Source organism: Staurois parvus, unplaced genomic scaffold, assembly GCF_062004578.1.
Source record: "Staurois parvus isolate SC_StPar_1 unplaced genomic scaffold, SC_StPar_1.0 ptg000849l, whole genome shotgun sequence".
NCBI classification, from domain to species: domain Eukaryota; kingdom Metazoa; phylum Chordata; class Amphibia; order Anura; family Ranidae; genus Staurois; species Staurois parvus.
In genome coordinates, this window is record NW_028318645.1 from 235,916 (window position 1) to 380,094 (window position 144,179).

The 144,179-nt window shown below is 47.0% G+C and overlaps 2 protein-coding genes and 1 pseudogene across 2 annotated transcripts in view; 1 reads left to right on the forward strand and 2 right to left on the reverse strand.

Annotated features, from left to right (window-relative positions):
• Positions 1-2,737: 2,737 nt before the first annotated feature.
• On the reverse strand, positions 2,738-76,462 carry LOC149443551 (uncharacterized; annotated as a pseudogene).
• On the forward strand, positions 25,083-42,514 carry LOC149443552 (uncharacterized). The gene is made up of 5 exons (XM_089655564.1): positions 25,083-25,089; positions 26,948-27,045; positions 27,125-27,331; positions 27,449-27,587; positions 40,652-42,514. Exons 1-5 carry the CDS (start codon positions 25,083-25,085, stop codon positions 42,400-42,402), a joined length of 2,202 nt encoding a protein of 733 aa, XP_089511690.1. The 3' UTR covers positions 42,403-42,514.
• A 67,363-nt stretch (positions 76,463-143,825) lies between the features above and the next one.
• The window catches only part of LOC149443553 (uncharacterized), a 3,354-nt gene continuing 3,000 nt past the window's right edge, over positions 143,826-144,179 (reverse strand). The window contains exon 1 of the mRNA XM_089655568.1: positions 143,826-144,179. This exon is cut by the window's right edge and continues 3,000 nt beyond it. The gene's annotated coding sequence lies outside the window, so the exon portion shown is untranslated.

Here is a 144,179-nt window from a genome sequence, read left to right on the forward strand (position 1 = left end):
ATGAAGGACTCATAAACGCAGATTTTTTTGGTGGGGAGTATAGACATCTGCAGATTTTTGGTTAAGGTGATTTACAAGGGGACGAATTTTGTGGAGCCGGTCAAATTCAGGGTCACCCCGAGGATGACAGATTGTATTGTCATTGAAATGCATAAAACACATTATACTCTAATATCTATGCCTGGCCATGACAGCAGAGAACACGGCATATGATGAATCGGGTCTGCGGACCAATACAACTGCAGTTCATTTTTCTTAGTAATGCCCATGTGGAGGGTTAGGCCCAAAAAAACCTTAAATTCAGAAACTATAATAGGTTTCCATGTGAACAGTCTGGCAAGGTTTGAATTCGGGTTGGTGGTGATAAACTGTTGTGCATATAAAATGCTTTGATCCGCAATCAATTCATACAGATCTTCCGTGAAAAACAGCTAAAAAAAAATCAAGGGGAGGAGTTAAATTTGCTGTGTCCACCTGAATTCTGGGTAAGGCAGTGAATGGGGGAAGTGTAGGTGCTGCAGAATTTGTGGGCTGCCAATCGGCAAGCATACCCGGAAGGATACTAGGGGCTCTATGGGCCTGTGTGTGAAGTTTTGGTGGCTTCAGGACAATACTTGTACTCACCACTGCACCAGCTTGTACTGCACTTATGGGACTCACCATGTCACCAAGCGATACTGCAGTGTTGGTATGTGAAAGACCAGGATGTACTAGGCCGCTGGTGATCGCCATTCATGCGGCATTCTGCTGCATATGAGAGTCATCATGCGATTGTAACACCTCAGCAGCCTGGGAATGGGGTCGGGTACTCCTGACCTTAGCAGGGACCTCTTCTCCATCATCTGAGTGATCTGTCAGGGTGCCACTGTTGTCTACAGGTTCATATTCTGTGGCTGATTGTGTCAGTGAGTCTTCCCCTTCACTCTCATCTGATATGCTCAGAATCCTGTAGGCCTCTTCACTAGAATACCTTTCGTTGGACACTAAATTTATAGGTACCTAGTGCAATTCATAGGAAAAAGAGTGCCTGGCTGTCAGGGACTGCTTGAACCGCTCAAAAAATTTACTTGCAAGTGCTAGCAGAGATCAGGCCTGATTCTGTGAACACTGCGATTTTGTGCGCAATGTATCCTGTGACAGTGACCTACTGACACTGCACTTGCTGGGGGAGGGGGAGTTAAGCGTAGGGGCTAAACGCAGGTGCTGGCAGGTTGCCGGGGCTGATCCCGCTAATGCTGCATTTTTGGGGACACTATACTAATGTGATCGCTGGCATATTTATGATCTGATCAAAGATATTGATCCGCTTAGACACTATACTAGCAATGGAGGTTTATTGTGTATGAGCGTGTTCCTGGCAATCAAGGGGTTAAATGTGATGACTGATGTAGTGACGGGCAATCTGACGCTATCTGGGAGGGATGCTAACTGACACTAATGCTATCTGAAGTCGCTGGTGACACTAATACAGTGAATAGCAAAAAATCTGTACACTGTACTAATGACACTGGTGACAGGGCAGCGAAGGGGTTAACTGGGGGGTGATCAGGGGGTTAAATGTGTCCTAAATGTGATTTTACTGTGTGTGTAGTGCTTTTACTCACATGGATCTGCTTTCTTCTCTCTCTGGGACGGAATGTGCTCAGAGAGAGAAGATGTCATCATTTCCTGTACCTGTATAATGTAAAACACATCTACAGGAAGATCTCTGATAGGGCAGGGATCGATCATCAGATCCGAACATCACTGGCCTGAACATGATGATTGATCGGTCAGGAACTGAATAACAGCAACGGCAGGTTGGCGTGTGCACATGTGCCCCCCTGGCAACTGCGGGAGCGCGAATCACATACATATACACATGATTTTGTTCAGGGAGTCCGCACTGTAGAAGTATTTCTATTATAGGGAGGACTTAAAGCGGTTAAGGAAAGCTCGGCGCTGTATTTCTATTTATTGACATTTTTGCACATTTATATGAGTATGTTCAGGTGTGGGCAGCATTGTTTTAGTTGAATTCACTGTTAAGTTGGTTTATTGATTATTGATCACCTTTTTTAGCTGCTTGTGGGAATACTTTGTATTATTTGTGCTCCTCTTCACTAGTGTACCTTTCCAGTTCCTGTGTTTATAAATATGGACACAGAATGATCTCTGATTCTGTACAGGTGATCAGCAGGTGCAGGTGATCAGCAGGTCCAGGTGATCAGCAGGTCCAGGCCAGAAATCATTGGCCTGGACCTGATAATCGGCTTGTGCTGTACCGAGTGTCAGCATAGTCAGGGCGGTGGGCTCACACGTGTACATGTACTGTATGTGATCTGGAACAGAGGGGCTGCCCTGCCGCAGTATAAGTGTGGTGGTCGGTCCTGAACTGGGTAAAGTCAGATTGTTTGCCGATGATCTTTTGCTTACTTTGGTCCAACCCAACACCTCCCTGCCAGTCCTATTCTCTGTACTCCATACATTTCCCTTTCCTCTGTAAAACAGAATGATAGTTTCCTTGGCCCACCTCCTACCTGAATTATTTGGGCATTCATCTCCCTCGCTCGTACAACACACTCTATGAGGCCAACTACATCCCCACTTTCAAATACTTGAGAGTCCTACTTCTGTCCTGGACTCATCTTCACCTCTCCTGGATAGGGAGGATCAGCGATGGAAAATTGGCAATTTTACCAAAACTCCTTTACTTGTCCTGTACTCTTCCCCATCCCCACCCCCATCAATCCCCATCTCCTCCTATACTCTGAAATCTTTTTTAAAATCAGGTCTTGTGATTCAACTGAGCAGACAAAGGGCCACGAATCCCAAGACATGCTATGTATATACATAAGGAACAAGGAGGTTTGGGTGTCCCAAATGTTACTAAATATTTCTTGGTGCCCAGATTACCCCACTAACCCCCCTTTACACCACAATACATGGCTCCTTATGGGCTGACTTAGAAGCATTGCTCTGTTCTCAAACTTCTCACCATTCACTCCCATGGCTTCCTCCTAAATCCAGACCTCCGTCTATCAGCCTCTTGATGGGTCACACACTCTGCACCTGGAACTCTGATAAATATTCCAGCAACTTCATATCCCCTCACTTGCCTCTCTGTCCTCTTTTGGGTGATCCTAAAACGGTTACAAACGTTACTAATCTGCGCTCTCCCCGGAGCCCTCGGTACATCTTAATGCATTTGCAGCCCCCAGGCCTCACAAGTTCCCAATATAAATTGTCACACATTCCATACCCTGGACTTTGTCTGCCCTTGTACTACATAGCTGGGGGGAGATCTAGAGGAGATTGTCCAATCAGATTGTATAGGAAGGTATTATAATGAGGGAGGTGTGGTCCCGAGCGGTGAACACGCCCTGTCACACCCCCTTCTGTGATGCAACAAGTGAAGGCTTCTGGGAAGTGGCCTACAGGAAGTGAATGCTAAGATATCATGGACAGGAAATGATGCAATCTGAAAATCCGTTCCAACGATCCAATAAACTGACAGACAAGTGATGGTCCTGTGGATGAGGGGAGAGGAAAGCCCATCGGGACGGCCGGGCCAGAGACGGCATCAGAGAACGCTTCTGTGTATTATGGGAGGGAAATTCTGCCCAAAAAGGGGAACTTCTCCTTCAAGTATGGACCAAACTGGTCACGTCTGGGTGAATGACGGCTCATTCAGTCAACAATTTATAGACTCAGCCAATCACAGGGCAGGACTCCATTGTTATTCTTCTCCTGCCATCAATGGGCAACCCGGTCCCACACTTCATCCATGTCTTTGGGGACCTCTGATCTCCTTATGAACTGTTTCTTCCATGATGAAGATCAGCCATGGAGTATATCTGAGGTGTATATCAGGGTGTGCTTCTTCCCCACATGAGAGCTGGGATGTCCAGCTACATTCATCTAGAAGACATTTCCCACACTCAGGACACTAATACACCTCCAGGATTGTGTGTGACCCCTGATGTACAGGAAGACAGGACTTCAGTGAGGAACATTTCCCTCACTCAGGAGAAGAAAGTGGCTTCTCCGTGTGAGATTTCGTATGCCTAGAAAGATTGAAGCTCCTTGAAAAACATTTCTCAAACTCATGATAGGAATACGGCTTCTCCCCCGTGTGATATCTCTGATGGCTGTAAAGACTGGATTTATGTGAAAAACATTTCCCACACTCAGAACAGGAATATGGCTTTTCCCCCGTGTGAGATCTCTGATGTGTGTAAAGATGGGACTTCTGTAAAAAACATTTCCCGCACTCATGACAGGAATATATTTTTTCTCCTGTGTGCAGCTTTTGATGTATGACAAGATGTGATTTTGATACAAAACATTTCCCGCACTCAGCACAGGAATATGGCTTCTCACCTGTGTGAGATCTTTCATGCCTATTAAGTCTGGATTTATAACGGAATCCTTTCCCGCACTCAGTACAGGAGAAGCTCTTTCCTGTTGGAAGGCCGGCCCGGTCCCGCACAGTCTGAGGTTCCTCAGGATACGAGGAATCCGATGGTCCATCTACACTGGGTGGTGCCGGATGGACATTGGAGGGAGCCGGGTTTTCTCCTGGACTATACTGTGTGATGTCCTCATCTTCTACTTTCCAGTCTGGAGACAAAGTGAGACAATCCTCGGAGGTTTTCCTCATCTCCCGGCCATGGACTAAAATACAAAGACAAAGAGGATTACTAGACAGGAGCTGATTGGTTCCCCCAAACCAGGACTCCGCCCACATCAGGCAGCTTGGTCTCTGAGGAGCTTACAATTCCACCCTCAAGGGAACTAGGAAATGGCTCCTCTGATCTCCTACCAGGTCATTTCTTTATTCATGGACCTTAGTCAGAGAGTGAGGAAACAACCAGAACTGTCTTTTATAGGAGGGACAGTGATGAGGGGATTATAGGACGAGGGTCCCCACCCCCTCTATCACTCATCGCCATCTTCCCAACACAAGAAGTACTGCACTTCCTTATTTAGTCCATGATTTAGTCATGAAGAACAGCGGGGCTGAGCCCCACCAGAGGTCAGAGAGTGAGGATGGGGGGAGAACAACCAAGATGAAGACTAGACTGATCCTGAAGACCACCATCATTGGGGTATTGACTCCTCCCTCATTATCACTTTCTGTTTAAGGGTCCAAAGTTGGAGGATGTTATCACATTATTATCACCATGTAAAAGTCTGTGCTCCAATCACATCATCCGATATAAAATGTCCAGCTGGTAGAACAAAAGATAATCCATATTATGTGTATATATAGCAGTGGGGGGAGGGGGAGGGGGAGAGCAGAAGTCAGGAGTATGTAATGTACAACACAGAGTATATAGTGCAGGGGTCAGGAGTATGTAATGTACAACACAGAGTATATAGTGCAGGGGTCAGGAGTATGTAATGTACAACACAGAGTATATAGTGCAGGGGTCAGGAGTATGTAATGTACAATATAAATTATACAGTGTAAGGGTCAGGACTCATAATATTGGTATTCAGTAATCAGTGGAATATTAAATGTTTACTGTAGACAAGTTGCAGAGATCCCACACCGCTGCCTCCCATCTCCTGAGACTGCACTCAGTGACTTGGGGCTGAGACACTACAGACATATCCCTCCACCCGGCACAGCCAGCAGACCACAGAACAAGGAACCCTGGGAGAATTGTTCTGTCAGAGATCTTAATAGATCTGGACATGAGGAAGGACACCCAATACACACACCCCAGGTGTCTAGGTCTAGTAACACTTATGGTGAAATGAACATTTTGCTGCCAGCTGAACCCCAGAACCTCCATAAATCCAGTCTAGAGACATAAATTGTGTCTGCAGCACAGAGAAGGAAGATTATCCGAGAGAAATCCAGGAATACAGGACGGGGAACACAGCTCAGGAAAGTGACCAGGGGATTACAGGCTGATATCACCCAGTCCCCGCCCTACTCTGGACCAATCAGTGAGCAGTATGGGTGGAGGAATGGATTTAGTGTTCATGACCCACCTGTGCTGATCTCTGTAGGAGTGTCCTCCTCTATAAATGTCCCCGTTATTCCATCCTCCTCCATAGACTGCTGATCATCCCTCACATACGCCTCTTCTTCTTCTGCTTTCACCTCAAATTCTATATCGATTGGATCTCCACTCTAAATCAAGGAAATGAGAGAAAATATCACATAAAAAAATTCACACATCACCCCTACAAGTCCATGTTCTAGATGATCCATCCCACCAACCTTGTGATACTGAGGGATGGTGTGACCTTCCTGTGTGGAATCCCGGGAATACAGAGGACGGGGACATCTCTCTGGGGGGTTCCTGGTATTAGGTGGCTCCATCATATCCTTGTGTCCTTCTGAAAACTCCTCCATCACTCCATACTCCTCATCCTCCTCTTTATACTCTTCTTTAACAACAATAATATAATCATCGAGGATTCCACTCTGAAAGATATAATAAAACATTCATTGTAACAAACATGCTGTGTATAAATCACAACTACCAATAATTGTCATCATCTACCTGATGATGGTGAGGGATGGTGTGACCTTCCTGTGTGGAATCCCGGGAATACAGAGGACGGGGACATCTCTCTGGTGGGTTCCCATGACTGGATCCATCTGTAGGAAACACACACACTGACTGAATCCATTGTTTCTATGTGTTTATCAGATGATGGGGGATCTAGGTGGATCCTCCGTACTGCTCTCTCCTTTACAATAAAGTCTCCTCTTACCCGGTGATGTGAGGGGCGGCTGATTGTCCATCATGACGTCCTTGTAGAGATCCTTGTGTCCTTCTAAATACTCCCACTCCTCCATGGAGAAATAGACAGTGACACCCTGACACCTTATAGGAACCTGACACACACAATGATACAGTCACCATCCAGACACATCCCTTGTCTGTTACTGGAGAATGTCCCAGAATTCCCGGCACCGCTCACCTCTCCTGTCAGCAGCTCAGTGATCTCTCTGGTGACTTCTAGAATCTTCTTCTTCTTTCTCTCTTCTATCAGGGAGGGAGGTGGAGGCAATGTGATGTCATATGATCTCCAGACTTCACAGGAGGAAAACTCTACATCTGAACACAAATAGTCACATCAAATGATATTCCCAGAATCCTCCTCACCTCTCCATTCAGGTCTCCATTTTATTAAAGCCCCACTTCAGGCTGAGGTATAATTTCCCCCCACAGGACCCCCACACTACGCAGGGTATAAGGAATTCTGACGTCATTACACACAACGCAGGACCAACAGTTCTGTTTTGCTTATGAGGAGGCCAAGGGTACCCACATCCTAAGACCATAGAATAAAAAGAAAGGAGCCAAATGGAGGGACATTGGGAGGAGGGGCTGTGAGGTCAGTGTGATGTCATAGGATTCTCTGACTCCGGATGGAGGGACATTGGGAGGAGGGGCTGTGAGGTCAGTGTGATGTCATAGGATTCTCTGACTCCGGATGGAGGGACATTGGGGGGAGGGGCTGTGAGGTCAGTGTGATGTCATAGGATTATCTGACTCCAGATGGAGGGACATTGGGGGGAGGAGCTGTGAGGTCAGTGTGATGTCATAGGATTCTCTGACTCCGGATGGAGGGACATTTGACTCTGGATGGAGGGACATTGGGAGGAGGAGCTGTGAGGTCAGTGTGATGTCATAGGATTTTCTGACTCTGGATGGAGGGACATTGGGGGAGGAGCTGTGAGGTCAGTGTGATGTCATAGGATTCTCCATCCCTCGCCATTTATAAAAGTGGTATAATCCTTTGATATAGACTGATGAGGTGAGAAAGTGATTGGTGGGAAAGGTGACACCTCTCCACAATGAGGAGAATGTTCCGGCCCCGGAAGTGGGGAATGTTCTGCCCCTGAAGGGGTTAATCTGGGTTCCCACACTATATATGTGTGTATCATCATCTGCTGGAGATAAAAGACGTCACAGTGACTATGGAGGAAGAGGACGGACGTGACTATGGAGGAAGAGGACGGACATGACTATGAGGAAGAGAATGGACGTGACTATGGAGGAAGAGGATGGACATGACGGGGGGTTACTTGGTGTAAATAGGAAATAACATCTTATTACCTCCTCTGCTGCCACTTCCACCAACGTCTCCTCTCTGCTTCCTCCCAACTCACCTCTCACCCAAAACTTCCTGTTTGTATCTGACATCACTTCCTGTCTGTGCCTGACATCACTTCCTGTCTTCCATAGAGATTTCCAGTCTGGGTAGAAGTGAGATCCCCACCTTGTGGAGCTCAGAGGAACTGCAGCCCCGAGAAGCGTCTGGTAGTGTGACCCCGGCCTTGTGCTGGGTGTGTATGGACTGTAGATCCTTGTGTAGGGGAGGAAATGACTCCTATCTGTGACTGCTGTAACCTGCTGACTGGCATCTCCTGTGAAATCTGACACTTGCACTGGATACACACAAGGCAGTCAGGGATTTCAGCCCCTCCCTTCTCCTCTCAGACTGTAATACAGAGAGAGCCAATCAGAAGAGGTATTAAAGGAGCCAATGACAGGGACTTTCTCAAGCAGGAGGTGCAGCTGCAAAGCATTGTGGAATATGCAGTCCTGAACAGAAATGGCCTGATAGGCTGATATGAGGAATGGAACTACAGAGACCAGCATGCTTAGTGAGGAGAGTGAAGGACTCCATCTTGTTTTTCCTGAGGGGAGGCAGTCTGCATGTGGCAGGAGACAGTCTGGACCTGGCAGAGAAGTGCTCAGGGTCAGTTCACTCCATGTTTAGGTATCTGCATCAGTCAGGGAACATCCAACCTGAGAGATGTGGCCTACAGTACAGTGCCTACACCGACAGTGTGAAGGGCTCATCGTGAGGTGACCACAGGAGCCGGTCATTTCCAGGACCATGGTTTGGGCCTTAGTCCCAGGATCTGGTGAGAGGGATTTTGCCCCCTGGCAGATGACAGGAACACGGCACACAGAGACATGACACTTCTCCCATACTCACCAGGCACTGGGTTGTGTAGATGGTCCTGCTATACAGACACAGTGTTTGCTTTGCTATACAAATCCTGCCACGGGATTACAATGATACTTTACCATAGGAGTGTAAGTGCACCAATGAAAGTGTCTCGCTGAAGACCCCAACATTCATCCTGTTACCAAGAGACTGAAGTTACTGGTGCCATACGGGCACGCGCATGCGTATTCAGGCCTCTATATTGCATGGTGTGGGAGGGAATAGCTCTACCTTGGAAAGTAGCTATGAAGCATCAGTTGGGCGCAGTGTTTGCCTATTGGGCTTGTGGTGTCGGGGGTTAGAAGGGAGAAGTCTGACACCACAGAGAGTCATCCTTCTGCTCTCCTCCTGCTTGGACATCATAGAGCTGAGTTTATGTAAAGGGGTTTAGACCCACTTTGAGGGCGCCATGTAAGTGTTTCCTCTGCTCTTGGGGTTATTCACGGTTGGAATCCCCTGAAAGCAGCCTGAGTGTAAAAGTGAGTTATATTGCTTCCGGTCTCAGGATTTGCTGTTCTCTGGATTCACCGAACGTATACCTGTTGTTCATGTTTATTACTTCCCATAGAGGTCTTACAGTAAAGCTGATCTCTGTGTTTATTATACCGTGTGTGCTTTTCATTGGTCCTTGTACTTCACTATTGTCAGGGGTGTCAGTTGGGGCTGAGACAGTTCTTGGGGTTGGGAGGCAGAGTGGTGGAGTGAACAAACTTACCCCCTTTGGGGGGATCGCTACACTGATAGAGGGGTCACCTCCACTCCCACCAAGGGGGACAGAAATATATGACTGCCTAGTTCAGCCTTTCTCAGCCAGGGGTCCTCCAAAGGGTTCTTGGGGTAAAGCTGCATCTTTGGAGACTGACAAGCACTAGGCTTGCCCCCCCTGATAGTACAAGAAATGGCCGCTGCCCCAGTCTATAACTGGCCTTCACAGCAAGGAGCACTTGAACGGGCAACGCATGTCACACAACAAAAGAGAAAAGTTCCCGGCTCAACTTGCCAGCCATCCTGAAAACAAACCGAATTACCCCGTCTAACAGTATGCGTTAAAAACGGGGGTTTAGTTAGCACGCATTTGCAATCACATTGTAAGCTACAGAGCCACGTCACGGCCCCCCCGATATTCTGTAGTCCTAACTCTACAAATTAATTGAACCCCCATAGTAGAGGCACATGTATTGCTAGACCAAGGGCAGGTGGACCTGTGGGAACCCACCCCTCTTTAACCAAAGTTCAGACACTTTCCCCCCCCCAGGCCAATTTTCAGCTTTCAGCGCTGTCACACTTTGAATGACCATTGCGCAGTCATGCAACACTGTACCCATATGATTTTTTTTAGCATTTTTTGAGACAGATAAAACTTTATTTTGGTGGTATTTTTATTTTTTTGCTTTATAAATGCAAAAGTCCAAAAATTTTGAAAAAAAGTGTTTTTCTTACAAAATTTTGCAAATAAATATTTCATCATACATCTTGGCCAAAATGTATTCCGTTATCTTTTTGGTAAAACAAAAAATAACCCAAATTAGTTTATAACCAAAAATTATAATTTTTTAAAAATATTTTAACATTTTTATTTTATTTTTTTATATTATTATTATTATTTATTTTTTTTTAACATACTGTCACCATGGTGACACTGTACTACCTTTGGGGGGTGATGAAGATTTTTTTAAATTATTTTTTACACCGATTGCTTTTACACCCATAAAGAGGAATAATTTCTCCTTCTCTCTGGCTGCATTCTTGCAGCCATTGAGAAATACTGTGTGAGCTGTGATTGGTCACAGCTTGTCACATGGTACAAGGCTGTTATGAATAGCCCTGTACCATGTCACCTCTGTGATCATTTACAGATTTCACCCGTAGTAAGCAATGATGTCAGAAGTGACATGTGATCACTGATTGGCCAATCAGTGTTCACATGATCGTGACCTCGCACAGAGGTCCTGTAAGATGAATGGTGTTCCACTGTGTCTGGAGGACACAGCAGGCACCGGATTGCGGTGCTGCATGCTCCCAGGGAGCGCACACAAGCAGGGGGTGGGGAGGCCATTTATAAATGGCCACCCACCCCTGCACTGCCACCGTCTGGCCGTTTATATACAACGGCCGGACAGGAGGTGGTTAAAGGTACAGGAGCGCACCGGACACCCAGCGTATAGCACAATGGCAGCCAAGGTGTCCAGTGTGTCTCCTCCCCAACAATTCAACAGAATAAAGAATGGCCACTGCCCCAGTACCCTGATAGTCAGGAATCGTGTTTGTGTAGTTAGTGCCGGGACACGGCTAGGATTTTGGTTTTGAGGTTTTTGCTGTTACTTTGTGGAACATTGTACAGCACCTGTAATCAGCACCAATAAACACTGCACTGTGTGACACTACATCACTGGACTGGTATCTGTCCCTGAAAGTGTGCCCATCCCAGGGAGCTTTGTACCCGCTACCCATCCCCAGCCCACGATTCAGAAACATTGAATTGCAATTTCCACTGATCTGACCAGTCTTCCAGCAACACCAAATCCTGTTCCATGTTACAGGTACCTCCAAGTTCTATATGTAGTCTGGGGGTCCCTGTGGAAGTCCATGTGTGGACATTTCTACCTATGATAAATGACAGGCTAAACCCACCTGGAGACTTTCTCCACACCTGGAGTGTGCTGAGTTCTTGGAGAACGTCTACACAGTGTTTCCAGATTGGCTTTATCACCCCAACGAGCTCGCTCCAGTTCATGGATGTCATCATTATGTTTGGAGGATCTCACCAGTCAGGAGCCTTTCCTGTCATCCTACATGTTCCCTTCTGAGGATTGTTCTATCCTTCCAAACAAATGTATGAAATCATGGATGAGTCCTCCTTCTATGTGATCTAGAAGATCTTCAATCACAATGTCTTTATGGATGAAGTGGATGGCCCAGTTTATATATTATTTATTGCTTTACAGCTTTATTCCCTCCAGGATTCATTCTTTATTTATAGAACCATTCAAGGAAGTGTTCTTACTTTGAGAGATCTCCACCACCATTCCTCTGTGACCATTACATCCTTGTCATTTATGTCTAACATCTTCATTATCAGTGGATTGATAGATATTATTATACTTTAGGATGTATTTTTGCATTTTCTTCAACAAAAGGATCAGTTTTGGTGGTATCTGTTTTATTAACTATACATTTGGTTTTTGTGTTCTGTGTTTTTAAGACTTTTCTATATGTAATAAAATATCTTTATTAAACATAAGAGCTATTTATTATTATTATTTATTATTTTTGAACTTCCCTGGTAGCCCTGTAAGGTAGATATTTTTATGTTTCTGCAGTTCTTCTGAAATCCACAAGGTGGTGATCTCACTTATACCCAAATAGAAGGTCTCTATGGAATACAGAAAGGAAATGTCAGGTACAAACAGGAAGTGATGTCGGGTAAAGACAGGAAGTCATCTGGAATAAAGACAGGAAGTTCCATATGGTAGAAACCAGCAAGGAGACGTTGGTGAAAGTGGCAACAGAGGAGGTAATAAGCTGTTATTTCCTATTTACACCCAGTAACCCCCCGTCATGTCTGTCCTCTTCCTCCATAGTCATGTCCATCCTCTTCCTCCATAGTCATGTCCGTCCTCTTCCTCCATAGTCATGTCCGTCCTCTTTCTCCATAGTCACTGTGACATCTTTTATCTCCAGCAGATGATGATACACACATATATAGTGTGGGAACCCAGATGAACCCCTTCAGGGGCAGAACATTCCCCCACTTCCGGGGCCGGAACATTCTCCTCATTGTGGAGATAAATTCTAGTAATATGGTCCTCTAAGGGTTCTGATGGATGAAGGGGAGCTGAGGGGTCTCTTTTTGGGTACAGATAATGGAGAACTTTGGGGCCCCTTGGAGGATAGTGGATCCCAAGTTCTCTGAGGGGGTAGAGTAGCTGAAGGACTTTGGGTCCTTGATAGGAGATCTCTGAGAGAAGAGGAGGTACTATGGCTCAGGGAGTCGCTGAGTTAGGGAGGGGGCTGTTGGTCTATGATGGTCCTCCTACCTGAACTTACTTTCAGACCTCCTTACAGAACTCCAGCCATGAAAAGAAGGCAACCTTCACCTTCTTACCATCTCACCGGTCAAATAATATTGTCCAGGTGGAATGAAGGACAGTCTTCACCCCTTGGTGGGCACTTGTTTCTAAAGGAGGTCTGTATGCTCAGCATAGACTAACAGGTAGTCAGGGGTCAGTGCTATACATCTTCTGGAGACAGTCCCATACCTTCCCATGACACAGGCTCTGGCAGTGCCCGGTGCTGGAATTCAGAGCCCCAGGAACCCACCACCACTCTGTACAATGTCCTGGATATTACAGTATATTTTTCAACCAAAGGTCTTCCCCCTGTTGTCCCCCTCCTACCCACACTGAGCTGCTATTGGAGGGAGGAGAACAGAGTCCTCCCCCAAAGCCCTCTCTGCTCCACCAGCAGCATTCTCCTGCTATCCAATCCCTTCTCTTACTGCAGAGAGTGACAGTGACATCACTCCTGTCAGTCAGCAGGCTGCCGGAGATTGGAGCCTTGCAGCTGGATATCGGGCAATTATCCTGATTATCCAGCAACTCCAATCAAAAGTCATCAAGTTCATGATGACCCGACATTGACTTCACAGCACGGCCTCAGAGCAAACAAGTCATAGGAAGGATCGTATTTATCATTCCCCCCTTACATCAGTGTCCAGCGGAGTCCCCCCCTTATGTCAGTGTCCAGCGGAGTCCCCCCCTTACGTCAGTGTCCAGCGGAGTTCCCCCCCTTATGTCAGTGTCGAGTGGAGTCCCCCCCCCCCTTATGTCAGTGTCGAGTGGAGTCCCCCCCCTTACGTCAGTGTCGAGTGGAGTCCCCCCCCCCCTTACGTCAGTGTCCAGTGGAGTCCCCCCCCCCTTACGTCAGTGTCGAGTGGAGTCCCCCCCCCTTACGTCAGTGTCGAGTGGAGTCCCCCCCTCCTTACGTCAGTGTCGAGTGGAGTCCCCCCCCCTTACGTCAGTGTCGAGTGGAGTCCCCCCCCCTTACGTCAGTGTCGAGTGGAGTCCCCCCCCCTTACGTCAGTGTCGAGCGGAGTCCCCCCCCCCTTACGTCAGTGTCGAGCGGAGTCCCCCCCCCTTACGTCAGTGTCGAGCGGAGTCCCCCCCCCTTACGTCAGTGTCGAGCGGAGTCCCCCCCCCCTTACGTCAGTGTCGAGCGGAGTCCCCCCCCCTTACGTCAGTGTCGAGCGGAGTCCCCCCCCCTTACGTCAGTGTCGAGCGGAGTCCCCCCCCCTTACGTCAGTGTCGAGCGGAGTCCCCCCCCCTTACGTCAGTGTCGAGCGGAGTCCCCCCCCCCTTACGTCAGTGTCGAGCGGAGTCCCCCCCCCCTTACGTCAGTGTCGAGCGGAGTCCCCCCCCCTTACGTCAGTGTCGAGCGGAGTCCCCCCTCCCTTACGTCAGTGTCGAGCGGAGTCCCCCCCCCCTTACGTCAGTGTCGAGCGGAGTCCCCCCCCCCTTACGTCGGTGTCGAGCGGAGTCCCCCCCCCCTTACGTCGGTGTCGAGCGGAGTCCCCCCCCCCCCTTACGTCGGTGTCGAGCGGAGTCCCCCCCCCTTACATCGGTGTCGAGCGGAGTCCCCCCCCTTACGTCAGAGATCAGTGGAGTCCCCCGTCCCATACGTCAGAGCTCAGCGGCGTCCCCCCTTACGTCAGAGCTCAGCGGAGTCCCCCCCTTACATCAGAGTTCAGCGGAGTCCCCCCTTACATCAGAGCTCAGCTGCTAACTGGACATGGAATAGTGAAGTGTGAAGCTCCTGGAAGAACAGGGAGGGGGGAGGTAGATAAGGAGAGAAGGGAAGGAGGTGGGGAAAGCTCCATGGTAGAGAAGAGATCGCTCACCCGCAGGCTGCTCTCTGCAGGCTCAGACATCACCAATTGTACAACCGGATCTTCAAATTTCCCGCCAATGGGGCAGTCACAGAGCAGAGGAGCGGGAAGAGGCGGAGCAAAACAGAATCTCTCTCCTCCCCCGTCTATGCGGGGAGGGAGGGGGGAAGTGTGCTGTCTGAGCAAGTGTCACAGACACTGAGCGTGCCCAGCTGCAGCCTGCCCCCCCCCCCCCCCCCCCCGGAGTCTACCAATCACTTTCTTCAGTAAGCCCTGCTGCTTGCCTGCAACAGGGATAAATGTAAGAAAACAACCAGCATGGCACCCGGAACTACATGTCCCGAGAGTCAGGAGATAGGATTTTTTTGATTGAAAAATAAACTTTATTACAGAAGTATAAAAAAACACGATATTCGTAATCGAGGTACATCTCACCCTGTACTGTGACGCAGCGCACCACATTGCAATATAGTTCCAGGCATACAATAAATACATTCAATAAATACATTCTGTTGTATATATTAAAAACTCCCAGTGCTATAATTAATATAAAGGGGTTTAATGCGTTTCCAGACAAATGCGAACTCACATTCCACAAGATAATACAGAGCGTTTTTATATAGATGTGTGCCCTCACACAAAGACAGTACTCGCCGTTCCGCTGCTATTGGCGTCGTGATGTCAGAGCCCCTCCCCTACACGTTGCGCCACAGGGATTACATCCCCCTGAGGAAGCCACGTGACCCTGTGGCGCAACGCGTAGAGGAGGGGCTCTGACATCACGACGCCAATAGCAGCGGAACGGCGAGTACTGTCTTTGTGTGAGGGCACACATCTATATAAAAACGCTCTGTATTATCTTGTGGAATGTGAGTTCGCATTTGTCTGGAAACGCATTAAACCCCTTTATAAAGGATAAAACACCATGTGGGTATCTTTTTCTTTTATGGCCTAAACCGGAGGAATACAGGGGAGGAAGAGGTGATAGGAAATAGACCCCGGACAACAGGAGGGGAGATATCTATATCCATCCATCCAGCCCTTACAACCCAGAAGGAATTGGGAGGCCATCTAGTGGAAGGAAAGTAGAACCACAGACTACCTCAATAATAATATACTTTCCATATATTTGCACAAACAAATTGGGACCATCATATGTCATTTAAAGCTAAAGGATAAGAAATATACAGCTTACATCACTATCCTTTGTTGCAATAAGTGAAGTATTGTTTGCACAGTTTTCTATTATTATTTATTTGTTATTTTTATTGTTATTTATTTTTTCATATATTAATTTGATTATTACACTCCATTATATATATATTTATCATACATTATTGTTTTGGGGTAATATTTGCAAATTTGCACATATCTACTTTTGCACATATATATCACAGTGCAAGGAGGGTTTCTTTGCACATTTTTTATGTCATACAAATTAATTTTCTGCACAGTAAAAAAATTTTTTTTTTTTAATCACAATTCAATTAATTATAGCACTGGGAGTTTTTAATATATACAACAGAATGTATTTATTGAATGTATTTATTGTATGCCTGGAACTATATTGCAATGTGGTGCGCTGCGTCACAGTACAGGGTGAGATGTACCTCGATTACGAATATCGTGTTTTTTTATACTTCTGTAATAAAGTTTATTTTTCAATCAAAAAAATCCTATCTCCTGACTCTCGAGACATGTAGTTCCGGGTGCCATGCTGGTTGTTTTCTTACATTTATCCCTGTTGCAGGCAAGCAGCAGGGCTTACTGAAGAAAGTGATTGGTAGACTCCGGGGGGGGGGGGGGGCAGGCTGCAGCTGGGCACGCTCAGTGTCTGTGACACTTGCTCAGACAGCACACTTCCCCCCTCCCTCCCCGCATAGACGGGGGAGGAGAGAGATTCTGTTTTTCTCCGCCTCTTCCCGCTCCTCTGCTCTGTGACTGCCCCATTGGCGGGAAATTTGAAGATCCGGTTGTACAATTGGGATGTCTGAGCCTGCAGAGAGCAGCCTGGGGGTGAGCGATCTCTGCTCTACCATGGAGCTTTCCCCACCTCCTCCCCTTCTCTCCTTATCTACCTCCCCCCTCCCTGTTCTTCCAGGAGCTTCACACTTCCCTATTCCATGTCCAGTTAGCAGCTGAGCTCTGATGTAAGGGGGGACTCTGCTGAACTCTGATGTAAGGGGGGACTCCGCTGAACTCTGATGTAAGGGGGGGGACTCCGCTGAGCTCTGACGTAAGGGGGGACGCCGCTGAGCTCTGACGTATGGGAGGGGGGACTCCACTGATCTCTGACATAAGGGGGGGGGGACTCCGCTCGACACTGACGTAAGGGGGGGGGGACTCCGCTCGACACCGACGTAAGGGGGGGGGACTCCGCTCGACACCGACGTAAGGGGGGGGGGACTCCGCTCGACACCGACGTAAGGGGGGGGGACTCCGCTCGACACCGACGTAAGGGGGGAGGACTCCGCTCGACACCGACGTAAGGGGGGGGGACTCCGCTCGACACCGACGTAAGGGGGGGGGGGACTCCGCTCGACACCGACGTAAGGGGGGGGGGACTCCGCTCGACACCGACGTAAGGGGGGGGGACTCCGCTCGACACCGACGTAAGGGGGGGGGGGACTCCGCTCGACACCGACGTAAGGGGGGGGGACTCCGCTCGACACCGACGTAAGGGGGGGGGACTCCGCTCGACACCGACGTAAGGGGGGGGGACTCCGCTCGACACCGACGTAAGGGGGGGGGACTCCGCTCGACACCGACGTAAGGGGGGGGGACTCCGCTCGACACCGACGTAAGGGGGGGGGACTCCGCTCGACACCGACGTAAGGGGGGGGGACTCCGCTCGACACCGACGTAAGGGGGGGGGACTCCGCTCGACACCGACGTAAGGGGGGGGGACTCCGCTCGACACCGACGTAAGGGGGGGGGACTCCGCTCGACACCGACGTAAGGGGGGGGGACTCCGCTCGACACCGACGTAAGGGGGGGGGACTCCGCTCGACACCGACGTAAGGGGGGGGGACTCCGCTCGACACCGACGTAAGGGGGGGGGACTCCGCTCGACACCGACGTAAGGGGGGGGGGACTCCGCTCGACACCGACGTAAGGGGGGGGGGACTCCGCTCGACACTGACGTAAGGGGGGGGGACTCCGCTCGACACTGACGTAAGGGGGGGGGGACTCCGCTCGACACTGACGTAAGGGGGGGGGACTCCGCTCGACACTGACGTAAGGGGGGGGGACTCCGCTCGACACTGACGTAAGGGGGGGGGACTCCGCTCGACACTGACGTAAGGGGGGGGGACTCCGCTCGACACTGACGTAAGGGGGGGGGACTCCGCTCGACACTGACGTAAGGGGGGGGGACTCCGCTCGACACTGACGTAAGGGGGGGGGACTCCGCTCGACACTGACGTAAGGGGGGGGGACTCCGCTCGACACTGACGTAAGGGGGGGGGACTCCGCTCGACACTGACGTAAGGGGGGGGGACTCCGCTCGACACTGACGTAAGGGGGGGGGACTCCGCTCGACACTGACGTAAGGGGGGGGGACTCCGCTCGACACTGACGTAAGGGGGGGGGACTCCGCTCGACACTGACGTAAGGGGGGGGGACTCCGCTCGACACTGACGTAAGGGGGGGGGACTCCGCTCGACACTGACGTAAGGGGGGGGGACTCCGCTCGACACTGACGTAAGGGGGGGGGACTCCGCTCGACACTGACGTAAGGGGGGGGGACTCCGCTCGACACTGACGTAAGGGGGGGGGACTCCGCTCGACACTGACGTAAGGGGGGGGGACTCCGCTCGACACTGACGTAAGGGGGGGGGACTCCGCTCGACACTGACGTAAGGGGGGGGGACTCCGCTCGACACTGACGTAAGGGGGGGGGACTCCGCTCGACACTGACGTAAGGGGGGGGGACTCCGCTCGACACTGACGTAAGGGGGGGGGACTCCGCTCGACACTGACGTAAGGGGGGGGGACTCCGCTCGACACTGACGTAAGGGGGGGGGACTCCGCTCGACACTGACGTAAGGGGGGGGGACTCCGCTCGACACTGACGTAAGGGGGGGGGACTCCGCTCGACACTGACGTAAGGGGGGGGGACTCCGCTCGACACTGACGTAAGGGGGGGGGACTCCGCTCGACACTGACGTAAGGGGGGGGGACTCCGCTCGACACTGACGTAAGGGGGGGGGACTCCGCTCGACACTGACGTAAGGGGGGGGGACTCCGCTCGACACTGACGTAAGGGGGGGGGACTCCGCTCGACACTGACGTAAGGGGGGGGGACTCCGCTCGACACTGACGTAAGGGGGGGGGACTCCGCTCGACACTGACGTAAGGGGGGGGGACTCCGCTCGACACTGACGTAAGGGGGGGGACTCCGCTCGACACTGACGTAAGGGGGGGGGACTCCGCTCGACACTGACGTAAGGGGGGGGGACTCCGCTCGACACTGACGTAAGGGGGGGGGACTCCGCTCGACACTGACGTAAGGGGGGGGGGACTCCGCTCGACACTGACGTAAGGGGGGGTGACTCCGCTCGACACTGACGTAAGGGGGGGTGACTCCGCTCGACACTGACGTAAGGGGGGGGGGACTCCGCTCGACACTGACGTAAGGGGGGGGGACTCCGCTCGACACTGACGTAAGGGGGGGGGACTCCGCTCGACACTGACGTAAGGGGGGGGGACTCCGCTCGACACTGACGTAAGGGGGGGGGACTCCGCTCGACACTGACGTAAGGGGGGGGGGACTCCGCTCGACACTGACGTAAGGGGGGGGGACTCCGCTCGACACTGACGTAAGGGGGGGGGACTCCGCTCGACACTGACGTAAGGGGGGGGGACTCCGCTCGACACTGACGTAAGGGGGGGGGACTCCGCTCGACACTGATGTAAGGGGGGAATGATAAATACGATCCTTCCAAATGACTTGTTTGCTCTGAGGCCGTGCTGTGAAGTCAATGTCGGGTTATCATGAACTTGATGACTTTTGATTGGAGTTGCTGGATAATCAGGATAATTGCCCGATATCCAGCTGCAAGGCTCCAATCCCCGGCAGCCTGCTGACTGACAGGAGTGATGTCACTGTCACTCTCTGCAGGAAGAGAAGGGATTGGATAGCAGGAGAATGCTGCTGGTGGAGCAGAGAGGGCTTTGGGGGAGGACTCTGTTCTCCTCCCTCCAATGGCAGCTCAGTGTGGGTAGGAGGGGGACAACAGGGGAAGACCTTTGGTTGCCAAATATACTGTAATATCCAGGACATTGTACAGAGTGGTGGTGGGTTCCTGGGGCTCTGAATTCCAGCACCGGGCACTGCCAGAGCCTGTGTCATGGGAGGTATTGGACTGTCTCCAGAAGATGTATAGCACTGACCCCTGACTACCTGTTAGTCTATGCTGAGCATACAGACCTCCTTTAGAAACAAGTGCCCACCAAGGGGTGAAGAACTGTCCATTCCACCTGGATAATATTATTTGACCGGTGAGATGGTAAGAAGGTGAAGGTCGCCTTCTTTCATGGCTGGAGGTCTGTAAGGAGGTCTGAAAGTAAGTTCAGGTAGGAGGACCATCATAGACCAACAGCCCCTCCCTAACTCAGCGACTCCCTGAGCCATAGTACCTCCTCTTCTCTCAGAGATCTCCTATCAAGGACCCAAAGTCCTTCAGCTACTCTACCCCCTCAGAGAACTTGGGATCCACTATCCTCCAAGGGGCCCCAAAGTTCTCCATTATCTGTACCCAAAAAGAGACCCCTCAGCTCCCCTTCATCCATCAGAACCCTTAGAGGACCATATTACTAGAATTTATCTCCACAATGAGGAGAATGTTCCGGCCCCGGAAGTGGGGGAATGTTCTGCCCCTGAAGGGGTTAATCTGGGTTCCCACACTATATATGTGTGTATCATCATCTGCTGGAGATAAAAGATGTCACAGTAACTATGGAGAAAGAGGACGGACATGACTATGGAGGAAGAGGATGGACATGACTATGGAGGAAGAGGACAGACATGACGGGGGGTTACTGGGTGTAAATAGGAAATAACAGCTTATTACCTCCTCTGTTGCCACTTTCACCAACGTCTCCTTGCTGGTTTCTACCATATGGAACTTCCTGTCTTTATTCCAGATGACTTCCTGTCTTTCCCGGACATCACTTCCTGTTTGTACCTGACATTTCCTTTCTGTATTCCATAGAGACCTTCTATTTGGGTATAAGTGAGATCACCACCTTGTGGATTTCAGAAGAACTGCAGAAACATAAAAATATCTACCTTACAGGGCTACCAGGGAAGTTCAAAAATAATAAATAATAATAATAAATAGCTTTTATGTTTAATAAAGATATTTTATTACATATAGAAAAGTCTTAAAAACACAGAACACAAAAACCAAATGTATAGTTAATAAAACAGATACCACCAAAACTGATCCTTTTGTTGAAGAAAATGCAAAAATACATCCTAAAGTATAAAAATATCTATCAATCCACTGATAATGAAGATGTTAGACATAAATGACAAGGATGTAATGGTCACAGAGGAATGGTGGTGGAGATCTCTCACAGTAAGAACACTTCCTTGAATGGTTCTATAAATAAAGAATGAATCCTGGAGGGAATAAAGCTGTAAAGCAATAAATAATATATAAACTGGGCCATCCACTTCATCCATAAAGACATTGTGATTGAAGATCTTCTAGATCACATAGAAGGAGGACTCATCCATGATTTCATACATTTGTTTGGAAGGATAGAACAATCCTCAGAAGGGAACATGTAGGATGACAGGAAAGGCTCCTGACTGGTGAGATCCTCCAAACATAATGATGACATCCATGAACTGGAGCGAGCTCGTTGGGGTGATAAAGCCAATCTGGAAACACTGTGTAGACGTTCTCCAAGAACTCAGCACACTCCAGGTGTGGAGAAAGTCTCCAGGTGGGTTTAGCCTGTCATTTATCATAGGTAGAAATGTCCACACATGGACTTCCACAGGGGCCCCCGAGACTACATATAGAACTTGGAGGTACCTGTAACATGAACAGGAGTTGGTGTTGCTGGAAGACTGGTCATAGCAGTGGAAATTGCAGTTCAATGTTTCTGAATCGTGGGCTGGGGATGGGTAGCGGGTACAAAGCTCCCTGGGATGGGCACACTTTCAGGGACAGATACCAGTCCAGTGATGTAGTGTCACACAGTGCAGTGTTTATTGGTGCTGATTACAGGTGCTGTACAATGTTCCACAAAGTAACGGCAAAAACCTCAAAACCAAAATCCTAGCCGTGTCCCGGCACTAACTACACAAACACGATTCCTGACTATCAGGGTACTGGGGCAGTGGCCATTCTTTATTCTGTTGAATTGTTGGGGAGGAGACACACTGGATATCTTAGCTGCCATTGTGCTATACGCTGGGTGTCCGGTGCGCTCCGGTACCTTTAACCACCTCCTGTCCGGCCGTTGTATATAAACGGCCAGACGGTGGCAGTGCAGGGGTGGGTGGCCATTTATAAATGGCCTCCCTGCCCCCTGCTTGTGTGCGCTCTCTGGGAGCATGCAGCACCGCAATCCGGTGCCTGCTGTGTCCTCCAGACACAGTGGAACACCATTCATCTTACAGGACCTCTGTGCGAGGTCACGATCATGTGAACACTGATTGGCCAATCAGTGATCACATGTCACTTCTGACATCATTGCTTACTACGTGTGAAATCTGTAAATGATCACAGAGGTGACATGGTACAGGGCTATTCACAACAGCCTTGTACTATGTGACAAGTTGTGACCAATCACAGCTCACACAGTATTTCTCAATGGCTGCAAGAATGCAGCCAGAGAGAAGGAGAAATTATTCCTCTTTATGGGTGTAAAAGCAATCGGTGTAAAAAATAATTTAAAAAAATCTTCATCACCCCCCAAAGGTAGTACAGTGTCACCATGGTGACAGTATGTTAAAAAAAAAAAAATAATAATAATATAAAAAAATAAAATAAAAATGTTAAAATATTTTTAAAAAATTATAATTTTTGGTTATAAACTAATTTGGGTTATTTTTTGTTTTACCAAAAAGATAACAGAATACATTTTGGCCAAGATGTATGATGAAATATTTATTTGCAAAATTTTGTAAGAAAAACACTTTTTTTCAAAATTTTTGGACTTTTGCATTTATAAAGCAAAAAAATAAAAATACCACCAAAATAAAGTTTTATCTGTCTCAAAAAATGCTAAAAAAATCATATGGGTACAGTGTTGCATGACTGCGCAATGGTCATTCAAAGTGTGACAGCGCTGAAAGCTGAAAATTGGCCTGGGGGGGGGAAAGTGTCTGAACTTTGGTTAAAGAGGGGTGGGTTCCCACAGGTCCACCTGCCCTTGGTCTAGCCATTAAATACATGTGCCTCTACTATGGGGGTTCAATTAATTTGTAGAGTTAGGACTACAGAATATCGGGGTGCCGTGACGTGGCTCTGTAGCTTACAATGTGATTGCAAATGTGTTCTAACTAAACCCGTTTTTAACGCATACTGTTAGACGGGGTAATTTGGTTTGTTTGCAGGATGGCTGGCAAGTTGAGCCGGGAACTTTTCTCTTTTGTTGTGTGACATGCGTTGCCCGTTCAAGTGCTCCTTGCTGTGAAGGCCAGTTATAGACTGGGGCAGCGGCCATTTCTTGTCCTATCAGGGTGAGCAAGCCTAGTGATTGTCAGTCTCCAAAGATGCAGCTTTACCCCAAGAACCCTTTGAAGGACCCCTGGCTGAGAAAGGCTGGACTAGGCAGTCATATATTTCTGTCCCCCTTGGTGGGAATGGAGGTGACCCCTCTATCAGTGTAGCGATCCCCCCAAAGGGGGTTTGTTCACTCCACCACTCTGCCTCCCAACCCCAAGAACTGTCTCAGCCCCAACTGACACCCCTGACAATAGTGAAGTACAAGGACCAATGAAAAGCACACACGGTATAATAAACACAGAGATCAGCTTTACTGTAAGACCTCTATGGGAAGTAATAAACATGAACAACAGGTATACGTTCGGTGAATCAAGAGAACAGCAAATCCTGAGACCGGAAGCAATATAACTCACTTTTACACTCAGGCTGCTTTCAGGGGATTCCAACCGTGAATAACCCCAAGAGCAGAGGAAACACTTACATGGCGCCCTCAAAGTGGGTCTAAACCCCTTTACATAAACTCAGCTCTATGATGTCCAAGCAGGAGGAGAGCAGAAGGATGACTCTGTGGTGTCAGACTTCTCCCTTCTAACCCCCGACACCACAAGCCCAATAGGCAAACACTGCGCCCAACTGATGCTTCATAGCTACTTTCCAAGGTAGAGCTATTCCTATCATTGTAATCCCGTGGCAGGATTTGTATAGCAAAGCAAACACTGTGTCTGTATAGCAGGACCATCTACACAACCCAGTGCCTGGTGAGTATGGGAGAAGTGTCATGTCTCTGTGTGCCGTGTTCCTGTCATCTGCCAGGGGGCAAAATCCCTCTCACCAGATCCTGGGACTAAGGCCCAAACCATGGTCCTGGAAATGACCGGCTCCTGTGGTCACCTCACGATGAGCCCTTCACACTGTCGGTGTAGGCACTGTACTGTAGGCCACATCTCTCAGGTTGGATGTTCCCTGACTGATGCAGATACCTAAACATGGAGTGAACTGACCCTGAGCACTTCTCTGCCAGGTCCAGACTGTCTCCTGCCACATGCAGACTGCCTCCCCTCAGGAAAAACAAGATGGAGTCCTTCACTCTGCTCTCACTAAGCATGCTGGTCTCTGTAGTTCCATCCCTCATATCAGCCTATCAGGCCATTTCTGTTCAGGACTGCATATTCCACAATGCTTTGCAGCTGCACCTCCTGCTGAGAAAGTCCCTGTCATTGGCTCCTTTAATACCTCTTCTGATTGGCTCTCTCTGTATTACAGTCTGGGAGAAGGGAGGGGCTGAAATCCCTGACTGCCTTGTGTGTATCCAGTGCAAGTGTCAGATTTCACAGGAGATGCCAGTCAGCAGGTTACAGCAGTCACAGATAGGAGTCATTTCCTCCCCTACACAAGGATCTACAGTCCATACACACCCAGCACAAGGCCGGGTCACACTACCAGACGCTTCTCGGGGCTGCAGTTCCTCTGAGCTCCACAAGGTGGGGATCTCACTTCTACCCACACAGGAAGTGTCTATGGAAGACAGACAGGAAGTGATGTCAGGTACAGGCAGGAAGTGGTGTAAGGCAGAGACAGGAAGTTTCGGGTGAGAGCTGAGTTGGGAGGAAGCAGAGAGGAGACGTTGCTGGAAGTGGCAGCAGAGGAGGTAATAAGATGTTATTTCCTATTTACACCCAGTAACCCCCCGTCATGTCTGTCCTCTTCCTCCATAGTCACATCCGTCCTCTTCCTCCATAGTCACGTCCATCCTCTTCCTCCATAGTCACGTCTGTCCTCTTCCTCTATAGTCATGTCTGTCCTCTTCCTCCATAGTCATGTCCGTCCTCTTCCTCCATAGTCATGTCCGTCCTCTTCCTCCATAGTCACGTCCGTCCTCTTCCTCTATAGTCACTGTGACGTCTTTTATCTCCAGCAGATGATGATACACACATATATAGTGTGGGAACCCAGATTAACCCCTTCAGGGGCAGAACATTCCCCCACTTCTCATCAGTCTATCAGTCTATATCAAAGGATTATACCACTTTTATAAGTGGCAGGGGATGGATAATCCTATGACATCACACTGACCTCACAGCTCCTCCTCCCAATGTCCCTCCATCCAGAGTCAGAGAATCCTATGACATCACACTGACCTCACAGCTCCTCCTCCCAATGTCCCTCCATCCAGAGTCAGAGAATCCTATGACATCACACTGACCTCACAGCTCCTCCTCCCAATGTCCCTCCATCCAGAGTCAGAGAATCCTATGACATCACACTGACCTCACAGCTCCTCCTCCCAATGTCCCTCCATCCAGAGTCAGAGAATCCTATGACATCACACTGACCTCACAGCTCCTCCTCCCAATGTCCCTCCATCCAGAGTCAGAGAATCCTATGACATCACACTGACCTCACAGCTCCTCCTCCCAATGTCCCTCCATCCAGAGTCAGAGAATCCTATGACATCACACTGACCTCACAGCTCCTCCTCCCAATGTCCCTCCATCCAGAGTCAGAGAATCCTATGACATCACACTGACCTCACAGCTCCTCCTCCCAATGTCCCTCCATCCAGAGTCAGAGTATCCTATGACATCACACTGACCTCACAGCTCCTCCTCCCAATGTCCCTCCATCCAGAGTCAGAGAATCCTATGACATCACACTGACCTCACAGCTCCCCCTCCCAATGTCCCTCCATTTGGCTCCTTTCTTTTTATTCTATGGTCTTAGGATGTGGGAGAACCCTTGGCATCCTCATAAGCAAAACAGAACTGTAGATCCTGCGTTGTGTGTAATGACGTCATAATTCCTTATACCCTGCGTAGTGTGGGGGTCCTGTGGGGGGGAATTATACCTCAGCCTGAAGTGGGGCTTTAATAAAATGGAGACCTGAATGGAGAGGTGAGGAGGATTCTGGGAATATCATTTGATGTGACTCTTTGTGTTCAGATGTAGAGTTTTCCTCCTGTGAAGTCTGGAGATCATATGACATCACATTGCCTCCACCTCCCTCCCTGATAGAAGAGAGAAAGAAGAAGAAGATTCTAGAAGTCACCAGAGAGATCACTGAGCTGCTGACAGGAGAGGTGAGCGGTGCCGGGAATTCTGGGACATTCTCCAGTAACAGACAAGGGATGTGTCTGGATGGTGACTGTATCATTGTGTGTGTCAGGTTCCTATAAGGTGTCAGGGTGTCACTGTCTATTTCTCCATGGAGGAGTGGGAGTATTTAGAAGGACACAAGGATCTCTACAAGGACGTCATGATGGACAATCAGCCGCCCCTCACATCACCGGGTAAGAGGAGACTTTATTGTAAAGGAGAGAGCAGTACGGAGGATCCACCTAGATCCCCCATCATCTGATAAACACATAGAAACAATGGATTCAGTCAGTGTGTGTGTTTCCTACAGATGGATCCAGTCATGGGAACCCACCAGAGAGATGTCCCCGTCCTCTGTATTCCCGGGATTCCACACAGGAAGGTCACACCATCCCTCACCATCATCAGGTAGATGATGACAATTATTGGTAGTTGTGATTTATACACAGCATGTTTGTTACAATGAATGTTTTATTATATCTTTCAGAGTGGAATCCTCGGGGATGATAATATTGATGTTAAAGAAGAGTATAAAGAGGAGGATGAGGAGTATGGAGTGATGGAGGAGATTTCAGAAGGACACAAGGATATGATGGAGCCACCTAATACCAGGAACCCACCAGAGAGATGTCCCCATCCTCTGTATTCCCGGGATTCCACACAGGAAGGTCACACCATCCCTCATCATTACAAGGTTGGTGGGATGGAGCATTCAGAACATGGACTCATAGAAGTGATTTTTTTTATGTGATGCCACAATATTGGAGTTCATGTTTTACAGATGAACTCTTCTAAAATTATTTTGTTTTAGGTTGAAGATCTGATTGACATAAAAGTTGAGGTGAAAGCAGAAGAAGAGGCGTATGTGAGGGATGATCAGCAGTCTATGGAGGAGGATGGAATAACGGGGACATTTATAGAGGAGGACACTCCTACAGAGATCAGCACAGGTGGGTCATGAACACTAAATCCATTCCTCCACCCATACTGCTCACTGATTGGTCCAGAGTAGGGCGGGGACTGGGTGATATCAGCCTGTAATCCCCTGGTCACTTTCCTGAGCTGTGTTCCCCGTCCTGTATTCCTGGATTTCTCTCAGATAATCTTCCTTCTCTGTGCTGCAGACACAATTTATGTATCTAGACTGGATTTATGGAGGTTCTGGGCTTCAGCTGGCAGCAAAATGTTCATTTTCACCATAGACGTTCCTAGACCTAGGCACCTGGGGTGTGTGCTTTTGATCTTATTCCTCATGGAGGTGACATAGCAATTCTCCCAGTATTTGTCACCTGTGCCGGGTGGAGGGATATGTCTGTAGTGTCTCAGACCCAAGTCACTGAGTGCAGTCTCAGGAGATGGGAGGCAGCGGTGTGGGACCTACATAGTTACATAGTTAGTCTGGCTGAAAAAAGACATCCATCTAGTTGTACCATTAAAAATAAAAGTTATAATCCGACACCCACAGCTGATCCACCAAAAGGAAAAAACCCAGCAAAGCACGATCCGATCTGCTCCTGCGGGGGAAACAATTCCTTCCTGACCCCCCAAGAGGCAATCGGATATTCCCTGGATCAACTTTCCCTATAAATGTTATATCCAGTTATATTCTGTGTATCCAAGAAAGAATCCAGGACTTTCCTACAGCAACCCCCCCTTATGTATTATACATGGAGATCATATCCCCCCCCCCCTTATGTATTATACATGGAGATCATATCCCCCCTTATGTATTATACATGGTGATCATACCCCCCTTATGTATTATACATGGAGATCATATCCCCCCTTATGTATTATACATGGAGATCATATCCCCCCCTTATGTATTATACATGGAGATCATATCCCCCCTTATGTATTATACATGGAGATCATATCCCCCCCTTATGTATTATACATGGAGATCATATCCCCCACTTATGTATTATACATGGAGATCATATCCCCCCCTTATGTATTATACATGGAGATCATATCCCCCCTTATGTATTATACATGGAGATCATATCCCCCACTTATGTATTATACATGGAGATCATATCCCCCCTTTATGTATCATACATTGAGATCATATCCCCCCCTATGTATTATACATGGATATCATATCCCCCCCTTATGTATTATACATGGAGATCATATCCCCCCCTTATGTATTATACATGGAGATCATATCCCCCCTTATGTATTATACATGGAGATCATATCCCCCTTATGTATTGTACATGGTGATCATATCCCCCTTATGTATTATACATGGAGATCATACCCCCCCTTATGTATTATACATGGAGATCATATCCCCCCTTATGTATTATACATGGAGATCATATCCCCCTTAAGTATTATACATGGAGATCATATCCCCCTTATGTATCATACATGGAGATCATATCCCCCCTTATGTATTATACATGGAGATCATATCCCCCTTATGTATTATACATGGAGATCATATCCCCCTTATGTATTATACATGGTGATCATATCCCCCCTTATGTATTATACATGGTGATCATATCCCCCCTTATGTATTATACATGGTGATCATATCCCCCCTTATGTATAATACATGGAGATCATATCCCCCTTATGTATTATACATGGTGATCATATCCCCCCTTATGTATTATACATGGTGATCATATCCCCCCTTATGTATAATACATGGAGATCATATCCCCCTTATGTATAATACATGGAGATCATATCCCCCCTTTATGTATCATACATTGAGATCATATCCCCCCCTATGTATTATACATGGATATCATATCCCCCCTTATGTATTATACATGGAGATCATATCCCCCCTTATGTATTATACATGGAGATCATATCCCCCCTTATGTATTATACATGGAGATCATATCCCCCCTTATGTATTATACATGGAGATCATATCCCCCTTATGTATTATACATGGAGATCATATCCCCCCTTATGTATTATACATGGAGATCATATCCCCCTTATGTATTATACATGGAGATCATATCCCCCTTATGTATCATACATGGAGATCATATCCCCCCTTATGTATTATACATGGAGATCATATCCCCCTTATGTATTATACATGGAGATCATATCCCCCTTATGTATTATACATGGTGATCATATCCCCCCTTATGTATTATACATGGTGATCATATCCCCCCTTATGTATAATACATGGAGATCATATCCCCCTTATGTATAATACATGGAGATCATATCCCCCCTTTATGTATCATACATTGAGATCATATCCCCCCCTATGTATTATACATGGATATCATATCCCCCCCTTATGTATTATACATGGAGATCATATCCCCCCCTTATGTATTATACATGGAGATCATATCCCCCCTTATGTATTATACATGGAGATCATATCCCCCTTATGTATTGTACATGGTGATCATATCCCCCTTATGTATTATACATGGAGATCATACCCCCCCTTATGTATTATACATGGAGATCATATCCCCCCTTATGTATTATACATGGAGATCATATCCCCCTTATGTATTATACATGGAGATCATATCCCCCCCTTATGTATTATACATGGAGATCATATCCCCCTTATGTATTATTCATGGAGATCATATCCCCCCTTATGTATTATACATGGAGATCATATCCCCCCTTATGTATTATACATGGAGATCATATCCCCCCCTTATGTATTATTCATGGAAATCATATCCCCCCTTATGTATTATACATGGAGATCATATCCCCCCCTTATGTATTATACATGGAGATCATATCCCCCCTTATGTAGAATACATGGAGATCATATCCCCCCTTCTGTATTATACATGGAGATCATATCCCCCCCTTATGCATAATACATGGAGATCATATCCCCCTTATGTATTATACATGGAGATCATATCCCCCTTATGTATTATACATGGAGATCATATCCCCCTTATGTATTATACATGGAGATCATATCCCCCTTATGTATTATACATGGAGATCGTATCCCCCCCATGTATTATACATGGAGATCATATCCCCCCCATGTATTATACATGGAGATCATATCCCCCCCTATGTATTATACATGGAGATCATATCCCCCCCCATGTATTATACATGGTGATCATATCCCCCCCCCTTATGTATTATACATGGAGATCATATCCCCCCTTATGTATTATTCATGGAGATCATATCCCCCTTATGTATTATACATGGATATCATATCCCCCTTATGTATTATACATGGAGATCATATCCCCCCTTATGTATTATACATGGAGATCTTATCCCCCTTATGTATTATACATGGAGATCATATCCCCCCTTATGTATTATACATGGAGATCATATCCCCCCTTATGTATTATACATGGAGATCATATCCCCCCTTATGTATTATACATGGAGATCATATCCCCCCTTATGTATTATACATGGAGATCATATCCCCCTTATGTATTATACATGGAGATCATATCCCCCCTTATGTATTATACATGGAGATCATATCCCCCTTATGTATTATACATGGAGATCATATCCCCCCCTTATGTATTATACATGGATATGATATCCCCCCTTATGTATTATTCATGGGGATCATATCCCCCCTTATGTATTTTACATGGAGATCATATCCCCCTTATGTATTATACATGGAGATCATATCCCCCCTTATGTATTATACATGGAGATCATATCCCCCCTTATGTATTTTACATGGAGATCATATCCCCCTTATGTATTATCCCCCTTATGTATTCTACATGCAGATCATATCCCCCTTATGTATTATACATGGAGATCATATCCCCCTTATGTATTATACATGGAGATCATATCCCCCTTATGTATTATACATGGAGATCATATCCCCCCTTTTGTATTATACATGGAGATCATATCCCCCCCCCCCCTTATACATGGAGATCATATCCCCCTTATGTATTATACATGGAGATCATATCCCCCCCTTATGTATTATACATGGAGATCATATCCCCCCTTATGTATTATACATGGAGATCATATCCCCCCTTATGTATTATACATGGAGATCATATCCCCCCTTATGTATTATACATGGTGATCATATCCCCCTTATGTATTATACATGGATATCATATCCCCCCCTTATGTATTATACATGGAGATCATATCCCCCCTTATGTATTATACATGGAGATCATATCCCCCCCTTATGTATTATACATGGAGATCATATCCCCCCTTATGTATTATACATGGAGATCATATCCCCCCTTATGTATTATACATGGAGATCATATCCCCCCCTTATGTATTATACATGGAGATCATATCCCCCTTATGTATTATACATGGAGATCATATCCCCCCTTATGTATTATACATGGAGATCATATCCCCCTTATGTATTATACATGGAGATCATATCCCCCCTTATGTATTATACATGGAGATCATGTCCCCCCTTATGTATTATACATGGAGGTCATATCCCCCCTTATGTATTATACATGGAGATCATATCCCCCTTATGTATTATACATGGAGATCATATCCCCCTTATGTATTATACATGGAGATCATATCCCCCCTTATGTATTATACATGGAGATCATATCCCCCCCTTATGTATTATACATGGAGATCATATCCCCCCCCTTATGTATTATACATGGAGATCATATCCCCCCTTATGTATTATACATGGATATCATATCCCCCCTTATGTATTATACATGGAGATCATATCCCCCTTATGTATTATACATGGAGATCATATCCCCCCCCCCTTATGTATTATACATGGAGATCATATCCCCCTTATGTATTATACATGGAGATCATATCCCCCCTTATGTATTATACATGGAGATCATATCCCCCTTATGTATTATACATGGAGATCATATCCCCCTTATGTATCATACATGGAGATCATATCCCCCCTTATGTATTATACATGGAGATCATATCCCCCTTATGTATTATACATGGAGATCATATCCCCCTTATGTATTATACATGGAGATCATATCCCCCCTTATGTATTATACATGGTGATCATATCCCCCCTTATGTATTATACATGGTGATCATATCCCCCCTTATGTATAATACATGGAGATCATATCCCCCTTATGTATAATACATGGAGATCATATCCCCCCTTTATGTATCATACATTGAGATCATATCCCCCCCTATGTATTATACATGGATATCATATCCCCCCCCTTATGTATTATACATGGAGATCATATCCCCCCCTTATGTATTATACATGGAGATCATATCCCCCCTTATGTATTATACATGGAGATCATATCCCCCTTATGTATTGTACATGGTGATCATATCCCCCTTATGTATTATACATGGAGATCATACCCCCCCCTTATGTATTATACATGGAGATCATATCCCCCCTTATGTATTATACATGGAGATCATATCCCCCTTATGTATTATACATGGAGATCATATCCCCCCCTTATGTATTATACATGGAGATCATATCCCCCTTATGTATTATTCATGGAGATCATATCCCCCCTTATGTATTATACATGGAGATCATATCCCCCTTATGTATTATTCATGGAAATCATATCCCCCCTTATGTATTATACATGGAGATCATATCCCCCCCTTATGTATTATACATGGAGATCATATCCCCCCTTATGTAGAATACATGGAGATCATATCCCCCCTTCTGTATTATACATGGAGATCATATCCCCCCCTTATGCATAATACATGGAGATCATATCCCCCTTATGTATTATACATGGAGATCATATCCCCCCTTATGTATTATGCATGGAGATCATATCCCCCTTATGTATTATACATGGAGATCATATCCCCCTTATGTATTATACATGGAGATCATATCCCCCTTATGTATTATACATGGAGATCATATCCCCCCCATGTATTATACATGGAGATCATATCCCCCCCATGTATTATACATGGAGATCATATCCCCCCCTATGTATTATACATGGAGATCATATCCCCCCCCCCATGTATTATACATGGTGATCATATCCCCCCCCTTATGTATTATACATGGAGATCATATCCCCCCTTATGTATTATACATGGAGATCATATCCCCCTTATGTATTATTCATGGAGATCATATCCCCCTTATGTATTATACATGGATATCATATCCCCCTTATGTATTATACATGGAGATCATATCCCCCCTTATGTATTATACATGGAGATCTTATCCCCCTTATGTATTATACATGGAGATCTTATCCCCCTTATGTATTATACATGGAGATCATATCCCCCTTATGTATTATACATGGAGATCATATCCCCCTTATGTATTATACATGGAGATCATATCCCCCCTTATGTATTATACATGGAGATCATATCCCCCTTATGTATTATACATGGAGATCATATCCCCCCCTTATGTATTATACATGGATATGATATCCCCCCTTATGTATTATTCATGGAGATCATATCCCCCCTTATGTATTTTACATGGAGATCATATCCCCCCTTATGTATTTTACATGGAGATCATATCCCCCTTATGTATTATCCCCCTTATGTATTCTACATGCAGATCATATCCCCCTTATGTATTATACATGGAGATCATATCCCCCTTATGTATTATACATGGAGATCATATCCCCCTTATGTATTATACATGGAGATCATATCCCCCCTTTTGTATTATACATGGAGATCATATCCCCCCCCCTTATACATGGAGATCATATCCCCCTTATGTATTATACATGGAGATCATATCCCCCCCTTATGTATTATACATGGAGATCATATCCCCCCTTATGTATTATACATGGAGATCATATCCCCCCCTTATGTATTATACATGGAGATCATATCCCCCCTTATGTATTATACATGGAGATCATATCCCCCCTTATGTATTATACATGGAGATCATATCCCCCCCTTATGTATTATACATGGAGATCATATCCCCCTTATGTATTATACATGGAGATCATATCCCCCCTTATGTATTATACATGGAGATCATATCCCCCTTATGTATTATACATGGAGATCATATCCCCCCCTTATGTATTATACATGGAGATCATATCCCCCTTATGTATTATACATGGAGATCATATCCCCCCTTATGTATTATACATGGTGATCATATCCCCCCCTTATGTATTATACATGGAGATCATATCCCCCCTTATGTATTATACATGGAGATCATATCCCCCCTTATGTATTATACATGGAGATCATATCCCCCCTTATGTATTATACATGGAGATCATATCCCCCCCTTATGTATTATACATGGAGATCATATCCCCCCTTATGTATTATACATGGAGATCATATCCCCCCTTATGTATTATACATGGAGATCATATCCCCCCCTTATGTATTATACATGGAGATCATATCCCCCTTATGTATTATACATGGAGATCATATCCCCCTTATGTATTATACATGGAGATCATATCCCCCTTATGTATTATACATGGAGATCATATCCCCCCTTATGTATTATACATGGAGATCATATCCCCCCTTATGTATTATACATGGAGATCATATCCCCCTTATGTATTATACATGGAGATCATATCCCCCTTATGTATTATACATGGAGATCATATCCCCCTTATGTATTATACATGGAGATCATATCCCCCTTATGTATTATACATGGAGATCATATTCCCCCTTATGTATTATACATGGAGATCATATCCCCCTTATGTATTATACATGGAGATCATATCCCCCCTTATGTATTATACATGGAGATCATACCCCCCCTTATGTATTATACATGGAGATCATATCCACCTTAATCTCCTCTTCTCAGTAGAGAATACATTCAGTTCCTCTAATCTCTCCTCATAGCTGATCTCCTCCATGCCTCGTATCAGTTTGGTTTCCCTTCTCTGTACTTTCTCCAGTTCCCCAATGTTCTTTTTGTGAATTGGAGCCCAAAACTGAACTGCATATTCCAGATGAAGTCTTACTAATGATTTGTACCGGGGGGGGGGGGGGGGTGATATCTCTCTCTGGTGTCTATACCTCTCCTAATACAAGAGAGGATTTTGCTCGCTTTAGAACCCGTAGCTTTGCATTGCATGTAATCTACCAGAACCCCCCAATTCTCCACCATTGACCCTCCCAGATCCTTCACCATTGATTCCCCCAGATCCTTCTCCACCATTGATCCCCCCCAGATCCTTCTCCACCATTGACCCCCCCAGATCCTTCACCATTGACCCCCCCACATCCTTCTCCACCCTTGACCCCCCAGATTCTTCTCCATCATTGACCCCCCCAGATTATTCTCCACTATTGACCCCCCCTCTAGATTCTTCTCTACCACTGACCCCCCAGATCCTCCTTCATAATTGCCCCCCAGATTCTTCTCCACCATTGACCTTCATCAGATTCTTCTCCACCACTGTCCCTGTCAAACACCGCCTGGCGGTACCTCTAGCAGTCCACAGGACAGGATTCCCCAGAGCGTGGAGTCGAAGTCCCAGTCTGCTTGTTCACCAGGGCCCCTGATGGTGGGGATGGACTTGGAGCAGACAGTGACCAGGTCACGGCCCCTGAGTACACCTGCCCGTGGTAGAGGGATCTGCCAGAGGTATATGCAGGTAGAGAGCCTGATGTGAAGAGGTTGGAAGGCTGGAGCCGTGATGACTGGATCTGTGCAGGATGGATGGATGGCAGAGAAGTGAGCGTGGTCAGATGGGCCGGATCGGTAACAGTGGGGTCAGCGTAGTACAAGGCAGCAGGCACAGTAGTCGGGTCACTCGCCGGGTTCAGTAACAGGAGGTCAGATCAAATAGGGATATCCAGGAGAGAAGTCAAATGAGCCAGAGGTCAGAGCAGGAGAAGTCGTCAGAGGTCAGAGCAGGAGAAGTCGGCAGAGGTCAGAGCAGGAGAAGTCGGCAGAGGTCAGAGCAGGAGAAGTCGGCAGAGGTCAGGATCAGGAGAAGTCAGCAGAGGTCAGGATCAGGAGAAGTAAGCAGAGGTCAGGACCAGGAGAAGTCAGCAGAGGTCAGAGCAGGAGAAGTCAGCAGAGGTCAGATCAGGAGAAGTCAGCAGAGGTCAGATCAGGAGAAGTCAGCAGAGGTCAGATCAGGAGAAGTCAGCAGAGGTCAGGATCAGGAGAAGACAGCAGAGGTCAGGATCAGGAGAAGTCAGCAGAGGTCAGGATCAGGAGAAGACAGCAGAGGTCAGGATCAGGAGAAGTCAGCAGAGGTCAGGATCAGGAGAAGTCAGCAGAGGTCAGGATCAGGAGAAGTCAGCAGAGGTCAGGATCAGGAGAAGTCAGCAGAGGTCAGAGCAGGAGAAGTCAGCAGAGGTCAGGATAAGGAGAAGTCAGCAGAGATCAGGAGAAGTCAGCAGAGGTCAGAGCAGGAGAAGTCAGCAGAGGTCAGGATCAGGAGAAGTCAGCAGAGGTCATGATCAGGAGAAGTCAGCAGAGGTCAGGATCAGGCAGGGTCGGTAACAAGTCAATCAGCAGATACACAGGATACAAGACCATACGGCAATGAGAGTCTGTGCAGGGCAGGTTTAAATAGTGCGCCCTGTCATTGGTGCCAGGCGAGCGTCTGCGATCAGGAGTGCGCATGTGCGGCCGCCCAGGTCCTAGTGCCTGCCGGATAGAATGAATCGGCATTCTGCGCTTGCGCAAACCCGCTTGCCGCCGCGATCCCTGACAGTCTCTCATATCCTTTTCCACCATTGACCCCCCCCAGATCCTTCTGCACCGTTGACCCCCCACAGATCCTTCTCCACCATTGACCCCCCACAGATCCTTCTCCACCATTGACCCCCCACAGATCCTTCTCCACCATTGACTCCTTCAGATCCTTCTCCCCCATTGACCCCCCTCAGATCCTTCTCCGCCGTTGATCCCCCACAGATCCTTCTCCAAGATTGACTCCTCCTGATCCTTCTCCACCATTGACCCCTTCAGATCCTTCTCCACCATTGACCCCCCAGATCCTTCTCCACCATTGACCCCCCCCCAGTTGTACCCCCCCAAGTATGTATGATGTATGCATATTCTTAGCCCCCAAGTACAGAACCTTACATTTATCACCATTAGCCCTCATTGGCCCCATAGTCCCCCAATTACACAGAGCATTGAGGTCGGCTTGTAAGTTGGAGACATCCTGTAAGGACGTTATTCCCCGGCACAGCTTGGTGTCATCTGCAAAGACTGGAATGGGGTTTATAATCTCACACCCCATATTGTTTATATATATATTAATAAGTAAGGGGCCCAACACTGAACCCTGGGGTACCCCACTAATAACACTGAACCTTGGGGTACCCCACTAATAACACTGAACCCTGGGGTACCCCACTAATAACACTGAACCTTGGGGTACCCCACTAATAACACTGAACCTTGGGGTACCCCACTAATAACACTGAACCCTGGGGTACCCCACTAATAACACTGAACCTTGGGGTACCCCACTAATAACACTGAACCTTGGGGTACCCCACTAATAACACGGAACCTTGGGGTACCCCACTAACACTGAACCTTGGGGTACCCCACTAATAACACTGAACCTTGAGGTACCCCACTAATAAAACTGAACTTTGGGGTACACCAATAATATCACTGAACCTTGGGGTACCCCACTAATCACACAACCCTGGGGTACCCCACTAATATCACTGAGCCTTGGGGTACCCCACTAATAACACTGAACCTTGGGGTACACCACTGACACCCCTAGACCATTCAGAGTATGAATCATTAACCACTCCTCTCTGAGAACGATCTTTTATCCAGTTTTCTATCCATTTACATTCAGATTTTTCCAGCCTATAGACTTTACCTTACACATTAGTCGTGTGTGGGGAACTGTGTCCGAGTATACCACGTCCACCGCCACCCCTCTGTCCAAGTATACCACGTCCACCACCACCCCTCTGTCCAAGTATACCACGTCCACCGCCACCCCTCTGTCCAAGTATACCACGTCCACCGCCACCCCTCTGTCCAAGTATACCACGTCCACCGCCACCCCTCTGTCCGAGTGTACCACGTCCACCGCCACCCCTCTGTCCAAGTATACCACGTCCACCGCCACCCCTCTGTCCAAGTATACCACGTCCACCGCCACCCCTCTGTCCAAGTATACCACGTCCACCGCCACCCCTCTGTCCGAGTGTACCACGTCCACCGCCACCCCTCTGTCCAAGTATACCACGTCCACCGCCACCCCTCTGTCCAAGTATACCACGTCCACCGCCACCCCTCTGTCCAAGTATACCACATCCACCGCCACCCCTCTGTCCAAGTATACCACGTCCACCGCCACCCCTCTGTCCAAGTATACCACGTCCACTGCCACCCCTCTGTCCAAGTATACTACATCCACCACCACCCGTCTGTCCTAGTATACCACGTCCACCACCACCCCTCTGTCCTAGTATACCACGTCCACCACCACCCCTCTGTCCTAGTATACCACCCCCACCACCACCCCTCTGTCCAAGTGTACTAAGTCCACAGCCACCTTTCTGTCCAAGTGTACCACGTCCACCACCATCCCTCTGTCCAAGTGTACCACCCCCACCTCTTTGTCCAAGTGTACCACGTCCACAGCCACCCCTCTGTCCAAGTGTACCACGTCCACCGCCACCCCTCTGTCCAAGGATTTTCCCACCTCCAATCTAACCTGTTTCTTGATGGTTTAATCCCATCTCACCTCTACATGTTGTCTACAGTAAACATTTAAGCTTCCACTGATTACAGAATACTAATACTGAGAGTCCTGACCCTTATACTATATAACTTGTACATTACATACTCCTGACCCCTGCACTATATATTCTATGTTGTACATTACATACTCCTGACCCCTGCACTATATATTCTATGTTGTACATTACATACTCCTGACCCCTGCACTATATATTCTATGTTGTACATTACATACTCCTGACCCCTGCACTATATATTCTATGTTGTACATTACATACTCCTGACTCCTGCACTATATACTCTGTCATACATTCCATACTCCTGACCCCTGCACTATATACTCTATGTTGTACATTCCATACTCCTGACCCCTGCACTATATACTCTGTTGTACATTACATACTCCTGACCCCTGCACTATATACTCTATGTTGTATATTACATACTCCTGACCCCTGCACTATATACTCTATGGTGTACATTACATACTCCTGACCCCTGCACTATATACTCTATGTTGTACATTACATACTCCTGACCCCTGCACTATATACTCTATGTTGTACATTACATACTCCTGACCCCTGCACTATATACTCTATGTTGTACATTACATACTCCTGACCCCTGCACTATATACTCTATGTTGTACATTCCATAGTCCTGACTTCTGCTCTCCCCCTCCCCCCACTGCTATATATACACATAATATGGATTCTCTTTTGTTACACCCATTTCCTCCCAGCTGGACATTTTATATCGGATGATGTGATTGGAGCACAGACTTTTACATGGTGATAATAATGTGATAACATCCTCCAACTTTGGACCCTTAAACAGAAAGTGATAATGAGGGAGGAGTCAATACCCCAATGATGGTGGTCTTCAGGATCAGTCCAGTCTTCATCTTGGTTGTTCTCCCCCCATCCTCACTCTCTGACCTCTGGTGGGGCTCAGCCCCGCTGTTCTTCATGACTAAATCATGGACTAAATAAGGAAGTGCAGTACTTCTTGTGTTGGGAAGATGGCGATGAGTGATAGAGGGGGTGGGGACCCTCGTCCTATAATCCCCTCATCACTGTCCCTCCTATAAAAGACAGTTCTGGTTGTTTCCTCACTCTCTGACTAAGGTCCATGAATAAAGAAATGACCTGGTAGGAGATCAGAGGAGCCATTTCCTAGTTCCCTTGAGGGTGGAATTGTAAGCTTCTCAGAGACCAAGCTGCCTGATGTGGGTGGAGTCCTGGTTTGGGGGAACCAATCAGCTCCTGTCTAGTTATCCTCTTTGTATTTTAGTCCATGGCCGGGAGATGAGGAAAACCTCCGAGGATTGTCTCACTTTGTCTCCAGACTGGAAAGTAGAAGATGAGGACATCACACAGTATAGTCCTGGAGAAAACCCGGCTCCCTCCAATGTCCATCCGGCACCACCCAGTGTAGATGGACCATCGGATTCCTCGTATCCTGAGGAACCTCAGACTGTGCGGGACCGGTCCGGCCTTCCAACAGGGAAGAGGTTCTCCTGTACTGAGTGCGGGAAGGGTTTCCGTTATAAATCCGATATTAATAGGCATCAGAGGTCTCACACGGGGGAGAAGCCGTATTCCTGTCCTGAGTGTGGGAAATGTTTTTCAACTAAGTATTATCTTTACACACATCAGCAAACTCACACGGGAGAGAAGCCGTATTCCTGTCCTGAGTGTGGGAAATGTTTTTCAACTAAGTACTATCTTTACACACATCAGAGATCCCACACGGGGGAGAAGCCGTATTCCTGTCCAGAGTGCGGGAAATGTTTTTCAACTAAGTCCCATCTTTCCATACATCAGAGATCTCACACGGGGGAGAAGCCGTATTCCTGTCCTGAGTGTGGGAAATGTTTTTCAACTACGTACCATCTTTACACACATCAGAGATCTCACACGGGAGAGAAGCCGTATTCCTGTCCTGAGTGTGGGAAATGTTTTTCAACTAATTACTATCTTTACACACATCAGAGATCTCACACGGGGGAGAAGCCTTATTCCTGTCCTGAGTGCGGGAAATGTTTTTCAACTAAGTCCCATCTTTCCATACATCAGAGATTTCACACGGGGGAGAAGCCGTATTCTTGTCCTGAATGTGGGAAATGTTTTTCAACGAAGGACTATCTTTACACACATCAGAGATCTCACACGGGGGAGAAGCCATATTCCTGTGTTGAGTGCGGGAAATGTTTTTCACAGAAGTCCAATCTTTACACACATCAGAGATCTCACACGGGGGAGAAGAAATTTTCCTGTCTTGAGTGCCAGAAATGTTTTTCAACTAAGTCCCATCTTTCCATACATCAGAGATTTCACACGGGGGAGAAGCCGTATTCCTGTCCTGAGTGCGGAAAATGTTTTTCAGAGAAGTCCAGTCTTTACACACATCAGAGATCTCACACGGGGGAGAAGCCGTATTCCTGTCCTGAGTGCGGAAAATGTTTTTCAGATAAGTCCAGTCTTTACACACATCAGAGATCTCACACGGGGGAGAAGCCTTATTCCTGTACTGAGTGCGGGAAATGTTTTTCAACTAAGTCCCATCTTTCCATACATCAGAGATTTCACACGGGGGAGAAGCCGTATTCTTGTCCTGAATGTGGGAAATGTTTTTCAACGAAGGACTATCTTTACACACATCAGAGATCTCACACGGGGGAGAAGCCATATTCCTGTGTTGAGTGCGGGAAATTTTTTTCACAGAAGTCCAATCTTTACACACATCAGAGATCTCACACGGGGGAGAAGAAATTTTCCTGTCCTGAGTGCCGGAAATGTTTTTCAACTAAGTCCCATCTTTCCATACATCAGAGATTTCACACGGGGGAGAAGCCGTATTCCTGTCCTGAGTGCGGGAAATGTTTTTCAGAGAAGTCCCATCTTTACACACATCAGAGATCTCACACGGGGGAGAAGCCGTATTCCTGTCCTGAGTGCGGGAAATGTTTTTCAGATAAGTCCAGTCTTTACACACATCAGAGATCTCACACGGGGGAGAAGCCGTATTCCTGTCCTGAGTGAGGGAAATGTTTTTCACAGAAGTCCCATCTTTCCAGACATCAGCGATCTTACACAGGGGAGAAGCCACTTTCCTGTCCTCAGTGCGGGAAATGTTTTTCACAGAAGTCCCATCTTTACATACATCAGAGATCGCACACAGGGGAGAAGCCGTATTCCTGTCCTGAGTGTGAAAAATGTTTTTCACAGAAGTCCAATCTTTCCAAACATCAGAGATCTCACACGTGGGAGAAGCCCGTTTCCTGTGTTGAGTGAGGGAAATGTTCCTCACTGAAGTCCTATCTTCCTGTACATCAGGGGTCCCACACAACCCTGGAGGTGTATTAGTTCCTTGAGTGCGGGAAATGTCTTCTAGATGAATGTTGCTGGACATCCCAGCTCTCAGGTGGGGAAGAAGCACACCCTGATATACACCTCAGATATACTCCATGGCTGATCTTCATCATGGAAGAAACAGATGATAAGGAGATGAGAAGCCCCCAAAGACATGGATGAAGTGCAGTAAATGTCGGGGTGCAGAGTGGTCAGTAGATCCTGGAAATGAAGGACACAACTTCAGCCCTTCTTGGGTGTCGGAGTTGCGTTTCCTGATAATGATATAGCGGGTTACAGAGCTAGAAGCCGGGAGAGCCCAGATCTCGTTATCGGGGAACTTTACACAGACAACAAGAACTTCTGAAGTTGATGTCCTTCATTTCAAGGCTCTACAGAACAGTGGTGACCCCAAAGCGTCTCTCTGTCTTCAGTCCATCCTTCTCCCATCCCCCAACAGGAGGGAAGGAGAACTCCGCCCCAAACTAGGGGGGAACTTTCCTCTCATTATTTCCCTTGGCTTCTGTGTGGGTTTGGGTGGTTGGAGAAGTGCGGCACGAGAGGGATCACAGCTTGTTGTTCTATGACTACATATGGGGTCTGGGTAGAGGGGATCCACCGGAAAATATTTCTACTCTTTGATTTTGTGCAAATCGTTTCTGTTTTCACTTTGAAGGGCGATATTATGTGTGGTTTGTAAAAGGGATTGGCCCAATAGATACCGCCCCACTTAGAGAATAGATGAACTAATATGACCAGCATTCATTCAGCCATGTCACATGTTGGGATCTTTTCATACAGGGATTTCCTATGATCATTGGCTCCATCTAGTGGCCATAATGTGGTATTAAACTGTTTTTCCTGATTGAGGTATTTTGGAAGTAATACATCATTATGGCCACTAGAGGGAGCTGATGATTATAGGAAGTCACTGAGTTTATTAAAATATGGCCAGAATTTGTCACAGCTGGACACATGCTTGTCACACTCCCCCAATATATTTTTTGCATAGACCCCTTAGTTTACTATGTTAGGGGTAATTTCGTACAAATACCTGAGATCATACATTTTCAAACATTGAAGATATAAATTACATAAAACCACAGAATTAAACCAACCATTGATTTAAAACCAAACATACCTCATTTGGCCTTTAGATGACGCTAAGTATCTTAGCAATTAGCACCATCTAGTGTCCAAATTGTCAGGGAACACCTGAACAATTGATTTAGCTGACTAAATCAATTGTTCAGGTGTTCCCTGACACTTTGGACACTAGATGGTGCTAATTGCTAGGATACTTAGCGTCATCTAAAGGCCAAATTAGGTATTTTTGGTTTTAATCACAGTGTCTCCAATACAAAAAATGATTTATAAAAATAACTTAATCTGAAAAATTCTTTAAGAACTCAAACAAGATCTGTGTAGGTATAGACTGCAGAGTATGAAAATCAATATTTATTTACATACGTCACTTACAAACACCATAAACAATAGTCAGATTGTGATTTACACTGACACTAAGATGTTTCTGTAAAAGCTCTAAAATAGAGTGAATTAAATTCAATAATTAGTCTCCCTGTAAACATCATAACCAATAAAAACGGACAATAATCTGTCTCCTGCAGAAGGAATAAACTATGCAGAATAGTTCACCAGTATGGCCTAAGAACAGGAACATTTTTATAAATGACAACTTGAAGTGATGTTATCATGGGGAGAGTTATTAGGTTACACAAAGGAATGTGGCAATTGGCTTACTAGTCTAAGCAAGCAAAATCAACAGAAAATATATAATTACCCTCCAAGTATCAGGTAATCTTTTTGGAGAACTGATGATCTGACTCAAAGATGGCTGCCAATTAACGGTTGGGATTGAGCTTCCACAAAATGGCGTCTCTTCTTCAGTTGATAAGTGTCTTTAGATGATCTGAGTGTGAGATGATGTCTACCTTCCAGATGGCTGTGTAGATGGTCCTCCCGTTGGGAATGTTCCTGCCGGTTTTATCTAGTTATGACTTATACACTCATCAAATCTGAAAAAACCTGGCCAGGAGGTGGAACCTTCTCTGTGATTGGGGAATCTGATTCTCTAACCCATGTTTACTCAAGCATTACCTCCCATGGCCACTGGGTGTCATCCTTGGATAAGAATTGTCTGGTCTGAGTTTTTTTGGGGTCAGAAGTAACTAATCTGTGATCAGGAAAAATGAATATTTCACTATAACAAATTGTCCCTTGTGAAATCTATAGAATGCCTTGGAGAGTAGATATTATTCCTCATTTACAATCATTACGTTTTGGTGTAACAGTGATTAAATGGAGAATTGTAACTATCAGGAGGTTGGATTACATAAAGCGATTAGAATAATAGTTGTACACACAGAGGAGAGATAATAAAAAGAATAATTTGTATACTGATCTACTGATTGATTACGGCTTTGGTAGCATGCATACAATATTCCTAACAATACCGATAAACTCCAACACACTAAATATATATCATGGGATTACAAATCAGCAAACATACCATAATATACGTCCTACATTCTTATGAGACAATCTGGTATTTTATCCCCATCACGTCTTTTCATATAGCATGAATTATATGGAAACAGGGAGGTTCCTTTTTGTACCTTTTCACCAATACGAAATGAGTCTCAGCAGTGTTACTGGAGTCACCTTGTTACATAGTTACAGAGTTCATCTGGATGGAAAAAAGACACCAATCCATCCAGTCCAACCAACAGAAAAAACAAAAATGTATGCAGTAAGTAGTACAAGCGCCTAAGTATATAGGTAACAAGCTGCTATGCACAAAAAAGGTACCAATATCACCCTAGGAAATAGCAATGTATATATGAAGTGCAGCGCTTGATGTTAAAACCAATGTGTGTAAAGAAATGAAAATAAATCCTTATTAAATTGTAAATATATATAAATAAAAGTTCAAAAGCCGAAGAAGATAGTCCAGCAAATCAATATAAAGATATAAGTGCTCAGGTGACTTAGAGATCCGGTACCCGTGTGGTAATGATAAGGCAATGCGCACTCACTGGATGCACATAATAAATGCGGTTTTGTGTATAAATAATCCTGATGTCATCTGATAGTGGGTGGTCCTCCCTCTGTTGGGTATGAGGCTGCTGGTCCTCTTCCACTAGGGGTCCCCCTATGAGCTCCTGGTAGGTGGTATCCCTCTGGTTAGGCTGGGTAGCAGTAATCCATCCCAGGAGTGTGTCTGTGGACTAAAGTACTCCCCCTTCTCGCCAGAGATTCTGGGCAGCAGCACGCAAATGTCATCACAGCTGGCTTTCCACTCTAATGCAAGGTGGATCCGTTTACCCTGAGTTTATTCTTGATCCAGTGCTGTGCTCTGCTGCATCTCTTCTTTCTTTTCCCTGGTCCCACTAGAGCAGTGGTCTCCAAACTTATTGGTTGATGGGTGGAGGGAAGTGAAACATAAAAAACAAAACACACAAATAGAACATTACATGAGGAAATGCACATCTTACTGTAAAGGTCTCAGTAATCTATAAACAGAAGAATCCAGAAAAGAACTCTCACAGATCTGCAGCTTTGTAGAGTTAGCATTCATAATACACGGCTCAAAAAATGAAAGAAAGACTTATTAATCAGAGTCTAGCATCAAGTCAATGAGAATCCTGAGATATTGATCTGGTCAGTGAAGTCTCAGAGGGGGCTGTTAATCAGTTTCAGCTGCTTTGGTGTTAATGAAATTATCAACAGGTGCACTAGATGGGCAACAATGAGACAACCCTCAAAACAGGAATTTACAGGTGGAAGCCACTGACATTTTTTTCCCTACTCATCTTTTCTGACTGTTCTTCACTAGTATTTCTTTTGGCTAGGGTCAGTGTCACTACTGGTAGCATGAGGTCATACCTGGACCATACAGAGGTTGCACAGGTAGTCCAACTCCTCCACGATGGCACTTCAACACTTGCCATTGCAAGAAGGTTTGCTGTGTCTCCCAGCAAGGGCATGGAGGAGATTCCAGGAGACAAGAGCATGGAGGAGATTCCAGGAGACAAGAGCATGGAGGAGATTCCAGGAGACAAGAGCATGGAGGAGATTCTAGGAGACAAGAACATGGAGGAGATTCCAGGAGACAAGAGCATGGAGGTGATTCCAGGAGACAGGCAGTTACTCTAGGAGAGCTGGAAAGGGCCGTAGAAGTTCCTTAACCCACCAGCAGAACCGTATCTGCTCCTTTGTGCAAGGAGGAACTTCATGAGGGTGGCCTGAGGGCCCAACATCCTCTAGTGGGCCCTGTGCTCACTACCCAGCACCATAGAGCTGGATTGACATTTGCAATTGAACACCAGAATTGTCAGGTCCACCACTGGTGCCCTGTGTTTTTCACAGATGAGAGCAAGTTCCCCCTGAGCACATGTGACAGACATGAAAGGGTCTGGAGAAGCCGTGGAGAACATTCTGCTGCCTTTAACATCATTCAGAATGACAGTTTTGGTGGTGGGTCACTGATGGTCTGGGGAGGCATATTCATGGAGGGACGCACAGACCTCTACAGGCTAGACAATGGCCCCCTGACTGCCATTAGGTATTGGGATGAAATCTTTGGACCCATTTTCAGACCCTACACTGGTGCAGTGGGTCCTGGGTTCCTCCTGGTGCATTGGGTCCTGGGTTCCTCCTGGTGCATTGGGTCCTTGGTTCCTCCTGGTGCACAACAATACCCGGCCTCATGTGGCAAAAGTGTGCATCAGTTTCTGAAGGATGAAGGAATTAATACCACTGAATGGCCCCCATGCTGGCCTGACCTAAATCCAATAGAACACCTCTGGGATGTCATGTTTAGATTCATCCAAGCCGCCCAGTTGCACTTTAGACTGTCCAGGAGCACAGTGATGCCCTGGTCCAGATCTGGGATGAAATCCCCCAGGACACCATCCGTGGTCTCATTAGGAGCATGCCCCAACATTGTCAGGCATGCATGCAAGCATGTGGGGGCCATACAAACTACTGAGGACCATTCTGAGTTGCTGCAATTAAAATGGACTCGCCTGCTGCATCATTTTTTCTTGATTTTTGAGGTGCCTTTGAATTCAGTTCTCTGTAGGTCGATCCTTTTCATTTCCATCAAACAATGGGGCATCCTTACATTCCTAACACATTACCCAGCCCATGTCAGTAGTGAGATCCAGCAGGAGATTTTTCCTCATTGAGATCTGATGGGTTTTCAAAGTGTTCCTTTCATTTTTTGGAGCAGTGCGTAACATAAATGTAAGGGTTGGGTAGCTGAGATGTGAGGTGATCAGTAGAAATATGTAATTGTGAATCTAGTTTCATTCCATGTTATTACAGATAAGTGTTCAGTATTCGGTCAGAGACATATGTTCACCAATTAGCATCTGAAAGGACAGAGCAGCTTCTAGGCTAGAGGTGTCACCTGGATGCCAATACAATGTTGTCACCTATGTAGCCAGAGTTTGCCACCTTCTTGAACCTAGAAAAAGAATCCTAGTCATTTCGGCTACAAGAGTCAGCAGGAGACCTTGAAAAGGCTCTGAAAGTGTCTGTCAGCTTTGATTTATATCCACAAATCAAAGGAATGTATTTCATCTCTCATAAAAGCTAAAATATTTGTTGCAGAGAGATGAAAATACTTCCTTCTGATTGGACACACTGTAGGCTATATCTGCATGTAAAACTGTATTTGTAGCCCCTGTGGAATTCCAGAGAAACACAGGAAACAGTTATATGGTGCCTGATTGCAACAGCTGAACAGCGATTGGTTCTGTTGTGTTCGGACTAACACACTGGTGTCGGAAATTCTATCTCTGACCAAGTGATCCAAACCATTCCTTGCCCATTCAGCTCTGGGCACTTCAGAACCCAGAACATCCTTTGGGCTACTACAGGAACACCCCCCAGGGTTGATTGGCCAAGGGCTAATGTGCAGCCCACATCCATATTTCAATAAATTGAGGACCCTGAGATATGGAGGGGGTGATTTGTACGGAGTCGGTTCCATGTGACTGGTGAATCGCGCACTTTCTCTGACTTGCTCCAGTCGCAGGATAAATCTTGGTAAAAGTTTTATTTCTGTTTTTATTCCCTTTTATTTTATTGTGAATAGCCAATTGTGTGTCTTTTTGTATTTTCTGCAACTTTTTTTTCTTTGTACATATTTAATACACTGCCCACTTTTGGGATATTAAATCATAAAATGAATAAGTGACTTCTGTGTACTAAGCTCGGGCTCATATCTCCGGAGATATTGTTGTATTGTAGAGTCTATGTGCTCAGTCTAAGTTCATTGCCAATCTGTATGCAATTGTACTGTGTGTTGGCAGATTGCCTACAGATTGTAACATAGCAGATCTGTCAGACGGAGATCTGTGTGTGTGTGGTGGCCCAGTAGAACAGTCTGTGGACAAACTGTTGGGTGGTGCCAAGCTACTGTGTGTTGTGTGTCTGATGTGGGGGTCTGTGGACAGTGGAAGAGTGATTAACACCGGGGTTCTAGCTTGTAGGATAGCTGGAGGAATCCTAGAAGGGTGTGCCAATTGCTAGACTGCTCCTCAATCCTTAGCGTGCACCAGATTGTATATAAGATTCATATCTGCCTGTGTGTGGTCAGCCAGCTGGAGTGGAGTCTCCCTATAGTGGTGGCCAGAGGTAGTGCGGGCTGTGAAAAGGGTATCCTGACCAGTCTTATATGCTGAAAGTCCCCCTCATTCCCTCTTTACTGCAAGTCATGGGTGGACCACGCCTTGGTTAGCTAGTCGTCGGGCATGCATTTTATCCGTGACACAGTGTATAGTCCATGATGTGGGACTTCTCTTGTCTTCATTGCATTGGAGGACAGAAACTCTTCCATTGTGACATTTATTCCCGAGCCCTCCCAGAATCCCTCAGCTTGGAATAATGGCCCCTGTGTCTGCAGAAACGTAGAGAATACTTCCATATACCGCGTCTCTTCATCCTGTTCATCCTTCTCATTGGCAGAACAATGACATCTCAGCTAGACTAGAGGATGTGGGGACCACCACAGGATTATTTGGTGTTTGTAATCACCCCCCCCCCCTTGTTCCTGCACTGAGGGGTCCCGGCTTCCATTCCTTCTCTATACACAGAACAAAATACTTCAGTTGGGGAGAAGTTTGTCCCTTGCGGGACTTGAGACCTGAAAATGACCCTTGTCTATTATTTGGTATAATAACTCCCATGGTTCAACCCGGGGAAACGATGAGAATATGATCTTCCTCATAGAAATTCTAACAAAAGGCAACATTTTCCATTTTAAGTCAAAATTCATTTTAAATTGTTCCCCATCACACAGAAGGAATGTACATGCTTTGTCACTGAGCGGATTGCTATACAAATGTTTTTTATGAATAGACCCCTAAATGTCAGGAGATATAATATATTCTATTATATTATATTGTATTATGTTATGTTAAATTATATAAAGATGGGAAGTATGGAGCAGATAAATGAACAGACCTCCTAGTAATGTCATTACCAGGCTGCAGCTAGGGGGAGCTCTAATGTTTGAAGTGTTCCCACAGGAGAGTGATTCCTTCTAGCTCACATATACTTTTTGTATTTCTAGTAAAATTGGACTTTTGAGGTAGAAGATTATACATTGTAGCGCCCTCCTAGTTCAGCCAGGGGGATCTACACCCTAATGGTTGGTCAGAAGCTGCTTAGCAGCTCAGGTGTGATAGCCAGAGGGGTCACAATGTGGTCAGGGGGGCTGAGATGAATATATAGGTAGTGCAGCGCTAGACAATAATATCACATGGACAAATATAATGGAATAATACAAATAAACTGATGTGAGCACATATAGAAAACTCTTACAAGGATGTGATAGAAACACATAAGTGTATAGAAGTAAATAGAACCCCAATATTCCAGATGGCCTATAAAGTGCAATAGTCCTTGTGTCCCTCAATACATGCTACATGGGGGCATAAACCCCTTCATAGTGTGTGGCATGCACAACACAATAATAAAGTGTCCTTAATGGAAACAATCAATTCATGATAATAATTATGATCTTCATGCAGGTGTGCAACCAATCAGTGACAATCCTCAGTGGCTGGGGTGCCCCCTCACCTTCCTGCCCCGGCCCCACAGGGCCAATGAGCCTTGCAGTATTGCTGTTCCTTCGCTCTTCACAGGACCTCCTTCTATCTTGCTCCCTGGTCTCCTCCTCGCACGCACGTCTGCAAGACTTCTCCAGGTCCTCCCCCATCCTCTGGAACTCACTACCCCAATCCATCAGACTGTCACCTTCCCTCCCCACCTTCAGGCGCTCCCGGAAAACCCACCTCTTCAGGGAAGCCTACCCCACCCTCACCTAACTGCTGCTCTCCTTCATTCCTCCTACCACTCCATCCCCCACAGCCACTTCCTCCTGTACCACTACCCCCTCCCTCCTAGATTGTAAGCTCAAAAGAGTAGGGCCCTCTTACCCCTCGTGTGCTGTTTGTAGTTGCTGTAATGTTTCATGTATTGTCCCCCCCTCTATTGTACAGCGCTCAGCAAACCCTTTGGCGCTATATAAACTCAATGTAATGTAATAATGTAATGTTCCACAGGAAAGCTTCCTTGTTAGTAGTAATGTTGGGACTCTCTCCTCCTCTGTACCGGGGTCTCCCCTGAACTCTCCTGCTTCTGAGGGCCAATAACCTTCCAAACTCGTCCCCAATGAAGTAAGAAAATCCGATATAGTGTGAAACCTTTTATTGTTAAAATATAAAGACTTGGATCTACTCACATCTGTAGATGTTTTCACAGCATTAGTTCCACTACAGCATGGGTGTACTGCATGTGTGGATATATCCGGGTGCACCAAGATGGCGTCGACGCCGGGTATGACGTCATTGCGCTGCCGCTCGAGCTCCTCCTACTGGCGTATCTCTGACTGATAGATGTCCTCTGTCATCTCACACAGACCTGTCAGAGCAGCACTCATGCTTTCCATAGCTAATTCTGGCATCTCCAGCTGTTCTCTAATAGCTCTGGTCTCGGTATTTAGCAACCCCATGTCCTTAGAGTTCCTCTCCAGTATATCATCAATAATGTTTGTGTCATTATTTATCATGAGTGTTATTCCCCATCCCGTGTAGGTAGGGAACCATGACCACACCTTATCACCCATCCCGTGTAGGTAGGGAACCATGACCACACCTTATTCCCCATCCCGTGTAGGTAGGGAACCATGACCACACCTTATTCCCCATCCCGTGTAGGTAGGGAACCATGACCACACCTTATCACCCATCCAGTGCAGGTAGGGAACCATGACCACACCTTATTCCCCATCCCGTGTAGGTAGGGAACCATGACCACACCTTATTCCCCATCCCGTGTAGGTAGGGAACCATGACCACACCTTATTCCCCATCCCGTGTAAGTAGGGAACCATGACCACACCTTATTCCCCATCCCGTGTAGGTAGGGAACCATGACCACACCTTATTCCCCATCCCGTGTAGGTAGGGAACCATGACCACACCTTATCACCCATCCCGTGTAGGTAGGGAACCATGACCACACCTTATCACCCATCCAGTGCAGGTAGGGAACCATGACCACACCTTATTCCCCATCCCGTGTAGGTAGGGAACCATGACCACACCTTATTCCCCATCCCGTGTAGGTAGGGAACCATGACCACACCTTATTCCCCATCCCGTGTAGGTAGGGAACCATGACCACACCTTATCACCCATCCCGTGTAGGTAGTGAACCATGACCACACCTTATCACCCAGCCAGTGCCATTAGTACAGTGTCAGTATATAGAATGTTTCACTGATCTCTGTATTCCTGCCACTAGTGACATCACATAGTGTCAGGGTCAGTAAGCCCCTCCCAGCCAGGGTCAGCTGGCGTTAGATTGGCCGCACACTGTCGCACTCACGCTATAGGTCGCTGATCACCGCCATTACTAGTATAGTGTTTGTACGGATCAATATATTGATCATGAACAGAACTATACTAGTGCCGGCTTTGTATAGTGTCCCCAATACTCAGTGTTAGCCGGATCGGCCCGGTCACTGCCAGCACTAGTGTTCAGCCCCTCCACTGTTCTTCACAGAAGATTTGTACCAATTGTGGGCCAAGGCAATTTATACACCACAATACATGGCGACACCCAAATTCAGCTCTTGTCACACAATTCACATGGAACTCTATCACCGTTTATGAAATTAAAACTTATTGGGCCGAACCCCCAACATGGACATTACAGAAAAGAATGAATTGCAGTCATATTGGTCCGCAGACCCGATTCATCGTATGTCCGTGTTCTCTGCTGGTACATATATGTCCAACATGGACCAGCAATGTACTGGAACGTCGCTGGACTTGGAGTGGTTATACCGGGAGGATGCTTGCAGCTACAGGCATCATTCTAGTGCTGGTTTATTAGCTGGTGGGCGGCTTTCATGTAAAAGTAATCCTAGTGGCCAATTAGCTGCAGAATTGTGTTTACAAACAGCGAGATGGGACATCATTATAAATGATTTCCTATAGCAGCAAATCTGATGAGATGAATGAAGTGGGTGTAAAGTGGAAGCAGTGGAAGTGCAGGGAGCAGCATCTTGAGCACAAAGCACTTTATGTTGTGGATGGATTTGCACACGGTTCAGTTTCCTTCATTTATTGATAAACCCCATAAGACCAATGAAGTGGGTGTAAAGTGGAAGCAGTGGATGTGCAGAGAATAGGATTTGGAGCCCCGAGCTCTTTATCTCTGAATGTCTCCACATATTTGTAGTGTATTTGTGATGATTTCTGTGCACACACAATAGGACAGCGCTGTGACACATAATGCTCTTCTAGATGACAGGGAATCCTTCCCTTTGTTACAGCAGCAGTCCGCTAGAAGGATTTTGTAGGTTTGGAGTTGTTACACATAGCGCGGGTTTTATCCATTTATAGTGATGACATCATTGCCCAAATCTGGGGGTCACCAGCCATTTCCACCCTTTACTCCCAGCTGGGGGGCTTTGTATCCATATACCAGATGTTCTACAGGACTAAATCTGCAATCAATGTTACTGCAAAATCAAAGGGGCCAAAAGCCCTCCCCCGAGCAGTCATATATTTCTGTCCCCCTTGGTGGGAGTGGAGGTGACCCCTCTATAAGGATCTACAGTCCATACACACCCAGCACAAGGCCGGGGTCACACTACCAGACGCTTCTCGGGGCTGCAGTTCTTCTGAGCTCCACAAGGTGGGGATCTCACTTCTACCCAGACAGGAAGTCTCTATGGAAGACAGACAGGAAGTGATGTCAGGTACAGACAGGAAGTGATGTCAGGTACAGGCAGGACGTTCTATGAATGAGGAAGCAGAGAGGAAACATTCCTGGATCTGGCAGCAGAGGAGGTAATACATAGATGAACCCCTTCAGGGGGAGGAGTTGATGATAATATATTTGCCCCCAAAGCTGGCCTACATGGTTCAGTTTTATCGTTCAGCCAGCGGGATGACCATAAAAACTGAAGTGATTCCCCCATCCACACATTGGAGGTGGATGGGGGAATCCTCCCCGCTGCACTCTTGTATTCTGACAATGGGGGGACTCCTAAGCTCTCAGAATACACAGATCAGCACTGAAGCTATTGGCTGCAGCCGCTGGGGGAGTGGCTTTTATCCGGCAGTGGCCACACATGGATGGAAATGTGAGCGATCCCTGCTGAACCAGCTGAATTTCCATGGATCTATGGTGACCTTCAGTGACTTCCTCCCCCTCATCTCCTTCATGATGGAAGTCATGCTGAGATCATCTCCCATTGGCTGAGCAATATTCTCATTTGTCTCTCAGCTCCTTCTTGCTATTCCTCGTCCTGCCTGTTGTTTCCTTGGATTGATTTTCTGTGTAGTGACCCCGGCTTGGTCTCTTGGATGCGCTCGTCTGTTGCTTGCCCTGACCTTTCTCCTGATTCCTGGATCTCCTCCTCATCTCCTCCATATCCTCTTACACAGCTTTTCTCAACACCTGCAGTGACCCTGGGGGGAGGAAACTTGGCACCAGCACGCCGCCAAATCCATCCCCACCATTAGGGGCTCTGGAGACAATTGTCTGCTATTTACACTCCGTTCCTCCGCACGTCACCTGATCACATGACAGCTTACTAACACAGATTCCGGACAGATTTCTGGATGGTAAAGGTCAAAGGTCACTCTTCAGTTTAGGAGAGGTAGGACACACCCAGGAACAAGGATTTGGTTTGCATGGGAGCCTAATATAGAAGACCCCTCAAATCTCCCCATCCAAATGTCCCTCCATCCAGAGTCTATATGTCCTATGACATCACACCGACCTCACAGCTCCTCCTCCCAATGTCCCTCCATCCAGAGTCAGAGAATCCTATGACATCACAATGACCTCACGGCTACTCCTAATGTCCCTCCATCCAGAGTCAGAGAATCCTATGACATCACACTGACCTCACAGCTCCTCCTCCCAAAGTCCCTCCATCCGGAGTCAGAATCCTATGACATCACACTGACCTCACAGCTCCTCCTCCCAATGTCCCTCCATCCAGAGTCAGAGAATCCTATGACATCACACTGACATCACAGCTCCTCCCCAATGTCTCTCCATCCAGAGTCAGAGAATCCTATGACATCACACTGACCTCACAGCTCCTCCTCCCAATGTCCCTCCATCCAGAGTAAGAGAATCCTATGACATCACACTGACCTCACAGCTCCTCCTCCCAATGTCCCTCCATCCAGAGTCAGAGAATCCTATGACATCACATTGACCTAACAGCTCCTCCTCCCAATGTCCCTCCATCTGACTTTTTTCTGATGCTCTTAGGATGTCACTGTGACATATTTTATCTCCAGCAGATGATGATACTCCTCAATATTTAGAAGGACACAAGGATCTCTACAAGGACGTCATGATGGACAATCAGCCGCCCCTCACATCACCGGGTAAGAGGAGACTTTATTGTAAAGGAGAGAGCAGTACGGAGGATCCACCTAGATCCCCCATCATCTGATAAACACATAGAAACAATGGATTCAGTCAGTGTGTGTGTTTCCTACAGATGGATCCAGTCATGGGAACCCACCAGAGAGATGTCCCCGTCCTCTGTATTCCCGGGATTCCACACAGGAAGGTCACACCATCCCTCACCATCATCAGGTAGATGAGGAACAATCACTGATAGTATCATTAGGATCTGTACATTATCTGCATTGTTACCATTGATGTCATTTTTATTATATATTCAGAGTGGAAACCTGAGAGATCCTAAAGTTGAGGTTAAAGAAGAGATAAAAGAGGAGGAGGAGGAGGAGGAGGATGGGGGGATGGAGGAGTCGGAGCTTCTAAAGGAACAGAAAGATCTGTATCTGGACACCATGGTGGAGTCATCCAGCTACAGGAACCCACCAGAGAGATGTCCCCGTCCTCTGAATTCCCAGGATTCCACACAGGAAGGTCACACCATCCCTCACTATTACAAGGTTGGTGGGACGGAGCATCTAGAACAGGGGTGGGCAAACTTTTTGACTTGAGGGCCGCAATGGGTTCATATATTGGACCCGGGGGCCGGACCAAGAGTAGATTAATGATGTGTATGTGTCATCCATAGTAAGTATAGTAATATTCCCCCATAGTAAGCATAGTAATTAATCCCCCATATAGTAAATCATCCCCCATACAGTAATTCATCCCCCATATAGTAATTCATCCCCCATAGTATTTAATCCCCCATAGTAATTCATCCCCCATATAGTAAATCATCCCCCATATAGTAATTCATCCCCCCATAGTAATTCATCCCCCCATAGTATTTAATCCCCCATATAGTAATTCATCCCCCATATAGTAATTCATCCCCCCTATAGTAATTCATCCCCCATAGTATTTAATCCCCCATAGTAATTCATCCCCCATATAGTAATTCATCCCCCATAGTAATTCATCCCCCATATAGTAATTCATCCCCCATAGTAATTCATCCCCCATAGTAATTCATCCCCCTAGTAATTCATCCCCCATAGTAATTCATCCCTTATAGTAATTCATCCCCCATATAGTAATTCATCCCCCCATATAGTAATTTATCCCCCCATAGTAATTCATCCCCCCTATAGTAATTCATCCCCCATAGTATTTAATCCCCCATAGTAATTCATCCCCCATATAGTAATTCATCCCCCATATAGTAATTCATCCCCCCTATAGTAATTCATCCCCCCTATAGTAATTCATCCCCCCTATAGTAATTCATCCCCCATATAGTAATTCATCCCCCATAGTAATTCATCCCCCATATAGTAATTCATCCCCCATAAAGTAATTCATCCCCCATATAGTAATTCATCCCCCCTATAGTAATTCATCCCCCATAGTAATTCATCCCCCATAGTAATTCATCCCCCATAGTAATTCATCCCCCATAGTAATTCATCCCCCATAGTAATTCATCCCCCATATAGTAATTCATCCCCCCATATAGTAATTTATCCCCCCATAGTAATTCATCCCCCCATAGTAATTCATCCCCCATAGTATTTAATCCCCCATAGTAATTCATCCCCCATATAGTAATTCATCCCCCATATAGTAATTCATCCCCCATATAGTAATTCATCCCCCTATAGTAATTCATCCCCCATAGTATTTAATCCCCCATAGTAATTCATCCCCCATATAGTAATTCATCCCCCATATAGTAATTCATCCCCCATATAGTAATTCATCCCCCCTATAGTAATTCATCCCCCATATAGTAATTCATCCCCCATATAGTAATTCATCCCCCATATAGTAATTCATCCCCCCTATAGTAATTCATCCCCCATAGTAATTCATCCCCCATATAGTAATTCATCCCCCATATAGTAATTCATCCCCCACATAGTAATTCATCCCCCACATAGTAATTCATCCCCCACATAGTAATTCATCCCCCATATAGTAATTCATCCCCCATAGTAATTCATCCCCCATATAGTAATTCATCCCCCATATAGTAATTCATCCCCCATAGTAATTCATCCCCCATACTAATTCATCCCCCCATAGTAATTCATCCCCCATAGTATTTAATCCCCCATAGTAATTCATCCCCCATATAGTAATTCATCCCCCATATAGTAATTCATCCCCCCTATAGTAATTCATCCCCCATAGTAATTCATCCCCCATATAGTAATTCATCCCCCATTGTAATTCATCCCCCATATAGTAATTCATCCCCCATATAGTAATTCATCCCCCACATAGTAATTCATCCCCCACATAGTAATTCATCCCCCACATAGTAATTCATCCCCCCTATAGTAATTCATCCCCCACATAGTAATTCATCCCCCATAGTAATTCATCCCCCATATAGTAATTCATCCCCCATATAGTAATTCATCCCCCACATAGTAATTCATCCCCCATAGTAATTCATCCCCCATATAGTAATTCATCCCCCATATAGTAATTCATCCCCCCTATAGTAATTCATCCCCCATATAGTAATTCATCCCCCATATAGTAATTCATCCCACATAGTAATTCATCCCCCATATAGTAATTCATCCCCCATATAGTAATTCATCCCACATAGTAATTCATCCCCCATATAGTAATTCATCCCACATAGTAATTCATCCCCCATATAGTAATTCATCCCACATAGTAATTCATCCCCTCTATAGTAATTCATTCCCCATATTGTGTCAATTCACTTACCTTTGCTCCGCGCGTTCCTCTCGCCGTGTTCCCGCGTCGTTCCGGTGTAGCATGAAAATCTGTCTCCTATGAGGATCTGTCCCCCTCGACGTATCTGCGCATGTGCCAGTTTCAGGCATTAGCAGCCGATCGGCGATCTCCGGCACATGCGCAGATACGTCGAGGGGGACAGATCCTCATAGGAGACATATTTTCATGCTACACCGGTCTTCAGGGCGGACTGTGAGAGGAGCCTAGCTCCGCGGGCCGGATTAAAAGGTCCGCCGGGCCGTAGTTTGCTCATTGCTGATCTAGAACATGGACTTGTAGAGACAATGTGTGGATATTTTATGTGACCTTACATTTTACAGATGATATTTTCTTTCATTTCCTTGATTTAGAGTGGAGATCCAATCGATATAGAATTTGAGGTGAAAGCAGAAGAAGAAGAGGCGTATGTGAGGGATGATCAGCAGTCTATGGAGGAGGATGGAATAACGGGGACATTTATAGAGGAGGACACTCCTACAGAGATCAGCACAGGTGGGTCATGAACACTAAATCCATTCCTCCACCCATACTGCTCACTGATTGGTCCAGAGTAGGGCGGGGACTGGGTGATATCAGCCTGTAATCCCCTGGTCACTTTCCTGAGCTGTGTTCCCCGTCCTGTATTCCTGGATTTCTCTCGGATAATCTTCCTTCTCTGTGCTGCAGACACAATTTATGTATCTAGACTGGATTTATGGAGGTTCTGGGGTTCAGCTGGCAGAAAAATGTTGTTTTTTCCTCTAAGCATTGCATAATGTAGGCACCCAGGACATGTGATTGGGGTCTCCTGCCTTGTGCCTGACTCCTCCAGGGGACCTTCTCTGTTATCTGCTGGCTGTGCCGGGTGGAGGGATATGTCTGTAGTGTCTCAGACCCAAGTCACTGAGTGCAGTCTCAGGAGATGGGAGGCAAGCAACCGTTTAATTACTGAATAACAATATTATCAGCCCTGACCATTAGATTATATAATTTATATTGTACATTACATACTCCTGACCCCTGCACTACATACTCTATGTTGTACATTACATACTCCTGACCCCTGCACTATATACTCTGTTTTGTACATTACATACTCCTGACCCCTGCACTATATACTCTATGTTGTACATTACATACTCCTGACCCCTGCACTACATACTCTATGTTGTACATTACATACTCCTGACCCCTGCACTATATGCTCTATGTTGTACATTACATACTCCTGACCCCTGCACTATATACTCTATGTTGTACATTACATACTCCTGACCACTGCACTATATACTCTATGTTGTACATTACATCCTCCTGACCCCTGCACTACATACTCTATGTTGTACATTACATCCTCCTGACCCCTGCACTATATACTCTATGTTGTACATTACATACTCCTGACCCCTGCACTATATACTCTATGTTGTACATTACATACTCCTGACCCCTGCACTATATACTCTATGTTGTACATTACATACTCCTGACCCCTGCACTATATGCTCTATGTTGTACATTACATACTCCTGACCCCTGCACTATATGCTCTATGTTGTACATTACATACTCCTGACCCCCGCACTATATACTCTATGTTGTACATTACATACTCCTGACCCCTGCACTATATACTTTATGTTGTACATTACATAGTCCTGACCCCTGCACTATATACTCTATGTTGTACATTACATACTCCTGACCCCTGCACTATATACTCTGTTTTGTACATTACATACTCCTGACCCCTGCACTATATACTCTATGTTGTACATTACATACTCCTGACCCCTGCACTACATACTCTATGTTGTACATTACATACTCCTGACCCCTGCACTATATGCTCTATGTTGTACATTACATACTCCTGACCCCTGCACTATATGCTCTATGTTGTACATTACATACTCCTGACCCCTGCACTATATACTCTATGTTGTACATTACATACTCCTGACCACTGCACTATATACTCTATGTTGTACATTACATCCTCCTGACCCCTGCACTACATACTCTATGTTGTACATTACATCCTCCTGACCCCTGCACTATATACTCTATGTTGTACATTACATACTCCTGACCCCTGCACTATATACTCTATGTTGTACATTACATACTCCTGACCCCTGCACTATATACTCTATGTTGTACATTACATACTCCTGACCCCTGCACTATATACTCTATGTTGTACATTACATACTCCTGACCCCTGCACTATATGCTCTATGTTGTACATTACATACTCCTGACCCCCGCACTATATACTCTATGTTGTACATTACATACTCCTGACCCCTGCACTATATACTTTATGTTGTACATTACATAGTCCTGACCCCTGCACTATATACTCTATGTTGTACATTACATACTCCTGACCCCTGCACTATATACTCTATGTTGTACATTACATACTCCTGACCTCTGCACTATATACTCTATAGTGGATATAAAAAGTCTACACACCACTGTTAAAATGTCAGGTTTCTGTGATGTAAAAAAATGAGACAAAGATAACTAATTTCAGAACTTTTCCACCTTTAATGTGACCTATAAACTGTACAACTCAATTTAAAAACAAACTGAAAACTTTGAGTGAGGAAGTCAACAAAAAATACTAAAATAATGTGGTTGCATAAGTGTGCACACCCTCTTATAACTGGGGATGTAGCTGTGTTCATAATTAAGCATTCACACTCACAATCATGTGATATAGGAGTCAGTACACACCCGCCATCATTTAAAGTGTCTCTGAATAACCCCAAATAAAGTTCAGCTGTTCTAGTCGGTCTTTTCTTACATTTTCTTAGTCGCATCCTACAGAAAAAGCCATGGTCTGCAGAGAGCTTGCAAAGCATCATAGGGATCTCATTGTTAAAAGGTATCAGTCAGGAGAAGGGTACAAAAGAATTCCCAAGACATTAGATGTACAATGGAACACAGTGAAGACAGTCATCATCAAGTGGAGAGAATATGGCGCAGCAGTGACATCACCAACAGTGACCTCACCAACAGTGACATCACCAAGAACTGGCCGTCCCTCCAAAATGGATGAGAAGACGAGAAGAACACTGGTGTGGGAGGCGGCCAAGAGGCCTACAGCAACATGAAAGGAGCTGCAGGAATATGTGGCAAGTCCTGGCTGTGTGGTCCATGTGACAACAATCTCCGTGTTCTTCATATGTCTGGTCTATGGGGTAGAGTGGAAGATGGAAGACTTTTCTTTGGAAGAAAACCACCCAAGCCCGGCTACATTCTGTAAAAACACATCTGAAGTCTCCCAGAAACATGTGGAAAATGTGTTTTGGTCTGATGACACCAAGGTTGAACTTTCTGGCCATAATTCCAAAAGATATGTTTGGCACAAAAACAACACTGCACATCACCAGAAGAACACCATACCCACTGTGAAGCATGGTGGTGGCAGCATCATGCTTTGGGGCTATTTTTCTTCAGCTGGAACTGGGGCCTTAGTCAAGGTAGAGGGAATTATGAACAGTTCCAAATACCAGTCAATATCGGCACAAAACCTTCTGGCTTCTGCTACAAAGCTGAACAAAGAGGAGCTTCACCTTTCAGCATGACAACCACCCAAAGCATCCATCCAAATCCACAAAGGAACGGCTTCACCAGAAAAAGATGGAAGATTTGGAATGCCAGAGCCCAGACCTGAATCTGATGGACAAGCTGTGGGGTGATCTGAAGAGGGCTGTGCGCAGGAGATGACACGCAATCTGACAGATTTGGAGTGTTTCTGCAAGGAAGAGCGGGCAAATATTGCCAAGTCAGAATGTGCCGTGCTGATAGACTCCTCCCCAAAAAGACTGAGTGCTGGAATCACATCAAAAGGGGCTTCAACAAAGGATTAGTGTAAGGGTGTGTACACTTATGCAACCAGATTATTTTAGTTTTTTATTTTTACTTCCCCCAACTAAGCGATTTCAGTTTGTTGTTTAACCGAGTTGTACAGTTTATAGGTCACATAAAAGGTGGAAAAAGTTCTTAAATTATTTATCTTTGTCTCATTTTTTTTTACATCACAGAAACCTGACATTTTAACAGGGGTGTGTAGACTTTTTAAATCCACTGTATGTTGTACATTCCATACTCCTGACCCCTGCACTATATACTCTATGTTGTATATCTATATTGTACATTTGTCCATTACATACTCCTGACCCCTGCACTATATACTCTGTTGTACATTACATATTCCTGACCCCTGCACTATATACTCTATGTTGTACATTACATACTCCTGACCCCTGCACTATATACTCTATGTTGTACATTACATACTCCTGACCATTACACTATATACTCTATGTTGTACATTACATACTCCTGACCCCCGCACTATATACTCTATGTTGTACATTCCATAGTCCTGACCCCTGCACTATATACTCTGTTGTACATTACATACTCCTGACCCCTGCACTATATACTCTATGTTGTACATTACATACTCCTGACCCGTGCACTATATACTCTATGTTGTACATTACATACTCCTGACCCCTGCACTATATACTCTGTTGTACATTACATACTCCTGACCCCTGCACTATATACTTTATGTTGTATATTACATCCTCCTGACCCCTGCACTATATACTCTATGTTGTACATTACATACTCCTGACCCCTGCACTATATACTCTATGTTGTACATTACATACTCCTGACCATTACACTATATACTCTATGTTGTACATTACATACTCCTGACCCTTGCACTATATACTCTATGTTGTACATTATATACTCCTGACCCCTGCACTATATACTCTATGTTGTACATTACATACTCCTGACCCCTGCACTATATACTCTGTTGTACATTACATACTCCTGACCCCTGCACTATATACTTTATGTTGTATATTACATACTCCTGACCCCTGCACTATATACTTTATGTTGTATATTACATCCTCCTGACCCCTGCACTATATACTCTATGTTGTACATTACATACTCCTGACACCTGCACTATATACTCCATGTTGTACATTACATACTCCTGACCCCTGCACTATATACTCTATGTTGTACATTACATACTCCTGACATCTGCTCTCCCCCCACTGCTATATATACACATAATATGGATTCTCTTTTGTTACACCCATCTCCTACCATTTGGACATTTTATATCGGATGATGTGATTGGAGCACAGACTTTTACATGGTGATAATAATGTGATAACATCCTCCAACTTTGGACCCTTAAACAGAAAGTGATAATGAGGGAGGAGTCAATACCCCAATGATGGTGGTCTTCAGGATCAGTCCAGTCTTCATCTTGGTTGTTCTCCCCCATCCTCACTCTCTGACCTCTGGTGGGGCTCAGCCCCGCTGTTCTTCATGACTAAATCATGGACTAAATAAGGAAGTGCAGTACTTCTTGTGTTGGGAAGATGGCGATGAGTGATAGAGGGGGTGGGGACCCTCGTCCTATAATCCCCTCATCACTGTCCCTCCTATAAAAGACAGTTCTGGTTGTTTCCTCACTCTCTGACTAAGGTCCATGAATAAAGAAATGACCTGGTAGGAGATCAGAGGAGCCATTTCCTAGTTCCCTTGAGGGTGGAATTGTAAGCTCCTCAGAGACCAAGTTGCCTGATGTGGGCGGAGTCCTGGTTTGGGGGAACCAATCAGCTCCTGTCTAGTAATCCTCTTTGTATTTTAGTCCATGGCCGGGAGATGGGGAAAACCTCTGAGGATTGTCTCACTTTGTCTCCAGAATGGAAAGTAGAAGATGAGGACATCACACAGTATAGTCCAGGAGAAAACCCGGCTCCCTCCAATGTCCATCCGGCACCACCCAGTGTAGATGGACCATCGGATTCCTTGTATCCTGAGGAACCTCAGACTGTGCGGGACTGGGCCGGACTTCCAACAGGGAAGAAGTTCTCCTGTACTAAGTGTGGGAAGGGTTTCCATTATAGATCCCGTCTTAATGAGCATAATAGATCTCACACGGGGGAGAAGCCGTATTCCTGTCCAGAGTGTGGGAAATGTTTTTCAGTGAAGTTTCATCTTTACAGACATGAAAGATCTCACACAGGGGAGAAGCCATATTCCTGTCCTGAGTGTGGGAAATGTTTCCCCTATAAATCAAATCTTAATGTGCATAAAAGTACTCACACAGGGGAGAAGCCGTATTCCTGTCCTGAGTGTGGGAAATGTTTTGCACAAAAATTAGACCTTGTCAAACATGAAAGGTCTCACACAGGTGAGAAGCCGCATTCCTGTCCTGAGTGCGGGAAATGTTTTTCACAGAAGTCCAATCTTTACAAACATCAGAGATCTCACACAGGGGAGAAGCCATATTCCTGTTCTGAGTGTGGAAAGTGTTTTTCAGTGAAGTCCAGTCTTTACACACATCAAAGATCTCACGCGGGAGAAGCCGTATTCCTGTTTTGAGTGCAGGATATTATTTCAATGAAGTCCAGTCTTTACCAGCATCTGAGATCTCATAGAGGTGAGAAGCCGTATTCCTGTCCTTAGTGTGGGAAAAGTTTTTCACAGAAGTCCAGTCCTTACACACATCAGAGATCTCACACGGTGGAAAAGCCGTATTCCTATCCTGAGTGTGGGAAATGTTTTTCACTGAAGTCCGATTATTATATACATCAGAGAACTCACACGGGGGAGAAGCCATATTCCTGTCCTGAGTGCCGGAAACGTTTTTCAGATACGTCCAGTCTTCATAGACACAAGAGATCTCACATGAGGGAGAAGCCGTATTCCTGTCCTCAGTGCGGGAAATGTTTTTCACAGAAGACTAATCTTCGCAGACATCAGAAATTTCACACAGCGGAGAAGCTGTATTCCTGTCCAGAGTGCAAGAAATGTTTTTTATACAAGGTCAGGCTTCACACACATCAGAGATCTCACACTGGGGAGAAGCCGTATTCCTGTCCTGAATGCGGGAAATGTTTTTCACAGAAGTCCAATCTTTACAAACATCAGAGATCTCACACGGGGGAGAAGCCGTATTCCTGTCCTAAGTGAGGGAAATGTTCCTCACTGAAGTCCTGTCTTCCTGTACATCAGGGGTCCCACACAACCCTGGAGGTGTATTAGTGCCTTGAGTGCGGGAAATGTCTTCTAGATGAATGTTGCTGGACATCCCAGCTCTCATGTGGGGAAGAAGCACACCCTGATATACACCTCAGATATACTCCATGGCTGATCTTCATCATGGAAGGAACAGTTGATAAGGAGATGAGAGGCCCCCAAAGACATGGATGAAGTGCAGTAAATGTCGGGGTGCAGAGTGGTCAGTAGATCCTGGAAATGAAGGACACAACTTCAGCCCTTCTTGGGTGTCGGAGTTGCGTTTCCTGATAATGATATAGCGGGTTACAGAGCTAGAAGCCGGGAGAGCCCAGATCTCGTTATCGGGGAACTTTACACAGACAACAAGAACTTCTGAAGTTGATGTCCTTCATTTCAAGGCTCTACAGAACAGTGGTGACCCCGAAGCATCTCTCTGTCTTCAGTCCATCCTTCTCCCATCCCCCAACAGGAGGGAAGGAGAACTCCGCCCCAAACTAGGGGGGAACTTTCCTCTCATTATTTCCCTTTGCTCCTGTGTGGGTTTGGGTGGTTGGAGGAGTGCGGCACGAGAGGGAACACAGCTTGTTGTTCTATGTCTACATATGGGGTCTGGGTAGAGGGGATCCACCGGAAAATATTTCTACTCTTTGATTTTGTGCAAATCGTTTCTGTTTTCACTTTGAAGGGCGATATTATGTGGTTTGTAAAAAGGATTGGCCCAATAGATACCACCCCACTTAGAGAATAGATGAACTAATATGACCAGCATTCATTCAGCCATGTCACATGTTGGGATCTTTTCTACAATACTTTGTTATAATAATGGAACACGTTATGTATTGTATTGTACACCAATAATAATGACTCCGCCCCCACATTCCAGACAAGGGATCTTCCTGACCAATCTGATTCCTTCCTTTGTTATTTCCTGATTCTATGATTACAATCTTGTTAGAAGTAAAACTATAATAAAGAATTTATTGAGTGAAAAGAATTGTGTGTGTCGGGGCCATGATGGGGATCTTTGGGGCCCAAACATTTCTCACAGAAGACACTTTACAAGCCTTTACAGGTCATCCAGTTTCTGGTTCACCATGAATAATGGCCCAGAGTGCAGGGGTCAGGAGACTACTTCATACAGCCCTGCAAACAACATGCAGTGGTCAGGTGTTACATCCCAGAGTACAGAGTGTAGTGGTCAGGAGTATGTGATTTCCATCACAGAGTACAGAGTGCAGTGGTCAGGAGTATGTGATTTCCATCCCAGAGTACAGAGTGTAGTGGTCAGGAGTATGTGATTTCCATCCCAGAGTACAGAGTGCAGTGGTCAGGAGTATGTGATTTCCATCCCAGAGTACAGAGTGCAGTGGTCAGGAGTATGTGATTTACATCCCATATTACAGAGTGTAGTGGTTAGGAGTATGTGATTTCCATCCCAGAGTACAGAGTGTTGTGGTCAGGATTATGTGATTTACATCCCAGAGTATAGAGTGTAATGGTCAGGAGTATGTGATTTCCATCCCAGAGTACAGAGTGTAGTGGTCAGGAGTATGTGATTTCCATCCCAGAGTATAGAGTGTAGTGGTCAGGAGTATGTGATTTACATCCCAGAGTACAGAATGTAGTGGTCAGGAGTATGTGATTTCCATCCCAGAGTATAGAGTGTAGTGGTCAGGAGTATGTGATTTCCATCCCAGAGTGCAGGGGTCAGGAGTATGTGATTTCCATCCCAGAGTACAGAGTGTAGTGGTCAGAAGTATGTGATTTCCATCCCAGAATACAGAATGTAGTGGTCAGGAGTATATGATATACAGAGTGAAGTAGTCAGATGTAGTATGTGATGTACAGCGCACAGTGGGTAAGATCATGTCTTATACAGCCTCAGCAAAAAGAGTGCATTGGTCAGGAACATGTCGCATACAGCCCATCATACAGAGTGCAGTGGGCAGGAGCATATAATATACAGCTCTGTGTACAGAGTGCAGTGGTCATGAGTATATCTTAGGTCTTTGTACAGAGTACACTGGTCAGGAACAGGTCATATACAGCTCTGTGTAGAGTGCAGTGGTAAGGAGTATATCATATACAGCTCTGTGTACAGAGTGTAGTGGTCAGGTTTATATCTTAGGCCTGTGTACAGAGTGCAGTATTCAGGAGTATATCATATACAGTCCTATGTACAGAGTGCAGTGGTCAGGATTATATCTTAGGCCTGTGTACAGAGCGCAGTGGTCAGGAGTATGTCATATACTGCCCAGCATGCATAGTACATTGGTCAGGATTTTGTGATATACAGTCCTCTGTGCATCAACCCCCCCCGATACTCCCTTGAGCCCCATCCTGATCCAGCGATGTGCACAAGATCCTTGGCAGTCTGGGGATTCTCCCTCCTCATTGGCTGAGACAGAAGCAGGGGCCATTGTTTGTTTTAAAAGAAACACAATGTTGTCTTTACAATAGCTTTAAGTCTCATTTACTAATGGACACGACACCCTCTGACACCCACAGACCGTAGACAAAGCAAAAGTGACAAATAAATGTGACAGCAAATAACCAACCCAACAACCTGACTATAATACACTGTGTACAAATGGAGGGAAGCTGACATACACCGGGCAGACCCAGGACTGGGACTGGGAATCAGGGGAGCAGAGATGGGGGAACAGGATGCAGGAAACCAGAATCAGGGAAAAGTATACAAGATACAGGATCCAGCAGGGAAGAGGCTCACAGGCAGACCACTGAGGCACTGATGAAAACTACGGGGGGATTATATACCTTCCCAGCAGCCAGCATCAGGTGGCAATGTCTCCTCTCTACTTCCTCCCAACTCACCTCTCACCCAGAGCTTCCTGTCTGTACCTGACATCCCTTCCCATCTGTACCTGACATCACTTCCCGTCTGTACCTGACATCACTTCCCGTCTGTACCTGACATCACTTCCTGTCTGGATAGAAGGGAGATCACCACCTGGTGGAACTCAGAGGAACTGCAGCTCTAAGAAATGTCTCATAGTTTGAACCTTGTTGTTGTTTCCAAGTGTTCTCCAATGTTCATGTCCATGTCTGGCAGGTTCCAGGACTCTTCAGAGTGGCAGTGAGGTGATGACTCCGGAACACTCTCTGGGTTCCATCACCAGGCACTGCAATTATACCCGACTGCTGGGAGCCGGCATCTCCTTTCCTACAGTGAAAGTATAATTCTGACATCAGCAGAGAGGTAGTGGGAGGGTGGGATCAGGTAAGTACCACCACTGACCACCAATGCTGGGCTGGGGGTACACTTTGTTCTCACGGACACCAACAATGGGGCTTATTTTATCTCACTGACACCAACAATGGGGCTTATTTTATCTCACTGACACCAACAATGGGGCTTATTTTATCTCACTGACACCAATGATGGATGTCAAGGAAATCATGCCCATGGTGACTGGCTAACTGGAGTGAGATCCTTGATTGGTGGAGAAGGAATGAGGGTGGAGCTTTCTCTGAATTCTCATCTGTTGACAATTGATGGACTGATCTGAATTCTGTGTGAAATATATCTGGTTGTTAATGATTGGCCGGAAATCAGGTAGCCACACCCCTAACCGATGACTCCTCATCTGTCGGCAGGTTTCCCCACTGACAGCTGAATGTCCACAAAAGAATTGTCAGCAATTACAAATTGTGGAAAACCCCTCAGAATGTCTCTGAGAAGAAATGATATTTTATCTTCTCTCCAACTCAGACTATATTTGTCTTAGACATAAGAGGCCCAAAATCCCGAGTCCCTATCAGGTCTGAGCTCCAGCCGGATACAATCACCTTCTCCACTCACAAAGTTTGCTTTTGTAAATGAAGTGAGTACAGAATTGAGGAAAGCGAGGACACCCGGCAACAATGGGATTCTGTCCTATCTCCTGCACCCGGAGCAAATGAACAACATGTACCAGCCTTCCCAGCCCCATCAATGTACACTGTGGAGGCATCTTGTATGTAGACTCTGGATTCAACAAACCAGCAGCCTGGCCATTCAGGAACGTACCATTGTTCAGTTCTGGGGGGGAACAAACATCTCTCATGGAAAGGAGCTCTGGGGAGTCAACAGACCAATCTTTCATCTATACATATGTTTCCATCTCTCCACATCACTCCATTCTTTTTCTGGACAAAACCATTATAAATATCAGCGACAGATTTACAAACCTAGGATTTTACAATGAGAACACAATGTCACAAGGGATCTATAAAAGATTTTATCCGGACACAAGATCCCATTGTAAGGAAGGAATTCTGAATATGAACAGCGACTGTTATGTGGGATCCCATTATATTCAGTGCGGGGAAATGTATCTTTTATATTTTACTGAAACCTTAGATAATAAATTACATTTATGTTCCAGAAATTAACTTTACTGTGTTTTTAACTGAAATTGTACCTTTCATAAATCATTGCACTAATATTGTGTAAAATAATAAAAATCATAAAACATCAGAACTACTAACAATTTATCCTCTAGTGTGTCTAGAGAAGTCCTGGAGGCTGGCATGGGAGGAGGAGACCAGGGAACTAGAGAGAAGGAGGTCTTGTGAGGAGCGGAGTGTGCGTGTTGGGCGGTACTTGGATATTAGGTCAGTGATGTAGTTCGGGGCAGTATGGTGGACAGCTTTGTATGTCAGTGTAAGAATTTTGAATTTCATCCGTTGTGCAATCAGAAGCCAGTGGAGGGATTGGCAGAGGGGGGTGGCGGAAACGGAGCGGTTGGAAAGGTGAATGAGTCTGGCAGCCGTGTTCAGGATGGACTGAAGCGGGGATAGCCAGCGGCGAGGCAGGCCAGTGAGGAGGGAGTTGCAGTAGTCGAGTCGTGATATGATGAGGGAGTGGATGAGCTGTTTAGTGGTTTCTGGGGTTAGGAACGTGCGGATTTTGGCGATGTTGCGGAGGTGGAGTCTGCATGAGTTTGTTAAAGATTGGACTTGGGGCTGGAAGGATAGGTTGGAGTCCAGAATGACACCAAGTACTCTGGCCTGCGGGGCGGGTTTGATGGTGGAGTTGTTGGATGTGATAGAGAAGTCAATGGGGGGTGGTGTCCGGGCTGGGGGGAAGACAAGAAACTCGGTTTTGGAGAGGTTCAGTTTAAGGAAGTGGAGCGACATCCAGTCTGATATGTCGCTCAGTAGGTGTGTGATTTGGGCGGAGACTGAGGGGGTGAGGTGAGGGGTAGAGAGATAGATTTGTGTTTCGTCGGCATAGAGGTGGTAGTTGGAGCCGTGAGAGTGTATGAGTTGGACCCCTTCTCTTCTCCATCTACACCTCCTCCCTTGGCCGAGGATGGAGGCTTAAGGGACCCCAACAGAGAGGGGGAGTGAGGGGGAGGTGGTAGCATTATTCTTTATGCTTCGTCTGATCAGGATGGCGGTCATTTCTCCCTGAACACGGAGCCCCCTAAACACGAGGTAAACGTGGTGCAGCATTGAGCCCCATCCAGCTGTAGTGTAGACTTTGACAGGCTGCAGGCAGCGGGGCTGGACACTGTACCTGTGCCTACCAGGTGTATTATAATGCCAGCATTGCACCCACAGGGGCTGGACCCCCCCATGTACAAGGGGCCTAAGAGACACAATCAGCTGGTGTCCCATTCCACCAGACCCCTATAACTGGAAGAGGACATTTTTGGGGGGATGTGTTGTAGAAGAACCCAGACCATGGTATTGTGTGATGAAATTATAATTCAACTTAAAGTGTCAATATATGTGACACTTTAACAACAGAAGAAAAGAGATAGATTGTTTACATTTCAAGGATCTCAGCTATGCTAAGAAACTGATTAACATATGACATGCCCTTCATTAATATCGGCCCCGCCCACTTATGTGACCCTCTAAACATCCAAATCCCTGGAAATTCCCAGAAGACACTTTCATCTTTTATCCATAACAAGCTGATTAGGTACAAGAGAACCCCGAGCCCCTCCTGCTTATTCCCACACAAGTCCATGTCACCATCTACAAGGTGAGAGGACCTGAAGGAGAACAAGACCATGACCACCAGGACCATCGCCTGACTGAAGCCATGCTCACATTTCTTTCTAATGCTGCTTCTATGGTCTCCTCAGATACAGATTTGGCAGATGTACATTAGTGGAACCCTTTCACTCCAGCCAACGTAAGGTTTCCATCAGCAGCAGCACGGCCTTATAGCTACAGCACCCGGGGGTTGTCTACATTTGTTAGGCCAACTGTCAGATTTCTGGTAGAAGTGGTTCAGCCGCACTGAAGGTCCTCCCCCCACCAGGTATACTGGGCTCAGCTGTCCCTCCTGCAAGCCCAAGACAGACATGGTGGGTGTCAGTGATGAGAGCAGGAGATCAGCAAACATCTGATCTCTCCTTCAGTGAATGAATGTGGGAGGTGGGAGATTATGTCATTTCTGGGTTTATCGCTGTCATTCTCCAGTCACTATAGTTTGGGAAGGAGCTGATTAGGCATGATCTGTGCTTGACCATCTTTTTTGGGGTACAGAGGTGACATTAGGGTCTAATAATGTTCTGATGTCTCTTTAAAGAGGACCTGTGACCAGAAATATGTACCAACCCCCTATCTGATAGAAGCCATGTTAAGTGAAAAAAGAGTTGAAAAAAATTTAAGTAACACTATAAAAATAAAAAAAAACACAAAACAAATCACACGACACATTTTACATATCATTGCACAAGTGAGAGTGAGAACAATCATTCTGAGGCCATCGTTCACGGGTAACTATCTGAACTGATAACCTATAAAGGCTCTTAAAGCGTCAACTTTGAACAATTTTTGGTTCTGAAGTTTGTCACCATTTCACAAGTACGCAGTTTGTAAAGTTTGACATGTTTGGGATCTATATACTTGATGACAACCCCATATTTTATATTTCACCAAACAAATTGGGTCATATATTGTGTTCTTTGTGCACTAACATTATCTTTTTTTACAGAAACAAATTTGATAAACAGCTGTACTAATATTCTGTGACATTAAAAATGGCAACTACCGCCATTATATTCTCCAGAGTCTCTGCTTTCAGATAATAAAAAGAAATGTTTGGGGTTTAACTAATCATATGGCCTGAAATGTGAATTTAACTAAAAACAAAAGCAAAATAAACTCTGGCAGTGAAAGAAAATACAGCAATATATAACATTTCAAAATCAAAACTATGGTAGCAACTAATGGCTTAAGAAGCAAACCCACCATATTACTCAACCAGGTTCCAACTAAACCAACCCAAAACATTGGATCCCACCTCCTCCCACCCAGGTTCCTGTTGGAACTCCTTTACCTTGTGTAGATATCCCCTTCTGAGATCCTCATGATCTAATATAAATGTACAACACTCTCTATCTGACACCATTTGTAGACTCCACCTTGGTCTGCCAAGAGATAGTCAGCTGCCAAGCAGTTCTGTGACACCACCCTAGATGGTGGAGCCACTTCTGCTGTCAGATCTGCTATAACATCAATGGTGTCATTGGTTACCTGATCCATGACTCCAGTACACCGGTTCATCTTACTTATCTTAGATTCCCCATCCCGTCTATGAAGGGCTCACTGCATAAAGCAGCTCCAGTCCAGAGAAAATGTTTCTTCTCACTGGAAGGCCAGGGGAGTATTGGGAGAAATTGAGGCTTTCCCTTACAGATATGGGAGGGGGGGGGGCAACATAACCTCAAGTACAGCTATGGGTGGAATTGAAGGGAAGACATTTTAGGGTGCTCCTTCCACTCAAGAAGCAACTGTTATCTGGAAGGACTAGGAATCCATTGGACCAATGGGGATTAAACATTCTGCAATTACATTGAGAAACCATGAAATGTTACTGGCCTGTGATTGGCTCTCCTATTGTTAGAGCAGCAAGTAAGACTCCCCTTGTCGGTGTCATTAATGGAATTTCAGAAACCATGTAAAATGTTTCTTCCAAATCAAAAAAAGGTGACCCCCTTGGGTAAGTACCCATCCTAATATTCCTGATATGAGTTTGTAGTCCCTGCTATACAGGAAACATGCGGGCAATCATTTACACCTTTTACAGCAGGACAGTAAATATCAGAACACAATTCAAACATCAGACCAACAGCAGGAAGTCTCCTAACTGAATGTGTAATGCAATCTGTCATTAGCATTCCCAGAGTTCCCTCTGCAACATAGTTGTATCAGCTGTTGGTCCTGTCTGTAGATCTGTTATTTCCCACCGTCTGTAACAGGGTGACAACCCTGATCAGTCTGCAGGAACATTACACAGCAGCGTTGTCACCCTGTACAGGGAAGTCTTAGATAGATTATAAGTAAGACACACAACAAGTAAAGTCCAACTCCAGCTAACACTTCTACAGCAGTTACAGCAACAGGATTTCTATAAGGTTCAACCCCCCATATGAATGGAAGATGACAGTTGTAAGCACCCCCAGCAGTGTTATATGGTGTTTCCTAACCCCCCAACTTTCATTTTTGCCAAATAGCTTGGCCTTTTACAAGAAGCAGAAAAAAACAGATCTACTGGGAGGGTCAACAGGTAATAAAAATGTTACAAGGGGAGACTCAGAAAAACAAAAACGTTTATGCTAATGACAGATTGCACCATTTATGTAATTATTGATTTTGCCCATTGTTACACTTTAATGTCGATGTCTTAGCATTTCCAGGAATAATTAGTGCTCTTTGCACACTTTGCCCCAAAAAGGGACCCGTTCATTCAGAGTCATTAAGGTGAACCCCAATAAGAGGAATTTCAGTCTCCCAGAAGAAGTGGTAGGAATATGACCGCACACTTAGCACTTTGTAAGTTCAGATCTCTTGCAGTTGTACCGTGTGAATAGTTTATGGAGATGAGCAATAGCTGGACAAAAAAAAAAAAAAAGATAACAAGGACATCCAATCTTCACCTGATAGAATCCCTTTTGAGAAAACCAGATGAAACATAAGTGGCCAGCTGGGAGTAGGTGATACTGTTGAATATGTCCCCTAAAACAGCATTAACTCCGTGTTGGAAGGCCTACGCCAGCTTAAGAAGTTACTCTCTAACCAAACATAGACCTCTATCTGGCTGGTATCTCAGCTACAGACCTGCCTGTCATCCATGAGAGGAGATGGAACATGGAAAGGAGGCATTGATCATGGGAGAGGAGGTGGTACATGTAATGGGAGGTGTGGACAAGGTGGGCTTAGCTGGAGCCCTCAAGCCTAGCTTATGGTGTATCAGTTCTCAAAAGAACCTGGAATGGACTCTCCTAATGAGGTTTTAGAGGCTTGGCAAGAAGCCATTGGACCCCATCCTAGACTCTGGTACTGAGGCATTGTTGGTCATGTATTGGTTGGTCAGATTCTGGCAATGAAGAAAACACATGGGAACATAGCTCAGTTAGTGAATGATGAAAATGCATTACATGTTCAGTCAATGCTCCATAAAAAAGGATGAAGATGAGAATGATGAGGAATACAGTTCAGTCATTGCTGCTTGTCTGAAAAAATCTCCAAAGGTAAAATATTCACAGGCCTTCTAGGTGTGTTCCTGATGGACATAATCACTAAACCCAATGAATCCGATCATTAGAGTCCTGTTTCTTCAAAGTTTTTTTTTTTATTAAGTAGCATCATGTCTTCCCTAGTTTGTGGGAAGACATTGGGCCTGTGAACCTAATGGGACAACTGTGACTTCTTTAATATTGCCCCTTCTTCTGGAGTTTCCTCTATGCAGCTCAAGCTTGTGAATCCTCTGGTGACAGATTAGCCCGGCATTACCTGTAAAAGCTTTGTCACATTCTGAACATTAATATGGCTTCTCTCCAGTGTGAACCTTCTGGTGTCTGATAAGATGTGCCTTCTGTGTAAAAGCTTTGTCACATTCAGAACACTGATATGGCTTCTCTCCAGTGTGAACCTTCTGGTGTCTGATAAGATTTGACTTCTGTGTAAAAGCTTTATCACATTCTGAACATTGATATGGCTTCTTTCCAGTGTGAATCCTCTCATGTATGACAAGGTTTCCCCTCAGTTTAAAAGTTTTATCACATTCAGAACACTGATATGGCTGCTCTCCAGTGTGGACCTTCTGGTGTGCTATGAGAACTGACTTACGTGTAAAAGTTTTATCACATTCAGAACATTGATGTGGTTTCTCTCCAGTGTGGATCCTCTGGTGTGTGATAAGATCTGACTTCCATATAAAAGCTTTGTCACATTCAGAACACTGATATGGCTTCTTGCCAGTGTGAATCCTCTGGTGTATGATAAGATATGACTTATTTGTAAAAGCTTTGTCACATTCAGAACACTGATATGGCTTCTCTCCAGTGTGAATCCTCTGGTGTGTGATAAGATATGACTTCTGTGTAAAAGCTTTATCACATTCAGAACACTGATATGACTTCTCTCCAGTGTGAATCCTCTGGTGTGATATAAGATCTGACTTATGTCTAAAAGCTTTGTCACATTCAGAACACTGATATGGCTTCTCTCCAGTGTGAATCCTCTGGTGTCTGATAAGATGTGACTTCTGTGTAAAAGCTTTGTCACATTCAGAACACTGATATGACTTCTCTCCAGTGTGACTCCTCTGGTGTATGATAAGAGGTGACTTCTGTGTAAAAGCTTTGTCACATTCAGAACACTGATATGGCATCTCTCCAGTGTGACTCCTCTGGTGTATGGTAAGATTTGACTTCCATGTAAAAGCTTTGTCACATTCAGAACACTGATATGGCTTCTCTCCAGTGTGAATCCTCTGGTGTCTGATAAGATGTGACTTCTGTGTAAAAGCTTTGTCACATTCAGAACACTGATATGACTTCTCTCCAGTGTGACTCCTCTGGTGTATGATAAGATATGACTTCCATGTAAAAGCTTTGTCACATTCAGAACACTGATATGGCTTCTCTCCAGTGTGAACCTTCTGGTGTGTACTATGTTTTGCCTCCATTGTAAAATTTTTGTCACGTTCCAAACAAGAAATCGCTTGAAATGACTCCTCTTATGTATACATGGGTTGGACTTTACTGTAAAGCAATTGTCACTTCCAGAACACTGAAATGACTTTTCTCATGTTGTCCTCTGAGGTTGGATCAGTGTTGAAGAGGACCCAAAGCACTTATGACATTTAGAACACGGATATGACTTGTGTCCTGTGTGACTCCTCCAGTGAACTGCAATAAAAACATTCAGTCAATTAAGACACCCAGATGTTTGGTTTCCCATGTGACTGAGTTGTATTCACAAACACCAGCATGACCGAAAACGTGGTTCATCAATCAACCTGTACAAAAAAAAAAAAAAAAAAAAATCTGAATTCTATATAAAAGGTCTAAAGTTGTTTTTTATTTTTAATGATCATTATTACATATATATTATATCATCGCAGGCTGTGTCAGCATTATGGTTGTCCTCAAAGGGCCAGTTGTAACTGTAAGACTAGATGTCCAGAGCACCTCACCCACTATTACATAAGATGCCGAGAACCCCACACCCACCCTAACATCACCGTGCACCTTCTTTGGGGGCAGAGCTGGAAAGCAGAAAGTGCAGGGTCTGGAGGAGGACCAGAGGAGGAGTGGAGTCAATTACCAGAGTCTGCTGAATGCTGAGACCAAGGGAGGTGAGGATGAGGGGATGATGCAGCTGCACTGAGAAGTGCAGGATTTGGCAGAGGAGTTCTATTCTCTTCTCTGCTGCCAACTGCTGAGACAAGGTGGGGGAGGAAACAAGGGGGTACCTGCAGCAGAGGTACAAGGGCCACATGAAATAACTTAGAGGGCGGGATCTGGATACAGGTGTTTGACACCTGTGTTATATATATAGAAAGCATATATACATTAACATTTGTATATATATATATATAATATTTTACCCACGTGCTGACAACCTGTAGTGGGTGACCTCAGTTTCATCAAAAGTACAAGGCCCTATCCTACAAGCCCTTGCCCCCCCTCCACACCTACTGTATACATTTCCAATGCATACCTTTGACTCACTGCCCCCGCTCTCTGCTGCTCGGTGACTGAGGTTATATATCATGGACCTGCCAGTGCTGTGATTCCAATATGCTGAATCAGGGCTTGAGACCAGATATGCCTTTAATGTTCCTGCGTTTGCATGTCCTCATTCTTCCCGTTTTCTTTTCCCTGGGATGACTTACGTCTGATTCTTTGCCTATGTATTGCTATGTATCTTTTTGTTTGCTGTATGTGTATTACCTCCGATTGTATTTCCGACTGATACCTTGTATTACCTGGACCTATTGTATGCTTTGAGTTTATTAATAAACTTTAATTTAAAAAAATATTTTATTTTTTTTCCATAAACTAAATTGTATTGTTTAAGTTTTTAAGTGCACACAGTATTCCCAACATTCAGCCCAGACAATGGAGTCATACATTCTAATGTATAAGCAGTTGTGGCAATGTTACAGATCATACAGAACAATAACTTGCTTTGTCTCTGGTTTCACTTTTACCTTCAATGTCGCAAATGCACTAATACGGCTACAATCACCTCAAGCAACCTTCAATAAACAAATGAAAAGAGAAATAAGAAGCAACGTAGAACAATTCACCTGTACATGGCAAGTAACTCTCCCCAGTACATACATAGATAGCTGACACCGTTCAAGTAGGCCTGTGTCTACAGGATCATACACCAAGTATCGGCCTCCAATGTAGTTACCATTTAGTAGGGTACAATTGGCTGGTCCATTTTTAGGGGCCTAAAAAAGTTAAACCTATAAAAACCTATGACAAATGAAGTATGGGGAGTGAGTACCGGAGTATCCAGCCAGTTCTGCCAGAGAGCCATAAGTCTCCTAGGAGAAGTTAGGTTTTCATGCATTAATCACTTGCCGCCCTGCCACTGCATATATATACATGTGCAGGGCGGCACTGGGGCGCAAAAGCACGTTTTTAAAACGGGCTCCGCACTCCCGACGTTTTCGCGGGCAGGGGGCGTGCGCTCCCGCCGACCCGCGGGGGACACCATTTGATCCCGGAGGGATCAATCATTCAATTTCAGCCAGTGATGTCTGGCTGAAATCAGATGATCGGTCCCTGTCCTATCCTGTCCTGTGTTGACATTTACACAGGACAGGATATGATGTCATTCTTCTCTGCCTGGACACATTCCGTTCCAGACAGAGAAGAAGACATACAAATTGTGAGTAAAACAGCACATACCCACAGTTAGAACACTCTAGGACACATTTAACCCCCTAATCGCCCCCCCCCAGTTAACCTCTTCACTGCCCTGTCACCAGTGTCACTGATCAGTGAACTGATTTTTACTGATCACTGTATCAGTGTCGCTGGCGACTTCCAATAGTGTTAGCGCCCCTCCCAGATAGCGCCAGTTTGCCCGCCAGTACACCAGTAATCCCATTTAACCCCTTGATCACCCCCCCGAGTTAACCCCTTCACTGCCCTGTCACCAGTGTCACTAATCAGTGAACAGATTTTTACTGATCACTGTATCAGAGTCGCTGGCGACTTCCGATAGTGTTAGCGCCCCTCCCAGATAGCGCCAGTTTGCCCACCAGTAATCCCATTTAACCCCTTGATCGCCCCCCACACTCCCCCCCCCCCCCAGTTAACCCCTTCACTGCCTGTCACCAGTGTCATTGATTACAGTTAACAGATTTTTACTGATCACTGTATTAGTGTCACTGGTGACTTCCGATAGTGTTAGCGCCCCTCCCAGATAGCGCCAGTTTGCCCGCTAATGCATGGGATTTTTTTTAACAAAAACATGTAGCAGAATACATTTTGGCTTAAATTTATGACTAACTTTGAGTTTACGATATATTTTTTATAGCTGAAAGTATAAAATATTGCTTTTTTCAAATTTGTCGTGTTTTTTTTGTTTATAGCTCAAAAAATAAAATGCGCACAGGTGATCAAATACCACCAAAAGAAATCTCTGTGTGAAAAAAAGGACGTAAATTTTGTTTGGGTACAGCATTGCATGACCGCGCAATTATCATTTGAATTAGTGCAGCGCCAAACAGCAAAAAAAGGCGTGGTCATTAAGGGGGGTAAATCCTCAGGAGCTCAAGTGGTTAATATGGAGTTCACCTGCTCAATCCATGCCTGGTGGGAGTATGAGTTGATAACCAGAATGCTTGGATTCGATTTGCAGGTTCGTTCAGAAAGTACATCTAAGGATCCAAAAATTACAAGCTTAATCTCAGCTACGGAGAGACTTTGTTCAATTAAAAGAAAAATGTCAAAGACAGGTGAGAAAAATGCAAATGAGAAGCTGAGAGAGGAGCTAAAAACACTAAAAATACCCCCAAAGATCTATCCTAGAAATTCAATCTAAAATGTAACAATTACAACAAGAAAACTCAACTGAGGGAAGAGATAATGACACCAAAGATACAAATGGAGCTCAACAATCAGGAAAGAGAATCAAAGAGGATGATTTATACAAAGTACCCATCAAGGAACAACAGACCGGTGAGACCAATCAGCTTCCGAAATGTAACAAGACAAAGACCAGCAATAGCCAAGACAACTCTACTAATCCTGAGACCACAAATAGTGATGGCCGAACACCCCCCTGTTCAGGTCGCGGTCAAACATCCGAACCTACAGAATGTTCTACAGTGAATGTCGAACACAAAGGACTGAGAGGTGTCTTACCGCATCTGAGTATGAAGATCCCGCTCAGTTACTAATATCCGGCATGAGTTCTATGATGAAGTCACGCCGTATTTTAGTAGTGAGACACTCATTCATGTTCCTGGTGTCAGTGGGGCTCCCCGCTGACAGCTGAATGTCAAAAGAATTGTCAGCATTGCCCAACAATTAAAAAAAAAAAAAAAAAAAAAACAGCTTGGGGTCCCCCCTCCCATCCATACCAAGCCCTTTGGGTCTGGTATGGATTTTGAGGGGGACCCTCCATGCCAGACCCTTATCAGAGCATGCAGCCTGGCAGGTCAATTAGGGGGGGATGAGAGCCCTCCTCCTGAACCATGCCTTCAACATGGGGGGGTGCTTTGGGCCAGGAGCCCCCAAAGCACCTTGTCCAGATATTGATGAGGACAAGGGCCTCTTCCCCACAACCCTGGCCTGTGGTTGTGAAGGTCTGAAGCCTGGGGGGATTATGAGAATCTGGAAGCACGCTTTAACAAGGGGGCCCCCAAATCCCGGCCCCCCTGCCTGTGTGAATGAGTAGGCGGTATATGGTACTGCTACCCATTCACAAAAAAAGGTGTAGTTAATAAATGACAGGAGACAGTCTTTGACAAGTCCTTTATTAACTAGCTGCCGACCGCAGATAGCCGAATGACGGCTGCACTGCGGCCGGCCAGTTCTGAGTGGACATCATATGACATGCTCCCAGAACGCGCTCTCCTGCGCGCCCCAGGGGGCGCGCACCCGGCAATCTCCATGATCGCTGTGTCCTACGGACACAGCTGATCACGTGATGTGGTAAAAGGCCAATCACAGCTGCGCCCATGATGACAGTTCTTATATACTGTCTTGATGTCACAAGGGAGTGGGGGATCACCCCGCCCCCTTGTGACATCATCACATGCTGTGAATGGTCAAAGCATTGCACCTGACCTGTGGTTAGGTGCATTGCTTTGACCAATCACAATGCAATGTTAGGGCGCAGTGCATTGTGGGACACAGCTGGCAAACAGCCCACCGAATGCCTGTACCATTCAGGTGTTCACCGAACGCACAAATGGCCCATGTTCAAATCAAACTCAAGTTTGACTGGAACATGAAGCCCATCCCTACAAACAAACAATCATCAAACCACAAGAACAGCCAACAATCTCCTGATTCTTATTGTTATTAATAGACTCCAATGGGAAATATCTAAACACCAAACGGCTCTTCCCAGGAACAAGAGACAACAAAATTCAAGTTCAACAACTGAACAAACGATAGGAGTCATCAATGATCCGTATTTCACCAACCCCAAACATATCATCATACACACCGACCCAAACATATCATCATACACACCGACCCAAACGTATCATCATACACACCGACCCCAAACATATCATCATACACACCGACCCAAACGTATCATCATACACACCGACCCAAACATATCATCATACACACCGACCCAAACATATCATCATACACACCGACCCAAACGTATCATCATACACACCGACCCAAACATATCATCATACACACCAACCCAAACATATCATCATACACACCGACCCAAACATATCATCATACACACCGACCCAAACATATCATCATACACACCGACCCAAACATATCATCATACACACCGACCCAAACATATCATCATACACACCGACCCAAACATATCATCATACACACAGACCCAAACATCCTCCAGGGACAAAAGGAAACCTCTGAGAATAAACTATTACAACTAACAGAGACCGCACAACAAAAATGTCCTCACTCCAACATCATACTGTCCTCCCTAATTCCAAGGATGGACATAACAAACAATAGAAAACTCAGCGAATCAACACAGAGCTGGCAGATAAAACCAGGTCAGAGCCTACCATTCACCTGACACAACATCATTCCATCATGACCCAACACCTCTATGACTACAAACACCTCAACTAACAAGGGGGCAGTCAACTAGCAAGAGAACCCAAAGACATTGTACTGAATGGAACTCACAACCCGGGATCTGGCACAAACCATCTCAGATGGACACAATGGGGCTGATTTACTAAAACTGGAGTGTGCAAAATCTGGGGCAGCTGTGCATGGGGGCCAATCAGGTTCTGACTTCAGCTTGTTCAATTAAGCTTTGACCATAAACCTGGAGGATGATTGGTTCCTATACAGAGCTGCACCAGACTTTGCACTCTCCAGTGTCTCATTGTCATCACAGGCTGTGTCCATAATGACCACCCATCCCCCCTTATCAGCTGGCTTCAATGTTATATCTCACCATGCTGGTAATGATGGCAATGCACCTTTCTCCTCAATGGTCCCATTATTAGGATATGACCCCAGAGTTCCTGATCATAGACTGTCATACTTAACATCTTTATCATCCACAGAAGAAACATTTCTGCTGCTGCATATGTAGTGGGTGGTGGAAACTTCCATTTTGTCTGTCAACCTCAGACAGACCTACTCAGTGGTGTGACTACAGATGATCCCTCAATATCGCCTCTCCAAGAATAATGTCCCTTCAATCTAATATTCCTAAAACATCTATACAAGTCTTCTGCCAACAAAAACTTCTTCATGATACCTTTAGGGCTAAAGCCCAAACCTTTCCCCAGAAGGTCCATCTTACCCGATGTCAGTCCAGCTGAGGAGAAGGTGACAATTCCATCTATTTCTGTTGATGATGAATCATCTGTTGGGATGGTTGGATGAGTGGGAGATCCCTTGTTGCAGTATTGATGTTTCCTAGCTCCCCTGTGGCCAGATCTCTGCTGTTTCCTTGATCCCGAAGTACAAAATGAGGCCGGTGTTGTCCCTCTATAGATCCTAATAAAGTGCCTCCAGCAGAGGAGGGAAGTGATGGGTCAGAGGCTGTAGAAGAAGCTCTAGTGAGCAGTCTAGATGGACGAGGTGAGTCTTGTGTAGGTGGTGCTCCAAGAGTACGCCTGATTAGTAGACGGTTAGATGTTGGACTCCTTCAGCTGCTCGGCTGACAATGCAGACTGCAGTGTAGACTCCACCTGTGTGATCTGTACAGCCAGAACAGGTTCTTCCTTCTGGAGAAATGAAGCTTGGAGAACAATGGAGCTCTTGTTTAGGACTTGTGTAAACAGACCACTGGACCCCTCCCTGTCCGCAAACAAAGCTGGGGTCAGTTTACCTTGTAGCCCCTTGGAATAGGCTGTGCTTTCTAAGATTCAGCTAAAGTTCTGCCATGTCACCCCAATGACCATTGTTTTTTTTAGGAACTTCTCAGGAGGATTTAGATCTGGTGTTATTTACCCAAAAAACCCTTCCCCCTCCTCCACTAAGAAAACCCTTCCACAGAGGGCACCCCTCCCCCACTAAAGACACCCCTTCCCCTCTTTTCCTCCTCTGAAGACACCCCTCCTTTCCTGCACTGAGGACACCCCTCCCCTTCTGAGTACACTCCTCTCCCCTAGTGTTGACACCCCTCCCCCACTCAAGACACTCTTTCCACTGAGATCACCCCCTCCCCCTTCTTTCCTGAACTGAGGATCCCCCTCCTGCTCTTACATGGAGCTGCAGCCAGAGACAGACAAGAAGCTGAAGGAGAAATGTCTGGGGAGGTCAGGATGTGAGGAGCCATAGAGAGAGACTACTGGGGTGACAGCAGCTATTGTAGTGAGAGAGGAGAATCGTGGGGGGCAATGTGGTGTCACTCAGAGGTGAGGAGACAGGAACCATGGGGGCAATGTGGAGTCACTCAGAGGTGAGGAGACAGGAATCATGGGGGCAATGTGGAGTCACTCAGAGGTGAGGAGACAGGAACCATGGGGGGCAATGTGGAGTCACTCAGAGGTGAGGAGACAGGAACCATGGGGGCAATGTGGAGTCACTCAGAGGTGAGGAGAGAGGAACCATGGGGGCAATGTGGAGTCACTCAGAGGTGAGGAGACAGGAACCATGGGAGCAATGTGGAGTCACTCAGAGGTGAGGAGACAGGAACCATGGGGGCAATGTGGTGTCACTCAGAGGTGAGGAGAGAGGAACCATGTGGGGCAATGTGGAGTCACGCAGAGGTGAGGAGACAGGAACCATGTGGGGCAATGTGGAGTCACTCAGAGGTGAGGAGACAGGAACCATGTGGGGCAATGTGGAGTCACTCAGAGGTGAGGAGACAGGAACCATGTGGGGCAATGTGGAGTCACTCAGAGGTGAGGAGACGGGAACCATGGGGGCAATGTGGAGTCACTCAGAGGTGAGGAGACAGGAACCATGGGGGCAATGTGGAGTCACTCAGAGGTGAGGAGACAGGAACCATGGGGGCAATGTGGAGTCACTCAGAGGTGAGGAGACAGGAATCATGGGGGCAATGTGGAGTCACTCAGAGGTGAGGAGACAGGAACCATGGGGGGCAATGTGGAGTCACTCAGAGGTGAGGAGACAGGAACCATGGGGGCAATGTGGAGTCACTCAGAGGTGAGGAGAGAGGAACCATGGGGGCAATGTGGAGTCACTCAGAGGTGAGGAGACAGGAACCATGGGAGCAATGTGGAGTCACTCAGAGGTGAGGAGACAGGAACCATGGGGGCAATGTGGTGTCACTCAGAGGTGAGGAGAGAGGAACCATGTGGGGCAATGTGGAGTCACGCAGAGGTGAGGAGACAGGAACCATGTGGGGCAATGTGGAGTCACTCAGAGGTGAGGAGACAGGAACCATGTGGGGCAATGTGGAGTCACTCAGAGGTGAGGAGACAGGAATCATGTGGGGCAATGTGGAGTCACTCAGAGGTGAGGAGACGGGAACCATGGGGGCAATGTGGAGTCACTCAGAGGTGAGGAGACAGGAACCATGGGGGCAATGTGGAGTCACTCAGAGGTGAGGAGACAGGAACCATGGGGGCAATGTGGAGTCACTCAGAGGTGAGGAGACAGGAATCATGGGGGCAATGTGGAGTCACTCAGAGGTGAGGAGACAGGAATCATGTGGGGCAATGCGGAGTCACTCAGAGGTGAGGAGACAGGAACCATATGGGGCAATGTTGAGTCACTCAGAGGTGAGGAGACAGGAACCATATGGGGCAATGCGGAGTCACTCAGAGGTGAGGAGACAGGAACCATGGGGGGAAATGTGGAGTCACTCAGAAGTGAGGAGAGAGGAATCATGGGGGCAATGTGGAGTCACTCAGAGCTGAGGAGACAGGAACCATGTGGGGCAATGTGGAGTCACTCAGAGGTGAGGAGACAAAAACCATGTGGGGCAATGTGGAGTCACTCAGAGGTGAGGAGACAGGAACCATGTGGGGCAATGTCTCCGCAGCCTTCAAGACAGTCAACCACCCCCTCCTCCTCAGAAAACTACACTCCCTCGGCCTCAGAGACTCCTGGCTCTCATCCTAACTGCCACAACGCTCTTTCAGCATTACCTATAATGCTACCACCCCCCCCCCCCTCACTCCCCCTCTCTGTTGGGGTCCCTCAAGGCCCCACCCTAGGGCCCCTTCTCTTCTCCATCTACACCTCCTCCCTTGGCCAACTCATACACTCTCACGGCTTCAACTATCACCTCTATGCCGACAACACAAAAATCTATCTCTCCGCCCCCCACCTCACCCCCTCGGTCTCAGCCCGAATCACACACCTACTGAGCGACATATCAGACTGGATGTCGCTCCACTTCCTTAAACTGAACCTCTCCAAAACTGAGTTTCTTGTCTTCCCCCCAGCCCGGACCCCACCCCCCATTGACTTCTCCATCACATCCAACAACGCCAATATCAAACCCGCCCTGCAGGCCAGAGTACTTGGTGTCATTCTGGACTCCAACCTATCCTTCCAGCCCCAAGTCCAATCTTTAACAAACTCCACCTCCGCAACCTCATCAAAATCCGCACGTTCCTAACCCCAGAAACCACTAAACAGCTCATCCACTCCCTCATCATATCATGACTCGACTACTGCAACTCCCTCCTCACTGGCCTGCCTCGCCGCTGGCTATCCCCGCTTCAGTCCATCCTGAATACGGCTGCCAGACTCATTCACCTTTCCAACCGCTCCGTTTCCGCCACCCCCCTCTGCCAATTCCTCCACTGGCCTCCACTCAGTGTCCTCCACCCCCCTCTGCCAATCCCTCCACTGGCTTCCGATTGCGCAACAGATCAGATTCAAAATCCTAACACTGACGTACAAAGCCGTCCACCATACTGCCCCGAACTACATCACTGACCTAATATCCAAGTACCGCCCAACACGCACACTCCGCTCCTCACAAGACCTCCTTCTCTCTAGTTCCCTGGTCTCCTCCTCCCATGCCCGCCTCCAGGACTTCTCCAGGGTGTCACCCATCCTCTGGAACTCCCTGCCCCAACCCATCAGATTATCACCTACTCTCCTCTCCTTTAGGCGCACCCTGAAAACTCATCTCTTCAGGGAAGCCTACCCCACCCCCTGCTAACCTGCTGACCTCCTCCACTCTTCCTACCACTCCATCCCCCACAGCTTTCTCCTCCTGTGCTACCATCCCCTCCCTCCTAGATTGTAAGCTTGAAAGAGCAGGGCCCTCGATCCCCTCATGTTTTGCATTGTATTGTATTGTTATTGTTCTGTCACATGTTCTGTCCCCCTCTGTAATGTACAGCGCTGAGCGAACTATTGGTGCTTTATAAATACTGTATAATAATAATAATAATGTGGAGTCACTCAGAGGTGAGGAGACATGATCTATGGGGGCAATGTGATGTCACTAAGAGAAGAGGAGAGAGGAACCATGGGGGGTGTTGTGCTTTTGAAGAATTATTAATAATTCATCCAGCAGTGCCTCCAAAAATAGTATGTTCTGCCAGGTAATGCCTGGGCAAATAAAGTCAGCTAAAGGTGCTTGCAAATATAATAATAATTTATAAAATCATTTATCTGACTTAATTAATAATTCTGAGTAATTTAGAGCCAACCACAATCCTTTAAAAACACAGATTAGATCCGTGGACATATGGACTACGGGTTATGAAATAAATTATTATTTATTTACAATAAGGGACTGCAAGACTGTGGCAGACATTCTGACACTGGGGAGGAACTGACTTGGTGTCACTGACATCCCCAGTGACACCAATACAGTTAAAAGCACTGACACTGTACTAATGGCACTGGGCAGGAAGGGGTTAACATGAGGGGTGAACAAAGGGTTAACTGTGTGCCGGGAATGTTTTACTAGGGGGCAGGGGGGTGCATCACTGTAAGTGCACTGTTCTGGATGGCTGTGCTGTGCAGTGTTTTTGAGCTGACAGAGAGGAAGATTGTTAGTAAACAAAACAGTCCTCCTCCCCATCGGAGATACTCGGTAATCACTGGGTGCCGGTGGGTAATTACTGTCCGGGATACGGTGATTGACAGCCACACACACTATTTCTATCACTCCTGATTGGTTGGATATATGACATCACACGCACACTATTTCTATCACTCCTGATTGGTTGGATATATGACATCTCACGTGCGCTATTTCTATCACTGCTGATTGGTTGGATATATGACATCACACGCACACTATTTCTATCACTCCTGATTGGTGGGAGATATGACATCACACGCATACTATTTCTATCACTCCTGATTGGTGGGAGATATGACATCACACGTACACTATTTCTATCACTCCTGATTGGTTGCAGATATGACATCACACACACTATTTCTACAATCAGATACATTTCCCCGCACTGAATATAATGGGATCCCACATAAGTCGCTGTTCATATTCAGAATTCCTTTCTTACAATGGGATCTTGTGTCCGGATAAAATCTTTTATAGATCCCTTGTGACATTGTGTTCTCATTGTAAAATCCTAGATTTGTAAATCTGTCGCTGATATTTATAATGGTTTTGTCCAGAAAAAGAATGGAGTGATGTGGATAGATGGAAACATATGTATAGATGAGAGATTGGTCTGTTGACTCCCCAGAGCTCCTTTCCATGAGAGATGTTTGTTCCCCCCCCAGAGCTGAACAATGGTACGTTCCTGAATGGCCAGGCTGCTGGTTTGTTGAATCCAGAGTCTACATACAAGATGCCTCCACAGTGTACATTGATGGGGCTGGGAAGGCTGGTACATGTTGTTCATTTGCCCCGGGTGCAGGAGATAGGACAGAATCCCATTGTTCCTGCACTGAGGTGTCCTCGCTTTCCTCAATTCTGTACTTGTCCAATAGATACTATATACATGACAATCAGAGGACAATCTCCTAGACTTCATGTGGGGAGAGATCCATTGTTCTAGATGAGCTCCATAAAATAGCTTTGTTTGCAAAAAAACAAAAACAAACAATGTAACTGACTATTGGGAAGGAGATTGTATCCGGCTGGAACTGACACCTGGAAGTCACTTTGGATTTTTGGGCCTCTTCAGTGTAATACAATTCTAGTTGGAGAGAAGATAAAATATATTTTCTCTCATAAAAATTCTGGCAGAATAAATGAGTTTCTGCTTTAGAAAGTTCACGCTGGAGAGTAAACTTCTGATGGTTATTATCCCATTTAAGATGGGCTCCAACAGAAATACATGGACCCCTAAAGAATACCTCATGTGCCCCCCACAGCGTGTCCACCCTGTCCACAGTACCAGTGTTCAGTCTACACCATTCCTCCAAAGAAGCCTGCAAGTCATATTGGATTTCCGGGTGTTGAAGTAAAATGTCGATCAGCCGACAATAACATGTTCTACTAGACATATCGGGAACCAGAAAATCCAATGATGTGGCCGTGTGATCAGACCAAGGAAATTATTTCAGAGGAGACGATATTCTTTATCCATGGAGCTGAGACAAATCAATCCAGCCCAGAGTGGACCCGATGACCCCCGGAGAATAAAGAATATTGTTTGTGGGGAGGGTGTTTGGTCCTCCACCAGTCATATAGGTGATATTCCCTCGTAAGATCGGGAAAAGACATAGATAAAGCAATCAGACCTTTAGACGGTAATCCTCCAATGACTGAAGGTCTGTCCCTATACAGGACATATGTGCATTGATGTCCCCACCAACCATAATATGTGGACTAGAAAACTGGTGGAGCTTTTCCAGGGTTGGCTATAAAACTGAATTTGTCCAGAATTGGGAGGACAGATAATCAGCAATATTATCATTTTGCCAGCGTAGGTGCAGTTCAATAAGATACAGTGGATATAAAAAGTCTGCACACCCTGCTGAAATGTCAAGTTTCTGGGATGTAAAAAAATGAGAGAAAGATAAATAATTTCAGATTTTTCCACCTTTAACCACTCGCCCTCCTGAGGATTGACCCCCCTTAATGACCACGCCTCTTTTTACTACTTGGCGCTGCACTAATTCAACTGATAATTGCGCGGTCATGCAATGCTGCACCCCAACAAAATTTACGTCCTTTTTTCACACAAATAGAGCTTTCTTTCAGATGTATTTGATCACCTGTGCGCTTTTTATTTTTTGTGCTATAAACAAAAAAAATATTTTTTTTGAAGAAAAACAATTCTTTTTACTTTCAGTTATAAAAAATATACGATAAACTCAAAGTTAGTCATAAATTTAGGCCAAAATGTATTCTGCTCCATGTTTTTGGTGAAAAATCCCAATAAGTGTATATTGATTGCTTTGTGTGATAGTTATAGCGTCTACAAACTATGGGATAGATAATGGAATTTACACCATTTTTTTTGCTATACAGCGCTGTGCTAGTTTAACTGACAATTGCGTGGTCATGCAACATGGTACATAAATGAAATTTATGCACTTTTTTCACACAAACAGAGCTTTCTTTTGGTGGTATTTGATCACCTGTGCATTTTTAATTTTTGGCACTATAAACAAAAAAATTTAGAAAAAAAAAAGATTTTCTCAATTCTGTAAAAAAAAAATCCAAAAAACTCAAATTTCATCATAAATTTAGACCACAATGTATTCTGCTCCATGTTTTTGGTTAAAAAAAACCCCAATAAGTGTATATTGATTGCTTTGTGTGATAGTTATAGCGTCTACAATCTATGGGAGAGATAATGGAATTTTTCTTTCTGACTGCTCATCACATTTCTTGAGGTGCTAAAATACCAGGACAGTACAAACACCCCCAAATGACCCCTTTTTGGAAAGTAGACACCCTAAGCTATCTACTGAGAGGCATGTTGAGTCCAAAGAAGATTTATTTTTTTTCCACAAATTTTTGGAAAATTACAAAAACTTTTTTTTTTTACACAAAGTTGTCATTAAATTATATATTTGTCACACAAGCCATGGGTATACACCGCGTTCCAAATTATTCTGCAAATTCTATTTAAGTGTCACAAAGAATAAATATGTTGTTTTTCAGTGTAACTCATGGATGGCATTGTGTGTCGGGGCTCTTTTGATCACTGAAAATAATCTTGGACATCTGTGATAATTAGATTGGCCGGTGAGCCCAATTTAAGGGAAAAAAACTAAAGGACGGCGTTCCACATTATTAAGCAGAGCGCCATTTTCAAGCAATATGGGGAAGAAAAAGGATCTCTCTGCTGCCGAAAAGAGTGAAATAGTTCAATGCCTTGGACGAGGTATGAAAACATTCGATATTTCATGAAAACCTAAGCGATTTGTGGCAGATTCCGAGCACAGATGGGTTGGTGCAGATAAAGGCACATTGAGGAAGATTTCTGCCAGATCCATGCATCGGATCAAGAGAGCAGCTGCTAAAATACCATCACATAGCAGCAAACAGATATTTGAAGCTGCTGGTGCCTCTGGAGTCCCACGGACATCAAAGGTGTAGAGTCCTCCAGAGTCCTGCAACTGTGCAGAAACCTTCTATTCGGCCACCACTAACCAATGCTCACAAGCAGAAACGGCTGCATTGGGCAGAAAAATACATGAAGACTCATTTTCAAACAGTCCTGTTCACTGATGAGTGCCGTGCAACCCTGGATGGTCCAGATGGATGGAGTAGTGGATGGTTGGTGGACGGCCACCCTGTTCCAACAAGGCTGCGATGTCAGCAAGGCGGTGGTGGAGTCATGTTTTGGGCAGGAATCATGGGAACAGAGCTGGTCAGCCCCTTTATGGTCCCTGAAGGTGTAAAGATGACCTCTGCAAAGTATGTGGAGTTTATGACTGACTACTTTCTTCCGTAGTAAAGAAGGAAGAACTATGCTTTCCGTAATAAAATCCTCTTCATGCATGACAATGCACCATCTCATGCTGCAAAGAATACCTCTGCATCAATGGCTGCTATGGGGATAAAAGGAGAGAAAGTCATGGTGTGGCCTCCATCCTCCACTGACCTCAATCCTATTGAGAACGTTTGGAGCATCCTCAAGCAAAAGATCTATGAGGGTGGGAGGCAGTTTACATCCAAACAGCAGCTCTGGGAGGCTATTCTGACATCTTGCAAACAAATTCCAGCAGAAACTGTCCAAAAACTCCCAAGTTCAATGGATGCGAGACTTGTGATCTGCTATCAGATAAGGGGTCCTATGTTACAATGTAACGTGACTGGTTCAAATGTTTACAAAGTTACAATGTTGGTAAAAGTTTGATTGAAATAGCTTTTGATTTCAGTAAATGTGCTGCAAACACAACAAATGACAATTTTCAGTTCTTTACAACCTAGAAAGTGTTTTGAAACTTACTGTGCGGAATAATCCGGAACACAAATCCTGTTATCATTAGGAGGTTTGTTCAATAAAATGTGAATTGTACTCTTCTAGTTGTAACCTGAGAATTATGCTGACTGTTATTTACATCAATTATTGAGGGAAATGAGAAAAATATCATTTGCATAATAATTTTGAACAGGGTGTATGTGGAATTACCCCCCAAAATACATTCTGCTACTTCTACCGAGTATGGGGATACCACATGTGTGAGACTTTTTGGGAGCCTAGCCACATACAGGAGCCTGAAATCCAATGACCACTGTGAAAGCCTGAAGGTGTGTAACTTCCTCATTACCTATCACAGTTTCAGAGGCCTTGAAATGCAAGGATAGCACCACCCCCCCCCCCCCCCTCCAAATTACCCTTTTTTGGAAAGTAGACACCCCAAGGAATTTAAAAAGAGGCATGGTGAGTATTTTGCAGATCTCATTTTTTCTCACAAGGTTTTGAAATATAAAAAAATAGAAAAAAATATGTTTTTGTTTTCTTCATTTTCCAAAGAATTGTTGCAATAAACGAGATCTGCAAAATACTCGCCATGCTTCATTTCCCAAAAACGTTTGGTAAAAAACTTAATTCTTCTATTGACTCAACATGCCTCTCAGAAAATAGTTTGGGGTGGTCTACTTTCCAAAAATTGGTCATTTTGGGGAGTGGGGGCATTCTATGCCCAGCATTAGAAGTTTATGCCACACATCATTCACTCTTCTAACCACCTGAAGACCAAGCCTTCTCTGACACTTTTGGTTCACATGAACCGTATTTTTTGCTTTTTTTTTGCATATTTTTTGCTAGGAAATTACTTTGAACCTCCAAACATTATACATTTTTTTAAAGCAGACAACCTAGTGAATAAACTGGTGGGAGCTGCAATTTTTTATGTCACATAGTTCTCACGCAGCGATCTTTCAAATGTAATTTTTTTGAAAAAATACACTTTTTTCACTTTTAATGCACAAAACAAAATATGTTTGGTAAAATATAAAAGATGATGGTATGCCGAATAAATAGATACCAAACATGACATTATTTAAAACTGCGCATCCCCTGTGCAATGGCGACAAACTTAATATCCATAGGCAATGCTTTAAAAGCCTTTACAAGTTACCACGCTCGAGGGGGCTTTTTTAAACGTTATTTTGATTTGTTTTATTATTTTTACATTGTCCCTTTCATTTTTTTATATCCCTTTTAATGCTATCACGGGTTCCCCTGATGGCACAGGACTGCCCAAGAAGACCGTGGAAGGAAGGGGCATCTACTCCACTGCTTGTAAAAGCAATCTTGCAGCTAATTAGCCACTAGGATTGCTTTTACATGAAGGCTGATTGCCGGCTGAATAAAATGATACCAGGATGATGCCTGCCACTGTAGGCATCATCCTGGTATAACCATTCAAAGTCCTCTGATGTACCAGTACGTCTCTGGTCCTTGTTGGGTATATATACTATGTTCTTTTTTTTATATGCAGCCTGTGGACTGAATTAAAAAAGAGAAGAAATCTCTGCCAGTAAAAGTGTTTGGTGTGCCCACCATTAGAATATACCACCCTGCATCCACCCACTTCTAATGGTGGGCACACATTAGGTCACACGGTGCCACGTGCCAATTCCAAGATTGTACAAATGTCTAAATAGTGGCACGCTTGAATAAAAATTATCCACGTATAAGTGGTACCCCATATGGAAAAAGGATGACACCAAGTCCCAAACTATCTTGTCACTGCTCCCCATGTATTCTAGGCATCCGAGGGGCTCCATGTGACTATCTTTTCCCTCATAAATCTGAAACATATGTATAGCCTGTTGCCCTCTCACAGGTCTTCTACATCTTGACCCCATATCTGGCACACTTGCTGGGGAGAAATTGTTTGTATGCAAGGCGGCCAGAAAAATGAATGAGGGACTCATCAACGCAGATGCTTTGCTGGGGAGTATAGACATCTGCAATTTTTTGGTTAAGGTGATTTACGAGGGGCTGCATTTTGTGGAGTCGGTAAAATTAAGGGTCACCTCGAGGATGATAGTGTATTGTCATTGAAATGCATAAAACACATTATACTCTCATATCTATGCCTGGCCATGGAAGCAGAGAACACGGCATTTGATGAATCGGGTCTGCGGACCAATACAATCGCAATTCATTTTTTTAGTAATGCCCATGTTGAGGGTTAGTCCCAAAAAACTTTACATTCAGGAACTGTAATGGGTTTCCATGCAAATAGTCTGGCAAGGTTAGAATTTGGGTTGGAGGCCATAAATTGTTGTGCATATAAAGTGCTTTGATCCACAATCATTGCATACAGATATTCCGTGAAAAACAGTTCCAAAAAATCAAGGGGAGGAGTTAAATTTGCTGTTTCCACCTGAATTCCAGGTTTGGCAGTGAATGAGGGAAGTACAGATGCTGCAGAATTTGTAGGCTGCCAATTGGGATTTGCAAGCACGTCCGGAAGGATACTAGGTGCTCTACGGGCCTGTGTGCAAATTCTTGGTGGTTGCGAGACAGTACTTGTGCTCGTCACCGCACCAGCTTGTACTGCACTTATGGGACTCGCCTCATCACCAAGTGATACTGCAGTGCTGGTATAAGAGAGACCAGGATGTACTAGACTGCTGGTGATCGCCAGTTCACCAAAAGGTAGTGTGGCACTAGTACTGGCACTCTGCTGCATATGAGAGTCGTCATGCGATTGTAACATCTCAGCAACCTGGGAACGGGGTTGGGTATGCCTGACCTTAGTAGGGACCTCTTCCCCATTGTCTGAGCGATCTGTCAGGGTGCCGCAGCTGTCTACAGGTTCGTATTGTGAGACAGATTCCGTCAGTAAGTCTTCCCCTTCACTCTCATCTGACATACTAAGAATCCTGTAGGCCTCTTCACTAGTGTACCTTTTGTTGGACATATTGGACACTAAATTTATAGGTACCTAGTGTGACTCAAGGATAAAAGAGCACTTGGCTTTCAGTGACTGCATGAACCCCTACAAGCAAATGTACCTGCAAGTGCTAGCAGAGATCAGGCTTGATTCTGTGAACACTGCAGTTTTGTGTGCAATGTATCAAGTGACAGTGACCTACTGACACTGCACTTGCTGGGGGAGAAGGGGGGGTAAGTGTAGGGGCTAAACACAGATGCTGGCAGGTGTCAGGGCTGATCCCACTAACGCTTCATTTTTGGGGACACTATACTAATTTGAATGCTGGTATGGTGTTGATCTGATCAAAGATATTGATCCGTTCAGACACTATACTAGCAGCGGTGGTTTATTGTGTATGTGAGCATGTTCCTGGCAATCAAGGGGTTAAATGTGATGAGTGGTGTACTGACGGGCAATCTGACTCTATCTGAAAGGGGCACTAATGCTATGTGAAGTCGCCGGCCTCACTAACACAGCGATCAGCAAAAAGCTGTGTACTGTACTAATGACACTGGTGACACGACAGTGAAGGGGTTAACTGGGGGGGGGGTCAAGGGGTTAAATGTGTCCTAAATGTTCTAACTGTGTAAGTGTGCTGTTTTACTCACTGTCTGCTTTCTTCTCTCTCTGGGACGGAATGGGCTTCTTGTCAATCTCTTTTCACAATTTCTTTGTTGTTCTTGTGGGCCCTGGCACAATGCTGTGGTTGTTCTTGTGGGCCCTGACACAGTGATTGGGGTTGTTCTTGTGGGCCCTGACACAGTGATTGGGGTTGTTCTTGTGGGCCCTGACACAGTGATTGGGGTTGTTCTTGTGGGCCCTGACACAGTGATTGGGGTTGTTCTTGTGGGCCCTGACACAGTGATTGGGGTTGTTCTTGTGGGCCCTGGCACAATGCTGTGGTTGCTCTTGTGGGCCCTGACACAATGATTGGGGTTGTTCTTGTGCGCCCTGGCAAACTGATGTGGTTATTGTGGCCCTGACACTTGCTGGGGTAATTTAGTAATGCTACCACTGACACCAACAATGGGGCTTATTTTACTCCCACACTCTCTTCAGTATACCCCAAGGACAATCTCTTCAGTGTACCCCAAGGACAATCTCTTCAGTGTACCCCAAGGACAAGCTGTTCAGTGTACCCCAAGGACAATCTCTTCAGTGTACCCCAAGGACAATCTCTTCAGTGTACCCCAAGGACAAGCTGTTCAGTGTACCCCAAGGACAATCTCTTCAGTATACCCCAAGGACAATCTGTTCAGTGTACCCCAAGGACAATCTGTTCAGTGTACTCCAAGGACAATCTGTTCAGTGTACTCCAAGGACAATCTCTTCAGTGTACCCCAAGGACAATCTCTTCAGTGTACCCCAAGGACAATCTCTTCAGTGTACCTCAAGGACAATCTCTTCAGTATACTCCAAGGACAATCTCTTCAGTATACCCCAAGGACAATCTCTTCAGTATACCCCAAGGACAATCTCTTCAGTATACTCCAAGGACAATCTCTTCAGTGTACCTCAAGGACAATCTATTCAGTGTACCCCAAGGACAATCTGTTCAGTGTACCCCAAGGACAATCTCTTCAGTGTACCCCAGAGACAATCTCTTCAGTGTACCCCAAGCACAATCTCTTCAGTGTACCCCAAGGACAATCTCTTCAGTGTACCCCAAGGACAATCTCTTCAGTGTACCCCAAGGACAATCTCTTCAGTGTACCCCAATGACAATCTCTTCAGTGTACCCCAAGGACAATCTGTTCAGTGTACCTCAAGGACAATCTATTCAGTGTACCCTAAGGACAATCTCTTCAGTGTACCCCAAGGACAATCTCTTCAGTATACCCCAAGGACAATCTCTTCAGTGTACCCCAAGGACAATCTCTTCAGTGTACCCCAATGACAATCTCTTCAGTGTACCCCAAGGACAATCTCTTCAGTGTACCCCAATGACAATCTCTTCAGTGTACCCCAAGGACAATCTCTTCAGTGTACCCCAAGGACAATCTCTTCAGTGTACCCCAAGGTCCTATTCCGCCTCTACCATAGCAATACACCAGAAGGGAAGGTGGCACCATACCAACCATACCATGTGAAGCAACACGCAGTTTACTGACTATGGCCACTTTTTCAGTCATGCCCACAAGCATGTATAGGAAGCGTGATATGCCAGCCAAATGTTTTCTTGCTAATACCTTACAAAGCAGTGGGCAGCAGCATGCATAGGGCACCACATTTCTCTTGTCAGTTCCTTCAAGGCGTTGCTCTTCATCCCATCAATATTAGGGATGCTTTAGACAACTGCCCTCGGCACTCACCTAACAATATTCAAGAGGGACCGTCTTCTCATTGCACTGTGAATGGTTTCTACATAACATTGCTTTGTTCATTTCTGACTAAGCCTTTCCATGTATTCTCCAAGCACCAGCATAGCACCCCCCAAAAGATGTCTGGAGCCCCCCCCCACCATGCACAAGGCTCTATGCTGCAGGAACCAACTTACATCTCCTGATCTGGAAATTCCACAACAACCTGCCAAGCCCTTTCCATTGTCAGCAATGTTTACCTGTAAAGAGAGCCCCTCCCCCCTTCACCAATCAAACATTTATCCCAAAGGACTCCTATATTCTGTTCACTACACACCCTGAGAGAAACATGTGACCCCCCCCAGAGAGAAACATGTGACCCCCCCCAGAGAGAAACGTGTGACCCCTATAGAGAAATGTGTGACCCCCCAGAGAGAAAAAATGTGACCCCCCAGAGAGAAACGTGTGACCCCCCCCCAGAGAGAAACATGTGACCCCCCAGAGAGAAACATGTAACCCCCCCCAGAGAGAAACATGTGACCCCCCCAGAGAGAATCGTGTGACCCCCCAGAGAGAAACATGTGACCCCTATAGAGAAATGTGTGACCCCCCCAGAGAGAAACGTGTGACCCTCCCAGAGAGAAATGTGTGACCCCCCCCAGAGAGAAACATGTGACCCCCCAGAGAGAAATGTGTGACCCCTATAGAGAAATATGTGACCCCCCAGAGAGAAATGTGTGACCCCTATAGAGAAACATGTGACCCCCCCAGAGAGAAACGTGTGACCCCTATAGAGAAACATGTGACCCCCCCAGAGAGAAACGTGTGACCCCTATAGAGAAATATGTGACCCCCCAGAGAGAAATGTGTGACCCCTATAGAGAAACATGTGACCCCCCCAGAGAGAAACGTGTGACCCCTATAGAGAAATGTGTGACCCTGATAGAGAAATGTGTGACCCCTATAGAGAAATATGTGACCCCCCAGAGAGAAATGTGTGACCCCTATAGAGAAACATGTGACCCCCCCAGAGAGAACCGTGTGACCCCTATAGAGAAACATGTGACCCCCCCCAGAGAGAAACGTGTGACCCCTATAGAGAAATATGTGACCCCCCAGAGAGAAATGTGTGACCCCTATAGAGAAACATGTGACCCCCCCAGAGAGAAACGTGTGACCCCTATAGAGAAATGTGTGACCCTGATAGAGAAATGTGTGACCCCGATAGAGAAATGTGTGACCCCCCCAGAGAGAAAGGTGTGACCCCTATAGAGAAACGTGTGACCCCCCAGAGAGAAACATATGACCCCTATAGAGAAACGTGTGACCCCCCCAGAGAGAATTGTGTGACCCCGATAGAGAAATGTGTGACCCCCCCCAGAGAGAAAGGTGTGACCCCTATAGAGAAACGTGTGACCCCCCAGAGAGAAACGTATGACCCCCTATAGAGAAACGTGTGACCCCCCACCAGAGAGAAACGTGTGACCCCGATAGAGAAATGTGTGACCCCCAGAGAGAAATGTGTGACCCCTATAGAGAAACGTGTGACCCCGATAGAGAAACATGTGACCCCCCCAGAGAGAAATGTGTGACCCCGAGAGCTTCACTACCACAAATCTTCATCTACAGAAATACTTCCAGAGATAAGGAGACTGAAAACCACAAACATTCTTCAGGTAATACTGATCTCTGAGCACAAATACAGTTATATATACATATACCAGAGTGCTGTACAGAGGACACTGAGCCAGAGGAGCTTACACTCTAATGTCCCCTCCCCCACAGTCACATCAGTCTCTGTACCAGAGGAGCTTACACTCTAATGTCCCCTCCCCCACAGTCACATCAGTCTCTGTACCAGAGGAGCTTACGCTCTAATGTCCCCTCCCCCACAGTCACATCAGTCTCTGTACCAGAAGAGCTTACACTCTAATGTCCCCTCCCCCACAGTCACATCAGTCTCTGTACCAGAGGAGCTTACACTCTGATGTCCCCTCCCCCACAGTCACATCAGTCTCTGCACCAGAGGAGCTTACGCTCTAATGTCCCCTCCCCCACAGTCACATCAGTCTCTGCACCAGAGGAGCTTACACTCTAATGTCCCCTCCCCCACAGTCACATCAGTCTCTGTACCAGAGGAGCTTACACTCTAATGTCCCCTCCCCCACAGTCACATCAGTCTCTGTACCAGAGGAGCTTACACTCTAATGTCCCCTCCCCCAAATCATATCAATCTCTGTACCAGAGGAGCTTACACTCTAATGTCCCCTCCCCCACAGTCACATCAGTCTCTGCACCAGAGGAGCTTACACTCTAATGTCCCCTCCCCACAGTCACATCAGTCTCTATATCAGAGGAGCTTACACTCTAATGTCCCCTCCCCCACAGTCACATCAGTCTCTGTACCAGAGGAGCTTACACTCTGATGTCCCCTCCCCCACAGTCACATCAGTCTCTGCACCAGAGGAGCTTTCGCTCTAATGTCCCCTCCCCCACAGTCACATCAGTCTCTGCACCAGAGGAGCTTTCGCTCTAATGTCCCCTCCCCCACAGTCACATCAGTCTCTACAACAGAGGAGCTTACGCTCTAATGTCCCCTCCCCCACAGTCCCATCAGTCTCTGTACCAGAGGAGCTTACACTCTAATGCCCCCTCCCCCACAGTCAAATCGGTCTCTGTACCAAAGGCGCTTACACTCTAATGTCCCCTCCCCCACAGTCACATCAGTTTCTGTACCAGAAGAGCTTACACTCTAATGTCCCCTCCCCCCACAGTCACATCAGTCTATGCACCAGAGGAGCTTAGACTCTAATGTCCCCTCCCCCACAGTCACATCAGTCTCTGTACCAGAAGAGCTTACACTCTAATGCCCCCTCCCCCACAGTCACATCAGTCTCTGTACCAGAGGAGCTTACACTCGAATGTCCCCTCCCCCACAATCCCATCTGTCTCTGTACCAGAGGAGCTTACACTCTAATGTCACCTCACCCACGGTCACATCAGTCTCTGTACCAGAGGAGCTTACACTCTAATGTCCCCCCCCCCCCAGTCACATCAGTCTCTGCACCAGAGGAGCTTACACTCTAATGTCCCCTCCCCCACGGACACATCGGTCTCTGTACCAGAGGAGCTTACACTCTAATGTCCCCTCCCCCACAGTCACATCAGTCTCTGTACCAGAGGAGCTTCCACTCTGCACCAGAGAGGTTGTGCTGCAGTTGCTCTCCCTCTCCAGACACTAGGGGGCCAGGCCTGCTCGCCTGGCCCCAGAAACATGGCCTCTTCTGGGCTAGGCTCAGACCATGCTCCCCCTGAGGGACCCAGCTTGCCTTCACATACTTTACCAGCACCTGAAGACCTTGGCTGTGGCCCTAAAAGTGGGGAATCCCTCCCTGTCTTTAGAGAGCGGGTTGCTGATTATCTGGTGAGAATCGCAAAGGAGGAGGAAAAGTTGGTGAGTCTGAAAACTGACTACAAGAAAAAGAAAGTTCTCCATGACAAGTCATGGAGCAGCAAGAGGCAGAGCATGAAGCCGGAGATGAAGGGTTTGGAGGACGTCATGGAGCAGAAAGAGGCAGAGCAAGAAGCCGGAGATGAAGGGTTTGGAGGGCGTCATGGAGCAGTAAGAGGCAGAGCATGAAGCCGGAGATGAAGGGTTTGGAGGACGTCATGGAGCAGCAAGAGGCAGAGCATGAAGCCGGAGATGAAGGGTTTGGAGGACGTCATGGAGCAGTAAGAGGCAGAGTATGAAGCCGGAGATGAAGGGTTTGGAGGTCGCCATTAAGAAGCAGCAGAATCTGGTAAAGACACTGAAGGAGAAGAGCGGAGCTTTCAGAGAAAAGTTCTGGAATGAGGAAAGGTTCCGGAAGATGAAGGGAGACTCCGGTAAGGATCCAGCATCGGCGGTGGCAGTACGGGTGGAGAGTGAGGAGGGGGTCCTGGATGCTGCCCCTGCTATCCCATCCACCTCAGGATCTGCTTCCCTGGAGGAAATGTCAGCCTCTGCCCCCCTCCCTCCACAGCAAGCTGGAGGATCAGCACAGGAGGTAGAGGAATATGGCGGAGGGCTGCTAAAAAACATTGAGGAATTGGAGTCTTCCCTAATTGGAAGAACTTTCCGCTTTTCTGAGGATGAGGATGACGGTGAGGACTCTGTACCTGGTCCTGTAAAGGAGAAAAAAAACAGAAAAGCCGCGCTTTATTAAAAGTGACAGTTTGGACTCCAGTGTGGACAGCCATGTGCACTGCAGAGTTTTGGAGGGAAATCCTCCTGTGTCTGCACAGAGCTCTGCAGGGAAGATGGCTGCTGTGCCTGCAGGACTGCACTCTGCTGGGACTGAGGACTCTGATACCAGGAACCCTGTGACTGTGGACTCTGCTGGGGGGAAGGTAAAGGGGGGATCTGAGACTATTGCTGGACAACCTCTGCTGATGGCTGCAAATGCAGCAGAAAATGGTGGGAGGGAAATTGTCAGCAGCACTCTGAAAGGTGTTGCTGAAACCCAGGGGAGAGTGACCAGGAGTGGAAGGCTTTTGCCTAAGAGGAGTATGTTGGGGGAGGGGGAGACAGGAGCATCTGGTGTGAGTGAGTCTGCTGGGAGCAGTAGTGCCACGAGTGAAAGGAAACATATGGATGATAAGAGTGCTTGCAATGATGGAAAGGGGAATGCCTGTGTGTTGGTGGATGGAGGGACTGCTGCTGCCTCTGATGGTGGTCTGCAGAGCGGGGGCTCTGAGGTTCCTGCAACCAATGGGCGGGGTGCAGCTTTAAGGTCCACTACAACTAATGCTGCAAATAAGACCTATGCTGGGGCTCTGGCTGGGAGGAGGGGGTCACATCATGTTGTCAGCTCTGGGGGGAGGTCTGCTGCAGGTCTGCCATCTGCACCCCTGTCCTTCAGGAGGAGGAATTTGGTGCAGCTCAGGTGGGAAGGTGGGGGTGCTCCCCCGGTCAGGATGTCGGTGGTGGACAGGATTTTGGAGATGGGGTTTAGGGCGGATGACATCTTCGCCTTGATCAGCCCTGTAGGATCCTATGAATATGATCTGTCCTTTGTGCGCCCCGAGTCTCTGGATATATTCTGGGAGAAGTATGAACACATGTATAAGGGTCTGCCGGAGTGGAGGGGACTCGTCCCAAAGGTTGTCTCACGCCAACCTCTAGTGAAGACGGTCACCATTCTAGTACGGAATGAGTCCATTCCTTCTGCTGACTTGGCTGTCTGGCTGAGGAGATTTGGGGAGCTACTTGCACCCCTGAAGAAGATTGTGGATGAGAGAGGGATATGGACTGGTGGGTGGTCGGTGCAGATGAGGTTGTATGTGTGTGGGAATGTGGTCCAGCATCTGCCCTTCTCAGCCTTCTCAGCCTTCATTGGGAAGGACAGGTTTGTGGTGTTCTACCCTGGACAGCCCAAGCTCTGCAATAAGTGCGGTTCTCGTGGTCACTTGGCCTCCTCATGTCCAGAGATGAAGTGCTCCCTATGTCAGGATCTGGGACATCTGGCTAAGGATTGTAATATCATCAGGTGCAATCTGTGTGATAAGGTTGGCCATTCGTACAACCGGTGCCCTGAGGCCATGCACAACCAGTCAGCTTTGGTGGAAGAGTTTTTTCATCTGGACATGGAGGAGGCAGAGGAGAGGGAGGCTGTGCCAGGGGTCCCCAATGTCTCTGTCCCTGTGGTCCCAGTGTCTGATGGTCCCTCTAATGTGTCATCTCCGTGTGTTGTGCCCCCTGAGTCAGTGTCCGTGGATGTTGTGTCTGATCCTCCTGTGTCAGTTTCCCCAGAGGTAGTGGGGGCTGTGGAGGGAACTGGACCAATGTGTATGGTTGCACCGACCCCCCCTCCCCGGCGTCGGAGGGTCAGAGCGCGTGAGGCGCTGGGGGGTGGAGTGAATGATGGTGGGGGTATTGGGGTGAAGGTTGGGGGGACTGCTGTGGTGAGTGGAGAGAGTGGGGTGGATGATGTTGTTGGTGATGGTGGAAGGGAAGGGGAGGGGGCTTTGCGGGCCGGTTTATCAAATGATGATATGGAGTGGTTGGAGGCAAAAAGGAAGTCTGGGAAGAAGCAGCGGAAGAAGGATGTGCCTGTACCTGACCCTGGGAGGGTGGAGGTGTCAAACACATTTGAAGTGTTATCTGAGGTGGAGGATGAGGGATCTTCTGGTGATGAGTCTGTGGTTTCCATGGAGGAGGAATCACAGAGGACTAGGAAGCGTGTAGGGTCTCCAAGTAGGGAGGGGGGTAAGCAGGCTAAGAAACGGGTACCTCGATCATCCTGATGGCGGTTCCCACTCCTTTGAAGGTGGCGACCATTAATGTCTCCAGCATAAAATCAGTAAGCGCTCGTAACATGGCCTTATTTTTGCTCAGCAGGTTTGATGCTGACATTTTCTTTTTGCAGGAGACCAGGTTGTCCAGTTTGGGGGATGTTCATATGGCGAAGAAGGAGTGGAGGCGCGGCCCCTCCTTCTGGTCTCTTGTGGCCGAGCCTTACACTGGAGTTGCGGTACTTTTTTCCGGCATGGTAACCTGTCGGCGGATTATTGAGGTAGAAATGGGGAGATGCATGGTCTTAGACGTCTCCATGGGGGGGCAGGACCTGCGCCTGATTAACATCTATGGGCCCCAGACAAAATGGGACAGGAAATGCCTCTTCATGAAGATCAAGCCTTTCCTTTTTACAGCCCAGCAAGTTGTCTTCGGTGGTGACTTTAACACCGTCACTAGGACTAAGGACAGGAGAGGGACCGGAGTCAGGCTGGACTGTGACGGGTTTTTTTTAAACAAAATAGCTAGAGAGGCAGGTCTGGTTGATGTACACATTCATTGCTGCCCAGACGACACGGGATTCACTTTTCAGAGAGGTTCCAGTCAGAGTAGAATAGATAGGGTTTTTTTAAAGGGGAACTCCGCCTTCACCAGTGTGTCAGGCGGTGGAGTTTTCCGATCACTGTATTCTGTCTGTGACTCTGAGTGGCCCCGATACACCACCTAAGGGGAGGGGTACCTGGAAGCTGAATTCGGCACTCCTGGACGATGAGAAGGTGAGTCAATCCTTTGAGGATTTTTTTCAGGCAGAGGTATCAATCATGGACGTTTGCAGCAGTAAGTCCGAGTGGTGGGAGCTTACAAAACGAAGGATCGTTGGGTTTTTCAAGGCCACAGGAAGAAATAAACAGCTTGATAAGTATGTCACCTACCAGCGTCTGCGGAGGAAGCTCGATCGGCTTGTCTCGAATAATGGAGATCCAGAAGCGATCTCTGAGGTTAAACTCTTGCTCAGGCAGTGTCAATATGACAGGCATGCCTCTTTGGTTCTGGAAAGGGATTATGGGAAATATCACTCACCCGACCCTTACCAGAACTGCAAACAAGGTAGAGCAGTTAAGTCGGTTGTAGGCCTGGTTGATAGTACGGGTTCCCTGACAAAGTCCAAGTCGGGGATCCTGGAAACCTCCAGGTCATATTATGCTGACCTCCTGGGTAGGAGGGACCTCGATCGGGCGAGCATGTCGGGTTTTCTGGACTCTACTCCAGGACTGGGAAATGGCAGTTCTCTTGTGAGTTTGACAGAGGACATCACGGCAGATGAGGTGGTGAAAGCTATTGATCAGCTTGCCATGAAGAAGTCGCCTGGGCCAGACGGATTGACAGCCGAGTTTTATAAGCACTTTAAGGTGACTCTGGCCCCATATTTGGTGGAGGTGTTTAATGGCTGTCTGAGAGAGGGTTCGCTCTCTCCCTCCATGCGACAATCTGCAGTGATTCTTCTGTCAAAGGGTAAGGATTCCTCGAGAATTGAGAATTGGCGGCCCATTAGCCTTCTCAATGTTGATAGGAAGATATTGGCAAAAATTATTTTCTGGCGTTTATCGTCTGTTGCGGGCAATTTACTTTCTCGCCATCAGCACTGTTCGGTTCAGGGAAGAAGCACTTTTTCAGCGGTGTTAGCTGTCCGGGAGGCCCTGGAGCGGTGAAGGGCTGCAGGCTGGGGAAAGTTCCTGCTGGCATTGGATCAGGCCAAAGCTTTTGATCGAGTCAATCATGAGTACCTATGGCTGCTTCTTGGCAAGTATGGCCTGGAGGGGGGCTTTATCGATTGGCTAAAGACCTTATACAGAGGGGCTGAAAGCTTCATGCTTGTAAATGGTTGGATTGGACGGCCCTTTGAGGTTGGCTCAGGTGTGCGTCAGGGGTGTCCTTTGAGTCCTCTGCTATATGCGTTTGTAATCGATCCTTTCATTCGCAGGTTAGAGAGCGGACCATTGTGTGGAGTTCCTTTGGGCATTCCTGGGGAGCCCCCTCTGAGGGTCGTGGCCTATGCTGATGACGTGTCTGTTTTCATCTCTGGGATGCAGGAGGCAGAGGAGGTGATCTCGGTGATGGAACAGTATGCTGAGGCATCTGCCTCAAAGATCAATCAGGATAAGAGTGAGGTTTTCTGGATGGGAGAGGAAGGCGAAGGCTTTACCCTTCCGGACGCCTTCCCAGAGCCCCAGCAGGAAATTAAAGTATTAGGCATCAGATTTGGTCCAGGTGATTACGGCCATGCAAATTGGGTAAGCAGGCTACAAGATGCCGATGCCAAGGTGGCCAGCTGGAAGGATTGGAAACTCTCTTACAGGGAAAGGATTGACCTGATTAAAACTTACCTGATCCCGGTATTTCTGTATGTCAGCTTTGTCTGTGTTTTGCCAGTGTCTCTCTATGCGAGGATCTACAGTTGTTTCTTCCAGCTGTTATGGGGGCACAAACTGAACCTCATTAAGAGGTCTGTAACCTACCTTCCCAGGCGGATGGGTGGCCTAGGTATGGTCAACCCGGTGGTTTTCTTTTCTCTGATGTTTTTGAAACATAATTTTGGTAGCATGCTGGCAGAGGAACCGCCTGGGTGGGTTGGTATTTTTCAGTCCTGGTTTAGGCCTTTTCTACGGAGCTGGGAGAATGGTGGGCCAGTGAAAAGCCTGAGGGTCCAACATGGTAAGCTCCCGGCTTATGTTGCCCCGTGTCTGAAAATGCTTCGGCAATGGCGAGTGACGGCGGAGGAAATTAAATCTCTTCCTAGGAAGGCCCTGGAGAGGAGGGTTGTTGAATCTGCCTTTAGCGAGCCATTGGCCTTGAGGGATTGCCCAGGCCCGGTTATGAGGGAGGGTCTGCGTTTGATGAATCTGGAGAGAATCCCTTTAAAGTTTCGGGATTTGGCCTGGCTCTCGTTCCATGGCAGACTCTATGTGAAGGGCAACCTGAAGCATCGCTCTGCGGAGAACCGTGGTTGTCCAAGAGTGGAGTGCGTTGGGGTGGAGGAGACGATGGACCATTTCTTGCTTCAGTGCCCCTTCAACATAGAAGTCTACAAGCGGGTGGGTGGGGCTCTGGGGATCCCTTTCCTTTCCCGCTTGAGTTACGGAGTGGTCTTACGGAGCCTTTCAGACTCACCGGGATTTTGATTTTGAGACACTTTTTCTAGTTAGCTTAGTAGTCCGTTACCACACGTGGAATGCACGGTGTCAGGTTTCCATTCGCAAAAAAGTCCTTCCTGTCGAGGTGGTGGTGAACAACATTCTGGGTGAGGTTGGGAAGATTCGGGGTCTTGAGAAGGACAGGTGGCGGCCGGGAGCCTGGACAAAGGCGTGGAGGAATGTCGGGTCCCCGTAGCTGCTGTCTGTCAGTCTCTGGGGGCGTGGCTTCTCTTTCTGTCCTTTCACGTCCCCTAGATTTTGTAACATCAGATTTTTGAAGAAAGGCTGCATGCATGGGATTGATGTATGGGATGAATGTGTGGGATCGATGTGTGGGATGAATGTTTAATCGTTTCTTAGCCTGAGGGGGTGTTTAGGTGACGGTCAGGATTTGTTATTTTGCTGAAGTAAGCTGGTTTTGTTTAAAAATACATATTTTTATTCTGTATATATGTAAATATGATTTTTATGATGTTTTTTGTTTGCAAGATTTTAATAAACAAAAAATTTACACTCTAATGTCTCCTCCCCCGTAGTCACATCAATCTCTGCACCAGAGGAGCTTACACTCTAATGTCCCCTCCCCCGCAGTCACATCAGTCTCTGCACCAGAGGAGCTTACACTCTAATGTCCCCTCCCCCGCAGTCACATCAGTCTCTGCACCAGAGGAGCTTCCACTCTGCACCAGAGAGGTTGTGCTGCAGGTGCTCTCCCTCTCCAGACACTAGGGGGCCAGGCCTGCTCGCCTGGCCCCAGAAACATGGCCTCTTCTGGGCTAGGCTCAGACCATGCTCCCCCTGAGGGACCCAGCTTGCCTTCCCATACTTCACCAGCACCTGAAGACCTTGGCTGTGGCCCTAAAAGTGGGGAATCCCTCCCTGTCTTCAGAGAGCGGGTTGCTGATTATCTGGTGAGAATCGCAAAGGAGGAGGAAAAGTCGGTGAGTCTGAAAACTGACTACAAGAAAAAGAAAGTTCTCCATGACAAGTCATGGAGCAGCAAGAGGCAGAGCATGAAGCCGGAGATGAAGGGTTTGGAGGACGTCATGGAGCAGTAAGAGGCAGAGCATGAAGCCGGAGATGAAGGGTTTGGAGGTCGCCATTAAGAAGCAGCAGAATCTGGTAAAGACGCTGAAGGAGAAGAGCGGAGCTTTCAGAGAAAAGCTCCGGAATGAGGAAAGATTCAGGAAGATGAAGGGAGACTCCGGTAAGGATCCAGCATCGGCGGTGGCAGTACGGGTGGAGAGTGAGGAGGGGGTCCTGGATGCTGCCCCTGCTATCCCATCCACCTCAGGATCTGCTTCCCTGGAGGAAATGTCAGCCTCAGCTTCCCTCCCTCCACAGCAAGCTGGAGGATCAGCACAGAAGGTAGAGGAATATGGCGGAGGGCTGCTAAAATACATTGAGGAATTGGAGTCTTCCCTAATTGGAAGAACTTTCCGCTTTTCTGAGGACTCTGAGGATGAAGATGACGGTGAGGACTCTGTACCTGGTCCTGTAAAGGAGAAAAAAACAGAAAAGCCGCACTTTATTAAAAGTGACAGTTTGGACTCCAGTGTGGACAGCCATGTGCACTGTAGTGTTTTGGAGGGAAATCCTCCTGTGTCTGCATAGAGCTCTGCAGGGAAGATGGCTGCTGTGCCTGCAGGACTGCACTCTGCTGGGACTGTGGACTCTGATACCAGGAACCCTGTGACTGTGGACTCTGCTGGGGGGAAGGTAAAGGGGGGATCTGACACACGTGCTGGACAATCCCTGCTGATGGCTGCAAATGCAGCAGAAAATGGTGGGAGGGAAATTGTCAGCAGCACTCTGAAAGGTGTTGCTGAAACTCAGGGGAGAGTGACCAGGAGTGGAAGGCTTTTACCTAAGAGGAGTATGTTGGGGGAGGGGGAGACAGGAGCATCTGGTGTGAGTGGGTCTGCTGGGAGCAGTAGTGCCACGAGTGAAAGGAAACATATGGATGATAAGAGTGCTTGCAATGCTGGAAAGGGGAATACCTGTGTGTTGGTGGATGGAGTGACTGCTGCTGCCTCTGATGGTGGTCTGCAGAGCGGGGGCTCTGAGGTTCCTGCAACCAATGGGCGGGGTGCAGCTTTAAGGTCCACTACATCTAATGCTGCAAATAAGACCTATGCTGGAGCTCTGGCTGGGAGGAGGGGGTCACATCATGCTGTCAGCTCTGGGGGGAGGTCTGCTGCAGGTCTGCCATTTGCACCCCTGTCCTTCAGGAGGAGGAATTTGGTGCAGCTCAGATGGGAAGGTGGGGGTGCTCCCCCGGTCAGGATGTTGGTGGTGGACAGGATTTTGGAGATGGGGTTTAGGGCGGATGACATCTTCGCCTTGATCAGCCCTGTAGGATCCTATGAATATGATCTGTCCTTTGTGCGCCCCGAGTCTCTGGATATATTCTGAGAGAAGTATGAACACATGTATAAGGGTCTGCCGGAGTGGAAGGGACTCGTCCCAAAGGTTGTCTCACGCCAACCTCTAGTGAAGACGGTCACCATTCTAGTACGGAATGAGTCAATTCCTTCGGCTGACTTGGCTGTCTGGCTGAGGAGATTTGGGGAGCTACTTGCACCCCTGAAGAAGATTGTGGATGAGAGAGGGATATGGACTGGTGGGTGGTCGGTGCAGATGAGGCTGTATGTGTGTGGGAATGTGGTCCAGCATCTGCCCTCCTCAGCCTTCATTGGGAAGGATAGGATTGTGGTATTCTACCCTGGACAGCCCAAGCTCTGCAATAAGTGCGGTTCTCGGGGTCACTTCGCCTCCTAATGTCCAGAGATGAAGTGCTCTCTATGTCAGGATCTGGGACATCTGGTTCTCGGGGTCACTTGGCCTCCTCATGTCCAGAGATGAAGTGCTCTCTATGTCAGGATCTGGGGCACCTGGCTAAGGATTGTAATATCATCAGGTGCAATCTGTGTGATAAGGTTGGCCATTCGTACAACCGCTGCCCTGAGGCCATGCATAACCAGTCAGCTTTGGTGGAAGAGTTTTTTCGTCTGGACATGGAGGAGGCAGAGGAGAGGGAGGCTGTGCCAGGGGTCCCCAATGTCTCTGTCCCTGTGGTCCCAGTGTCTGATGGTCCCTCTAATGTGTCATCTCCTTGTGTTGTGCCCCCTGAGTCAGTGTCCATGGATGTTGTGTCTGATCCTCCTGTGTCAGTTTCCCCAGAGGTAGTGGGGGCTGTGGAGGGAACTGGACCAATGTGTATGGTTGCACCGACCCCCCGGAGGGTCAGAGCGCGTGAGGCGATGGGGGGTGGAGTGAATGATGGTGGGGGTATTGGGGTGAAGGTTGGGGGGACTGCTGTGGTGAGTGGAGAGAGTGGGGTGGATGATGTTGTTGGTGATGGTGGAAGGGAAGGGGAGGGGGCTTTGCGGTCCGGTTTATCAAATGATGATAGGGAGTGGTTGGAGGCAAAAAGGAAGTCTGGGAAGAAGAAGAGGAAGAAGGATGTGCCTGTACCTGACCCTGGGAGGGTGGAGGTGTCAAACACATTTGAAGTGTTATCTGAGGTGGAGGATGAGGGATCCTCAAGTGATGAGTCTGTGGTTTCCATGGAGGAGGAATCACAGAGGACTATGAAGCGTGTAGGGTCTCCAAGTAGGGAGGGGGGTAAGCAGGCTAAGAAACGGGTACCTCGATCATCCTGATGGCGGTTCCCACTCCTTTGAAGGTGGCGACCATTAATGTCGCCAGCATAAAATCAGTAAGCGCTCGTAACATGGCCTTATTTTTGCTCAACAGGTTTGATGCTGACATTTTCTTTTTGCAGGAGACCAGGTTGTCCAGTTTGGGGGATGTTCATATGGCGAAGAAGGAGTGGAGGCGCGGCCCCTCCTTCTGGTCTCTTGCGGCCGAGCCTTACACTGGAGTTGCGGTACTTTTTTCCGGCATGGTAACCTGTCGGCGGATTATTGAGGTAGAAATGGGGAGATGCATGGTCTTAGACGTCTCCATGGGGGGGCAGGACCTGCGCCTGATTAACATCTATGGGCCCCAGACAAAATGGGACAGGAAATGCCTCTTCATGAAGATCAAGCCTTTCCTTTTTACAGCCCAGCAAGTTGTCTTCGGTGGTGACTTTAACACCGTCACTAGGACTAAGGACAGGAAAGGTCCCGGAGTCAGGCTGGACTGTGATGGCTAGAGAGGCAGGTCTGGTTGATGTGCACATTCATTGCTGCCCAGACGACACGGGATTCACTTTTCAGCGAGGTTCTAGTCAGAGTAGAATACATAGGTTTTTTTTAAAGGGGAACTCCGCCTTCTCGGCACCAGTGTGTCAGGCGGTGGAGTTTTCCGATCACTGTATTCTGTCTGTGACTCTGAGTGGCCCCGATACACCACCTAAGGGGAGGGGTACCTGGAAGCTGAATTCGGCACTCCTGGATGATGAGAAGGTGAGTCAATCCTTTGAGGATTTTTTTCAGGCACAGGTATCAATCATGGACTTTTGCAGCAGTAAGTCTGAGTGGTGGGAGCTTACAAAACGAAGGATCGTTGGGTTTTTCAAGGCCATAGGAAGGAATAAACAGCTTGATAAGTATGTCACCTACCAGCGTCTGCGGAGGAAGCTTGATTGGCTTGTCTCGAATAATGGAGATCCAGAAGCGATCTCTGAGGTTAAACTCTTGCTCAGGCAGTGTCAATATGACAGGCATGCCTCTTTGGTTCTGGAAAGGGATTATGGGAAATATCACTCGCCCGACCCTTACCAGGACTGCAAACAAGGTAGAGCAGTTAAGTCAGTTGTAGGCCTGGCTGACAGTACGGGTTCCCTGACAAAGTCCAAGTCAGGGATCCTGGAAACCTCCAGGTCATATTAAGCTGACCTCCTGGGTAGGAGGGACCTCGATCGGGCGAGCGTGTCGGGTTTTCTGGACTCTACTCCAGGACTGGGAAATGGCAGTTCTCTTGTGAGTTTGACAGAGGACATCACGGCAGATGAGGTGGTGAAAGCTATTGATCAGCTTGCCATGAAGAAGTCGCCTGGGCCAGACGGATTGACAGCCGAGTTTTATAAGCACTTTAAGGTGACTCTGGCCCCATATTTGGTGGAGGTGTTTAGTGGCTGTCTGAGAGAGGGTTCGCTCTCTCCCTCCATGCGACAATCTGCAGTGATTCTTCTGTCAAAGGGTAAGGATTCCTCGAGAATTGAGAATTGGCGGCCCATTAGCCTTCTCAATGTTGATAGGAAGATATTGGCAAAAATTATTTTCTGGCGTTTATCGTCTGTTGCGGGCAATTTACTTTCTCGCCATCAGCACTGTTCGGTTCAGGGAAGAAGCACTTTTTCAGCGGTGTTAGCTGTCCGGGAGGCCCTGGAGCGGTGCAGGGCTGCAGGCTGGGGAAAGTTCCTGCTGGCATTGGATCAGGCCAAAGCTTTTGATCGAGTCAATCATGAGTACCTATGGCTGCTTCTTGGCAAGTATGGCCTGGAGGGGGGCTTTATCGATTGGCTAAAGACCTTATATAGAGGGGCTGAAAGCTTCATGCTTGTGAATGGTTGGATTGGACGACCGTTTGAGGTTGGCTCAGGTGTGCGTCAGGGGTGTCCTTTGAGTCCTCTGCTATATGCGTTTGTAATCGATCCCTTCATTCGGAGGTTAGAGAGCGGACCGTTGTGTGGAGTTCCTTTGGGCATTCCTGGGGAGCCCCCTCTGAGGGTCGTGGCCTATGCTGATGACGTGTCTGTTTTCATCTCCGGGACGCAGGAGGTGGAGGAGGTGGTCTCGGTGATGGAACAGTATGCTGAGGCATCTGGCTCAAAGATCAATCAGGATAAGAGTGAGGTTTTCTGGATGGGAGAGGAAGGCGAAGGCTTTACCCTTCCGGACGCCTTCCCAGAGCCCCAGCAGGAAATTAAAGTATTAGGCATCAGATTTGGTCCCGGTGATTACGGCCTTGCAAATTGGGTAAGCAGGCTACAAGATGCCGATGCCAAGGTGGCCAGCTGGAAGGATTGGAAACTCTCTTACAGGGAAAGGATTGACCTGATTAAAACTTACCTGATCCCGGTATTTCTGTATGTCAGCTTTGTCTGTGTTTTGCCAGTGTCTCTCTATGCGAGGATCTACAGTTGTTTCTTCCAGCTGTTATGGGGGCACAAACTGAACCTCATTAAGAGGTCTGTAACCTACCTTCCTAGGCGGATGGGTGGCCTAGGTATGGTCAACCCGGTGGTTTTCTTTTCTCTGATGTTTTTGAAACATAATTTTGGTAGCATGCTGGCAGAGGAACCGCCTGGGTGGGTTGGTATTTTTCAGTCCTGGTTTAGGCCTTTTCTACGGAGCTGGGAGAATGGTGGGCCAGTGAAAAGCCTGAGGGTCCAACATGGTAAGCTCCCGGCTTATGTTGCCCCGTGTCTGAAAATGCTTCGGCAATGGCGAGTGACGGCGGAGGAAATTAAATCTCTTCCTAGGAAGGCCCTGGAGAGGAGGGTTGTTGAATCTGCCTTTAGCGAGCCATTGGCCTTGAGGGATTGCCCAGGCCCGGTTATGAGGGAGGGTCTGCGTTTGATGAATCTGGAGAGAATCCCTTTAAAGTTTTGGGATTTGGCCTGGCTCTCGTTCCATGGCAGACTCTATGTGAAGGGCAACCTGAAGCATCGCTCTGCGGAGAACCGTGGTTGTCCAAGAGTGGAGTGCGGTGGGGTGGAGGAGACGATGGACCATTTCTTGCTTCAGTGCCCCTTCAATATAGAAGTCTACAAGCGGGTGGGTGGGGCTCTGGGGATCCCTTTCCTTTCCCGCTTGAGTTACGCGGAGTGGTCTTATGGAGCCTTTCAGACTCACCGGGATTTTGATTTTGAGACACTTTTTCTAGTTAGCTTAGTAGTCCGTTACCACACGTGGAATGCACGGTGTCAGGTTTCCATTCGCAAAAAAGTCCTTCCTGTCGAGGTGGTGGTGAACAACATTCTGGGTGAGGTTGGGAAGATTCGGGGTCTTGAGAAGGACAGGTGGCGGCCGGGAGCCTGGACAAAGGCATGGAGGAATGTCAGGTCCCCGTAGCTGCTGTCTGTCAGTCTCTGGGGGCGTGGCTTCTCTTTCTGTCCTTTCACGTCCCCTAGATTTTGTAACATTAGATTTTTGAAGAAAGGCTGCATGCATGGGATTGATGTATGGGATGAATGTGTGGGATCGATGTATGGGATCAATGTATGGGGTGAATGTTTAATCGTTTCTTAGCCTGAGGGGGTGTTTAGGTGACGGTCAGGATTTGTTATTTTGCTGAAGTAAGCTGGTTTTGTTTAAAAATACATATTTTTATTCTGTATATATGTAAATATGATTTTTATGATGTTTTTTGTTTGCAAGATTTTAATAAACAAAAAATTTACACTCTAATGTCCCCTCTTTCATGGTCACATCAGTCACTGTACCAGAGGAGCTGACACTTGAATGTCCCCTCCCCCACAGTCACATCAGTCTCTGTACCGGAGGAGCTTACACTCTAATGTCCCCTCCCCCGCAGTCACATCAGTCTCTGTACCGGAGGAGCTTACACTCTAATGTCCCCTCCCCCGCAGTCACATCAGTCTCTGTACCGGAGGAGCTTACACTCTAATGTCCCCCCCCACAAAATCACATCAATCTCTGTACCAGAGGAGCTTACACTCTAATGTCCCCTCTTTCATGGTCACATCAGTCTCTGCACCAGAGGAGCTTACACTCTAATGTCCCTTCCCCCACAGTCACATCAGTCTAAGTAACCAGAGGTGCTTACACTCTAATGTCCCCTCCCCCCACAGTCACATCAGTCTCTGTACCAGAGGAGCTTACACTCTAATGTCCCCTCCCCTGCAGTCACATCAGTCCCTGTACAGGAGGAGCTTACACTCTAATGTCCCCTCCCCCACAGTCACATCAGTCTCTGTACCAGAGGAGCTTACGCTCTAATATCCCCTCCCCCGCAGTTACATCAGTCTCTGTACAGAGGAGCTTACACTCTAATGTCCCCTCCCCCACAGTCACATCAGTCTCTGTACCAGAGGAGCTTACGCTCTAATATCCCCTCCCCTGCAGTCACATCAGTCCCTGTACAGGAGGAGCTTACACTCTAATGTCCCCTCCCCCACAGTCACATCAGTCTCTGTACCAGAGGAGCTTACGCTCTAATATCCCCTCCCCCGCAGTCACATCAGTCTCTGTACAGAGGAGCTTACACTTTAATGTCCCCTCTTTCATGGTCACATCAGTCTCTGTACCAGAGGAGCTTACGCTCTAATATCCCCTCCCCCGCAGTCACATCAGTCTCTGTACCAGAGGAGCTTACACTCTAATGTTCCCTCCCCCACAGTCACATCAGTCTCTGTACAGAGGAGCTTACACTCTAATGTCCCCTCCCCCCACAGTCACATCAGTCTCTGTACAGAGGAGCTTACACTCTAATGTCCCCTCCCCCACAGTCACATCAGTCTCTGTACCAGAGGAGCTTACACTCTAATGTCCCCTCCCCCGCAGTCACATCAGTCTCTGTACCAGAGGAGCTTACACTCTAATGTCCCCTCCCCCACAGTCACATCAGTCTCTGTACCGGAGGAGCTTACACTCTAATGTCCCCTCCCCCACAGTCACATCAGTCTCTGCACCAGAGGAGCTTACACTCTAATGTCCCCTCCCCCACAGTCACATCATTCTCTGCACCAGAGGAGCTTACACTCTAATGTCCCCTCTTTCATGGTCACATCAGTCACTGTACCAGAGGAGCTTACACTCTAATGTCCCCTCCCCCCACAGTCACATCAGTCTCTGTACCAGAGGAGCTTACACTCTAATGTCCCCTCCCCCACAGTCACATCAGTCTCTGTACCGGAGGAGCTTACACTCTAATGTCCCCTCCCCCGCAGTCACATCAGTCTCTGTACCGGAGGAGCTTACACTCTAATGTCCCCTCCCCCGCAGTCACATCAGTCTCTGTACCGGAGGAGCTTACACTCTAATGTCCCCTCCCCCACAGTCACATCAGTCTCTGTACAGAGGAGCTTACACTCTAATGTCCCCTCCCCCGCAGTCACATCAGTCACTGTACCGGAGGAGCTTACACTCTAATGTCCCCTCCCCCGCAGTCACATCAATCTCTGTACCGGAGGAGCTTACACTCTAATGTCCCCTCCCCCGCAGTCACATCAGTCACTGTACCAGAGGAGCTTACACTCTAATGTCCCCTCCCCCGCAGTCACATCAGTCTCTGTACCAGAGGAGCTTACACTCTAATGTCCCCTGCCCCGCAGTCACATCAATCTCTGCACCAGAGGAGCTTACACTCTAATGTCCCCTCCCCCGCAGTCACATCAGTCTCTGCACCAGAGGAGCTTCCACTCTGCACCAGAGAGGTTGTGCTGCAGGTGCTCTCCCTCTCCAGACACTAGGGGGCCAGGCCTGCTCGCCTGGCCCCAGAAACATGGCCTCTTCTGGGCTAGGCTCAGACCATGCTCCCCCTGAGGGACCCAGCTTGCCTTCCCATACTTCACCAGCACCTGAAGACCTTGGCTGTGGCCCTAAAAGTGGGGAATCCCTCCCTGTCTTCAGAGAGCGGGTTGCTGATTATCTGGTGAGAATCGCAAAGGAGGAGGAAAAGTTGGTGAGTCTGAAAACTGACTACAAGAAAAAGAAAGTTCTCCATGACAAGTCATGGAGCAGCAAGAGGCAGAGCATGAAGCCGGAGATGAAGGGTTTGGAGGACGTCATGGAGCAGCAAGAGGCAGAGCATGAAGCCGGAGATGAAGGGTTTGGAGGACGTCATGGAGCAGCAAGAGGCAGAGCATGAAGCCGGAGATGAAGGGTTTGGAGGTCGCCATTAAGAAGCAGCAGAATCTGGTAAAGACACTGAAGGAGAAGAGCGGAGCTTTCAGAGAAAAGTTCTGTAATGAGGAAAGGTTCCGGAAGATGAAGGGAGACTCCGGTAAGGATCCAGCATCGGCGGTGGCAGTACGGGTGGAGAGTGAGGAGGGGGTCCTGGATGCTGCCCCTGCTATCCCATCCACCTCAGGATCTGCTTCCCTGGAGGAAATGTCAGCCTCTGCTTCCCTCCCTCCACAGCAAGCTGGAGGATCAGCACAGGAGGTAGAGGAATATGGCGGAGGACTGCTAAAGTACATTGAGGAATTGGAGTCTTCCCTAATTGGAAGAACTTTCCGTTTTTCTGAGGACTCTGAGGATGAAGATGACGGTGAGGACTCTGTACCTGGTCCTGTAAAGGAGAAAAAAACAGAAAAGCCGCGCTTTATTAAAAGTGCCATTTTGGACTCCAGTGTGGACAGCCATGTGCACTGCAGTGTTTTGGAGGGAAATCCTCCTGTGTGTGCACAGAGCTCTGCAGGGAAGATGGCTGCTGTGCCTGCAGGACTGCACTCTGCTGGGACTGAGGACTCTGATACCAGGAACCCTGTGACTGTGGACTCTGCTGGGGGGAAGGTAAAGGAGGGATCTGAGACTTTTGCTGGACAATCCCTGCTGATGGCTGCAAATGCAGCAGAAAATGGTGGGAGGGAAGATGTCAGCAGCTCTGAAAGGTGATGCTGAAACCCAGGGGAGAGTGACCAGGAGTGGAAGGCTTTTGCCTAAGAGAAGTATGTTGGGGGAGGGGGAGACAGGAGCATCTGGTGTGAGTGAGTCTGCTGGGAGCAGTAGTGCCACGAGTGAAAGGAAACATATGGATGATAAGAGTGCTTGCAATGCTGGAAAGGGGAATGCCTGTGTGTTGGTGGATGGAGTCACTGCTGCTGCCTCTGATGGTGGTCTGCAGAGCGGGGGCTCTGAGGTTCCTGCAACCAATGGGCGGGGTGCAGCTTTAAGGTCCACTACAACTAATGCTGCAAATAAGACCTATGCTGGGGCTCTGGCTGGGAGGAGGGGGTCACATCATGTTGTCAGTTCTGGGGGGAGGTCTGCTGCAGGTCTGCCATCTGCACCCCTGTCCTTCAGGAGGAGGAATTTGGTGCAGCTCAGATGGGAGGGTGGGGGTGCTCCCCCGGTCAGGATGTCGGTGGTGGACAGGATTTTGGAGATGGGGTTTAGGGCGGATGACATCTTCGCCTTGATCAGCCCTGTAGGATCCTATGAATATGATCTGTCCTTTGTGCGCCCCGAGTCTCTGGATATATTCTGGGAGAAGTATGAACACATGTATAAGGGTCTGCCGGAGTGGAAGGGACTCGTCCCAAAGGTGGTCTCACGCCAACCTCTAGTGAAGACGGTCACCATTCTAGTACGGAATGAGTCCATTCCTTCGGCTGACTTGGCTGTCTGGCTGAGGAGATTTGGGGAGCTACTTGCACCCCTGAAGAAGATTGTGGATGAGAGAGGGATATGGACTGGTGGGTGGTCAGTGCAGATGAGGTTGTATGTGTGTGGGAATGTGGTCCAGCATCTGCCCTCCTCAGCCTTCATTGGGAAGGACAGGATTGTGGTGTTCTACCCTGGACAGCCCAAGCTCTGCAATAAGTGCGGTTCTCGGGGTCACTTCGCCTCCTCATGCCCACAGATGAAGTGCTCTCTATGTCAGGATCTGGGGCACCTGGCTAAGGATTGTAATATCATCAGGTGCAATCTGTGTGATAAGGTTGGCCATTCGTACAACCGGTGCCCTGAGGCCATGCACAACCAGTCAGCTTTGGTGGAAGAGTTTTTTCGTCTGGACATGGAGGAGGCAGAGGAGAGGGAGGCTGTGCCAGGGGTCCCCAATGTCTCTGTCCCTGTGGTCCCAGTGTCTGATGGTCCCTCTAATGTATCATCTCCTTGTGTTGTCCCCCCTGAGTCAGTGTCCGTGGATGTTGTGTCTGATCCTCCTGTGTCAGTTTCCCCAGAGGTAGTGGGGGCTGTGGAGGGAACTGGACCAATGTGTATGGTTGCACCGACCCCCCCTCCCCGGCGTCGGAGGGTCAGAGCGCGTGAGGCGCTGGGGGGTGGAGTGAATGATGGTGGGGGTGTTGGGGTGAAGGTTGGGGGGACTGCTGTGGTGAGTGGAGAGAGTGGGGTGGATGATGTTGTTGGTGATGGTGGAAGGGAAGGGGAGGGGGCTTTGCGGGCCGGTTTATCAAATGATGATATGGAGTGGTTGGAGGCAAAAAGGAAGTCTGGGAAGAAGAAGCGGAAGAAGGATGTGCCTGTACCTGACCCTGGGAGGGTGGAGGTGTCAAACACATTTGATGTGTTATCTGAGGTGGAGGATGAGGGATCTTCAGGGGATGAGTCTCTGGTTTCCATGGAGGAGGAAACACAGAGGACTATGAAGCGTGTAGGGTCTCCAAGTAGGGAGGGGGGTAAGCAGGCTAAGAAACGGGTACCTCGATCATCCTGATGGCGGTTCCCACTCCTTTGAAGGTGGCGACCATTAATGTCGCCAGCATAAAATCAGTAAGCGCTCGTAACATGGCCTTATTTTTGCTCAGCAGGTTTGATGCTGACATTTTCTTTTTGCAGGAGACCAGGTTGTCCAGTTTGGGGGATGTTCATATGGCGAAGAAGGAGTGGAGGCGCGGCCCCTCCTTCTGGTCTCTTGCGGCCGAGCCTTACACTGGAGTTGCGGTACTTTTTTCCGGCATGGTAACCTGTCGGCGGATTATTGAGGTAGAAATGGGGAGATGCATGGTCTTAGACGTCTCCATGGGGGGGCAGGACCTGCGCCTGATTAACATCTATGGGCCCCAGACAAAATGGGACAGGAAATGCCTCTTCATGAAGATCAAGCCTTTCCTTTTTACAGCCCAGCAAGTTGTCTTCGGTGGTGACTTTAACACCGTCACTAGGACTAAGGACAGGAGAGGGACCGGAGTCAGGCTGGACTGTGACGGGCTTTTTTTAAACAAAATAGCTAGAGAGGCAGGTCTGGTTGATGTGCACATTCATTGCTGCCCAGACGACACGGGATTCACTTTTCAGAGAGGTTCTAGTCAGAGTAGAATAGATAGGGTTTTTTTAAAGGGGAACTCCGCCTTCTCGGCACCAGTGTGTCAGGCGGTGGAGTTTTCCGATCACTGTATTCTGTCTGTGACTCTGAGTGGCCCCGATACACCACCTAAGGGGAGGGGTACCTGGAAGCTGAATTCGGCACTCCTGGACGATGAGAAGGTGAGTCAATCCTTTGAGGATTTTTTTCAGGCACAGGTATCAATCATGGACTTTTGCAGCAGTAAGTCCGAGTGGTGGGAGCTTACAAAACGAAGGATCGTTGGGTTTTTCAAGGCCATAGGAAGGAATAAACAGCTTGATAAGTATGTCACCTACCAGCGTCTGCGGAGGAAGCTCGATCGGCTTGTCTCGAATAATGGAGATCCAGAAGCGATCTCTGAGGTTAAACTCTTGCTCAGGCAGTGTCAATATGACAGGCATGCCTCTTTGGTTCTGGAAAGGGATTATGGGAAATATCACTCGCCCGACCCTTACCAGAACTGCAAACAAGGTAGAGCAGTTAAGTCGGTTGTAGGCCTGGTTGACAGTACGGGTTCCCTGACAAAGTCCAAGTCAGGGATCCTGGAAACCTCCAGGTCATATTATGCTGACCTCCTGGGTAGGAGGGACCTCGATCGGGCGAGCATGTCGGGTTTTCTGGACTCTACTCCAGGACTGGGAAATGGCAGTTCTCTTGTGAGTTTGACAGAGGACATCACGGCAGATGAGGTGGTGAAAGCTATTGATCAGCTTGCCATGAAGAAGTCGCCTGGGCCAGACGGATTGACAGCCGAGTTTTATAAGCACTTTAAGGTGACTCTGGCCCCATATTTGGTGGAGGTGTTTAATGGCTGTCTGAGAGAGGGTTCGCTCTCTCCCTCCATGCGACAATCTGCAGTGATTCTTCTGTCAAAGGGTAAGGATTCCTCGAGAATTGAGAATTGGCGGCCCATTAGCCTTCTCAATGTTGATAGGAAGATATTGGCAAAAATTATTTTCTGGCGTTTATCGTCTGTTGCGGGCAATTTACTTTCTCGCCATCAGCACTGTTCGGTTCAGGGAAGAAGCACTTTTTCAGCGGTGTTAGCTGTCCGGGAGGCCCTGGAGCGGTGCAGGGCTGCAGGCTGGGGAAAGTTCCTGCTGGCATTGGATCAGGCCAAAGCTTTTGATCGAGTCAATCATGAGTACCTATGGCTGCTTCTTGGCAAGTATGGCCTGGAGGGGGGCTTTATCGATTGGCTTAAGACCTTATACAGAGGGGCTGAAAGCTTCATGCTTGTGAATGGTTGGATTGGACGACCCTTTGAGGTTGACTCAGGTGTGCGTCAGGGGTGTCCTTTGAGTCCTCTGCTATATGCGTTTGTAATCGATCCCTTCATTCGGAGGTTAGAGAACGGACCGTTGTGTGGAGTTCCTTTGGGCATTCCTGGGGAGCCCCCTCTGAGGGTCGTGGCCTATGCTGATGACGTGTCTGTTTTCATCTCCGGGACGCAGGAGGCAGAGGGGGTGGTCTCGGTGATGGAACAGTATGCTGAGGCATCTGGCTCAAAGATCAATCAGGATAAGAGTGAGGTTTTCTGGATGGGAGAGGAAGGCGAAGGCTTTACCCTTCCGGACGCCTTCCCAGAGCCCCAGCAGGAAATTAAAGTTTTAGGCATCAGATTTGGTCCCGGTGATTATGGCCATGCAAATTGGATAAGCAGGCTACAAGATGCCGATGCCAAGGTGGCCAGCTGGAAGGATTGGAAACTCTCTTACAGGGAAAGGATTGACCTGATTAAAACTTACCTGATCCCGGTATTTCTGTATGTCAGCTTTGTCTGTGTTTTGCCAGTGTCTCTCTATGCGAGGATCTACAGTTGTTTCTTCCAGCTGTTATGGGGGCACAAACTGAACCTCATTAAGAGGTCTGTAACCTACCTTCCCAGGCGGATGGGTGGCCTAGGTATGGTCAACCCGGTGGTTTTCTTTTCTCTGATGTTTTTGAAACATAATTTTGGTAGCATGCTGGCAGAGGAACCGCCTGGGTGGGTTGGTATTTTTCAGTCCTGGTTTAGGCCTTTTCTACGGAGCTGGGAGAATGGTGGGCCAGTGAAAAGCCTGAGGGTCCAACATGGTAAGCTCCCGGCTTATGTTGCCCCGTGTCTGAAAATGCTTCGGCAATGGCGAGTGACGGCGGAGGAAATTAAATCTCTTCCTAGGAAGGCCCTGGAGAGGAGGGTTGTTGAATCTGCCTTTAGCGAGCCATTGGCCTTGAGGGATTGCCCAGGCCCGGTTATGAGGGAGGGTCTGCGTTTGATGAATCTGGAGAGAATCCCTTTAAAGTTTCGGGATTTGGCCTGGCTCTCGTTCCATGGCAGACTCTATGTGAAGGGCAACCTGAAGCATCGCTCTGCGGAGAACCGTGGTTGTCCAAGAGTGGAGTGCGGTGGGGTGGAGGAGACGATGGACCATTTCTTGCTTCAGTGCCCCTTCAATATAGAAGTCTACAAGCGGGTGGGTGGGGCTCTGGGGATCCCTTTCCTTTCCCGCTTGAGTTACGCGGAGTGGTCTTACGGAGCCTTTCAGACTCACCGGGATTTTGATTTTGAGACACTTTTTCTAGTTAGCTTAGTAGTCCGTTACCACACGTGGAATGCACGGTGTCAGGTTTCCATTCGCAAAAAAGTCCTTCCTGTCGAGGTGGTGGTGAACAACATTCTGGGTGAGGTTGGGAAGATTCGGGGTCTTGAGAAGGACAGGTGGCGGCCGGGAGCCTGGACAAAGGCATGGAGGAATGTCAGGTCCCCGTAGCTGCTGTCTGTCAGTCTCTGGGGGCGTGGCTTCTCTTTCTGTCCTTTCACGTCCCCTAGATTTTGTAACATCAGATTTTTGAAGAAAGGCTGCATGCATGGGATTGATGTATGGGATGAATGTGTGGGATCGATGTGTGGGATCAGTGTGTGGGGTGAATGTTTAATCGTTTCTTAGCCTGAGGGGGTGTTTAGGGGACGGTCAGGATTTGTTATTTTGCTGAAGTAAGCTGGTTTTGTTTAAAAATACATATTTTTATTCTGTATATATGTAAATATGATTTTTATGATGTTTTTTGTTTGCAAGATTTTAATAAACAAAAAATTTACACTCTAATGTCCCCTCCCCCGCAGTCACATCAGTCTCTGTACCAGAGGAGCTTACACTCTAATGTCCCCTCCCCCGCAGTCACATCAATCTCTGTACCAGAGGAGCTTACACTCTAATGTCCCCTCCCCCGCAGTCACATCAATCTCTGTACCAGAGGAACTTACACTCTAATGTCCCCTCCCCCGCAGTCACATCAATCTTTGTACCAGAGGAGCTTACACTCTAATGTCCCCTCCCCCACAGTCACATCAGTCTCTGTACCAGAGGAGCTTACACTCTAATGTCTCCTCCCCCGTAGTCACATCAATCTCTGTACCAGAGGAGCTTACACTCTAATGTCTCCTCCCCCGTAGTCACATCAATCTCTGCACCAGAGGAGCTTACACTCTAATGTCTCCTCCCCCGTAGTCACATCAATCTCTGCACCAGAGGAGCTTACACTCTAATGTCCCCTCCCCCGCAGTCACATCAGTCTCTGCACCAGAGGAGCTTACACTCTAATGTCCCCTCCCCCACAGTCACATCAGTCTCTGCACCAGAGGAGCTTACACTCTAATGTCTCCTCCCCCGTAGTCACATCAATCTCTGCACCAGAGGAGCTTACACTCTAATGTCCCCTCCCCCGCAGTCACATCAGTCTCTGCACCAGAGGAGCTTACACTCTAATGTCTCCCCTCCCCCACAGTCACATCAGTCTCTGCACCAGAGGAGCTTCCACTCTGCACCAGAGAGGTTGTGGTGCAGTTGCTCTCCCTCTCCAGACACTAGGGGGCCAGGCCTGCTCGCCTGGCCCCAGAAACATGGCCTCTTCTGGGCTAGGCTCAGACCATGCTCCCCCTGAGGGACCCAGCTTGCCTTCACATACTTCACCAGCACCTGAAGACCTTGGCTGTGGCCCTAAAAGTGGGGAATCCCTCCCTGTCTTCAGAGAGCGGGTTGCTGATTATCTGGTGAGAATCGCAAAGGAGGAGGAAAAGTTGGTGAGTCTGAAAACTGACTACAAGAAGAAGAAAGTTCTCCATGACAAGTCATGGAGCAGTAAGAGGCAGAGTATGAAGCCGGAGATGAAGGGTTTGGAGGACGTCATGGAGCAGCAAGAGGCAGAGCATGAAGCCGGAGATGAAGGGTTTGGAGGACGTCATGGAGCAGCAAGAGGCAGAGCATGAAGCCGGAGATGAAGGGTTTGGAGGTCACCATTAAGAAGCAGCAGAATCTGGTAAAGACGCTGAAGGAGAAGAGCGGAGCTTTCAGAGAAAAGTTCCGGAAGATGAAAGGAGACTCCGGTAAGGATCCAGCATCGGCGGTGGCAGTACGGGTGGAGAGTGAGGAGGGGGTCCTGGATGCTGCCCCTGCTATCCCATCCACCTCAGGATCTGCTTCCCTGGAGGAAATGTCAGCCTCTGCTTCCCTCCCTCCACAGCAAGCTGGAGGATCAGCACAGGAGGTAGAGGAATATGGCGGAGGGCTGCTAAAATACATTGAGGAATTGGAGTCTTCCCTAATTGGAAGAACTTTCCGCTTTTCTGAGGACTCTGAGGATGAAGATGACGGTGAGGACTCTGTACCTGGTCCTGTAAAGGAGAAAAAAACAGAAAAGCCGCGCTTTATTAAAAGTGCCATTTTGGACTCCAGTGTGGACAGCCATGTGCACTGCAGTGTTTTGGAGGGAAATCCTCCTGTGTGTGCACAGAGCTCTGCAGGGAAGATGGCTGCTGTGCCTGCAGGACTGCACTCTGCTGGGACTGAGGACTCTGATACCAGGAACCCTGTGACTGTGGACTCTGCTGGGGGGAAGGTAAAGGGGGGATCTGAGACTATTGCTGGACAACCTCTGCTGATGGCTGCAAATGCAGCAGAAAATGGTGGGAGGGAAATTGTCAGCAGCACTCTGAAAGGTGTTGCTGAAACCCAGGGGAGAGTGACCAGGAGTGGAAGGCTTTTGCCTAAGAGGAGTATGTTGGGGGAGGGGGAGACAGGAGCATCTAGTGTGAGTGAGTCTGCTGGGAGCAGTAGTGCCACGAGTGAAAGGAAACATATGGATGATAAGAGTGCTTGCAATGCTGGAAAGGGGAATGCCTGTGTGTTGGTGGATGGAGTGACTGCTGCTGCCTCTGATGGTGGTCTGCAGAGCGGGGGCTCTGAGGTTCCTGCAACCAATGGGCAGGGTGCAGCTTTAAGGTCCACTACATCTAATGCTGCAAATAAGACCTATGCTGGGGCTCTGGCTGGGAGGAAGGGGTCACATCATGTTGTCAGCTCTGGGGGGAGGTCTGCTGCAGGTCTGCCATCTGCACCCCTGTCCTTCAGGAGGAGGAATTTGGTGCAGCTCAGGTGGGAAGGTGGGGGTGCTCCCCCGGTCAGGATGTCGGTGGTGGACAGGATTTTGGAGATGGGGTTTAGGGCGGATGACATCTTCGCCTTGATCAGCCCTGTAGGATCCTCTGAATATGATCTGTCCTTTGTGCGCCCCGAGTCTCTGGATATATTCTGGGAGAAGTATGAACACATGTATAAGGGTCTGCCGGAGTGGAGGGGACTCGTCCCAAAGGTGGTCTCACGCCAACCTCTAGTGAAGACGGTCACCATTCTAGTACGGAATGAGTCCATTCCTTCAGCTGACTTGGCTGTCTGGCTGAGGAGGTTTGGGGAGCTACTTGCACCCCTGAAGAAGATTGTGGATGAGAGAGGGATATGGACTGGTGGGTGGTCAGTGCAGATGAGGTTGTATGTGTGTGGGAATGTGGTCCAGCATCTGCCCTCCTCAGCCTTCATTGTGAAGGACAGGATTGTGGTGTTCTACCCTGGACAGCCCAAGCTCTGCAATAAGTGCGGTTCTCGGGGTCACTTGGCCTCCTCATGTCCAGAGATGAAGTGCTCTCTATGTCAGGATCTGGGGCACCTGGCTAAGGATTGTAATATCATCAGGTGCAATCTGTGTGATAAGGTTGGCCATTCGTACAACCGGTGCCCTGAGGCCATGCACAACCAGTCAGCTTTGGTGGAAGAGTTTTTTCGTCTGGACATGGAGGAGGCAGAGGAGAGGGAGGCTGTGCCAGGGGTCCCCAATGTCTCTGTCCCTGTGGTCCCAGTGTCTGATGGTCCCTCTAATGTGTCATCTCCGTGTGTTGTGCCCCCTGAGTCAGTGTCCGTGGATGTTGTGTCTGATCCTCCTGTTACAGTTTCCCCAGAGGTAGTGGGGGCTGTGGAGGGAACTGGACCAATGTGTATGGTTGCACCGACCCCCCCTCCCCGGCGTCGGAGGGTCAGAGCGCGTGAGGCGCTGGGGGGTGGAGCGAATGATGGTGGGGTTATTGGGGTGAAGGTTGGGGGGACTGCTGTGGTGAGTGGAGAGAGTGGGGTGGATGATGTTGTTGGTGATGGTGGAAGGGACGGGGAGGGGGCTTTGCGGGCCGGTTTATCAAATGATGATAGGGAGTGGTTGGAGGCAAAAAGGAAGTCTGGGAAGAAGCAGCGGAAGAAGGATGTGCCTGTACCTGACCCTGGGAGGGTGGAGGTGTCAAACACATTTGAAGTGTTATCTGAGGTGGAGGATGAGGGTTCTTCAGGGGATGAGTCTCTGGTTTCCATGGAGGAGGAATCACAGAGGACTATGAAGCGTGTAGGGTCTCCAAGTAGGGAGGGGGGTAAGCAGGCTAAGAAACGGGTACCTCGATCATCCTGATGGCGGTTCCCACTCCTTTGAAGGTGGCGACCATTAATGTCGCCAGCATAAAATCAGTAAGCGCTCGTAACATGGCCTTATTTTTGCTCAGCAGGTTTGATGCTGACATTTTCTTTTTGCAGGAGACCAGGTTGTCCAGTTTGGGGGATGTTCATATGGCGAAGAAGGAGTGGAGGCGCGGCCCCTCCTTCTGGTCTCTTGCGGCCGAGCCTTACACTGGAGTTGCGGTACTTTTTTCCAGCATGGTAACCTGTCGGCGGATTATTGAGGTAGAAATGGGGAGATGCATGGTCTTAGACGTCTCCATGGGGGGGCAGGACCTGCGCCTGATTAACATCTATGGGCCCCAGACAAAATGGGACAGGAAATGCCTCTTCATGAAGATCAAGCCTTTCCTTTTTACAGCCCAGCAAGTTGTCTTCGGTGGTGACTTTAACACCGTCACTAGGACTAAGGACAGGAGAGGGACCGGAGTCAGGCTGGACTGTGACGGGTTTTTTTTAAACAAAATAGCTAGAGAGGCAGGTCTGGTTGATGTGCACATTCATTGCTGCCCAGACGACACGGGATTCACTTTTCAGAGAGGTTCTAGTCAGAGTAGAATAGATAGGTTTTTTTTAAAGGGGAACTCCGCCTTCTCGGCACCAGTGTGTCAGGCGGTGGAGTTTTCCGATCACTGTATTCTGTCTGTGACTCTGAGTGGCCCCGATACACCACCTAAGGGGAGGGGTACCTGGAAGCTGAATTCGGCACTCCTGGACGATGAGAAGGTGAGTCAATCCTTTGAGGATTTTTTTCAGGCACAGGTATCAATCATGGACTTTTGCAGCAGTAAGTCCGAGTGGTGGGAGCTTACAAAACGAAGGATCGTTGGGTTTTTCAAGGCCATAGGAAGAAATAAACAGCTTGATAAGTATGTCACCTACCAGCGTCTGCGGAGGAAGCTCGATCGGCTTGTCTCGAATAATGGAGATCCAGAAGCGATCTCTGAGGTTAAACTCTTGCTCAGGCAGTGTCAATATGACAGGCATGCCTCTTTGGTTCTGGAAAGGGATTATGGGAAATATCACTCGCCCGACCCTTACCAGAACTGCAAACAAGGTAGAGCAGTTAAGTCAGTTGTAGGCCTGGTTGACAGTACGGGTTCCCTGACAAAGTCCAAGTCGGGGATCCTGGAAACCTCCAGGTCATATTATGCTGACCTCCTGGGTAGGAGGGACCTCGATCGGGCGAGCATGTTGGGTTTTCTGGACTCTACTCCAGGACTGGGAAATGGCAGTTCTCTTGTGAGTTTGACAGAGGACATCACGGCAGATGAGGTGGTGAAAGCTATTGATCAGCTTGCCATGAAGAAGTCGCCTGGGCCAGACGGATTGACAGCCGAGTTTTATAAGCACTTTAAGGTGACTCTGGCCCCATATTTGGTGGAGGTGTTTAATGGCTGTCTGAGAGAGGGTTCGCTCTCTCCCTCCATGCGACAATCTGCAGTGATTCTTCTGTCAAAGGGTAAGGATTCCTCGAGAATTGAGAATTGGCGGCCCATTAGCCTTCTCAATGTTGATAGGAAGATATTGGCAAAAATTATTTTCTGGCGTTTATCGTCTGTTGCGGGCAATTTACTTTCTCGCCATCAGCACTGTTCGGTTCAGGGAAGAAGCACTTTTTCAGCGGTGTTAGCTGTCCGGGAGGCCCTGGAGCGGTGCAGGGCTGCAGGCTGGGGAAAGTTCCTGCTGGCATTGGATCAGGCCAAAGCTTTTGATCGAGTCAATCATGAGTACCTATGGCTGCTTCTTGGCAAGTATGGCCTGGAGGGGGGCTTTATCGATTGGCTTAAGACCTTATACAGAGGAGCTGAAAGCTTCATGCTTGTGAATGGTTGGATTGGACGACCCTTTGAGGTTGGCTCAGGTGTGCGTCAGGGGTGTCCTTTGAGTCCTCTGCTATATGCGTTTGTAATCGATCCCTTCATTCGGAGGTTAGAGAGCGGACCGTTGTGTGGAGTTCCTTTGGGCATTCCTGGGGAGCCCCCTCTGAGGGTCGTGGCCTATGCTGATGACGTGTCTGTTTTCATCTCTGGAACGCAGGAGGCGGAGGAGGTGGTCTCGGTGATGGAACAGTATGCTGAAGCATCTGGCTCAAAGATCAATCAGGATAAGAGTGAGGTTTTCTGGATGGGAGAGGAAGGCGAAGGCTTTACCCTTCCGGACGCCTTCCCAGAGCCCCAGCAGGAAATTAAAGTTTTAGGCATCAGATTTGGTCCCGGTGATTATGGCCATGCAAATTGGGTAAGCAGGCTACAAGATGCCGATGCCAAGGTGGCCAGCTGGAAGGATTGGAAACTCTCTTACAGGGAAAGGATTGACCTGATTAAAACTTACCTGATCCCGGTATTTCTGTATGTCAGCTTTGTCTGTGTTTTGCCAGTGTCTCTCTATGCGAGGATCTACAGTTGTTTCTTCCAGCTGTTATGGGGGCACAAACTGAACCTCATTAAGAGGTCTGTAACCTACCTTCCCAGGCGGATGGGTGGCCTAGGTGTGGTCAACCCGGTGGTTTTCTTTTCTCTGATGTTTTTGAAACATAATTTTGGTAGCATGCTGGCAGAGGAACCGCCTGGGTGGGTTGGTATTTTTCAGTCCTGGTTTAGGCCTTTTCTACGGAGCTGGGAGAATGGTGGGCCAGTGAAAAGCCTGAGGGTCCAACATGGTAAGCTCCCGGCTTATGTTGCCCCGTGTCTGAAAATGCTTCGGCAATGGCGAGTGACGGCGGAGGAAATTAAATCTCTTCCTAGGAAGGCCCTGGAGAGGAGGGTTGTTGAATCTGCCTTTAGCGAGCCATTGGCCTTGAGGGATTGCCCAGGCCCGGTTATGAGGGAGGGTCTGCGTTTGATGAATCTGGAGAGAATCCCTTTAAAGTTTCGGGATTTGGCCTGGCTCTCGTTCCATGGCAGACTCTATGTGAAGGGCAACCTGAAGCATCGCTCTGCGGAGAACCGTGGTTGTCCAAGAGTGGAGTGCGGTGGGGTGGAGGAGACGATGGACCATTTCTTGCTTCAGTGCCCCTTCAATATAGAAGTCTACAAGCGGGTGGGTGGGGCTCTGGGGATCCCTTTCCTTTCCCGCTTGAGTTACGCGGAGTGGTCTTACGGAGCCTTTCAGACTCACCGGGATTTTGATTTTGAGACACTTTTTCTAGTTAGCTTAGTAGTCCGTTACCACACGTGGAATGCACGGTGTCAGGTTTCCATTCGCAAAAAAGTCCTTCCTGTCGAGGTGGTGGTGAACAACATTCTGGGTGAGGTTGGGAAGATTCGGGGTCTTGAGAAGGACAGGTGGCGGCCGGGAGCCTGGACAAAGGCGTGGAGGAATGTCAGGTCCCCGTAGCTGCTGTCTGTCAGTCTCTGGGGGCGTGGCTTCTCTTTCTGTCCTTTCACGTCCCCTAGATTTTGTAACATCAGATTTTTGAAGAAAGGCTGCATGCATGGGATTGATGTATGGGATCGATGTATGGGATGAATGTGTGGGATCAGTGTGTGGGGTGAATGTTTAATCGTTTCTTAGCCTGAGGGTGTGTTTAGGTGACGGTCAGGATTTGTTATTTTGCTGAAGTAAGCTGGTTTTGTTTAAAAATACATATTTTTATTCTGTATATATGTAAATATGATTTTTATGATGTTTTTTGTTTGCAAGATTTTAATAAACAAAAAATTTACACTCTAATGTCCCCTCCCCCACAGTCAAATCAGTCTCTGTACAGAGGAGCTTACACTCTAATGTCCCCTCCCCCACAGTCCCATCAGTCTCTGTTCCAGAGGAGCTTACACTCTAATGTCCCCTCCCCCACAGTCAAATCAGTCTCTGTACAGAGGAGCTTATACTCTAATATCCCCTCCCCCACAGTCACATCAGTCTCTCTACAGGGGAGCTTACACTCTAATGTCCCCTCCCCCACAGTCACATCAGTCTCTGTACCAGAGGAGCTTACACTCTAATGTCCCCTCCCCCACAGTCCCATAAGTCTCTGTACCAGAGGAGCTTACACTCTAATGTCCCCTCCCCCACAGTCCCATAAGTCTCTGTACCAGAGGAGCTTACACTCTAATGTCCCCTCCCCCACAGTCCCATAAGTCTCTGTACCAGAGGAGCTTACACTCTAATGTCCCCTCCCCCATAGTCACACACTATTATTATACATTTATATAGCTCTGACATATACCTCAGTGTTGTACACAGATCAATAAGCCAGTCACATCAGTCTCTGTACCAGAGGAGGTTACACTCTGCACCAGAGAGGTTGTTTGTGCTGTAGCTCTCCCTCTCCAGACACTAGGGGGCCAGGCCTTCTCGCCTGGCCCCAGAAACATGGCCTCTTCTGGGATAGGCTTAAGCCAAGTTCCCCCTGAGGGACCCAGTTTGCCCTCCCATGCTTCAGCTACACCTGAAGACCTTGGCTGTGGCCCTAAAAGAGGGGAATCCCTCCCTGTCTTCAGAGAGCGGGTTGCTGATTATCTGGTGAGAATCGCAAAGGAGGAGGAAAAGCTGATGAGCCTGAAAGCAGATTACAAGAAGAAAGTTCTCCATGAAAAGGCATGGAGCAGCAAGAGGCAGAGTCTGAAACCAGAGCTGAAAGGTTTGGAGGACGTCATGAAGCAGCAGCAGAGTCTAAAGCCGGAGATGAAAGGTTTGGAGGACGTCATGAAGCAGCGGCAGAGTCTGAAGCCGGAGATGAAAGGTTTGGAAGACGTCATGAAGCAGCAGCAGAGTCTGAAGCCGGAGATGAAAGGTTTGGAAGACGTCATGAAGCAGCGGCAGAGTCTGAAGCCAGAGATGAAAGGTTTGGAGGACGTCATGAAGCAGCGGCAGAGTCTGAAGCCAGAGATGAAAGGTTTGGAGGACGCCATCAAGAAGCAGCAGAGTTTGGTAAATGCACTGAAGGAGAAGAGCGGAGCTTTTAAGGAAAAATTCCAGAATGAGGAAAGGTTCCGGAAGATGAAGGGAGTAAGGATCCAGCATCGGCGGTGGTAGTACGGGTGGAGAGTGAGGAGGGGGTCCTGGATGCTGCCCCTGCTATCCCATCCACCTCAGGACCTGCTTCCCTGGAGAAAATGTCAGCCTCTGCCTCCCTCCCCAGCAAGCTGGAGGAACAGCACAGGAGGTAGAGGAAAATACAAGAGGGCTGTTAAAGCTCATTAATGAGATGGAGTCTTCCCTAATTAGAAGAACCTTCCGCTTTTCCAAGGATTCTGCAGATGAGGATTACGGTGAGGACTCTGTACCTGGTCCTGTACAGGAAAAGAGACAGCAAAGCTGCGCTTTATTATTAGTGACAGTTTGGACTCCAGTATGGACAGCCATGTGCACTGCAGTGTTTTGGAGGGAAATCCTCCTGTGTGTGCACAGAGCTCTGCAGGGAAGATGGCTGCTGTGCCTGCAGGACTGCACTCTGCTGGGACTGAGGACTCTGATACCAGGAACCCTGTGACTGTGGACTCTGATACCAAGAATCCTGTGACTGTGGACTCTGTTGGGGGGAAGGTAAAGGTGGGAACTGACATTGTTTCTGGACAATCCCTGCTGATGGCTGCAAATGCAGCAGAAAATGGTGGAGGGAAAATGTCAGCTGCACTATGAAAGGTGTTGCTGAAACCCAGGGGAGAGTGACCAGGAGTGGAAGGCTTTTACCTAAGAGGAGCATGTTGGGGAGACAGGAGAATCTGGTGTGAGTGGGTCTGCTGGGAGCAGTAGTGCCACAAGTGAAAGGAAACATGTGGATGATAAGAGTGCTTGAAATGCTGGAAAGGGGAATGCATGTGTGTTGGTGGATGGAGTGACTGCTGCTGCCTCTGATGGTGGTTTGCAGAGCGGGGGCTCTGAGGTTCCTGCAACCAATGGACGGGGTGCAGCTTTAAGGTCCACTACAACTAATGCTGCAAATAAGACCTATGCTGGGGCTCTGGCTGGGAGGAGGGGGTCACATCATGTTGTCAGCTCTGGGGGCAGGTCTGCCATCTGCACCCCTATCCTTCAGGAGACGGAATTTGGTGCAGCTCAGATGGGAAGGTGGGGGTGCTCCCCCGGTCAGGAAGTTGGTGGTGGACAGGATTTTGGAGATGGGGTTTAGGGCGGATGACATCTTCGCCTTGATCAGCCCTGTAGGATCCTCTGAGTATGATCTGTCCTTTGTGCGCCCCGAGTCTCTGGATATATTCTGGGAGAAGTATGAACACATGTATAAGGGTCTGCCGGAGTGGAAGGGACTTGTCCCAAAGGTTGTCTCACGCCAACCTCTAGTGAAGACGGTCACCATTCTAGTACGGAATGAGTCAATTCCTTCTGCTGACTTGGCTGTCTGGCTGAGGAGATTTGGGGAGCTACTTGCACCCCTGAAGAAGATTGTGGATGAGAGAGGAATATGGACTGGTGGGTGGTCGGTGCAGATGAGGCTGTATGTGTGTGGGAATGTGGTCCAGCATCTGCCCTCCTCAGCCTTCATTGGGAAGGATAGGATTGTGGTGTTCTACCCTGGACAGCCCAAGCTCTACAATAAGTGCAGTTCTCGGGGTCACTTTGCCTCCTCATGTCCAGAGATGAAGTGCTCTCTATGTCAGGATCTGGGGCACCTGGCTAAGGATTATAACATCATCAGGTGCAATCTGTGTGATAAGGTTGGCCATTCATACAACCGGTGCCCTGAGGCCATACATAACCAGTCAGCTTTGGTGGAAGAGTTTTTTTGTCTGGACGTGGAGGAGGCAGAGGAGAGGGGGGCTGTGCCAGGGGTCCCCAATGTCTCTGTCCCTGTGGTCCCAGTGTCTGATGATCCATCCAATGTGTCATCTCCTTGTGTTGTGCCCCCTGAGTCAGTGTCCATGGATGTTGTGTCTGATCCTCCTGTGTCAGTTTCCCCAGAGGTAGTGGGGGCTGTGGAGGAAGCTGGACCAATGTGTATGGTTGCACTGACCCCTGCTCCTCCTGCTTTTTTCCCTCCATAAATCACAGGGGTGAACTATGCAAGAACATCCTTTGCTACAAGAGGTCACTAATGGTAAGTCATCTCACAAACACCCTGCTCTTTCAACTGATTTGCTTGGTGCCTTGCAACAGCCGTAAATGGCATGTTTGCAGACTGTCCCTCCCACGGACACAGATGTTACCCACATGCCCTCCTGAGGATTTCACCCCTTCCTGACCAGGCCATTTATAGCATTAAAGCAATGCGTTACTTGAACTGACAATTGTGTGGTCATGCAACACTGCCCCCAAATGAAATGTAAATCCTTTGTATCCCAGAATTTGAGCTTTCTTTTGGAGTTATTTTGTGACCTGTGTGTTTTTTAATTACTTGCGCTAGATCACCCCAGCCATTCACTTTTGTGACTCAAGCAATATTTCTCCCTTTTTGGGATTAAACATGTCCATTTCTGTAGTGCAAAATGTATTTTGCTCCATGTCTTTGCTTCCTAAAATCACAATACGTGTAAATTATTTTGTTGCTGTGAATGTTCGAGTGTCTACAAATGGCAGAATATATCCAGTTTTAATGGGGTTATTTGTATTAGTAATGGTGGGGAGCAGCAATTTATAGCGGGACTGCGGCAGACATTCTTGGTACTGGGGGGAATTAACTTGCTGTCCCTGACATCCCCAGTGACACCAATGCAGTGATCACTGCTGACCAAAAAGACTGGCACTGTACTAATGGCACTGGGCAGGAAGGGGTTAACATGTGGGGCGAGGAAGGGTTACCTGTGTGCTGTTTTACTCTGTGCTGTGTCTGTGTGCTTCACTGTAAGGACACTGATCAGGATCGCTTTGCTATGCACATCCATCCAAAGCAGTATGCACAAGCTGACAGGGAGGAGAACTGTCTGGTTTACATGCAGTTATCCTCCCCATCAGAGATGCTCGGGAATCAGCGGGCACAGTCGAGTCATCAGTAGCAAGGACCCAGGGATTGACAGCCGAGGAAAAATGGCAACACGGCCAAGGTACGAGCACCCATGATGCCCTGTAACAGGATATTGGGTAGAGGGTGGGTGCCAAGCATTGGTCGCCATTTTAGCCAGTGTGTAGTCAACATGACAAGTTGTCCTGGCCAATCAAACATTACATGAAGATATGCTGTGGCTTTGGGCAAGAGAGTGAAGAGGAAGTAGAACAGCCGGCCAGTTGGGCCTATTGTCTGTGCCACCTGTAGATTTCTGAAGGAATAAATCTCTGCTATGGATCTAAATGTGTTTATTTTTCTTTCAGCTGATTAACTGCTGGAGGGGAAGGCAGATGGCGACCCTGGGAAACCTGTTGTGATTGGCTGTCTGATGTCACAGGTGGGTTTGGAAAAGTGATCTTAACAATTGTTCCAAACTGCAATAATAAACATGTAAGACTAATGCTGGCCATAGACGGGTTGAAAATCAGAAAATTTTTATAACGTTGCTGATAACGTCGACCGATTGAATGGCCAGTGTTTCTTTTTTTCTTTCTTTTAAGATCAGCCAATTTTTGACCCGTCTAAGGACTGCTTTACCTGCTCTGAACAGCCGCTTGCCACAGAGCAGCCAAGATCATTCATTTAGCTGCTCCCATGCCAGCATTCCTTGGCCCCTCTCTCCTGTCCATTGCTCCCCGAACAAGCACCTTGTTTTGGTGTGATCCCAAGAACACTCCTTCATGAGCCACGTAGACCAGAGAGGCAAGCTTTTCAAGCACATCATGAAATCAGGATGGGGCTCCACTTCAAGTAAGCATTAGTGTGCCTGGGGGAGGGGGGGACCTTGGGCCTTTCCAAACACAGTAGATGCTCCAAGAATGTTTCCTTCAACTCTTGAAATGGTTAAAAAGGAAAGACCCTCTAGATATCCTGCACTGAGAATTGACTGTCATGATGACGTCTCAATGATTATTTGCTCTCATTTTTCAGGAGTGGTACTGCTTGCGGTTGAAGCTGGTAGAAATCCACCTTCACGTCCTCCACTCACCTTCACTTGTGGCCAGTGGATATTTTGTGGCCCCAGGCAAGAACTGGCATCGAGGACCTGCATAATGACCCTGGCATGCCAGAGATGGTTTGGAAGCAGCACAGCAATTTGACCATCCCTTTCCTCTATGTTGGTTTTAGGGGTGCAGAATTGCTTCTCGTTGGTGAACGGACTGTCGCCGGATATCAGAGTCCCCATATTTTCAAGATATGTTTTAGCCATGTTGGCTTATTTTTATGTTGAGTCAATTAAAGACTATTTTTTGTTACCTTAAAAAAGTGTCAGATCCTCTTGATTGTATTCCCGAGACTTCAGATGGCCAGATAACATGCAATCTGAGGAAAAGTCAGTGCAATGTCCTCCACAAGTAGCTAAAGTCTGTCATAGGAGGACCTACCAGAACAATGCATTCATTTGGAGTGGGCCAGGCCCATACAGTACATCATGGAGGTTTGCTATGAAGGAACATTCACGTTTGGATACTTGAGCTCATGTGGTTTGTTTCCAAATATTTCTGCCCATTGCAGCGTATTGACTATTGCAGCTCAATAAAGATCAGGCATACAGAAAAGTGTACCTTGTCCATAGAATAGCCACTGGGAGGTCCTATCTGGGCACACAGATCTGGCCTATGCATAATTGTGGGAAATGCCAATTCGGATGCTTTATAATATGAAGGGGTCAGTTCACGCTTGCTTCAGGGGAAACATTACAACCAATTTTGTTATTTTTCATAGGAAAACGTGGCCGATCCCTAGATGCATTGAGGTACATAGCAGAGGTTCAAGATACTCCATAGAAGAACTTATTGTTCTTCCTAACTATACAGGTGGCACAGACACAAGCATACACCCAGGGCCACTGTTAGATATCACGGGGCCCCATACAGCATACCTGACAGGCCCCCACCACCAGAGAAAATATCCAAATTATATATATGGTAAAAATACACAACATTTTCTTCATGGACACAATCACAAACAAATTCCTGTTCAATCCAAATGATAAACCTGTACTGAGTTAATAAATCAAACGTTGTGTAATTGAGGGCTCATTCACATGGGTGCTGTGGCCTGTAGAGTGTGAATCAGTGTTTGGTTTTTGTGGCTGTCGCCATTAGCATGCAACCTATGTTACACTATGGGAATGCTGCAGATCCTAATTTGACAAGCATATGGTTGCAGGTGTACAGCCCTGAACACAGACAGTGAGCATTCAGGGCCACTTCCCCACACCTTCACACTTGTCAGATTAAAACCTGTGTTCATACAGCTGCTGTGCCCCCATAGTGTAACAGGTGGCTCTAGCCACATAAACAACCCACTCATTCATGCTGTACAGGTCAGAGGACCTGTGTGAATGTGGCATTTTGTGTTTGTTATATTTATTTTTTCCCAAAGCCCATTGAATTCAATGGGCTGCTTAACATGTGGAAACATGCCACAATACTGCAGGCATGTTATTTTCCAAGTGTGTTGCACCTAGCCGCACAGTAGTGTGGTGCCATGCGTTTTTGTGGCTGTGAATGGGGCTGTTTTTAATAGACGTGTGTAGGTGCAACAACGTTTTCATCATGATACCTGCGCACATCTACAGAGGGCATTGCATTTCTTTGCTGTGCTGGAAAATGTGTGTTCTTGCATGCGTTTCTGCACCACCAATGGTGTGAACAAGTCCTAAGGGCCAGTTCACACTATAGAAACAGTCTAGATGTGTTCCTGATGGGTTTTTTCATGCCCTTTTGGCATGCATGTTTAGTGTGTTCCAGTACATTTTGGATGCGTTTTGGACATGTTTACATTGCATTTTTGTATCCCTTCCACTTATTTTTTTCTATTTTCTTTGTATTCAATGTAGTTAGGGACATGTGCGTTTTAGTACATTCAAGGACGTTTCAATGTGTTCCAGTACAGTTCTGTGCAGAAACAATGCAGCGTGGTCAACTTTGTTTACAGCACCTGCAATGCACTGAAAATGCAAGCGCTGATGTGAACTATCACATTGATAACCATATAACCTTCTTTCTGTGCGTTTGTGATGCCGAAAAAGCAACTGAAACACATGTAGTGTGAACTGGCCCTAAAGGTTATTAGAGGTCAGGGAACAGGACTGACCAGGAATTGTGAATTCAATCAGACTAGTGGTGAGATACAATCAGCAATTGTATAATAATGTGAGATCTGAGCTGTAGCTGATAGAAAATGAGACACATTCACTTGATCAGTAAATAGATAGTTAAAGAGTGGGGCGGTGATCCATAGATTTGCATATGGGACAGGTGATGATGGGGTGGGGGAGGGGGTCAAGTTGTATAAGGAGACAGATTTAAAAGAGAAAAAAGTTACAATGAAATATACACAGCATGAAACTTGCACATTTCCTAATTGGCAGAAGAACAGTACATAGGTAACATTCATCCACTTTCTAGTCATTAGGCAAAATCATAATTGATTGATCAATATTCCTGCCACAACCCAGAAAATTGATCTCCATTTTTTTGGGATGTTGCCAAGACTGAGATTAGAACCCATGACCCAAGTGCTGTAAGTTCTGAGCTCTAACCACTAAACCACTGTGGGAGACACAGTTTGAGCTACAATGTAGAATAGTTACATTGTTTAAAAATGATAAAGCGAGCGCTGGTCAAATGATATAGACTACTAAAATGGTATTACACAAAATAAATATAACCACGAACAGTAGTGCATGAACTCGTGAAAGGTCATCCACCCCTGTGACAGTGTACTACACTATTGAGCACCTTTCTGGCTCCTGTGGCTGAGCTAATTCCTCCCCAGGACCATTTGGGCACCCACCCTGATGGATGGATGGATGGATGGAGCTGGATGATAACCCATAGCTGCCAGCATACCGCTGCACCCCCAGATGTGTGATGTGTATAACCCATGCGCAGTAATACTTTTGTTCTGGTGAGTGTAGACCAGTCCCAAGGGTGGTTTACCTTTCACGAGTTCATGCACTACTGTCCGTCACGGAGAGACCACACGTGCCATTCATAGGCACTCTCTGAGTTGGTACTCTCACACCAAGGACATTCCATTATTCAGGAATAATTATATGAACTTATTTTAGCACCATTTACAATTTTACATCATTGTTGCAATTCTTTGCACTTTTTGGTTTTTCCATGCGTTCATTATTGATCACATGCATTTATAGCGCTGCACTTGTCTTTAACATAGAATAGTTATGTGATTAAAGAGAATGAAGATATATAATTATATTGGGAAATTAGAAGTATATAAATTATTTGAGATATAAGTGTGAAAATGTTTAACATTTGAAAATAGAATGTATGACATTCATTAGTAAATGCATTACTTTCCTGATCATTTTGGAGAAACAGCAAAAAAAAAAAAAAAAAAAATAGAAAATTCTAATACAGGTGTACTATTTATTACATTCTAAGGATTCTCTTTTGCTATCAGAAAAAACGCCAACGTTAATAAAGCCCGCGCTTGTGCGCCATCTAGCGAATATATCCGGTATTGCACCTAAAATGTGCTAGACGGGATACCACATTCACTAATGGCAAAGTAGACGCTCGTTAATGGGCTTGCTAGACGCTGCTCAGACGACTGATTGATTGACCTGAGTCTGCCTGAATGGTCAGACTCTGCTGATAGACTCACATCTTAGTGAATCAGGGCCCTTCTGTCTGCTGGGAGACACAGCAATGTCTCCTCTCTACTTCCTCCCAACTCACCTCAGCCAGAGCTTCCTTTCTGTACCTGACATCACTTTCTAACTGTACCTGACATCACTTCCTGTCTGTACCTGACATGACTTCCAGTCTGTACCTGACATCACTTCCAGTCTATACCTGACATCACTTCCTGTCTGTACCTGACATCACTTCCTGTCTGTACCTGACATCACTTCCCGTCTGTACCTGACATCACTTCCTGTCTGTGCCTGACATCACTTCCTCTCTGGATAGAAGGGAGATCACCTGGTGGAGCTCAGAGGAACTACAGCTCCAAGAAATGTCTCATAGTTTGAATCTTGTTGTTTCCAAGTGTTCTGGAATGTCCATGTCCATGTCTGGCAGGTTCCAGAACTTTTCAGAGTGGCAGTGAGGTGATGACTCCAGAACACTCTCTGGGTTCCATCACCAGGCACTGCAATTATACCCGACTGCTGGGAGCCGGCATCTCCTTTCCTACAGTGAAAGTATAATTGTGACATCAGCAGAGAGGCAGAGGGAGGGTGGGATCAGGTAAGTACCACCACTGACCACCAATGCTGGGCTGGGGGTACACTTTGTTCTCACTGACACCAACAATGGGGCTTATTTCATCTCACTGACACCAATGATGGATGTCAAGGAAATCATGCCCACGGTGACTGGGTAACTGGAGTGAGATCCTTGATTGGTGGAGAAGTAATGAGGGTGGGGCTTTTTCTGAATTCTCTAGAATTCTCATCTGCTGACAATTGATGGACTGATCTGAATTCTGTGTGAAATATATCTGGTTGTTAATGATTGGCTGGAAATCAGGTAGCCACACCCCTAACCGATGACTCCTCATCTGTCGGCAGGTTTCCCCACTGACAGCTGAATGTCCACAAAAGAATTGTCAGCAATTACAAATTGTGGAAAACCCCTCAGAATGTCTCTGAGAAGAAATTATATTTTATCTTCTCTCCAACTCAGACTATATTTGTCTTAGACGTAAGAGGCCCAAAATCCCGAGTCCCTGTCAGGTCTGAGCTACAGCCGGATACAATCACCTTCTCCACTCACATAGTTTGCTTTTGTAAATGAAGTGAGTACAGAATTGAGGAAAGCGAGGACACCCGGCAACAATGGGATTCTGTCCTATCTCCTGCACCCAGAGCAAATGAACAACATGTACCAGCCTTCCCAGCCCCATCAATGTACACTGTGGAGGCATCTTGTATGTAGCCTCTGGATTCAACAAACCAGCAGCCTGGCCATTCAGGAACGTACCATTGTTCAGCTCTGGGGGGGAAACAAACATCTCTCATGGAAAGGAGCTCTGGGGAGTCAACAGACCAATCTTTCATCTATACATATGTTTCCATCTCTCCACATCACTCCATTCTTTTTCTGGACAAAACCATTATAAATATCAGCGACAGATTTACAAATCTAGGATTTTACAATGAGAACACAATGTCACAAGGGATCTATAAAAGATTTTATCCGGACACAAGATCCCATTGTAAGAAAGGAATTCTGAATATGAACAGCGACTGTTATGTGGGATCCCATTATATTCAGTGCGGGGAAATGTATCTTTTATATTTTACTGAAACCTTAGATAATAAATTACATTTATGTCCCAGAAATTAACTTTACTGTATTTTTAACTGAAATTTTACCTTTCATAAATCTATATGATTAAAGAACAATCTCCTGCGCCACAATTTTGAAGATAGATGATGGAAGCAGCCTGTATTAAAGGTGCCACAGCCACAGCACCAGAACCATGAGCTAAAGTATATATATCAATTAATACGGCGCTAAATGGAACAAGATAATATAATTCAGTAAAGGTGAATATATATCAGAGGTGAATAAATAACTGACATCTAGATATGGTGAAATATATATATATCTAGCATCTGTAAGGGGTGAGATAGAAGGCTAAAAGAGTGACATGCATTGAAATGACAAATGGTGAATAATGTCCTTGGTAAGTCACACAGACTTCATGCGGGTGTGAGCTGCAATGTGCCAATCCTCTAAGGCTGGAGTGCCCCCTCACCTTCCTGCTCAGGCCCCCAGGGACCAGAGAGCATTGGGTAATAAGTAGAATATTCCTCCAGATGACAGGTAGAGCTCTCTGGCGGCGAGGATCTCTCCTCTTGGCTAGCCTCAGTAATGGATAGGTAGGTCTCAGCAACAGGTGAGACATCATAGGTATCATCCGCTGCTGAGGCGTACCACCTGTTGCTGAGACCTACCTATCCATTACTGAGGCTAGCCAAGAGGAGAGATCCTTGCCGCCAGAGAGCTCTACCTGTCATCTGGAGGAATATTCTACTTATTACCCAATGCTCTCTGGTCCCTGGGGGCCTGAGCAGGAAGGTGAGGGGGCACTCCAGCCTTAGAGGATTGGCACATTGCAGCTCACACCCGCATGAAGTCTGTGTGACTTACCAAGGACATTATTCACCATTTGTCATTTCAATGCATGTCACTCTTTTAGCCTTCTATCTCACCCCTTACAGATGCTAGATATATATATATTTCACCCTATCTAGATGTCAGTTATTTATTCACCTCTGATATATATTCACCTTTACTGAATTATATTATCTTGTTCCATTTAGCGCCGTATTAATTGATATATATACCTTTCATAAATCATTGCACTAATATTGTGTAAAATAATAAAACTCATAAAACATCAGAACTACTAACAATTTATCCTCTAGTGTGTCTGCTGTTGTGCAGAAATATATATAATATTTGGGGGTTTTAAGTAATTTTAAAGTAGAAATTATTTTTAAAACTTGTAAACAAAAAAATTTAAAATGTCTCCAGGACTCCATGGACCCCTTCATTCCACACAGTCCCCAGGAACCGGGAAACCACAGAGAAACCAAGTGTCCCCCGACTTCCTCTCCAGGCTGGGATGTCCCCCTGGTTGGGTGCCCCCTACAGTAGAAGAAGCAGACTGCACCTGCCTACATCTTCTTTATGCTTTGTCTGATCAGGATGGCGGTCATTTCTCCCTGAACACGGAGCCCCCTAAACACGAGGTAAACGTGGTGCAGCATTGAGCCCCGTCCAGCTGTAGTGTAGACTTTGACAGGCTGCAGGCAGCGGGGCTGGACACTGTACCTGTGCCTACCAGGTGTATTATAATGCCAGCATTGCACCCACAGGGGCTGGACCCCCCATGTACAAGGGGCCTAAGAGATACCATCAGCTGGTGTCCCATTCCACCAGACCCCTATAACTGGAAGAGGACATGTTTGGGGGGATGTCTTGTAGAAGAACCCAGACCACGGTATTGTGTGATGAAATTATAATTCAACTTTATTAAATGTGACACTTTAACAACAGAAGAAAAGAAATAGATTGTTTACATTTCAAGGATCTATTTATACTGTTTATATCATCTATGCTAAGAAACTGATTAACATATGACACACCCTTAATTAATACCAGCCCCGCCCACTTATGTGACCCTCTAAACATCCAAATCCCCAGAAGACACTTTTATCTTTTATCCACAACAAGCTGATTGGGTACAAGAGAACCCCGAGCCCCTCCTACTCATTCCCACACAACAAGACCATGTCACCATCTACAAGGTGAGAGGACCTGAAGGAGAACAAGACCATGACCACCAGGACCATCGCCTGACTGAAGCCATGCTCACATTTCTTTCTAATGCTGCTTCTATGGTCTCCTCAGATACAGATTTGGCAGATGTACATTAGTGGAACCCTTTCACTCCGGCCAATGTAAGGTTTCCATCAGCAGCAGCACGGCCTTATAGCAACAGCACCCGGGGGTTGTCTACATTTGTTAGGTCAACTGTCAGCTTTCTGGTGGAAGTGATTCAGCCGCACTGAAGGTCCTCCCCCCACCATGTATACCGGGCTCAGATGTCCCTCCTGCAAGCCCAAGACAGACATGGTGGGTGTCAGTGGTGAGAGCAGAAGATCATCCAACATCTGATCTCTGATCTCCCCTTCAGTGAATGGATGTGGGAGGTGGGAGATTATGTCATTTCTGGGTTCAGCGCTGTCATTCTCCAGTCACTATGGTTTGGGAAGGAGCTGATTAGGGATGATCTGTGCTTGATCAACTTTCTTGGGGTACAGAGGTGACATTAGGGATCTAATAATGTTCTGATGTCTCTTTAAAAAGGACCTGTGACCAGAAATATGTATCACAGGGGGGCTATCAACCCCCTATATGATAGAAGCCATGTTAGGTGAAAAAAGAGTTGAAAAAAAATTAAACCCTATAAAAATTTAAAAAAACAAAACAAATTATACGACACATTTTACATATCATTGCACAAGTGAGAGTGAGAACAATCATTCTGAGGCCATCGTTCACGGATAACTATCTGAACTGATAACCTATAAAAGGCTCTTAAAGCGTCACCTTTGAGCAATTTTTGGTACTGAAGTTTGTCACCATTTCACAAGTACGCACAATTTGTAAAGTTTGACATGTTTGGTATCTATATACTTGATGACAACCCCATATTTTATATTTCACCAACCAAATTGGGTCATATATTGTGTTCTTTGTGCACTAACATTATCTTTTTTTACAGAAAAAAAAATTGATAAACAGCTGTACTAATATTCTGTGACATGAAAAATGGCAACTACCACCATTATATTCTCCAGAGTCTCTGCTTTCAGATAATAAAATAAATGTTTGGGGGTTTAACTAATCATATGGCCTAAAATATGAATTTAACTAAAAACAAAAGCAAAATAAACTCTGGCAGTGAAAGAAAATACAGCAATATATAACATTTCAAAATCAAATCTATGGTAGCAACTAATGGATTAAGAAGCAAACCCACCATATTACTCAACCAGGTTCCATCTAAACCCACCCAAAACATTGGATCCCACCTCCTCCCACCCAGGTTCCTGTTGGAACTCCTTTACCTTGTGTAGATATCCCCTTCTGAGATCCTCATGATCTAATATAAATGTACAACACTCTCCATCTGACACCATTTGTAGACTCCACCTTGGTCTGCCAAGAGATAGTCAGCTGCCATGCAGTTCTGTGACACCACCTTAGGTGGTGGAGCCACTTCTGCTGTCAGCTCTGCTATAACATCAATGGTGTCATTGGTTATCTGATCCATGACTCCAGTACACCGGTTCATCTTACTTATCTTAGATTCCCCATCCCGTCTATGAAGGGCTCACTGCATAAAGAAGCTCCAATCCAGAGAAAATGTTTCTTCTCACTGGAAGGCCAGGGGAGTATTGGGAGAAATTGAGGCTTTCCCTTACAGATATGGGGGGAGGGGCAAC

Excerpts from the sequence above, each read along its gene's own strand:
- LOC149443552 (XM_089655564.1), top strand. Across the intron at positions 27,046-27,124 it reads CCATCCCTCACCATCATCAG|AGTGGAATCCTCGGGGATGA; the intron begins GTAGATGATGAC and ends TATATCTTTCAG. Across the intron at positions 27,332-27,448 it reads CCATCCCTCATCATTACAAG|GTTGAAGATCTGATTGACAT; the intron begins GTTGGTGGGATG and ends ATTTTGTTTTAG.